This window comes from Rhinolophus sinicus, chromosome 9 (genome assembly GCF_057876585.1).
Source record: "Rhinolophus sinicus isolate RSI-liver-muscle chromosome 9, RSI-T2T, whole genome shotgun sequence".
NCBI classification, from domain to species: Eukaryota; Metazoa; Chordata; class Mammalia; order Chiroptera; family Rhinolophidae; genus Rhinolophus; species Rhinolophus sinicus.
In genome coordinates, this window is record NC_142509.1 from 18,160,619 (window position 1) to 18,297,565 (window position 136,947).

Consider the following 136,947-nt stretch of genomic DNA (forward strand, 5'->3'; position numbering starts at 1 on the left):
AGACAAATGGGGACATGAGGCATGAACCGGCCTGTCCTGGCCTGGTGCTCACAGTCCCTGCCCACCCTTCCCCCCTGCTACTTCCACGCTGGACCAGAAGGGCCTAGAGCTCAGATGCCAGTTCTCACCAAGTCCATCATCTGCCCCCTAGGGACAGTGACCCCCAACCACAGGGCTGCAGGAAGACTAACCAAGATGGTGGCTGTGATTGACTTCAGTATCACAGAGCTCGGTCCAGTCCAAGATGCTTCTAGTCGTGAAAAATGACTCCACGGACATTAGGGACAGAAGACACACCTCTCTGTGCACCCCTGGGTGCTGGGCCTTGAGGGCTCCTGATACTAGTAGGAGAGACAGTCACAGGAAGAGAAATTCTAATTGTCATCTATATGTGGGGCCTCAGGGTCTCTATCAGGGGTAGGTGACATTACGGTGAACTGACACCCTGGGGTTGCTTTTCCCTTAGAATGGGAGACTGAGGGACCTGAGCTGGAGACACCTGAAGATAGGCAAGGCCCCCTTCAGCCGAGGGAGCCCTGAAAGCTGAGCTTCCCATGCTGAGGTCACTGGCATGGGGGGAGGGAGAGGCTTAGGGGGCAGACAGACCTGGGATATACTAATTCTGGTTCATCCATTTGTATGCCCTCGCAAAAGCATTATTGAGCACCTACTATGTGCCAGGCTCAGTGCTAGATGCCTGGGGATGCAACAGTGAATGGGAGAATCACCGTCCACTCTCCGAGTTCCAAGTCTAATGCAAGGATTCTTAACCGTGGGGCCCACAAATTGGGGGCAACATTGTGCATGGTGGGAGAATGAGCATAGGTGGGGAGAAATGTTTGGCTTTTTCCACCTTCTCAGAGATATCCATGGCCCATACAATGCTTCCTATCCTTGAATCTAGAGGGCTCTACCTTCCCAGCTCTGTGATCTTGGGCATGTCGCTGCACCTGAATAAGCCCCTAAATTTCAGCGTCCTCATCTGGGAAATGGGGATCATAACGACCACACCATGGAGTTATAAATATGACATAGCTGGGTGAGGCAGGGTTCTGCAGAGAAACAGAACCAGCAGAGAGAGTGTGTGTGTGTGTGTGTGTGTGTGTGTGTGTAGATAGATAGAAGATAGATAGATAGATAGATAGATAGATAGATAGATAGATAGATAGATATTTTAATCACAATACATGTGATTGTGGAGATGAGTCCTAAATTTGCAGGGTGGGCCAGCAGTACAAAGCCCCCAGGAAGAGTTGCAGTTTGAGTCAACCTGCTGACAGAATTTCTTCTAGTTTAGGGGAGGTCAGTCTTTGTTCTATTCAGGCCTTCAGCTGATTGGTGAGGCCCCCCTATATTAGGAAGGGCAATCTGCTTTACTCAAAGCACAGATTTAATGTTAATCCACCAATTTAATGTTAATCCATCAATTTAAATGTTCATATCATCCAAAAACACCCTCATAGAAACATCCAGAATAATGTTTGATCAAATATCTGGGCACTGTGGCCCAGCCAAGTTGACATATAAAATTAACCATCGCAGTGGCCTTAAATAAACAATGGCACCTAAATCATAACGCTCATGTCAAATGAAACCTCTGGGCTTTGGAGAATGTTTTGAATTTTCCAAAATAGAAGAGAATACCCCAGAGAAGGGCTCAGGAGCCATACAGCAGGTCTAGTGACTTTGAGAACCTGGGATTTTCTAAAAAAGTCACACCTGGGACTTGGGAAAAGTGGTCCACGTGCCTGCTCTGGAGAAGGCCTGGGAGAGAGGAGACTCTGATGGCCGCAGGCAGGGCCTCTGGGGCCTGTGAGAGGAAGAGTGGGTAGGAGACTGACAAGCAGGAGGCAGAGGTGAGGACATTCTTTGACAAAGAGCAGGGCAGGAATGACTGGACAGGGACATGCCCCTTTGCTCCAAGAGAGAAGGGCTGGGACAGAGCACAGCGGAGCCAGGGACAGCTGGACCCAGACGTTTCTATCCCGGCCTACATCCAGCCCTGGCACATCTCAGTTCCGGGGGTGGGGGTAGTAAGCCTGGGTGGGCCTACTGGGAAGCGCCAGCTGGGAAGGCCTAGCCCATCCTTTCAGGGTCCCCGGGATCCAGCCAGACCCAAATTTCTGACCGTGGCCACCACAGGAGGATATAGTTTACAGTGATGGCTGCACAGAGGCTGTGGCAGGTGTAAGGGCCAAGGTGGGGGGGAGCAGCTGGGGTCACTGAGTTTAGGGACAGCCCCTCTGCCCAAGCGACCCACAGCTTCTGGGCCCTGGGCAGTGGATGTCACACTTACAGAGGGATTCTGGGAGGAGCAACTTCATCCTGGACCCCCGGGACAGACCCTGACCCAGCTCCCCATGTTCAAGTAGCCCAGGTCAGAGGCAGGAGTGGGCCAAGCACCTCAATAGGGAGAAGCCGGACTGAGTCGGGGCCTCCCAACGGGGGCTCCCTCATACCCTGCGATATCCGAAAGTCAGTCTGACTGTCTGTTAACAGCGTCCCAGGACCATGGTTAGAAAAATACCAATAGGATGTCTGGGATGTCTTGTATGCACAGCTGCATCGGTGTGTCCCAAGGTGTTTTCCAAAAGTTTTTCCATCAAACGCACAGTGAGAAATGCATTTCCCATCATTATCCAGAGCATATCTCCATATTTAGATAAATGAAGCAAAACCCCATGGACCATCACCGTCCCTCCCCTTGCATGGGGTGCTCTCCCTTCTCCAGTCTGCCCTAGGCTACTTCACTGTTGCAACATTCTGGCTGCAACTGACTGAATCGATTTCACAATGCTCTATGAGTTGCAACACAACCCTTGAAAAGTGGCAGCTGAAATATCAGCAGGGATTAAGTTATTTCTTTATGGCTACTGATTTCTCCCAAGCCACACCAGACGGACCAGCTGCTGCTGCTGGTGGTGGTGGTGGTAGTAAGTAGCAAACTATCTTCCATGTGTTTCATGGAGCACTTCTTTTTTTTTTTTTTTTTAATTAAATTTATTGGGGTGACAATTGTTAGTAAAATTACATAGATTTCAGGTGTACAATTCTGTATTACATCATCTATAAATCCCATTGTGTGTTCATCACCCAGAGTCAGTCTCCTTCCATCACCATATATTCGATCCCCCTTACCCTCATCTCCCACCCTCCACCCCCCTTACCCTCTGGCAACCACCAAACCATTGTCTGTGTCTATGAGTTTCTGTTTCTCATTTGTTTGTCTTGTTCTTTTGTTGCTTTTGGTTTATATACCACATATCAGTGAAATCACATGGTTCTCTGCTTTTTCTGTCTGACTTATTTCGCTCAGCATTACACTCTCAAGATCCATCCATGTTGTCACAAATGTTCCTATATCATCTTTTCTTACCGCCGAATAGTATTCCATTGTGTATATATACCACAACTTCTTCATCCATTCATCTATCGAAGGACATTTTGGTTGTTTCCATGTCTTGGCCACTGTAAACAAAGCTGCAATGAACATTGGAGCACACGTGTCTTTATCTCTAAATGTTTTCAGATTTTTTGGGTAGATACCCAGGAGAGGGATTGCTGGGTCATATGGCAATTCTGTTCGTAATTTTTTGAGGAACCTCCACACTGCCTTCCATAGCGGCTGCACCAGTCTGCGTTCCCACCAACAGTGTATGAGGGTTCCTTTTTCATGGAGCACTTCTTAGTTTAAAAAGCACTTGCAAAGGACAAGTACTGTATGATTCCACCTACATGAGTGGAGTAGTGAAATTCATAGAGCGAGAAAGTAGAATACAGGTAATCAGGAGCTGGGCAGAGGGAGAAATGGGGAATTGTTTAATGGGGACAGAGTTTCAGTTTCTCAAGATGAAAAAGTTCTGGAGGTGGATGGTGGCGATTGTTGTACAACAATTTCAAGGTACTTAATAACATTGAATTGTATACTTAACAATGGTCAAGATGGTAAATTTTATGTTATATATGCCACAACTTTTATAAAGTAAAAAAAAATTTTAAGAACTTCTTAAGAAGCTCTGTCACATTCATTATCTCCCAATATCAACCTCCCCAAGGTACTGGAAGTGAGCACGCAGGCAGCGCCTCCACCCCACCTCAAGAGGAGGGAGGGGAGCCTGGAGACTCGGAGGTGACGAGAGGCATCACTCCTGGCAGCACCAGTACAGAGCCAGGCCCTTGCCACCCAATGAGGGTGCTCAGTCCCTGCTTGCTGCCCGCTGCCCACCCCTAACCATAGCATGGGGTCTCTGGGCTGTCAGTGCATCCAGATATTAGGGAAAAGAAGCCTCAAGGAAACCATTGCTGTGCGCAGGCGCTGGGCTTCCAATGGGGACCTCTGGATAAAATCTATGAGGGTGTGAGAGTGTGTGTATGTGTGACCAGTGAGGTGCTGAATATGGCACACTGAACACCATTTTTATAATTATATCACGATTCCTTAATTTGAAATTGGCTTCTTGCTAAACCTCCGCTGCCACCCCCCACCCCGGGCTGGTCAGAAGAGAAGCCCCAGCCCCAGCCCCACCCCCACCCCGCTGAACTTTGGTGATCCTGATCCACTGGGTGCTAGGCTGCCCTTGGTGGCCCCTCCAGGCCCCAGGGAGATGCTCACAGACCGGCTGCCCTAGGGGAATCAGGGAAAGAGGGCAGGAGCAGGTGTGACCCAGCCAGGGCCCCAGGGGCAGGGCCAGGCTGGCAGCTGTGGTGGGAGGCGGTTGAGCCCTAGATCCCGACCACAGCAGGGCAGTTAGCAGATGCCCCGCTGGGAGACAACATCAGGGAGGGGTAACGGCCATGTCCCTGGAGAGGGTGGGACACTGGGGCAAGGACCAGAGAAGGCGCAGGCAGAGGACAGGGCCATGCCACTTAGGGCACACTGGGACAGTCACTGTCAGCGAGAGGGACCAGGGGCGCCTGCTGCCCCACCACAGGAAGCTTACGCCAGCAGGTCAGCCAGAGGTGACCCTGAGGGCAGATGAGGCCCAGGATAAGCCAGGTGGGCCACGAGGCCCGCAGAGGGCAGAGTCCTGCCCTCAGGCAGCACTGGCCTCTGGTGCTGCTGGGCCTGGCTGTGAGCACCCGTGGCCTGCTGCTCCCAACAGCAGCAGCTCAGAGCAGGGCCCCAGACCCTGGGGCCCCGACAAGAAGCAGTCCTTGGAGCCCGCAGGACAGGTAAGGGGCTGAGTGAGTCATGTGGGAGATATGAGGGTCCCTGTAGCCCAAACTGGGAGTAGGGGACAGAAAGTGGCAGTGAGGGGAGGTCAGAAAGTCAGCTGGAGAGCAGGGGCTTGGACAGACACTGGCTTTATGTAAAGAGTTGGCATTTTGTCCAGGGTAGATTTATTTGCATTGCTTTTTACTTTTTAATATTGTATTAAAATATTATTTATATTAATTATTGAGTTTTGGGCACCCCTTAAAAATTGCACCTTAGACTAGTGCTTCACTCTGGTCCTCTGGGTAGGGCAGAAACAGAGAGAGGAGCAGGATGTCCCCATGTGTGGCAAGTGCTGTCATCCCAGGGTGCCCAGACCTCCTTCGCATAGCTGATGAGTCAGTCCTCTCTCTTCCTCTCGCTGGGCAGACATATCTCACTGGAGCACAAGGGCACAGGCTCTAGCTGACGCCTTATGGTGAGGGGGACCTTCCCTGATGTCCTCGGGTCACTGGACCCTAAGCCAAGGACTCTCAGTCAAGACTACCTCCTGCGACCAGCCCCCCTGCAGTCCAAACCCACCCAGGATGCAGGCAACTCCGTGAGAAAGGCCCGGGCAAGGGTCTGCAGGGACCATGGTCTGCCCCACCTTGCCGTGTGACCCCAGCCCCTCTTCTCTGTGTATCGTGGCAAGTCCCCAGACAAAGCGCTGAGATCTGAGACCACTTATGATAATCAGTGACACAAACACACGTTCATCACAGGCACTAATCATTTTAGAGGCAGAACCTCCTTCGCAGTTGTTCCACAGGGCAGGACCCGCTGTCATTCCCAATTTACAGTTGGGGTTAGAGGCCCAGAGAGGGGAGGTGACCTGCCCAAGTTCACACATCTGGTGCAGACTCCAGTGCCCAAGCGCGCTGGCCTCCAAGCGTCTCCATCTCTATCCCCTAAACTGCTGAGAAATACACCTCTTTGGGCCTCAGTTTCCCCCTCTGCAAAGCAAATAATATTCCAAGTGGGAACTGGATGAAGGCCTTGCCGCCTGGCATCCGCCCCATGGATGCTGGCGTCTCCATGGTGAAGGGCTGGAATGCGGTGAGCTGATCCTCTGCTGTACCAGCAGTGCAGCATGGAGGTGGGTCAACAGCTGTGGGTGTCAGGTCAGGACTGGCATCTCAGTGTCTGGCAGAGACTTCTGAGCAAGGGCAGGGCCAAGGGAAGCACAAGGAGAGATGGAGCACGCACAGAGCCAGGCCCTGTGCTGGGGCTAGGATCCCAGGGGTACGAGATTCTGCCCCAATTCAAGAAGAGGGGGGCAGATGGACCAATAACCACATGCAGCAAACGTGATGTCTGCAGGACAGAGGCTCATACACGAAAGCGCAGAGAAGGCCCCACTGGGGAGGGAGTATAGGTAGAGGGACTCACCTGGGCAATACAGGCATGGAGCACTCAGCAAGCTGCCAGTGGTCCACAGGGCTGCAGCAGGTAGGTCATGGGACTAAGGTGGTCTGAGAGGAGGCTGGATAGGCAGCCAGGCCCAGACCTGGAGGACCTATCCCTGCAGGACAGACTTCATCTGGGGAGTTCTGGGGGATATTTGTAAGAAAAAGACATGACCAGACTTGGGTGGGTGGCAGGGAGTGGGAATCCTGAACTAGAGAGACCTAGGGGAGGGGGTGGCGGTGACCCAGGAAGAGTGGACAGGTATGTGGACAGATTCAGGAGGTGGGAGGAACTGGAGTGGGGAGGGGCCACTCAGGGCCCGGGGTGGATGCGGAGAGAGTGGGGCTGAACCAAGGGATGACGCAGTTATGGGAGCAGACCCATGGATCATTTTAGAAGCAGTAAGCTGATTTTACAGATGGAGGGGCGCTGACCCATGATAAGAGTGCTCCAAGCAAAGGGAGCAGCGTCAGCCCAGAGGAGGAAAGCGAGGTGTGCTGCTGTGCAGGGAATGGGCAGGGAATAGTAATGCCTTATAAAACTATAGTAACATATCACAGCCAGGATATAGACACTGATGGCGTCAGGGTACAGAACATTTCCGTCACCGCAAAGATCCCTCACTTGCTTTTCTATAGCCACGCCCACTTCCTCGCCCTGCCAATCCCCTCCTCATCCCCTGGCAACTATTAATTCTTCATTTCTAATTTTGTCATTGCAAGATGGTTCTATAGATGGAATCACACAGTGTGTAACATTTTGGGACTGACTTTTTTTTCACTCAGCATAATTTTCTGGATGTTCATCCAGATTGTTGGGTGTATCATATAGTTTGTTCCTTTTTTATAGCTGAATAATAACCAAGTAGGAAACTTTTGAGGCTGACTTCTTTAGTTCAGTATAACGCCTTTGTGATTCATCTAAGTTATCCCATTTTTCAATAACTTATTCCTTTTTATTGCTGAGTAGTGTTTCTTTATGAATGTGTCACAGTTTGTTTAGCCATTCTCCAGTTGGGAGACATTTGGGTTGTTACCAGTTTTTCCAGTGATGAATAAAGCTGGTATAAACATTTACATACAAGTTTTTATTTGAACGTAAGTTTTTGTTCCACTTGGATAAATACCTAGGAGTAAGATTTGACTGATAATAGGGTAAGTGTACGTTTATAAGAAGCTACCAAACCATTTTCCAACATGACTGTAACTTTAACATTCCCACAAGCAAAGTGTAAGAGTTCCAGTTGCTCTATAGCCTCACCAGTACTTAGTATTGTCAGTTTTTTAAGAAATGGAAATAAAATTCATTTACATAAAATTTGCCATTTTAACCACTTTAGAATGTAGATTCAGTGGCATTTAGTGTATTCACAATGCCGTGCAACTATCCCCACTATCTAGTTCCAGAATATACTAATTACCCCAGAAGGAATCCCCAAAGCAGTCACTCTTCATTCCCCACCCCCTGCCCCTGGCAACCATATAATCTGCTTTTTGTTCCTATGGGTTTGCCTATTCTGAACATTTTATATAAACGGATCATACAACATATGGTCTTCTTGTCTGGCTTATTTCACTTAGCATGTTTCCAAGGTTTATCCATGTTGTAGCGTGTGTCAGTACTTCGTTCTTAAGATCAAATAATATCCCATTGTATGGATATACCACATTTTGTTTATCAATTCACAGTTGATGAGTATTAGGATTATTTCCACATTTGGGTTATTGTGAATAGTGCTGTTACCAACATTCATGTACAAGTTGTTATTTTAATACCTATTTTCAATTATTTTCAGTATATGCCTAATGGTGGGATTTCTGGGTCACATGGTAACTCTAAGTTTAATTTTTTGAGGACAACCAAACTGTTTTCCCCAGTGGCTGCACACTTTAAAATCTCACAGGCAATGCACAAAAGTTACAATTTTCCACATCCTCACCAATATTTACTATTTTCATACACACACACACACACACACACACACACACACACACAATAGCCGCCCTACTAGCTGTGAAGTAGCGTCTCATTGTGATTTTGATTTGCATTTCCTTCTAATGACTAATGGTGTTGAGCATCTTTTCATGCTTGTTTGTCATTTTTATATCTCCTTTGGAGAAATGTCTGCTCAAGTCGTGTGTCCATTTTTTAAACTGGGTTGTTATCTGTTTTTTTGTTGAGTTACGAGATTTCTTTATACATTCTGGATACTAGACCCTTATCATATATATGATTTGAAAATTATTTCTTCCACTCTGTGAGTTATCTTTTTCACTTTCTTGATAGTTTCCTTTGATGCACAAAAGTTTTGAATTTTGCTGAAGTCGAGTTTGTTTTCTCTTTTATTGTGGTTCCTTTAGTGTTGTATCTAAGAGTTTCTGTCTTTATGATTTTGACTATTTTAAGTACCTCATATAAGTGGAATCATGCAGTATTTCACTTAGCATAATGTCCTCAAGCTTCATCCATGTTATAGCATATTGCAGAGTGTACTTCTTTTTAAAGCTGAAGAATATTCCATTGTATGCTTATACCATATTTTGCTTATCTAGTCATCGGTTAGACACTTGGGTTGCTTATATGTTTTAGCTATTGTAAATAATGTTGCTATGAACATGGGTGTACAAATATCTCTTTGAGATTCTTTTGGGTATATACCCAGAAGTGGAATTGCTGGGTCATATGGAATTTCTATTTTTGATTTTTTGAGCAACCTCCATACTGTTTTTAATAGTGGTTGCACCCACCATTTTACATTTCCACCAACAGTGCGCAAGGGCTCCAATTTCTCCACATCCTTACCAACACTTGTTGTGCGCTCTCGCTCTCCCTTTTTTTATGGTAGCCATCCAATGGGTATGAAGTGGTATCTCATTGTAGTTTTGAGTTGCATTTACCTAATGATTAATGATATGGAGCATCTTTTCGTGTGCTTATGGGCCATTTGCACATCTTCTCTAGAGAAATGTCTATTCAAGTCCTTTGCCCATTTCTGAATTGGGTTGTTTGGTTTTTTTGTTGTTGAGTTTTAGGAGTTTCCTATATATTCTGGATATTAATCCCTTTCAATATATGATTTGCAAATATTTTCTCCCATTCTATGGGTTACCTTTTTACTTTGTGAGTAGTGTCTTTTGATGCACAAAATTTCCATGAAGTCCAATGTGTCTAGTTTTTCTTTTGTTGCTTGTGCCTTTGGTGTCATACCCAAGAAATAATTGCCAATCTAGTGTTGTAAAGTTTTTGTTATATGTTTTCTTCTAAGAGTTTTATTGTTTTAGCTCTTACATTTATGTCTTTCATCCATTTTGAGTTAATTTTGGTATATAGCATTAGGTAAGGATCCAACTTCATTTTTTTACATGTGGATGTCCAGTTTCACCAACACCATTTGTTGAAAAGACTGTCCTTTCTCCATTGAATGGTCTTGGCTTTCTTGTCAAAAGTCATTTGATTGTTTTTGCAAGGATTTACTTCTAGGCTTTCTATTCTATTCCATTTATCTATATGTTTGTGTTTATGCCAATAACACACCGTTTTGATTACTGTAGCTTTTTTTTTATTGTAAGTCTTGAAGTCTTGTAGTTTCAGTCTTCCAACCTTTTGTTCTTTTTTCCCTAAAGTTAACATAAAGGTTCTTTTCCCCTTCTACATAAACTTTAGAATCAGTTTATCAATATCCACAAAATAACTTGCAGGGAATTTGATTGGAATTGCAATGAATCTATAGATCAAATTGGGAAGAACTGACATCCTAACAATATTGAGTCTTTCTGTCAATGAACATGGAATATTATTCCATTTATTTAGTTCTTTAATTTTTCTCATCAGAGTTTTGTAGTTTTCCTCATATAGATCTTGTACATATTTTATTAGGTTTATACCTAAGTAGTTCAAATCTGGGAAAATAATGAAATGGTATTATGTTTTTTAATTTCAAATTCTACTACTTGTAGTTACTGGTATATAGAGAAGAACTTGACTTGTATATTAATCTTGTATCTTGCAATGTTTCTGTAGTTGCTTATTAGCTTGAGGAGGGTTTTTAATTTTTTTCAATTCTTTTGGATTTTTCTACATAGACAATCACATTATCTATAAATAAAGACAGTTTTATTTCTTCTCTCTCAATCTACATACCTTTTATTTCTTTTTCTTGTCTTACTGCATTAGCCAAAAATTCCAGTACAATATTGAAAAGCAGTGGTGAGAGAGGATATCTTTACCTTGTTCCTGACCTTAGCAGGAAAGTTTCAAGTTTCTCACCATTAAGTATGATGTTAGCTATAGGTTTTTTGTGGATATCCTTTAACAAGTTGAGGAAGTGACCCTGTATTTCTGGTTTACTAAGAGTTTTTATCATGAATTAGTATTGGATTTTGTGAAATGTTTTTTCTGCATCTATTGATATAACCTTGTGATTTTTCTTCGTAAGCCTGTTGATATGATTGATTACATTAATTGATTTTTAAATGTTGAACCATTCTTGCATGCCTGGGATAAATCTCACTTGATCATGGTGGATAATTCTTTCAATACATTGTTGGATTCAATTTGCACATATTTTGTTGAGGATTTTTGCATCTATTTTCATGAGAAATATTGGTCTTTAGTTTTCTTTTCTTGTAATATCTTTCTCTGGTTTTGGTATTAGGGCAATGCTAGACTCACAGAATGAGTTAAAATGGGAAATGTTATGCTATGTATATTTTACCACAAAAAAAGAAAATGGCACTACATAGCAAGAGAGAGATGGAGAAGTAAATATTACACTTTTTAAATGCACTTCTATATTGCTTAATTGTGTTATATATGTAATGTTCTTGTAATTTTAAAACAATGAAAAATTAAAGCAAAAATTTCATATTTATATCACAACACCAACCACAGCTGATTGGACCAGCTGCTAAGGTGAAAATGCACTGGTTCAACCCTCTAGCAGAGATGCTTGTGTCCAATAAACCCCCACTCAATGCTACATTCTTGTATGAGTTGGAAATTTAAATCAGCAAAGGCAAAATCTGGGGCTTCTTATGGTTTCAGAGTCTCAGAGGGTGGTTCTCTTGTTTCTCAATTATTTTGAGCCTGGTTTTAACTTTAAAAAGGAATGTTTAGGTGCTGAATCTAAGAACACAGGTTTCTGGCCTGGGGGTCGGGGGTGGGGTGAGAGCACTCATGGTCACCTGGGACAAGGTGAACCCAGAAAAAGAACTGGGTTGGGAGAAAGGTGGCCAGTCTCATTTGACTGTGGTGATTTTGAGATTCCTATGGCCATCCAGCTGGAGATGTTCACTAGATAATTTAGATGGAGCCAAGATGAAGGCTTAGAGCTGAGATAGACTTGAGCCTCACCATATGGGCAGTAATGGGAATCCAGTGTGGGAAGATGGCAAAGAAGGAGGACCCAGAGTGGTGGTCTGGGGGTCAGCTCTCATGCATGGGCTGTGGGGAAAGGGAAGCCAGAAGAGGAAGAGAGTAGGGGGTCTCAAATGCCAAGGGGAAGAGAGTTACTGGAAAGAGGAGGCAACTCTGTGTTTCATCTGGCAGAGACAGGAGCTGGGAAGGGAACTCAGACTTGACCAGGAAGAGGGCCTTGTTGGCCTTGATCTGAAAGTTTTTAGGGAGAGATGGAAATGAGAACCAGGGGGCCTTACCATTTCTCAGCACGTGAAACAGTTACTGGAAAACAGGTGCTTGGGAGCCATTGTTGAATGGATGGATGGAGGGATGGATGATGGATGAATGGATGGACAGAAAGACAGTGGTCTGAGAGATCAGAGAAGGCTTCATAAAGAGGTGGGACTGAATTGTGTCTTGATGTGTGGGGACAAAGGGGGAGGGTGTCTCCACGTGGAAGCACCATCAGTCAGGAATGATCCAGTGTCCATAGGCCCAGGGAGGAAGCCCACCTAGCTGAACAGTGGGAAATTGTGGGGAAGGAACCCTCAGAGGCCCTAAAATGAGACCAGGAGAGGTCAGGCAGATTTGAGCCTGTTCAGGACTCATTCTGCTGCACCATGCAGCTGCCTGATGGAACACAGTACTCAGTGTCTCCATCAGTACTGAGGATTCGGAGGTGACCAGGACAGCCTTGGAGGAAGGCGTGTCACACTGGGTGACTGTAAAGTATGGGTGGTTCCTGCTTTGGACAGGGGGCCAGGCATGGGGATGCCTCTGGGCCGTGGGTCCACTCATGGGTACCCCGGCCTCTGGGAGCCTGGCCACCCACCTGGCCCCAGGACACAGCCCTGCCCCCTGCAGCCCTGTGCCCGTCACACCCAGCAGGTTCCTGCTCCAGGCTGTCACCCGAGGGGCAGTTCCCAGATGCTGGCCCGGCAGGTTTGGGCCCGATTCTCAGTCACCGTGGTATATCTTCAGCAATGGGACCCAGCTCACCGTCCTAGGTAAGTGGCTCTCATCACCTTTTCCATCCCGTCCCACCCCTCTGCTGTCTCAGGAAAGTCACTCTTTTCTCTCTGGGGGCTGCCTTTCCAGCCTTAAGGACTAACCCCCACCTTTTTCCATAAGTTATGGGGGAGGCGGGTTGGTCTCAGGGTAACCAGCAGGAAGGACACAATGGCAGGAGCAGCCACCTCCAAAATCCAACAGTTGGACATAGGGTTTGGCTCAAGAATGGGGCTCCTTTCCCTCCTCCAGATGCCTGCAAGGAGACCAGAGGCTGGCTCTGACCAAGTCATGGAAGCAGCTTTGGAGACAGTCCTGAGCCCCCAGGGTCTGGGCTGAGGGCTTGATGCCCATCCAAGCTGAGGGTCACACAGGAGGCTGGGGGCAGGGCTCGGGCTGTGACCCCAGCCTACAAGGACAGAGGGTCAGCCCAAGGGGAGGCCCATGGGGGGTGGAGAGAGGGGTCCCACTCACTATGCCCATTTCTGGCGGAGCAGCTCCAAGAACGCAACAGAGGTGGAGGGTTCTGGGGTCAGGGCAGGAGGGACAGGAGACAGAGCCCAAGGAGCCCCCAGGCTTTGGCTGGGAGGACCCAGCCCTCTCTGGAGAGATGAGGCCAGCTGGGGAAGAACCAGAGGACCAACGGGGAAAGGGCACTCCAGGCCCCACCGTGCACTGGGCTCAGGCTCAGGGCCTCCCACATGCCATCAAGATTGTCCTGGCGGGTTGGGTAGAGGACCCCAGATCACAGAGGAGGCACCGGGTTCCAGAAGGATGAAGTGAGGTGGGGGCCTGATGCTGGGCTGAGGGCCCAGTAGGTTAGGGCCAGACTCCACACTCAGAATCTGGAAACCAGGAGGAGGGGTACAGCCTGCCCTAGTTACACTCAGGGAAACTGACGCTACAGAGAGAATGGTTTGACCAGGTCATCTGGGAGAGGTGACTTGGAAAGGCTTCTGGGAGCGAGGGGCTATCTGCTACCCAAGGGCTGAGTGGAAAGGAGGCAACAGAGAAGGAAGGTCCCTTAGATGAATAAGCACGGACACCACGGGAATGGTCACAGATGCTGTAGATGAGTGGGGGCTGCCCCAACACCCTGGACTCTCCCTCTGCCTCTCACACCCCCTCCTCTGTCCACACAGGTCAGCCCAAGTCTCCACCCTTGGTCATTCTGTTCCCGCCCTCCTCTAAGGAGCTCAGCACCAACAAGGCCACACTGGTGTGTCTCATCAGTGACTTCTACCCCAGCAGCTTGACTGTGGCCTGGAAGTCAGACGGTACCCCTGTCACCCAGGGCGTGGAGACCACCAAACCCTGGAAGCAGAGCAACAACAAGTACGCGGCCAGCAGCTACCTGAGCCTGACGGCCGACAAGTGGAAATCTAGCAGCAGATACAGCTGCCAGGTCACGCACAATGGGAGCACCGTGGAGAAGACGGTGGACCCCTCAGTGTGTTCTTAGGACGCTGAGCACCCCCACCCTCAGGGGGCTGGAGCCGCAGGACCTCTGAGAGGTTCTCCTTTCCCACCTTAGTTTTCCCCAGCCCTGCTCCCTGCACTCAATCAATTCTCAATATGCTCAACCAGAAATTATGCTCTCTGCTCATTTTTTGGTCTCGTATTTAATTTGTGATCTCTTCTGGTTCTTGGGGTGCGGTGGGGGGAATCTTTGATACCCAGTGGGAAAATACCCCAAGGGGAGAGGCTCACAGTCTCCCTAGGGCACCTCCCAGGAAACTGGCCAGGACACGAAGAGTCAGTCACCGGTCAGTCCTGCCCTCTTCTCCCTGCCTCTCCTCCAGTGCACAACTGTGCCCACGATGTCCCTCCTTGCTGGTCAGAGCTGGCCATGGACCATGACCTCCAAATTAGCCCTCCCTCCTGGCGCTGGGCGGCACCCTTTCTGCTCCTGGTCCTCACCTCCTGGAAAGCCTTGCTCCCTCCATGCCCAGTGTAGCTCCTCCCCACCCTTGCCCCATTCCTGTCATTCCCTCAGGCTGTCCCAAAGTGATCTACAGATTTAACACAACCTCTGTCAAAACCCCAAGGGCCTTTTCCGTTATAGAAATGGAAAAGCTGATCCTTAAATTCATATGGAAATGCAAGAACCCCCAAAGAGCAAAAAAAGTCTTGAAAAAAAAAAGAACAAAGTTGGAGGACTTACACTTCCCAATTTCAAAACTAACTAAAAGCTACAGTTACCCAAACCAGGTGGCACTGGCAGAAGGATAGACAAATGGATCAATGCAATAGAATTAAGAGTCCAGAAATAAAACCATACCTCTATGGTCAATTGATTTTTTTAAAATGCTTTATTTTTTTAGAGTCATTTTAGGTTCACAGCAAAATTGAGAGGAAGGTGTGAGATTGCCCATGTCCCCCTGCCCCCATGCATGCACCGCCTCCCTTATTATCAATCTCTCTCACCAGAGCGACGCAGTAATTCCAATTAATGGACCTACGGTGACACATCATTATCACCCAAAGTTCATGGTTTACATCAGGGTTCACTCTCTGTGCTGTGCAGTCCGTGGTTTGGAGTCAGCCTAAGGACCTGGAGGGGTTAACCCAAGAAGGAGAGCTCCAGGCCGGGGAGAGATTGCTCCCCTGTCTTGGGACCATCTTGGCAGAAAGGGTTGGGGTACCTCCAGGGCCCTAAACTCCAGGCCCAGGTGGAGGCCACAGGGTGTAGATGACCTATGTGCACACAGCTGTCAGCTCAGTGTAAAGGGCAATCACCTTATTTGTTTTCCGAGTTTCTTTTAAAATACAGCTTATTCATCTTGGTCTTTAAAATAATAACAGGTCACTCTAAATAATGCAGAAACTACAGGAAAACAAACAGGAGAAAAAATATTCACTCCTCATACTCACCTAGAAGAGCCACTGCTAATATTTTGATGTACTTCTTGTATTTTAGTTGTAAACTGTACAACCATAGAAAGCATACACCCTATCCTCTTATTTTTCACTAACCAAGGGCTAGCTGGCCCTCTTCCGTGGTTCAACCGCACCCAACACGCAGAACACGGCACAGGGCTGGGAAGGGCATGGCAGGCTGCCTGGCCTTAGAATAGGGAACCCTGGAAGAGAACGCCCCTTCTTTGGCCCACGCTCTTTCTGTGGTTGGGGTAAGGTATCCCGGAGGGATGCCTTCCTGCCAGAGGAAGGCATGTTCAGGGACCCAGGAAACTCAACGGGCTAGAGCATGAAGGCCCTGGCAGGAGAGCAAGTGTCAGATCAGGAGGGGCCTGCGGAGCTGGCTTCAACACAGGTTTACATAGAAACCAATGCGGGTGTTGGAGGAAGAGAGTGACCCCATCACACTGCAGATTAGATCAATCACTCTGGCTGCCGACAGGGAAAGGCTGGAGGAAAAGTCAGGCTCGGGATGAGAGACCAGAAAGGAGTCTGCGCAGTAGGCCCACTGCCGTCCCAGGTGGGAGCAATCAGACAAGGAGGTTGAACCTGATATTAAGGGCAGGACTTAGCGGGGTCTTTGAGTGAGAAGGTAGAGGAGGAGGAGGTGTCAGATTCCTGGTGTTAAGACCAGCGGGACTGGAGAAAAAAACAGGCGATAGAAAGAGGGCCGAGCATGGTTGATACGCAGAAGGGACTGGAAAAAGTCGCTTATTCACACAAGTGCTGGTGGAGAGCCTACTCTGCAGCCCAGCAGGGATGCCTGTAGCCAGTGAAACCTGAAGGTCCCTCCCCTGCAGGGCTCAGTCAGGTGGAAAGGAAGATGGCAGAAAGCGAGGCCCACGTGGCAACTCTCGGATGGGCTGCCAATGGGAGGGAGAGGGTTCTGGCCTTAGGATAAGACTCCCATTTATAAGACTCAGATGAAGCCCCACCAGCCTCCAGGAGGGGAGTTGTGCTCCCTTTCCATCCCCCTCTATGTGTCCAGGACGGCTCTTCGCTTTTGAGGGTGCCTGTGGTCCTGGGAGAAGTTTCATCCAGAACCCCACGAAGTGCCACTGCCTTTTCCTGGAAATTAGGTAACGTGAGGATTGAGAACGGAGCACAGGGCTGCTTGTGATCCCCTCTTTCACTTCTGGGGTCCCTGGAGCTGGAAGACCAAAGTGAGGCCCAGAGGGGAGAAACAGAGGTGCTTCCGGTTATCTCTAGGGGTAAGGAGAACTAGTCTGGGTGAGGGTAGCGGCAGAGAGAACCAGGGATTGAAAGCCAACACTTCTGGGTTTGGGGAGATCTAAGAGCCTTTCAAGTACTTGCAGGCCGCCAGCAGATGGCGCTCTAGACCTCAAAGGGCTTTGATCCGCGGAGAGGAGGCGCGGCTGCCCGGGGGCACTGATAGCTGCGCGGGGGCAGTGATGGCTGCGCGGGGGCACTGATGGCTGCGCGGGGGCAGTGATGGCTGCGCGGGGGCACTGATGGCTGCGTGGGGCACTGATGGCTACCCGCAGGGCAGACCGAGTGAGGTGGCAAATGTTGGAGCGTCTCCAGCACGCGCCCCCACCAGCATTCCGATGGCCTTTTCTGCAGGAGGAATGGCCCATCTCATGAAACCCCAATTCCACACCCACCTGGCAACCTTCCGACTTGTTTTCCTGAGCTATCAGATACTGAAGATGGGGTTCTCCCACCAGAATTTTTTTCCCCACTCCCAGTAAATGGATGCATCAGCATTCTGGTGTATACATATATAGCCCCTTCATGTGATGTTGGCAAAAGTCCAATCATCCCCAAGAGCTGAGCTAACGGACCTGGAGGGATTAATCCAGGAAGAAGAGATCCAGGCAACTCTGACCAGATTGAGGCCATTTGGTTTTCACCTTGGCTATGGTGCCTAAACCATTTGCCGCCTCTGAGAAGCCATGGCAGCAACTGGCCAGGGCTGCAGCAGAACTTCCAGAACGATTCTTCCCCACGGCTGCCAGGTAGATGTGACACTAAATCACCACACCTTTGGTAAGTCATTTCTCCACCTGTAACAGAACTGGCCAGAAGTGACCATTTTCTTGAGCCTTTACAGTTGTGACTGTGCCTTCCCCCCCCCACGGGAGGCGGGTAGGGGAGAAATGGGAAGGTTGAAGGGAGATGGGCCTGGGACAGCAGGTAAGGGGGGTTGGTACAAGATCAAGGTCCCCACCTCTCTTCAACTGACTGTGGGTTCACTCTGGGAGAGTGGGATGGATCTGTGATGCCTAATTCTTTGCTACATCTGGTAGTATTTTCTAAACAGTAAAGCACAACATAATGTTCTAAGTTATGTTGACAGAACTTTGGCAGTAAGAACAGAAAACTAAATATTTCAAAATACTAATAGTGTAATAATCATCTACAGCCTCAGTTTGCCATGTAAGTTTGTATTCCTTAGTCCTTTGCGCTCCATAAGGCTATCAGGTGGCATCATTCCTCTGCGTTACAGCCAAGACACTGAAGCCAGAAGCTGTGACTTGAAGAGTGGGTTTGGGACAGAGCCTGGCACTGATGAAGGCAGGGAGGGTCAGGTGTGCCCAATGGCTCACCTGTAGTCTATCCAGGTACTCCGCACCTGGTTAATAACGCATAGAGCTGGAGGGGAGGGAATGAGCATGGCCTCTGAGGGTTAAATGAGTTAATACATATGAAAATATTAAGATGAAAATAAATTATGCCTTACTCTAAATAAGGTTAATAGAACTTCTTACACAACAAGGAAAAGAATTACAGAAAGAATCAGAAAACAAAATCCAACAATTTGGTGTTTATAAGTTACAGATACACGAATATAGCAAAATATATACACAAATTTCAAAAATAAAATGAGCTAAATAAACTGTCATGCAAATGCAAATTCAAGAAAAGCAAGGGGCTTCAATTATGATATTTGGAAAAGAGAAGTTTAAGCTAGAAGCATTAAAAGAGGCAAAGGGGGCACTAAAAGGCACAGTTTTTCAATATATCACTATTAAATATACACACCCCAAATATTGTACTTTATACCCTGCCTATTTCTCAAAAAGGAGTTGAGATAATTGCACGACTAACATAGCAACAACACAAAAAAGAGGAACAGAAATTGGAGGGAAACAGAACTACATAAAGAAAAAAAAACCCGCACAAAATCAGACTAAACTAGATCAGGTAAATTAGTGTTCTTAATTATTTTAGGGTCACAGAGCCCTTCCAAAATGCGGATAATGCTACAGACACCCCTCCCAGAATGGTTCATCATGCACATATCCACATAGCTTTGTTCAGTCCCTACGGGCCCACAACCTTTAAAACCCCTGTATGCTCAGATTCCTAGGCAGTGCATGGACCCGAGGTTCAGAACTCTGAAGTAAATAAAAGTTCGAGAAAGTATGGATTTGAATAAAATAATTTAAAAACTTAGTTAACAAATAGAACTAATGGGGTAAAAACACATTTCTTGAGAGTACGTAAATGCTTTATAAAACCTGATAATTATATTCAGGCCCAAAAAAGCTCTATGGATGCTTAAAAATGTTGACACCACAATACAATAAGATATAACAGCAATGACCTAAGCATTCATCATCTGGAAATATAGAAAAAATAATAACAACACTTGGGCCAAAAGGAAATTCCTAACATAAAAACAAACAAAAAAATACCACATATCAAACTTATGGAGTGCAGAAAAAGCTCTAAGAAGAAATCATAAAACAAAGTACCCACATTTACTAGAAATATTAAAATATGATTAACTAATAATTAATCTTAGAAACATGAAGTATTAAACAAAAAAAAGGAAGAACGGAATACATATACTTTGACACAACAATTCAATTAGTAAACAAAATCAAGAGTTGATTTACAACACTCAACATCTGCCATGAAGAAAACAAGACAACAGAAACAAACAACTACATTCAAGGACAATTAAACGATTTCGAGGATGATCTCTTGTAACATTACACTGAGAACCTAAATAAAATGAAAGGAATTTAAATACATAATAAACCAGTGAAAGAAACTGAACAGAAGGAACTAGGTTCTGCTCACACTTCCAAAAAAGTAAAGTACCTGTTCTTAACATGGTTATGTAAAGATTCTGTCAACCCTTCAGAAAGAGTCTTAATCCCTTGTTACATAAATTGTCAAAAGGAATAAAGGAGATGGGGGTTGGGGGAAAGAGAAAGTGCATATTCCAAAATGTGAGAGCATGAAATGACTTGTGAGTGGAGAGGGCGTCTGGATAGGGGCTGGCATGAATTCCATGTGGTTGTAGAGTGGGCGAACCAGATTGGTTGAAATGGGGTTTATGTGCAGAAAAGCCCCCAAAGGTTGGTTTTAAGGAGATTGGTGACATGTGCAAAGTGATGCTTTAAAAAAATCAACTTGGCTGGGGTGTGCAGAAGTACATGGAGGGAGACATCAAAGGTAGGAAACAGACAACCGCCAATAGGGACAGGCCTGGCCAGAGCTGAGATAGACTTGGGGGGGTTGCCAAAGAGGTAGATCTTGGGGGGACTTGCAGCCCCACCTACACCGAGCAGGATCTCAGTATTCTCTCCACTCCTGGTAAATGGCTGAAGACCCTTGGTGCAGGCTGCCTGCCAACAATGTCCGGGCGCCACCTGGTCAGGCCAAGTCCGGCTGGTGTCGCAGCAGGTTCTGTTTAAATGTTTCACATACTCACGCAGCACAGAGGTGCTGGCCAGAGGTGATCCCAGCCCTCAGACCTGTCGTTTTAAAATCTCTGGCTACCAAGCCCCACTTACTCAGTAACATTTATGGCTTTCCCATTTTTAGTCATCAAAACTACATATAGCTGCCAAGCTGAGTTTCTGATTAGCTGAAATAACCAGCATTACCACTGTGGGTTCATGGGATTCCAGCCATAAACTTTTGGAAAACTTCAAAATAGCTCAGACTGCCTCCTCCCACACTGGCTTTGAGGAACCTGGGGGGAAAGCCAATACTAAAGATCCCCATGGCCACACGAAGGCTTGAGGGCCTGGGACAAATGCTTACCAATGGGCCAGACACGTCACTGTCAGAGCCCATTCCTGGGGGACTGAGAACGAGTAGCTAAGTTCAAGCTCTGCTCAATCAGGACTTACAGACCTGACATTTGGGAGACGCTGGGGCTGTATGGGGGCCCAGCACAGGGCTCACAGCCTAGTTATGTGCTGGGATATCAGAACCCCCTGGGGAGCTTTAAAAACACACCACTGAGCCCCACCTCTGGGGATGCCACTGAAATGGTCTGTGTGGAATATGGGCTTGTTACTTTTTAAACCATCCCCAGGTGAATACCACTTAGCAGAGGGGAGGACAGAGAGGACAGGGACTGCCGCAGGGACACTCAGGATGGCCTCCAGGAATCGTCACAGGGCACCCAGAGCCCAGGATGCAAGCCTGAGGGAACGAAGGAAAGCCTAGTTTAATGAGGGCTGCTGCAAGCCCTTCCATTTCAGAACCAGACTGGGTCCAGCGAGGGGGGACTGTGGGGGGCCATGCCTCTCCGGTCTGCAGGGACAGTGTCTCTGTAGTGTCTCTGGTGGGACAGGGGTCATTCTGGGTGACCATCTACAGGGACAAAGCGCTTTCATGTGTGGTCTCCTTCTGAATGGGAGTCTTGTACCAACCATTAGTAGTATGTGGCCAGGTCCCACTATCCCCATTTCACGGATGGGAAAACAGCCTTGGGGCTTACTCGAGATCACACAGGCAGGAGGGGCAGAGCTGACACCTGAATCTGGACCTCGGATTGAATCACTTGCTTCTAACATCCTCCAGCACTGGAGGGCCACGAGAAGGCTGCATAGCCAGCAGACCAGAAACAAGCCCGGCTGACGTCCAAGGCACACCACTGTCTTGGGGGCCTGAGTCTTGTGGAGGGGTGAGTGACTAATGCCTCCGGCCTGGGCTGAGACAGAGCTGGGCATCAAATGTCCTCTGGCCTGCAGGACCAAACCTCTACCCTCCCATGAAAGAGCCCACCCTCACTCTAACACAGAATGGGATTAAGGGACCACGCCAGCAACTCACACCCTCACTCCCAACCCCAGAACGAATCCACCCAGACCCTCACTTTGTTCTGCAGCCTGGTTTGGTTGTCCCCACCAGTGCCCAAGCCAGGCAAAAGATTCCATTTTGTGGCTGAGGTATCTACTTTTTGGATTCCTTTTTCTTCAGCTCATTTGGCCTGTGAGCATGGTTACTTCTTCTCTAATAAAAGTGCCAGACTTCAGTATGATGTTCACGAGTTCACCCGACATCTTCATGGGTTTAATTAAACTCTTTCCCTCTTACGTGTATTCCTCTTCTGGAGTCTGGAATACAGGGCATAACGAAACCTCCTAGGCTTGGAAATCAAATATAAGAATGAGAAAACCAAAGGCCGGCTCTCTTTTTGGGTGCACCTCCATTCTGGTGGCCTTCCTGTCACCCCACCCTCTCTTCCGCTCAGTAAACCTGCTGAGCGCAGGGCACGTGGCTAGGACCAAGCGGGGTCCTTGCTGCTGGTGTGGGTGCTCAGGAGCCCCTAGGTTCAGCACTGTTATCAGGAAGGTGAGCAGGGCCTTGCGGACAAAGTGGCTGGGTGCGGGCTCCATCTGGGAAAGACCTGCAGGCTTTGGTGCGAGCACCTCGCCCTAGAGCTTTTCCCCAGCATGGATTTTCTGATGCCGTATGAGGTGTGAGCTCCCCCTGAAGGACTTGCCACATTTGTTACACTCATAGGGTTTCTCTCTGGTGTGGGTTTTATAATGCTCAATAAGGGCCGACCTGTGCCGGAAGGCTTTGCCACACTCGTTGCAGGCATAGGGTTTCTTCCCGGTGTGGATTCTCTGGTGCTGAATCAGTGCAGAGCTGTGGCAGAAGGCCTTCCCACACTGGCCGCACTCATAGGGCTTCTCCCCAGTGTGGATCCGCTGGTGCTCAATGAGGGAGGAGCTCTGGCTGAAGGCCTTCCCACACTTATGGCATTTGTAGGGTTTCTCGCCAGTGTGGGTCTTCCGATGTTCGATGAGGTTAGAGCTCTGGCTGAAGGCCTTCCCACACTCTTCACATTTGTATGGTTTCTTCCCAGTGTGAATCCTCTGGTGCCGAATGAGGTGGGACCTGTGACAAAAGGCTTTCCCGCAGAGATCACATTCGTGAGGTTTCTTTAGGGTGTGGATTTTCCGATGCTGGCTCAGGCCTGAACTCTGGTTGAAGGATTTCCCACATTCTTTACACTGATAAGGTTTCTCTCCAGTATGAATTCTCTCGTGTTTTCTGAGACTTGAGCTCCGACTGAAATCTTTCCCGCATTCCCTACACTCATAAGGTCTCTTCCCATTGTGGGTTTTCTGATGCTGCGTGAGGGCTGAGCTCTGACGAAAAGCTTTTCCACATTCTGGGCATTCGTAGGGCTTCTCCCCAGTGTGGATGATCTGATGTCTGAGGAGGTGTGAGCTCTGACTGAAGGCCTTCCCACACTCACAGCACTCGTAGGGCTTCTCCCCAGTGTGAATCACCAGGTGTCTGAGGAGGTGTGAGCTCTGGCTGAAGGCCTTCCCACATTCCCGACACGCGTAGGGTTTTGCTGGCTGTGCAGTTCTGTGAGGTTCATTAGGTCCTGAGTGCCCCCTGCCCACTGTCTCACAATTGTGTTTACTGAGTTCTTCTCCACCAGGGATTAACGGACACATACTAAGGTCTGATTTCTGGAGAAAGGTTTGGCCAAATATTTCCTCATCTGGGGGTCTGTTTACGGGGGGGAGACTCTGATGCTGACCAGGGCTTGAGCACAGACTGAAATTCCCCTCATAATCATCATGTTCTTCGTTTTGCTCCCCAAGAGGGATCTCCTTGTAGATAACAGCCATTTGCTCTAAACCTCTTTCCTGAAGAAAAGAGGCCCCCAGGTCCTCCTCTGGGAAAAGTTCTTGCTGCATCTCTAACCCATCTTCAAACACAAAGGTCTCACCAAGCTTGGATGCTGGGGGAACCTCCATTGTGGATCTAGTATTATCCCCAATGACTGTATTTCTTAAAAAATGTTCTTCTTTGGGACACGCTTACTGTTCTCACAATCTGAAAAGACAACAAGGGACATTGTCAAGCCAGCAAGTCAAGCACCTAGTATGTGCTTCCTTCCTGTGCCAGAATCTATGGTAGATGTAACAAAATAAGTGTAAGATACAATCTGGCCCTTGAGATGCTCCCCACTAGTTAGAGACCATTTGAATTTATCAGAAACAACTGCAAAAAGACAGAGAAACAGACAGAATCAAGCACCGCAGCATGGTGTCTAGACTCTAAAGTCTGGATGTGTTCAGAAAGGTGGGCTAGAACAGGAAGTGGAGCCTTGTGGAAAAGGGGCAATACTCCACCTGCTGGAGGATGTTGGGAATGGGTGGTTAATGGAAAAGAGAGAGAGAGCACACTTTCCTCCTGTACTAGGTTAGCTGCACCCCCTCCAGTTAGCCGGGGGCCCCAGACAGAACCCTGGAAGTCAGCCTAGACCTTCTCCCTCTCACCTGCAGCTCTTATCCTGTTCCTTTCCCGAAGCTTTATTGAAGGGGTCTCTGTGGCCATTCTGCAGCTCAGGCCTCAGTGTGACTCCCTGAGACTATTTTAAGACTCACCTCCCAACTGGCTACCTACCTCCAGCTTCTATTCTTCCCTCTGGCCCATTCTCTACATTGACACCCGTGTCTATTACCCAAAACACATTTCTCTTTTTAGGATCTTGTGACAGCCCAAGTCCTTCACAAGCCCCTTCCCACATGGCCCTTCCAGCCCCATCTCCTGCCTCCTTCCACACACTCCTAACCTTCCAGCTCAGAAACCCATTGGCACTGCTCTTTTCCTCCTCCTACCAGGTCGCTCCCCCTTCTCAGACTGCCACTGGCACATCCTTCCAGACTCAGTCCAAATGTTCCCTCTTCTCTGCACCCTCAGACTGAAGATCTCAGGCATGCCCCCTCCGTGACCCACAGAGCTCTGCACACATATCCATCACAGCAGTCACCACGCTGGATGGCAAACATCAATTGACAAGACTCTTCTCCACCACTGCCTGCAAGGTCCCAAAGGGCAAGTACATGTGCCTTTATTTTGGAACCCCCAGCACCCAGCACAACGGGACAATCTCTACACACACATTTGTTCAATTAATACATGATTGAATGGAGGAAAAACCATTTGGGTTGTGCTAGACCTGATTGTCAAACTCTTCACTCAAAAGAATTATTCCCTGGGAGATATAAATAAACAGAAAAAAGCATGGCTGCACCAGCTGAAGGAGGGAATTTTCATAGGAACAAGGAAAGAGACTAGAACACCCCATTCAGCACTCCATCCCCCTGTGGTAGCCCCTGAGGGAGCCCCTCAGGACCCCACTCAGAAACTTAGGTGCAAGCTAAAAGGAAACTCCTCAGGTACCATAATAATGATAACAACAGCTCATATATATTGATTCTCTATTCTGTGCTAGGCACTACTAGACCTGTCACAAGCACATCTCATTTCAGCTTCACAACTCTATACAACGGTACTATTATCCTTACCCTGAAGCTTAGAGAGTAACTGGCTCAAATAACATATTAATCAGAAGTCATGATGGAACTCGTTTCTATTTGGAAATATTTTTTAATGAATTTTCAGCCAGTAGAAAGACCAGACGTGGGGGAAAAAACAAAACAAACAGACATGTACTCTCAAAACTTCTATGCTCATTTCAACTCTTACCTTCCTCTTCAGCAACCATAGCCTTCAATCCTTCCAGTTTTCTCACCCAACCTCATCAACCTAACATCCCCCCATGTTCACCCCATTCTCCTCCTCTAGTTCCACCCCTTCCCTGTCTAGCTTTGACCCTCTCTAGCTATAGTCAGTCTAACCATACATGTCACTTCAACTACTTCTCTGACCAGTATCACGTTCCTCCCTTTCTGCCCTGTTGCAACCAGCAGCTAATCCCTTGTCTGCCAATTTCTCCCAAAATGTTAAACGTTGCCAAGGAAAATCATACGACTGTGTATGGCACGAAGACCGACTTCAAGTTTCCAATTTCAGCTGGGACTTCAATACTCAGCTGTAGCATCCAATGACCTCCTTACCGCCAATCCCTCTCTTCTCCGTCCTCGTTCCCCACCCCTTCTGGCACTGCTCACCAATACCTCCTTCTCAAAACCCTTCATTTCAGAGGTTGCAAATTGGCAGCCTGGGGATCCTGCCACAGACTCGTTTTGTCTGGCTCTCAAAAGAGTTGGGCTTTTCCTTTTTGTTTGACTTAGCTGCCAATATGGAAAACTCAGTAGGGTTCTGGCTTTCTCTTGAAAAACTGGAAGATGTAACAATATGGGCCCCCACTCCTTTACTAAACCCACCTCAAGGTTTTCAGCTTGCTGGGCAAATCACCCCCATTGCTGTGCCCCCTCTTTATTTCCTTGGTTTCGGAAAGGATATTCCCCCCCGATTTTCATGCCCTCGGACCCCTCCGTCTTGGTATCTGTGGCTTGCAACTCTTCTGCCACTCACCTGTTAAATCCCGGTGTTTCCAAGGTTCCCTCCTGGGGAGTTTTCCATTCCCACTATGTACGACCTACACGCTGAAGTTTCCACTCTGTTTAAAAAGTTGGCAATCCTTTATCTGTCCCCAAAAATATTTTAAACGTTTTTGGATCGAAAAGCCAAAGGTCTGGAAGCCCATGATTCCCACCTCTCTCGAGGCCTCCCCGGCTCCTCCTGCATCTGTCACCCCATCCTCCAGGGGCACCCACAGGGCCTGAGCACCAGGCGGACTCTCGGTCCGGTCAGGGTTTCCTGGCTGGAGGCCTGCGAGCGGCCGCGGACCCGCACACGAGTCCCGGGCGGCGACGCCAGTACCCCAACATGCTTCCCACCGATGAAGACGTCCGCACCCGGGGCCACCGGAGGGACAGGTGGGCAACCTGACAGAAGCGGAGCCACTCACCTGGTCCGGGGCGGAGCCGCTCACCTGGGCCAGGGCGGGGCCGCGGGCGGGCGGGGCGGGGCGGGGCCGCACCTCAGCTGCTCCAACCCGCGGCCGACGCTGTCTCCCTCCGCGGCTGCTGCTGACGCGGAGCCCGCGGCGGCCCGAACGCCCGGAGTCCCGCCCTCGCCGCGGGCACTTCCGGGACCGCTCTAGGCTGCGCGGAGGTCCTGGCGTCTCGGTGGTCCTGAGGTGCCCGCTGTCGCCGCGCGTGGCTGCCGGGCTCAGGGGGTCAAAGACGGGGATCAGGAGAGTTTTTCCAGTCGGCGCAGTGGATCTGGGCTGTCCCCAAAGGGGACAAAGGGACTGAGGGGCAAACAGAGCTGGGCAGGCGTTGGCGAGAGTGCAGGGGAGGAAACTGAGGCCAGGCCGGGTGGGCCGGCCTAGAGCCGCTGGCTGGAGGCCCAGTTCCCGCTGCACTTGCTCTGGGGGTGGGGACAAGCCAGGGGCCGCTGCGGCGTCTGGGGTCTTCAGGAGAAGGAGAAGGGGATCTCTGAGGGGAAGCTGTCACCTCGCACAGGCCCAGGGATTCTGTTAGCATCCACACTCCCTTCCTCGCCCTCTCTGCCCTCCCCTCCCCCACAGAGACAGAGATGAGAGGAAGGGCCCATTGAGGAGGCCCCAGGAGATGTCTGTGAGTGTAGGCTGGACCCTCTCTGGATCCTGAAGACCCCTCACTCAGTGCATTTGAGGTATGACCTCCAGGCATGAGACTTCTCTTAGGGGACCCGGGAGGGAAGAGGAGTGTGTTCTTGAAATCCCCATCCCACTCCCAGACGCTCAGCTCAGCTCTGCTTCTGATGCCAAGACTTGTCCCTCTCTGCAGTGCAACACGCTGGGCCCACCCGCTTGTAGGAGAGCCTCCCTCAAGGGACCACAGCCCTCTCACAGATCAGTAGAACACACTTCCTGAGAGGGAGGATGCTGCCCACTCTGCCCCTGCCATCTGCCCATCTGCCTTCAGCACCCTCCACTCTGGCCCTCAGGTGCCTCTGAATGTCCCCACCCCACCACCACCACCACACACGCACACACGCACACACGCACTCACACCTGACTCCCTGCCCCATCAAGGAGCAGGCAGAGGCTGTCCCTCCCCTAGCTAGCAGCCTGGGCTCCAGGGGCACCTTATTGTCACCCAGAGAGCGTTGAACCACAACCAGCCATGCAGAGCTGGGAGCAGCAAGGGCTGGTTCCTTTTTCATCTCCCTTCAGCTCCTTGGGTCACAGGAAAGCCAGACCACCAGCCTGAGCCCCCTGGGAGCCAGTGGAGAGGATTGGTCCCACCCCAAGAGTCTTAGGTGCTTCCTTTTCTGCACCAATCCCCAGAATTTCTATACCCCCACTCTCCCAGACCAACCGCAGTCACATTCTCAGCAGGGATCTCTTAGACCTCAGAATACGTATTGTTGACATGGTGGATATTATTAATCCATTTTGCAGAGCAGGAAAATCAAGGCTCAGAATGTTAGAGAGAGGACTAAGGTCAGGGACAGAAGAGGGAGACAGATAGGAAACACTCATCCCACACCCCACCCCTAGGGTATGTAGCCCACAGAGCAGTAATAATCTGCGTCATCCTCAGGCTGCACAGGGCTGATGGTCAGGATGCAGGCATTGTGGACTTCATCGTTGGCTGCCGAGAAGCGGTCAGGAACGTTTGGGGCCCGGTGGTGGTCCTCCTCTGAGCGGTAGTAGAAGAGGTAGCGGGGGGCGCTACCTGCTCGCTGCTGGTACCAAGACACACCGTATTCCCCAATGGTGGCATGGCGGGGACTGAGCATGCAGGAGAGTTGGGCTACTTGTCCTGGGAAGACCAGCAGTGCATCTGGCCCGGTCAGGGCTGGCTGGGAGACTGAGAGAGAGAGACCTGCTCAGGCCTGTCCTGGGCCCCTGCCCTATGAAGGCTTGGTCAGTCTCCCCAAAAGAGTTGTGTTCCTGAAGGACTCATGGACTGGTGCCATGAGGTTGGCACTGGATGGGGCATAGAGTTGGCAATTCCTAGGTCCCTATGAGTGCCATGTTCCCAAGGATCTATGTTCAGTTGAGGGCCTAGAGTTCAGAGGGTGGGATTGGTGGTCTCTGGGTCCTTCTGTTGCCCGTTTCCACACTTGCCATGAAGATGCCTATCCCCTTGGTCACACTGGCTCTTCCAAACCCTCACCATAGACTAACCACCCCCAGGAAGCTTCCTGGGCTACACCACCCATCAGCTCAGCCTCAGGCAACTGGATGCTGGGGGGCTTCTTGGGGTTATAATGTTCCTGAGGCCCTATGAGATGGGGACCAGCCTGCACTAGGTTGCCGTGTGAAAAACTCGAATGATAACCAGCTCCAATCCCTTCTAAGACCCTAAAGAGTCAAAGTTCAAAGGGACCCTAGGTATCTGGTCATTCAGAAATAGAGAAACTGAGGCCCACATAGAGAAGTGACTTGCCCCAGTTCTAGGGCAGAGCCACCTGTAGCCAATTCTCCCCTCCACCTCAATGCGCCTTCCAGAACCCATCCACTTCTCACATCAATTTGCTTCCTTTCAGGGGTCTTCTGGAGCTAGTGAAGTCTCCCATTCCACCCCCAGGCGAGCCAGGCTCAGGGAGGGCTCACCTGCCAGGAGCGCCCCAGTCAGAAGGAGGGCCAAGCGCCAGCAAGCCATGGCCAGAGGCAGGGAGGCAGGCGGGAGCTGTTCTGTTGGGTGTACTCCAGGTGCTTCAGGGTATGGGCAGGGGAGGCCACTGGACCACGACAGGACATGCAAATCAGCCCATTGACTGGGGGGAGGGTGGCTGTGGCTGGGACCCAGCTGCCAGGCCCCATCTTCCCAAATGTGAGAGTCCTGGCCCCACAGGGCCTTCTGAAAATAGGAGCCAGACATCCAAATATATATTATAGGAGGGGGCTGCTATTTTTATAGCGGTATAACTCACAGATGGTAAAGTACACAAATCCCGTGTTTCCCCGAAAATAAGACCTAGCCAAACAATCAGCTCTAATGTGTCTTTTGGAGCAAAAATAAATATGACCCAGTTTTATTTTACTTTACTATAAGACTGGGTCTATAATATAATATAATATAATATAATATAATATAATATAATATAATATAATACCGGGTCTTATATTAATTGTTGCTCCAAAAGATGCATTAGAGCTGATTGTCTGGCTAGGTCTTATTTTGGGGAAATGGGGTCTTAAGTATGGCTTGATGATTTTATATATAAAATATATACGTACACACACACACACACACACACACACACACACACACAAAACACACACCATACCTGCAACCTCTACCCAGATCAAGATTTAGAACACTTCCATCTCCCCGGAAGTCTCCCTCACCTTCCTGCCCCTCTTTACCCCCAAGGGTCACCATCATTCTGACTTCTGTCACTTAGATCAGTTTTGCCTGCTCCAGAACTTGCAATATGAATGCAATGATAGTGTATCCTCTTTTGTTCCTGCTTCTTTTGCTCAACATTATGGGCGTCATCCACGAGTGTGCAGCAATGTTTAATTCATTTCCAGAGCTGTGTGTAATCCATTGTGTGAATAAACCACAATTAGTTTATGCATTCTCCTGTTTTCAGACATTTGGCTACTTTCCCAGTCTTTGGCCATTACAAATAAAACTGCTGTGAATACTCCTGTCAATGTCTTTGGTGCACCTGTGTTTTCATTTCTGCTGGACAGACACCCAGGACTGGAATTACTGGGGGGCGGGGGTAAGGAACGTGTACCTTCAGCTATAATAGTTACCGCCAGCGTTCCCACCATGCTTTTACTAATCTGCACTCCCACCAGTGGGTAAGAGAGTTCCAGTGACTTCACATCTTCACCAGCACTTGGCACGGTCAATTCCTTTCATTTGCCAGATGGAGGGGAGCTGGCTTCGGTTGGGATTGGTTCCTCATCTGGAAAGTGAAGATTAGCATGGTGCCAGTCCAAGGGCTGTGAAGATGCAAAGGTAGGGCATGTATTTATCATGCCTTTCATTTTCTGTGTTCTGATGCTTTGACACCTGGGGCCTTGCTGACCTTGGAGGGCTGACCCTCCCAGGGTTAACCAGGTTCTAGAGATACTTTTCAAATACAAACCAGCCAATCCCAAGCCCACCCCCCCAACCACCTCATTTATGGGGCTCTCACACTCAAGGCCACTGTCTACCTGTCCTAATCACCCAGGGCCGGGTACCAGATGATCAGGGAAGTCCCTATGTCACAGAGCCCACTGAAATTACTCCAGCTAGCCAATCCTGAGCCTGCTTTCCCTGCCTCACCTATTCCTTCCCTCAGAAACCAAAATAAAGGCTTCCGCCCACAGTTCCCCCACTCCTTGTGCCTCCTGACCCACCTGGTGCTTCTCCATGAGCCCCCCACCTGTGGCATGGTGTGCCCCCTCCTCTTGGCCACTGTGAGTAACAAACTATCTTCTCAATGGCAAACATCTCCTGATCTATTGGCCTTACCAGACCTAAATAATAATAAACTACTAAAACAGTACACTCTCATTAACTCTCAGACTGAGAGCTCCCTTCGGGGAGGTTATAAACTACCCCCAACAGGTTCCACTCTCCTTAGGGTATCTTCACAACCCTCAAGATAAAAGACCCCTCAGCAGTGCTGAAGACAACAGAGTGATGGTTGTCAGAGCTGAGACTCCAGGAGTGGCCATTTCCTCCAGAATCTGGCTGCAGCGACTCCTGAGCTATGTTCTGCAGGACTCAGGTCCCCAGATACAGTGATGTCCCTAGAAGAAAGTGCCCTGTGTTTAAATAAGTTTGGAAAATGCTGCCTGTTTCCACAGTACTGACTCTAAGCACTTGCTACTGCTGAGCATGGATATAGCACTTTAAAGTGTCATTGCATTTCATCCTCACAACCCTGCTAAGTTGTGTTATTACCCCTTTTTTACAGGTGGAAGCATTGAGGAAAGTGCTTATCCAGAGGCAGAGTGTGTCACTGGAGGCTGTGTGAGCTGGTGAAGGATCAAGGCCTCCTCACATCTGCCTCTCCGCCCCCCACAAGACAAACAGCCTAATCATGGGCTGGGGATTGGAGATAGGGGACATTTCTAAAACCTTGGGGAAAAGGGAGCTGAGAAAGGTTGGGGCCTGCTCTAGATAGCCACCTGGCACCCTGGCTGGAGGGGTCTGGTGGGGGTTCATGGTGGAGAGGCAGGAGATAGAACTGGAGAAAAGAGACAGAAAGGAGGTGGTAGGGGAGAAAGTAAGAGGCAAAATGAAGAGAGATAGGAAAGGAGAGGGAGAGAGAAAGTCAAAAAAAGGAGGAGCACAGATGGAGAAGCAGAGAAGCAGATTAATGTGAGAACTCAGAGACAGAAAACCAGGGAGAGGCAGAGAGGAGAGGAAGGAGGGGGAGAGAGAAGGAGACAAACCTGAGACAGGGAAAGATGGTGAGAAACAGGAGGGCAAGAGAGGGAGAGCTGGTAAGAGAAGACAGCCAGGAATCTGAGAGGCCCGGCCACAAACCAGGCAAAGAGGGGCAATGAAAAATGGTGTGGCCATGCTGGAAAACATTGCCAGTTTCTTGCAAACTTAAACACACTCTCATGGTACAACTCAGAAATTCCTCTTGTGGTATTTATCCTAGAGAATTGAACAGTTCGTCACACAAAAACCTGTAGGTGAATGTCTATACTGACTTGACTCATAATCACCAAAAACTGGTAACAACCCGAAATGACAGCAGGTGAATGGATCAACAAACTATGGTACACCCAGACAATGGGGCCCACCTCAGTGATAAGAAGGAACAAACTATTGACACATGGGACAACCTGGGTGACTTTCAAATGCATCATGCTGAGTGAAACAAACCAGCTTCATACTGTATGATTCCCTTTATAGGACACTCTGGAAAAGGTAGTGGTTGCCAAGGGCCAGGGTCAACTACAAAGGGGTATAAAGGAATTTTGGGAAGGGATGGAAATATTCTATATCCTGACTATGGTGTTGGTTATATGATATATGTCAAAACTCAAAACCCTAAAAGGGCACATTTCACCGTATATAAATTTTACCTCAATAAATTTGATTTAAAAAGAAAAAGAAACAAGAACAGAAGAAAAGAGAGAGGAGGCTGGGAGTGAGGAAGAAGGCAGAGGGAGAGGAAAGCATGAGAGCACAGGGAAGGGAGCCCTGAGTTGGTGGGGACCCAATAAGGTTGGTGAGGATCGCATACTTTGGACAGGGCCAGCCCCACCCCCAGGAAAGCTCCCCCACTTTTAGCCTGGGAACTCGGTCTGTACTGGTGGGGGGACATCCCAGGTGGTCTCTGGACATCCCAGGATGCCGACGCTCCAGCCCTCATGATAGCCCTGCCTCAGGAAATGCCCATACCCCCCACCCAGACCCTGTCACTGGGACACTGATGGGAAGGCCTTTCCTTCCTGGGCATCTTAGCAGCTCCAACTGCCATGGAAACCCGTTTGGAAGCTGGAAGCGCCTGTCTCCTCCAGCTGCTCTGACCCAGCAAGCAAGAGGAAGAGGCCGAGGGTCCAGACAACTGGAGGAGCCCAGCCCCAAGGGTGGCCAAGCAAGGATCTCAGCCTGGGCCCACCCACCCACACACACTATTGCATCTCCAGGCAGGGTCCCAGCCCAGAGGAGATTTCAGCTCTAGCTCTTTACTTTGTCAGGAAATCGGTGTATCTTCTCCCCTGCAACCATGTTTATCACAGTGCTGTTTGGAGGTAAGTGGGGTCCCCTGTCCCAGTAGATGGGTCGAAGAATGGTACATTCAGCTTGCTTCCCTCTGCCATGGGAAGGGGGAAGGCAGTGTGGGTAAGGGGGATGCACATGGGATGGGGGTTTTGGGGAAGCAGCTCTGTGAGGCAGAGCCAGTGCTTGGAGTGAGTCCCTAGAGGGGAAAAGCCCAGCTGGGTACTGGGAAACTCCCATGAGCTCTTCTCTGAGAGTACCTGCCATGCCACCATGAAGCAGTTTTTAGACTACACAATCTCTTGGCTATTCAGTCAGTGGTTCTCAAGCTTCAGGGTGTTTCAGGCACCTGAAGCTCTAGCCACAGTTGCAGATTCCCAACTCCCTGGTGGGAGGGAGTCAGTTTTGGGAGGCCAGCTAGTGTGGGAGGTTGTCCCATGTAGGAAGCATGAGTTGTGCACCTGTCACTGACATCTCAGGAGATGGGTAATGGGGGGTACAGTCTTAATCATATGGCAGTATTCCCTGCTCTGGTTAGGAAAAGATGAGAGGGGCAGAGGGTCCCAGATTGGGGGGAAATGGAAGGTCCCATTTGCTCACCTCTGCCCCTCCCCCACAGCCGGCTGCAGGGAGCTGGTGAACCCCTGTTGCAGTCTGGTGACTCTCACTGCCCACCTGAGGAAGAGGGAGTAGGTGCCCCCAGATGGTGAGGGGGTATAGAGGGGTAACAGGGATGGAAGGCCCAGAGCCCCAGGCAGGGGAACCAGCCCTGCCCTGCCTCCCTCCCTGATCTCCCAGCAACCATTGCCCTCCTGGCTGAGGATGGGCACCTGGTGAACCTGGACAAGGGCCTGGCAGGGGCTCCCCAGGCCCCCTCCACAGGCAGCCCCCTGCTGCAGGAGCGTGGGACCTATGTCCTCGTGCAGCTCATCAGTAAGTGGGGCCCAAGACATCACCCTGTGGTTATGTTGGAATGTAAGAAGGGGGGCAGCAGTCCAGAGACCACCCAAGGCCTTGCCCAGCCCCAACCCAATTTGGCCAGGACCCTTCCATCCAATGCCCTGTCCTGATCCCAGCCTGAGCAAGCAAACAAGTCCAGCATGGGAGGTAGGGTTGGGGACCACCAGGCCAGTCAGGAATCATTCTTCGTTCCTTCACAGAGGGGGAGGGTGGGGCTCCTACCCACTACGAGTCCCTATTAGAGAACCTGGATGACCGATGTCCAGAGCTGGCAGGTGAGTGTCATGATAGAGCCCTGGGGAGGGAAGGGAGCGCCTTCTCCCCAGCCCCGACAGGCAGGCCTTCCTGGGCCTTCCAGAGGAGCTGCGCTGGCTGTCAGGCCTACCCTCCATGGGCAACAGCCAGAGGAGGTGCCTGGGGAACTGGCCTTGCCATCAGGAGAAAGGCCCTCATTCAAGGGCCCAGAGGTTGGGCTCCCTGCTGTCCAGGACCCGCTGGCTGGGGCCAGCAGCCAGGTAAGGAGACATGGATACTTGGGGGGACACTCACACCCGGAAGTGGGACCCCTTGCCAGGAAACAGACACCTGTGTACTGAGAGATAGATCCCCAATGTCACCCCCATCATACACATATACCCACAAGATAGAACACACTGTACCCACATGTCCCCACCACCTCACTGGAGTATAAGTGCCCAAGGGCAGGAACAGCCTGTGCCCAGTGTGACACAGGGCCTGGCTTTCAGTAGGTGCTCAATGAAGAACTGCTGAATGAACTCCTGAAAGCGGCAGCAGTGCGAGTGACGTCAGGGTTTGCACTGGGTTTGAAGGACCTGCTCCTCTGTTCCTGCAGGCCCCGTGACTGGGCAAACCATAGCCAAGTGGCCGAGCTGGGCTCAGACCCAGAGGTTGGCCGTGACCTCTGTCTTGTGTGATCATGCCCAAACAGACAGCAGCCCAGCAGCCTTCCTTTCACGGAATCAGGAATTCCTGAGAAGTTGTATTAGCAGGTGGGCAAAGTCACAGACAGGATGTGAGGTCACTGGGGGCCCCTAAGATGTGCGTGTAGAGAGGGGATCCAGAACAAGAGACAAGAAAGGTGGAGGGGGCAGGCATCCCTGAGAAGGCAGACAACCAAGATTCCAGCTCCCAGACTCAGCCGCTCATGAGGTCACCTGTTAATGCCTCACCACAGCTTTGACTGCCAGAGGCTATTGGATTACAACAGGGCTCCTCCCTCCCCACCCAGGAGGCCAGCTTAAAGTGAATCACCCTGCACCCCCTCACCCTGCCCCACCTCATCAACCAGGGTGCTCCTGGGAGACAGGCCAGTGAGAGGGCACACAGCAGGCTCGGGTCTAAAATAAACTATTTTAATTGCACATTTGTGGCTCAGGTCATCTATGGGGTAAGAAACCCCCTCCTTACTCCCAATCCCAGTTACATGGGTACAATCTGATGTCGATGTCATGGTCCGGCTGTCGGTGAAGGGGTGGAGGTGAGTGCAGGGCTGGCCCACGAATCTACTCCAGTCTGCACCAGTCTTCCCTGGTCACTTCAGGGCAGAGAGCTCAGGCCTGTGGAGGGAGGGTTGGCACACGCTGGTGGTCAGCCCGCAGGTGTAGGAAGAGGAGCTGCCCCTCCCGCCCCCACCTGGGCCAGAGGCTACTTGCTTACCATGGTTGTACTTGCACTGCTTCAAAGCCTCGCTGAAGCCCTCGCACAGGGTCAGGTCACTCTGAGTGGTGGAGCAGTCCAGGAACTGCTTGATCTCATAGGAGCAGGGCCCCAGCGGCTGAGGGGCACCACGGGCAGGGGCCTGGGGTGGTGCAGGAGGCAGCAAGGTCAGCTCGAGATTGGTACCCAGAAGTGGGTTCCAAAGCTAGGGGCCAACTACCCCTCCCCACAACTCCAACCTGGGGGGCCCTAAGGGTCCCAGACAGGCTGAGTGACCCAGGGCCGGCAGACTCAGCTGCTCCAACTATGAAACAGGGTGAGCCCACAGCCCTCTCAAAGCCACTCAGCTGACACTAGTGCTGGGTGTAGACACTATTTCCCTGCTGCCTCATAATGGGCATGTTGGGCAGGTAGGAGGGGTGGGAGAAGAATCTAGAAAAGCCCAGTGCTCTGTTAGTATTCTCGGAGTATGAGCCTCACCCACATAAGTTCTAGCACCTTCCTGGCTCAGCCACACTGACCTCATGACCCTTGACCTTGCCACTAAGCCTGTATTTGGCTCAGGACTGGTGGGACGCCCAGTGGGGGACAGGTCAGCAGGGAGCAACCAGCTACCCTTTGCCCTTGGGTCCAGGGACTACAGTGCCTGACCTGGCAATGGGGAGACAGGACACTTAGGAATTTCAACAACGCTCCCCTCTACTAGGGTTAGGTGACCTTGGGCCAGTCTCTGAGTCCTATGGGCCTTGGTTTCCCCATCTCTAAAGGGCTAGTAGGCATCTGTCCCTGGGAGTCTAAGGACCTTGGTTTCATGGGAAGGTCCAGGAAAGTTTGCCTCTGAGTGACAGGAGGCCAGTACTGCAGAGTGAGGAATAGGACCCCAGTTGGGCAAAGTCCTGGGCCTGAGGCAGCTCTGGATATGCCTGGACACAACTCTCTGGACATTCCAGCTGGATTCCCTGCTCTGTGGCCTTCAGAGAAGTCAGCCTCAGTTTCTCTGGAGCGCGTTGCTCACCTGCTGAACAGCAGGCTGGGCGGGCTCTGAGCTGCCCCCGCTGAAGGCTCCGGTCAGGGCACTACCCACGACGTGTCCCACAGCTGAGCCCACAGCTACCCCAGCGGCGGTGGACGCCATCTGCGCCATCAGACCTGGTTGGCCCGACGGAGCAGGGGCCGGGGCGGCGGCCGAGGGTGGGGGGTGCGCTGGCGGGTGGGCAGAAGGCGCAGCAGTACGGCTGTGGGGTAAGGGGGACGCAGGGTTAATCCTGGCCGGACCCCATACCAGAGGCCTGAAGGGTCGGCAGCCCCTGGAAATTCCCCCCTTTCCTCCTTCTGTAGGATGGGGACCACCGTCTTAAACACGTGGTTGTGACACCCCCGACCCCCACCCCGCGCCAAAATGGCGCAGTTGTCGCCAAGGTCACGCTATCAAGTCCTTGCGAGTGTACCCGCGCTTCCCGAGCTCTCTCCCCACCGGGCCCCTGTCCCGCTCACACCTGGCTGGCCGGGCGGCCATGCTGCGGCTCCCCCGGGGCATGGTCGCGGCAATGGCACTCGGCTGAGTCGAGTCAGAGATGGCGTCAGTGGCGGCGGTTCTGTCTCGGGGACGAACGAGGCACGAAAGTCACTGCCGGCACAAGGGGCGGGGCCTCGAGGACACGCCCCCAGGGGGAAGTGTCCGGCATTCGGCTGCAGTCCTCTCCCGCGGATCCCGCGGACCTATCCCTTCCAGCGTCCCCTCGTCTCGGCGGCCGTCACGACTGGAAATGTGACCCCGCGCCCTCCCTGCGCCTGGCTCGAGCTGTGTGGGCCCTGGGGATATGGGCCAGGGTCTCAGAGCGCGGAGGGTTTACGCAGGGGCGACAGGCCTGTTCCTTCAAAGCCCACCGCGGAGCGCAGGATGTGGAGTTGGGTGCTGTCCCATGCTTCAGGGCAGAAGAGACAGGGAGGCCACCAGTTGAGGCCGGCCCAGGAAGGGACCCCTCCTATCAGATTGGGTTTGCGGACTAACGGGTGGCCTCAGGGTTGCGGAGGGAACTAGAGCCGGGAGGATAAGGTACCCTGGAGAAGGCCTGGCGCGGACCGTCTCCAGAACTCCCGCCAGGGGGCGTCTGGAACCCTTCTTCGACTCCTTCCTGACCAAAATGCGCTGTAGGTACTGGCAGCCGTGGGCAGCACCGCCCCGGGGTGCGTTGAAGCTCCCATCGTAGTACTCCACCCCGCCTGACACCCCTGCCCCATGGATGCAGCGCCGGATACTCACAGCATTTACCCGACATTTAAGCACCATGCCCATCCCAGAGACCACGACCTGAGTGCCTAGAAGCCTTTGCGCACGCACGTTTGAATCCTGCGTCCTGGTGATTTTACCACCTTGGTTCCAGGCGAGGGGGAGGGCCGGAGGTGCGGATTTAGGACGCTTCCCAGCCCTTCAAGAACTCGAGGTTTTTAATGGTCTTTTCTGAATTCATAGTGAATTCATAGTGGTCATATTATTACCCTTGGGGCAGGACCTCTGACTTCTTTACTGCACCCCCATGACTTCTCTGTTGTACCCACGGGAGGCCTGGTGGTGGCACAGGGATTGTGGGGAGGGTGGAATCACCCAGAGCAAAATCATGGGGGGGGGGAGTTTGCTCCAAGTGGGAAAAGGAGGCCCCTATGTGAGGAGGGAGTAAGGGAAAGAGGGGCGGGAGCAAGGGGACACACTTGGCACTCTCAGTTTTGTGTGTGAGAGGTGCTTCCAGCCATGTATACCCACAAGTCACAAGAACTAATGTGTTCTTACGACACAATCCTCTCAGCCAGCCTGTGTAGCAGGGCCCTCCCCTGACCCCCCGTCTGGGCCTGGGCCTCAATTTTCTCCTCTCTCAAATGGAGGTGACCACCCACATTGTGGTGAGGTGAGCATGTGAAGGGTGCACCATTCTCTCCTCACAGATATGCCAGGCCTAGTCCAGCCTCTACTGTTTTGCTGGTGCAGTTCCTGCCCACCCAGTTCCCATTTGCCAAATTGGACCATCCTACTGGGCTTATCAGGGAAGCCCTCTGTGACCAGCCCACCTTGCTGGGTGTACAGTTGGTTTGCAACTATGGCCCTCCACCTCAGGCCTGCACTGTGGGTGATTGGTGGACTGCATGTTCCCCAAAGCACAGCCATGCACCCCTAGAGACACTCAAGACCACTTAATGAATGTTTCTATTTAAATAATTATATATTTTCAGGAATATCGGAAAAAATACATATTTAGCTCATCAAATCCATGAGTTCTTGACAAATATTGCTAAGAATGAGGCTGAAGTAGGCATTTTGATTTTGAAAAGGGAGTCACTGTAGGGCCGGCTGGATGGCTCAGTTGGTTAGAGCACAAGCTCTTAACAACATGGTTGCCAGTTCGATTCCCACATGGGATGGTGGGCTGTGCCCCCTGCAACTAAGACTGAAAATGAGGACTGGACTTGGAGCTGAGCTGCGCCCTCCACAACTACTAGATTGAAGGACAATGACTTGGAGCTGATGGGCCCTGAAAAACACAGTTCCCTAATATTCCCCAATAAAAAAGAAAAAAAGTGAGTCACTGTAAAGAAAAAGATTGCTAACAGTCCGATAATAATAAAAAAAAATCACTGCTTGTCTGCCCTCTATTGGCCCTCTAGGAGTCTCTGCGGAGCCTTCCAGGAGAAGCAGCGAAGGCTCCCTGGGCTGGGATCTGGAGGGAGGGTTGAATCAGCCCGATTGTCCTCTCCTCCCTCCCTTCCTCCCTCCCCAGGTCCAGGCTGGGTGCCCACAGCCTCACCTTGCAGCAGCTCCGGACCCTACCAATCAGGACAGGAACCACTGCCTGCTGTTTGGCTCAGCAGCGTTGCCCAAGATGGAACAGATTGCCTGGTGAGGTGGTGAGGCCTCTGGTCATTGCAGTTCATGAGACTGGAGGACCCTTTCCAGCATGGAAAGGGAGAACCACCCATTCCTTTGGTTCTCACCTTCTTTTCCTCAGATCTCAGGAGGCTGGCCCTGAGGGGCCCTGAGGAGGCTGATGAAGGGATAGCCTGTGCCCCCAGTGTCCCATTCAAATACTGTCGCCCGCGGCCTCTAACAGCACCCTCTCTCCAACTGACCAGCTAGAGGGCTTCCTGATCCCTCCATTACTTGCTGTTATGGAAAAGCCTGATCTGGTCTCTCCGTCTTGGGGCCTTAGTTTCTTCGTCTATAAATTATCTATGGTTCTGTTCCAAGCCGGGAGGCTGGCCAGCCTCCGCCATACACCTCAGTTTCCCCTGGGACAAATTTTAATATCCCTTTTCTCACAGGGGATATAATGCCATCTTCCAGATGGATCAGCGAGGCTCTGAGGAGTGTGGGAACTTGCCCATGGGTACCACCACCTGTCATAGGCTAACAGGAGGTCAGAGGTCAGGCCACCAGGGAGACCAGCTGGGGATGCGCCATCCAAAGGTAGGGGTAGGGACCAGAAGTGAAACCATACTCCTCTTATACTCCCCACAGCACATTGGGGAAACTGAGACCCAGAGCAGCACCAGCTGGCTAGGGTCACCCAGCATCAGGCCTCAGACCACAGACTCGGCCCATTCCCAGGAGGACCAAGTCTCCTGGCCCCCGGTCCCTGCCCCGCCAGCCGCTCCTGGTCCACCTCCCCCACCTTGGCCTCCACCGCGGCCGCGGGGAAAGTTTAGAACAAAAGGCGCGGGGGGCGGAGCCTGGGCGGCCGGGGGGCGGGGCGGAGGCTATAAGGGGCGGCGGCCCGGCGCGGCCCAGCAGGCCCAGCAGCCCCGGGGCGGATGGCTCGGGCCGCCCGGCTCCGCGGCGCCGCCCCGCGCGCCTTCCTGCTGTCGCTGCTGCTGCTGCTGCTCCTGCCGCCGCCGCTGCTGGCCCGGGCCCCGCGGCCGCCGGTGAGTGCCCGCCGCCGGCCTGCCGCTCCTCGCCCAGGGAGCGCCGGGCACGCGGGCTGGGCCCAGTGGCGGAGCTGGACCCACGGGGACGCCCGGGGTGGCCTGGAGCAGCCCGTTACCCAAAACGATTTCTGGGTCCCTTTGGGCGTGATAGATAGGGAGCTTCCCGTCCCTGGAGGTGTGCAAGTGGAGCCTGCGCGGGGATCGCTCAGGCTGGTGAGGAGGGGCTCCGCGCTAGACGCACGCCCCCTCCCAGCATGGGGACCTGCCCCTCGGTGCCCCAGGTGCAGACTTGGGTGTGTGCTGGTGAAGGTAGCAGAGGGAGTGGTTACAGGGCTCTCTATTCTCGGCAGGGACAAAGCGAAGCTGGTGTCAGCCTCCAGGTGTGTGGCCTCAGTGAACACACCTCCAGGTGTGCAGTCGGCTGGAGGATTAAGGAGGAGCTGGGGAGGGCAGCAGCTGCACTGTAGGAGGTGCTACCACCTCGGCACCTACAAGTGGCAAGTTTGGGAGGCTTGGAACCAGTACAGCATGAACATGAGAGCTACAGTGTGTGTGTGTGTGTGTCTGTGTGTCTGTGTGTCTGTGACTGTGAGAAAATGAGAAAGAATTGGGACCAAGGGTGGGCAGTTGAAATTCTCAGAGAGCAAGGGGATGGGAGAGCAAGGAAAGGGAGAAGACTGTATGATCCCAAGAGAAGAAGCGAGTCCATGGTAGAGAGCCGCAGAATGAGGAGAGGAGGGATGGTCATGGGGTGTGACAGCCTGCTTGTGCCCTGAAGGCTACATGTTCCCGTTGAGCTGGTGGAGCTTTGAGGGACCAATCACAGGGGCGGCCAGGCAGGGGCTGGGGTGAGAGCCTGAGCAGCTGCAGGCCCACAGGCCCCTGGGAACTCAGCTAAGGCATCCAGACAGCTCAGGTAGGGAGGAGACCCATTAGGAGGTATGATAGGTAGGAGTCGTGGGACTGGTCCATTGAGGAGGAAGATCTGACTGGCTGGGTCCCTAGGTCCAGCCACCCCAGGTCTGCTCTGGCCAGCCTTGCCCTGGGCTGGCTATAGGAGCAGGAGGGGATAGGATGGGGTAGGGTGGGTGAAGGGCACCTCAGTCTGGAGGCCCTGCCTCTTCCCCAGCCCCTCCTGGACCCCTAGAACTTGGGGCAGAGTTGAGAACCATTGTGGGTAGCCATTGAACCCACGGGTTCTGGAATTGGAGAGATCTGGATTTGAACAAAGTGATCCTAGGGGAGTCCTCTTGTACCTCAGAACCTCACCCTCAGTCTTGTCAGGAGTGGGTAGGAGATAGGCATTGAGGGTTAAATGAGGTAATTTGAGGAGAGGCACAGCCATGCACGCTGGAGACATTCCGTCACCTGTAGCTGCCACTATGACGTTTGTACAGGGTTAGTTGGGGCCGGGTCTGAGCTAGGCTGTTGTCTGTCACTGCAGATATACAGAGAGCATTTGGGGTCGCCTCAGATGTGTTTATCCCCGGGCTGCTGTTGGCAGGGCCAGGAAAGCTCTGTAAATATTTATCCATCCCAGTTTGTAGCTTTCAGGGTTGATGAAAGCCCCGCAGCCCTTGGGACAGGACGAGCCTGGAGAGGAATGGGAAGGGAAAGATTAGGCCACAGCGTGGGGCAGAAAGATGGACTTGCCTGCCAAATGGCTGTGTGACTTAGCCAGGTTGCTTGGCCTCTCTGATCCTCAGAGGGGCTTGATGCTGCATAGAATGGTGTGGTGATGCTCCTCTTCCTCACAGCCTAACAAAGTGCCCTCCTGTTAGGGTCACCTCCTACCAACAGCAGAAGACAACTATGATTAATTATCTCCCTTAGACCAACAGCAAACTGAGGCTCAGAGAGGGGCACAATTAGCCTGGCCTTACCCAGCAGTTCCCTAGTCTAGGGTCCTCCTTTAGCGCCCCTCTACCAGGTGCCTCCCATTTTCTTGATTGGCAGTTGTCCCAGGGGCTGACTTTGAGCCTCTAGCTCAGCCAGGAGATCTAGTCCGCCGAGAAATTCCTCGAGGATGTTTGAGGCTGTGGTTTGGTGCCGGCCAGAAGAGGGCGGAGTGAGTGAACTGGACAACCACCATACTGGCTGAGGAGGAGGAGGGATTGCACCAGAAGAAATGCTTCTCAGCAATGTGGGTTTTGGAGATAGGCCGAGAGCTGACGGGGTGTGGGGATAGCTCTTGGTAGGGAGGCATGAGCCCCAGGTCTAGGCCCAGCTCTTGCCTGACTTGCTATGTTACCCTGAGCAAAGTTCTTGACCTCTCTGAGCTCTGGGAAATGACTGCTTCCAGACCACAACCCCCCACCATCAGGGCTGTGGATAAGGCCAGGTGTGTCTGTGTGCACCATCCTCTGTCACTGAATCCCAGCAGCCCTGGGAAGACCAGTGCACCCATCTTAGGAATCAGCAGGCGGCCTTATGCCAGGCTTTGCAGCTAGGGCATCTGGCCCCAGGCCAGAAAGGACTCAGAAAGATGAAATGTGGGAGGTCAGTGGGGCAGGGAGCCTGTGTCCCATCCTAGTAATGGGGAAACTGAGGTCAAGAGCCATTAAATGATGGGCTTACCCCATTTTTGGATCCTACTGGCTGAAGGCCTCCATTCTAGTGCCTTCTACTCAATCTTTCTCCAAAACCAATGAATGTGACACAGATAGGGAGTAAGAGGCCTCTGACTTGCAAGGAAACCCTTTGCACAAGTTGCTCTGTTTGCAAGCTTCCTTCTGACTGCGACTCCTGTTTTATAGTTTAGTTTGGAGTCTTTTGGGGAGCTGGATGTCAGGTGGGTGGTGGGAGCTGTAGGAAATTTGGTGAGAGCAGATGCCCAGGTATGGGACGGGAGAGCCCACAGGGGCAAGGAGCCAGGCCAGGGAAGAGGCTCTGTGCCAGATGCTGTAGCAGGCATTACAGAAGGAGGGCATTTAGCCCTTTGCCATGGCACCATCCCCATTTGACAGATGGGGAAGTTGAGACTAAGAGAGGGCAGTGATTTGTATAGGGTCACTTCGTCCAGAGTCGCTATGGCTTAGAATTGAAACTTCTGAATCTCAGACCATGGCTCTTTCTACTGCACTAAGAGTGTCATGATCCAGGGTTCTGGGCATGGACTTGGAGCCTTGTGGGGGCAGGAGAGGAAGGGATGATGTGTGTGTCCATTACCCACCCTCTCTCCAAGGCTGGCTGCTCCAGGTCTCACTGAGGGGCAGGGGAGAGGAGAGATTTCTGCCTGTGGGCAAAAGTAGAGGAGAGGACGGATGGTCATGGGTGTGTCCCTGACAGGCTGGGCTCTGGGCAGTTTGGGACTCCAGGGGACAACACAGCCCTGCCCTTCCCAAGGAGGGTCCTGGTATCCCTGCCAGAGTTAAGGAAAGAATCTATTTATCCTGGAAGTCAAGGGGGACCTTGTGGGAGGGGAAAGAGCAGGTCCTCATGGCTGGTTACTCAGAGATGGGGTCCACATCCTCATTGTGAGACCTTGCATATGTATCGTCCCCACCTTATGGGAGGAGGGGGTAGGTTCAGTGAGCTCGCCGGCAAAGTGCCTGGGAAGCAGCAGGTGCTTAATAATGTCCTGTTCTTCTGTCGTCAAGGTGAGGCCAGCCTGTGTCCCTCCTTCAGGGGAAGGGTGACTCCAGTCCAAAGAGTAGAGCAGAGGTACAAGATAGGATGGGCTAGGAGCACAGACAGCCTGCCACCTGCCAGCTGTTACCTGGGCAAGTTGTTTAACTTCTCTGGGTTCTGTTTCCCCATCTGAGAAATGGGCATAATGAAGGTGGAGCTGGTGAGAGGTCCCATCAGGGGCTAAGAGCATATCCGTAGAGCTATTGGCAGGGTCCTAGCAAACAGCGACAGTGATAAGTACTTATTAGCAGTAAGCCCAGTATCGGCTGGGCTCTGTGAGCTAACCAACCATTCAATAAGGAAGCTCTGAAACTGAGGGAAAACTGGTCCAGGGTCCCACACCCCAAGTAACTCCATCACCGCTAGTTGGGTTCAGAAGCTCCAGGGGTTCAGAAGACCCCTTCTTAGTGGAGTGTTCTTGGGGCTTGAGTCTAGGTGGCTCTGGGAAATGGCTCTTGGTGGCTCCATAATCCAGAGCTTGGGGATGTTGGGACGCTGCTTGGAGCCCTACGGCGCCTGGGACCTGGGAGAGCTGCCAGAGGCCGAGGCTGAGGGTGGAGCCTGGGTGGCATGGCTCCTGCCCCAAATATGGCTGTGGGGAGGCCACAGCTGTCCAGGCCAGACAGACTCAGACCAGACAGGCCCTGAGTCTCTTAACAAACAGCTCCACTCCATGCCTCTCCTCCAGCTTTGCATGGTGTCCACAGCCAGGCCTTTGCCTCCGGTCTGCGTCATCAGAACCCTCACCTGGCCCCACCATGCCCTTCCTGGGTGACCTCACAGGGTCTCCCAACCTCTTTGAGCTTCTACTTTTTTCATGCACAAGAACTGTGACTTCCACCCTGGGACTTGTAGAGGGTGGGGACTCTAAGTCAGATCACCCTCTGTGGTGCTGGGGCTCTGTCTGGGCAGGGCTGGGTGGGGCTAGGTGGGGCTAGGTGGTAGGGAACTGCTCCTCACCACACACACACGGGCATGGAGGGGGTAGGCGGAACACATCTAGCCCTGCCGTGTGCCCAGCCCTGGTGGGGTTGCGCAAAGCCCCCTGGAAGTCAGACCTTAGTTCCAGGTGCCCTTACCAGGTGTGTGGCCTCAGGCTAAGTGCTTTACACGCATTGCCTTGGCTCATCTTCAGATCAACACTGTGGGGAGATATCCCCATTCATGAGGTGAGCAAATCGAGGCAGGGCTGCAGCTACTCCACACCGGGGAGTGTCATAGGTGGGTGTCCCGGGCAGGAGTAGTTCACATGACGTGGCAGTTGTGGGGCGGGGGCCAGGAAGGAGACGTGGGAAGAAAGGGGCAGTGGAAAGTATTTGCTGGGGTTGGCCGTAGGGGGAGCAGGAGGAACAGCCTGACCTTTCCTCAGAAGGCTTTGTGGGGGTCCATTCCTGAGTGTGTGTGGAGAGTACAGTCTCTGAGCATTCCCCCCAGACTTCACCAGCCCAAATGGCTGGAGTAGGTGACAGACAGCCTGGGGTCCCTCTAGGAGGCCTTGGAACATGTCATCAGGAAGCCAGTCATCTCGTGCCAAAGAGCCTGCGGGGTGACAGTGGGCATGCCTCCTCTAGCCCTCTGCTTGCCAGGTGACACAGTATGCTGGGGCTGAGCATGGGTGTGCTGAGAGCCCACACCTCTAACCATGCAACACAAGGACCCCAGGCCTGACCAGGCGTCTGCATCCTCTCTCCTGCTCAGGATGCCCACCGCTACCACCCTGTGAGGAGGGGGCTGAAACCCTGGCATGAAGCTCCTCCAAGCAGCCTGGCGCCTGCCCCTGCAGCCCAGAAGGTCCCCCAGCCTGCCGGAGGCCCCAGACCTCGCCGCTGTGGTGTACCTGACCCGCCCGATGGGCTGAGTGCCCGCAACCGACAAAAGCGGTTCGTGCTATCAGGCGGGCGCTGGGAAAAGACAGACCTTACCTACAGGTAGGGCCCGTGGCCATGAGCAGACTCATGAGTGTGTCCGTGTATGCGCCTGTCACCCACATACCTGCTTCTTGAGACACATGCCAGGTCTAGATCTCCATGGTTAATGCACCTGTGTGTCCACTGACCTCTGAGCCATCCATGGACCAACAACCGTGAGCCCCAACTTAGATGCACACACACACACACACACACACACACCCGTGCCTTCCCATGGCAGAGGGGCAGTGCCTCTGTCAGCAGTGCCTGGTGATCCCGAATACATGCCGGGGCACAGCCTTCATCCCTCAGGCAGCTTCTATGGGGATCTATAAGGGCCAGGCCCTGGGACTCCATGGTGAAGACAGCCATGACCCATCCTCTTGGGAAGCTGGGCGTTAACCATGTCATTGTTTAGATCTAGCATCATAATTTGGGATCTGTACAGGTGGGAAACAGTGGTGAATAGGACAGGAAATAGCTCAAGTAAACTGAGGCCCCTGGGAGCGATGCAGAAGCTGTGACTTACACATCCTGCAGGTGGATACTCAGCTTGGGAGAGAAGGCCCATGAAGACTGGTGTGGGGTCATCTGGCATTGGAGCTGAAACTGCTGGGGGCCTCAGAAATGTCCTGGGTGGGGAACTGGGAACTGAGAGGGGGCAGGTCAAGGGGTTAAGGACTCCCGACACCCCACAGTGAATGATACAGTCAGGTCTAGAAGGTGGGTCTTGGGGATCCTGGTCCTGTGTTCTTCCTTCTATGCAGACACCTATGCATACCAAAGAACCCCATCCCACACAAAGTTGTGCCCATGTGGCAAAAGGACCAGTGCACTACACCTGAGGTTCACCTGGCCTGTGACCCACGTGCATATACCCCTACTGAGCATCCAAGGGCAACCCCTGGCCCAACAGCCATCAGGGGCTGGCCCTGCCTTGAGTGAGGTCCAGGCCCTTCCTCCTCCCCGCAGGATCCTTCGGTTCCCATGGCAGCTGGTGCGGGAGCAAGTGCGACAGACAGTGGCAGAGGCCCTACAGGTATGGAGTGAAGTGACACCACTCACCTTCACTGAGGTGCACGAGGGCCATGCTGACATCACGATTGACTTCACCAGGTGAACCAGCAGCCTGGGACCCCTCTGGGAACAAGCCCCAGCTGTCAACAACCACTGACTCTGCCCCCACCCTCCTGCAGGTACTGGCATGGGGACAACTTGCCATTTGATGGACCTGGGGGCATCCTGGCCCACGCCTTCTTTCCTAAGACCCACCGAGAAGGGGACGTCCACTTCGACTATGACGAGACCTGGACTATTGGGGACGACCATGGTATGGGCAGGGGACCAATTTTCCAGACGGGGCAACTAAACATCATAGAGAAGGGGGACTTGCCAAGGTCCTTGAGCTGGGGTCTGGAGCTTGGGTATTTTGCTGCAGGAGGCTCAGGGATTGCTGGGCTATCTCCCTTTTCCAGGTACAGATCTCCTGCAGGTGGCAGCCCATGAATTTGGCCATGCACTCGGGCTACAGCACACCACGGCTGCTAAGGCCCTTATGTCCCCTTTCTACACCTTCCGCTACCCGCCAAGCCTCAGCCCAGATGACCGAAGGGGCATTCAGCACCTATATGGCCGGCCCCGGCCAGCCCCCTCTTCTAAGCCCCCAGCCCTGGACCCCCAGGCTGGAGTGGACACCAATGAGATTGCACCGCTGGAGGTGAGGCGCAGGAGGGTGGGAAGACAGGAGGTGAGGCCCTCCCCCAGCCACCCCCACCTCACTGGCTTCTGTGGCTCCAATGTGGGCTCTTTCCCGGCCCTCTCCCCCACCTCCCCTGCCCCAGCCGGAAGCCCCACCAGATGCCTGCGAGATCTCCTTTGACGCAGTCTCCACCATCCGTGGGGAGCTCTTCTTCTTCAAGGCGGGCTTTGTGTGGCGGCTACGCGGGGGCCGGCTGCAGCCTGGCTACCCTGCGCTGGCCTCTCGCCACTGGCAGGGACTCCCCAGCCCCGTTGATGCAGCCTTCGAGGATGCCCAGGGCCACATCTGGTTCTTCAAGGGTGAGTGGGGGCAGGGGGTCATGCTCAGATTTCTAGGAGCCAGGAATGTCATGGCCAGGGGTAGGGACAGACAGACAAATACAGGCAGGTAGCGGGTGCCCTGAAAGCTTGGGGCCAAGGGAGAACGAGGCTCATTCCTCTGGGCACAGCTGGGAGACTTCTGAAGGCAATGGCTCTCAAGGTGGGAGGAGAATAGAAAGTACTGCACAGTGGGTCACACATTGGCCTCCAGCTCAGGTGGTGAAGTGACTCACCTGAGCGTATAGCTTGGAAAAGGCAGAGCGACTGTAAAGCCTGTGCTGTTCACTTACAACTGGTAGAGAGGAGAACCTGGAGCATTCCAGGTGGCAGGGACTTCATAAACAAGGGTCCACCTAAGACCTGTGGTAGGGCCCAGGGCTGAGCCCCAGGGGGTGGTGAGCAGTCAAATGCCCGGGGAAGGAGTGGGAGCCCAGGTGCCTCTCTGCTGCTTAGAATTACCTTTCTACGTGGTACCTCCCAGAGCCTGTGCTGCCACAGCTTATCCCTGTTGGCTCCAACTTCCCCTGGGGTGGGGGTGCCAAGCAGGATAAGGAAACTGAGGCTGGGAAAGTCCTGGTGGTGGTGGCAGCTGGGCAGGGCCATTGCAGCCTCCCCTCTCCACAGGCGCTCAGTACTGGGTGTACGATGGTGAGAAGCCAGTCCTGGGGCCCGCCTCCCTCTCTGAGCTGGGCCTGCCAGGGTCCCCGGTCCACGCAGCCTTGGTCTGGGGCCCTGAGAAGAACAAGATCTACTTCTTCCGAGGCGGAGACTACTGGCGCTTCCACCCCAGCACCCGCCGTGTGGACAGCCCCGTGCCCCGCCGGGCCACCGATTGGCGCGGGGTACCCCCTGAGATTGACGCCGCCTTCCAGGATGCTGACGGTGCGTTGGTGACAGGGCAGCTGGTGGAAGTGATGTAGCAGTTGCATCTTCCACCCTGTGGTGGCTGGACATCAGCTCTTCATCACAGGTCCTTTGTCCAGCCCCCTCCCCATCCAGCCTCCTCCTTGTTCCAGTGCAGTGTTATACCTCCCATGTTGTAGATGAGGAGCTTGAGGCCCAGAGAGGTGCGAGGACTTGCCCAGGTCCCAGCCATGGCTGGTAAAATAATAACCACTGCACACAGGACTGACAATGCTCCAGGCACCTAAGCTCCCTACCTGTCTCGTGCAGTTCTCGGACGTAGCACCTGTTAGGAACCCAGTTTGCCGAAGAGCAAACAGACTCAGGTGATGAAGTCCCTAGCTAAGGCCACCCAAGTGGATAGTGGGTAGCCAGGAACCCCCACCCAGGCAGTCCCTGCTGAGCCACCCAGCCTCCTATAATCTCCAAGGACTAGACTGGGGACTCATAGTGCAGTGCTCTCGCCTGTGCCCCCTTCCCCCTTTGCTTCTGTGCTTTCCCACACTGGGACCTGCTGGGAAAGCTGTCCTGTGGTGGTCTCAGGCTCTGGGGCTCCAGGTTGCCTCTGTCACCCTCCACAACTCAAGATACCCATCGGTATCTGGCTGGTGGGTGTGGGAATAGTGATGTAGAGGGAGGGGTGAAGAGGGAAACAGGACTTGCCTTCCTGAGATGTAGGAATTGGACGTCTGAGGCTCCCGGCAGCTGTCAGGCTGGGTCGTAGCCTAGTCCAGACTCTGGGCAGGACTCCCCCAAGGGAACGGAGGTCCTGGAAGGGCCGTCCTAAGGCCTGCAGCTTTCAAGGAACTCAGTGGTAGCCAAGCCTGCCCACCTGGACTTCCCCGTGCCCATCCCTGGGCATAGCCTGATGGGCAGGTGTGAGGCTCAGTGTCCACTCACCCAGGCCTGACCCTCTTCTCTCCTCAGGTTACGCCTACTTCCTGCGTGGCCTCCTCTACTGGAAGTTTGACCCAGTGAAGGTGAAGGCCCTGGAGGGCTTTCCCCGCCTCGTGGGCCCCGACTTCTTTGGCTGTACAGAGCCTGCCAACACTTTCCACTAACCACTGCTTGGATGCCCTCAGGGCCCCTCACCCGTCAGGCCACTGACATTGCCTAGAGACCCATGGCCATCTTTGCGGCTGTGAGCACCAGGCATAGGACAGAGCCTGTGACTCCTCAGGGGGGGCGGGGAGGGGGGGCTCCCACCATGACAAGTGCAGGAAGGGCCACGCAGGTCGTGGTCACCTGCCAGCAACTGTCTCAGACTGAGCAGGGAGGCTTTGCCATCAAGGGTGAGGGTGGTCTTGGACCGGTTCCACCCTACCTGTGCAGGTCACAGGCAAACCCGGCTGCCTTCGCTCTCCATCTTTGTCCCTCAGGAAAGGACCTCAGCAGGGCTGAGGGAGCTGGAGCCCTTGCTCTGTCCCTGATGTGAGGTCCCTGCAGGGTGCTGGCACATGGATCCCGGGGCCACATAGCCTTCTGCCCTTCCCTGAGAAGTCAGTTCTGGGTAGGTGCTTGGAACTGGCTGCCTTCGGTTGGCGATCCTGGAGATCTGCTCCCCAAGATCCAGGCCAGAAGGTCTAGAGTCATCTGGGGACAGGGGTACTTCCTGCTGGAGACCCAGGGCCCTGGAGGCCCCAACATACCTCAATCCTGTCATGGGCCGAATCCTCTCCAGCCCTCATCCCAGCACTGAGACCCTCCAAAGCCATGTAAATGTGTGTACAGTGTGTACAAAGCCTTTTCTTCTTCTTTTTTTTTTTTTACGAAGAACTGTCATTAAACAGTCATTTTCTACCTACCTGCCTGGGTCTCTCTGTGATTGTGAGGCTAGGATGGGGAGCTGTACCAGGGAAGTGGGAGACCTGGCTTGGGACCTGTTCTGTCCTCGGAACCAGGGGGGCAGTCCACCCCACCCCCAAGTCTCTGGTCTTTGGGGCTGGGTACAATGTCTAGGGCCCCTCCTGCCCCATTCCTCCATCTTGTCTATCTAGATATGTGTAGTGGCTTCATAATTGGTTCCCTGCTTCCCCGGCTTGCCCCTCAGTTCATCCTCCACTAAGCAGTGGTCACTTTACCTGATCTTCCAGGCCCAGCCCTTATCCCATTGTTGTCAGGATACAGAACAAAACTCATGTTTACCACAGCCGACACTTCCTAACAAGTGTCTCCTTGCCTGCTACCCAGCCCTATGTGTATCTCCTTCACAGCTGCAATTTTTATTTGAAATTTATATGAAATTGTCAGCAGTGGGCTGGTTTTGACCTACTGCATTGTTCAATGGGATACGTGGAGCTTTGATGCTTTCATGAATGTCATTCCCCACTCCAAGCTGTAAGCACCACAGGGCAGGGCTCTCTAGTTGCACTGCAGGGCTCGGCTTGTTGTCCCTACAAAGTGCAGAGTTAAGGATGGAATGGAGAAGGTTCCCTCCCTTCCAACACTCATCTGATGCACCAGCCAAACCAAATACCACCTAGATTGGAATCCTGCCAAGCGGTGTAGTCTTGGCCCATGCTAACACCACCCTGTGTTGTCATTCTGCCCATTCCCACAGCCGCAGGAACAGCTGTGGGCCGAGAATTGGGATATCTAGGAATCCTCTTATCTGCTCAGCTGCACCGTTTTTTTTCCGGGTGGGGAAACTGAGGTACACGTACTACTGGCCTCCTCACACCCTGCAGAGCTCACTTTGTTCCTCTTCCACTGCGTTGAGTTCTAGTCCCAGTTGTAGGACTGGGAACGCCACCGCCTGAGTCAGGGCCTCGATTGCTATTTCCACCTGAGAAGTTTTCCTTGGTACCGAGACTTGGGAGGAAGAGAAACGGGTTTAGGCTCCTTTAAGGGACCCGCGGGAGCGCGCCCTGGCCTTTTGTTTGGGTGGCGGCAGCGCGCGCGTCGGCGTCAACGCCTGCGCATGCGCACAGAGGGCGGCCTGGTCGTCGTCGCTGCGGCTGCTGAGGAGCCCCGCGGCGGCGGCGCGAGTACTTGGCCCGGACCGCCCTTTGCTTCCCGGCTTCGGCTCCCTCGACTTGGCGCGCTCCGGCCCCGCCTCAGCCCTCCCGATCCCTCGCAGCCCGGCTTTGGCTGCCTGCCTCCACCGCCGCAATGATGATGATGGCGCTGAGCAAGACCTTCGGGCAGAAGCCCGTCAAGTTCCAGCTAGAGGACGACGGCGAATTCTACATGATCGGCTCTGAGGTAGCCCGCGGCGCGCCCTCGCCCTCCCGGGCCCCGGCCCCGCGGGAGCCTCAGGGCAGGTCTGCGCGTCGGGAACGCGCGTCTCCATTCATCGCGGCGAGGGGGTGCGCGCGCACGCGCGACGGGATGTGGCTTAGCAGGGCGTGGCCGGCAGGCCCCGCCCCGCGCACCTCTGCGCTTCTGGGTTTACTTAGCCATGTTGTGGTGGGAACGTACCCTGTCGCCAGAACTAGGGCTCCCCGAGGGGCTTCTGGTTTCGTGCTGAGTTGGTACAACTCCAGACAGACGCAGACAAACTGGGTGTTACGGTTAGCCCCTGCGAAACACCCCGCTGGGGGTGATATGTTGGAAATCTCACGTGCACCCCTCCCCCATTGCTACATCTGGGGTCCTGAAATCGCAGGTTGTAAACATGGGCCTCAGTGAGGGCTCATCCTCATTGTGTTTGTTGCCTTTGAGGTGGGCAGGAGGTGTTTTGATCTTTGTTTACCAGGGAGGAAATAAGTTGGGAGGAGGATGTTTGCTTTTGGGTGGATAAGGCCATCATCCTATTTCATTTGGGTGGATAAGGCCCCAGGTCCTGAGCTGGCTCTATCAACAATTCAGAAGCAATTGACACTTTGGATATCTTGGACTAACTGAATTATTACAGGAGAAAGAGCCTAAAGATTTTTAATCCTGAACTGGAACTGATAGCACTTTGTTGAATCAGCTGGACCACTCACAGTAAGAAAACCTTTCAATGGTAGTTTGTACTAAGTATATTAAGTTTTTCCAGATTGCCTCAGACTAGCCCGTTTTGGTCTAAAGGCCGTCCCCAGGTAGTGTCCACGCCTTTTTAAAAAAAAAAAAATTATGGATATATAACTCAGATGTGCATATACCAAGCAGTAAAGTCTCTCATGTAATGAGGTAAGTGCTAATCTTGGAGAGCTAAATAAGTCACAAAATGCCAAGGGCTGCCTTTCCTTGTAGTACTTTTCAGTATCAGACACCAACATTTCATTCCTGTTTTTACAATTTTTGTTGTTTTTCTTCACAGTTGATCATAGCGTGAATGAATTAAGCCTCATGATGGTCACACTGAGGCAATGACCCTGTGATTCCTGGCTAGTTATATCAAATTATGAGACCAATGTTGTCAACATCAGAACTTTAGTGTTAACCATTTTTCACCAATTTTTATTAAACAAAAAGGGCAGGATGCAATAATTTTTTCACATAATCCTGTAAATGCTGCTCTTCAAAGATAGCCGTGCTGGGGAAATGGAGCCAGTGCCTGCCATGGCTCAGAATGGTCCTCATCAGCCTAAGTGCAGGGTATAGAAGACAGTTCAGTTTTAGTATGTGATAATGGGCAGATTGTTTAAAGAAATCTTTACCTGATCTAATGGGCAAGAAAAGCAATCAATTTGGTTTTGATTCTGAGTATGTGGTACCTCTGAAAAGCAAGCTTTCATTTATTAGGTGGAGCAAATTGAGAAGAAGCATGCAACCAGGTGGGAAGAATGTCAGGAGGCCTGGTTCCAGTTCTGTTCTGCCTCCTTGTCACTTTTCTCATGTGTATAATGAGATGCTTAGACTAGATGACCTCTGAGATTTTCTCTGTAACACATTTTAGCTTCTAGAAAGTTAACTGCAGTCTTCTCTTTCAGCTCTGTTGAGTGAGACCATTATCCTGAGACCCAGCCAGTAGAGACCTAGATGGGAAAAGGGAGAGGAGGTTTCCTTCTGGAGCCTGGCTTAACAATTGTCAGACCTTTGGAGGTCTGGGAAAGGTTCAAGATCAGAATGCTGTCTATTGATGTCCAGTAGTTCCTGTGACAGCATTGGGTGGATGGCCCCCAGGCCCCTTCCCTTTGGGAAACAGGCTACTCAGAGAGGTGGGCCAGCCATAGCATCACACCCAGTGCCATGGAGTGGCTTTGGGAAGACATCCACAGTTGCAGTAAGTGTGTGTCACTGTTCTCCCGCCATCTGCAGGTAGCTGTATTCACCAAGCCAGAGTCATAGACCTGAGAGGACCTAGGATATCCCCAAGTCCACACATTCATTTCAGGCAAAAACTGGTTCAGGGAAAACCCAGGAAGGCAAACCCTGGTCTCCTCTATTCTGAAGGGGCCTTGGGTAGGGTCTAGGAGTCCCGGAGCTCTGCAGGACCTTCAAGGTAGTAGTGGGGGATGCTATTGTTAATGTCTTTTCAAAACCTAGTGGAAACTATACGTTTACCCTTGGGTGGTAATGACACTCAAGCAAAATAACCGACAGGGGTCTGTGCCTACTGTGTGGAGCACGAGTGACTGGCTATGGTCACCTCTCACGCTGTTCAGCAGCTCTGGTTGTCAATCATGGAAATCTTTGATTCATGAAAAATGGAGAAATATTTTTATTAAATTATACTATGCTGCGTAGGTAAATGGGACAATAATAGAAGTGGTCCTTTGTGTGGTCAACTTCAAAGTTGCTGTGCATTTGACAGATGAGTAAGGAGACGCAGACTGGGGAAGTGATTCCTGGTCACAGGTGGAGCCATCATCTGGCACCCAGTCAACTGGCTGTCTCCTGCCCTGTGATTCACATGGTGATTTTGGAAAAGTCAGTGAGACAATGAGGTTTCTTTATAAAAACTTTAGGATGAGCTTTTTTTTTCTTTCCATTAAGGAAGTCATACTTTGAGTATTTGGTTCAAGCAAACTGAAGCTATTGTTTGGAGAAGTAATGATTTATATAGCAATCTGGTGATTGCTGATAAGTGCTTTTTAAACTCTCCGGAAAATTCCTTTGGTATCCCTGGTTTGAGTTTTGTTACTAAACAAAGCAACAAGGTCACGGGGAGGGGAAATTATCCTGCATCTGTCTAAAATTAAAAGACCTTTTTGGTGTTTATTACATCGTAAAAATATCAAAGTCTAGTTTTTAAGATGAAAGAAAGTCAAAGAGGCCTTACATTTCTGGAAAGTGCCAGATATCCTTAGTCCAACATCAAAATCACCACAAGCTTCTCAGTGAACTCCGGGAGCTTCTTGGTGAGCTCTGAAGGCCAGCCTCACGAGCCTTGGTCCTGTCATCAGGATGCGGATATTACTGCCCCTGCCTCGAGGAGCAGATGCAGGCCACATGTGCACTGCTGTTGAACCCTTGATGTCAGCAGAATGTGTTTGGATCGCTGCTGAAAGCCTGGTGCCCAATGGCCAACTCAATGCCTGTTTATCCATCACCTGATCCAGCAGGGCCTGTGCGCCAGGATCCTTCCCTTTCACCTGGAGATACGACCCTCATAATGAGCCTTCTTGCTTTACCCATAGGTGGGAAACTACCTCCGTATGTTCCGAGGTTCTCTGTACAAGAGATATCCCTCACTCTGGAGGCGACTAGCCACTGTGGAAGAGAGGAAGAAAATAGTTGCATCGTCACATGGTAAAAAAACAAAACCTAACACTAAGGGTGCGTCTTCACGAGGGTTTGTAAACCTGTTTCAAAACCACTCGCTTATGTCATGAAGATAAAACGTTTTCACTCCAGAGTGTCTTCACTGCAGCCCTGACCTTCGTGTGGCAGGGAGCATCCTAGGGACGGGGTACACGTGCAGCTCAGGCATGCAAGTGGCTCCAGGTAGCCAGTGGTGGTCCTTTGGCAGGGATTTTCAGCAGGGCCAGGGGTGTGCGGTGGGGCGGGGCCGGGACAAGAGCAGGTGCTGTGAAGACATGTTGGTCTCAAAACGTTTTAGGAATGCTGTGATGCTCTGCCATCTGCTGTGGGCATATCGCCATAGTCACCCTCCATACAGCCCGAGTGGCGGGTGGTGGCCCCAGCGCCCACTCCCCTCTGGGGCTTTCACCGCTTTGCTTCCCAGAGCACATCCATCCCATAGCACTTCATTCTGGAGCTCATGTGCATGTCCCTGCTCGTTGTGCCTGAGTGTGCCTGGGGCTTGCGAGATGAGCCATCTGACACTAGTGACAGTAGAGCCACTAGCATGCTTCAGCGGTGGCAGCTCTGTGCAGGGCGAAGGGATGCTCTCGATACTCTCGGGGCTCCATCAGGAAAGGCTCAGGCTTCATTTGGGTTTGGACACAGCACCATGTTTGGCAGCTGGCGAAACTGCTTCCCACTTGGCAAGGGTGCCTCGTAGAGAGCTGCCTGGGGCCTGGGTGAAGACCTGCCCTGAAGCCTTGTGTGCTTGTGTGTGAGTGTGCGCTTTGCAGTCCTGTCCTGTCTGCTTGTGTCTATAAGTGCTGCTGTGGTCTTGTCTACTGTGGGCAAAGTAGTCGTTCTTTTAATGCAGGAGCCAGAGCTGCTTTTTTATCTGCTGCTGTAACATTTCCACTCACTCACTTTAAAAAGTCTCCTTTTTGTCCTCCTTCCACCCCCCGCCCCCTCAGTGGAGTACCAGTCATTAACGCATTGAGTCCCCAGCTTTGCTTTCCCCTCTGCAAGCCTCAAATGAAGTCTTGGTGACTCTTTTGCCTTGTGCTTTGGAGACGCCTCCCCCATAACTGATTTGTTTCTCCAGGAGAAGCCAGGCTGGACCTGCAGACAGGTAGCCAGCTCTTGACTAAGGTTCCCTAGAAGTTATGGATTGAGTTGTCTAGAATCTGTCCCGTTTCCCAGATAGCGCGTGTTGACTGGCTCAGGGCCAGGAGTTCGTGTTCAGTGTGAAGCAGCTCTTTCCAACTCGCTGGGCTCTTGTTTTAAAAGAACAGTTTTCATCTTTCATTCCATCTTTCCACTTTGCTTCGTGTCGTGGATTGCAGTGGTGTCAGACCTCTTCCCACTGGTGGTACTACTCTGGAGCCTTCCTTTTCTCCTGAGAGCCCCCGTTGGCTGTGCTGCGCTGTAGCTGTGGCCGCTGCACTTTGCACTTCCTCTGTGCTCGGAACCAGTGCCTGGGACACATTAGTCTACGGAAATCCTCAGGGAGTGTTGACCCAGTAGGCCCTTTAAATAAAACGCTCAGTCCAGATTGCCCTTTTGGAAGAGGCCAGCATCCAGCAGTAGTAAGGAGGACACCTGCTTTTCCCACCTCCTGCATGTGAGGACTGATGCGCTTCATCTACTGGCTGCTGCCGCTCACTGCTTCTCCAGCAGGCTGACCGCAGCGGCGTCTCTGCTTACAGATCATGGCTACACGACCCTGGCAACCAGCGTGACTCTGTTAAAAGCTTCAGAGGTGGAAGAGATTCTGGATGGCAACGATGAAAAGTACAAGGCCGTGTCCATCAGCACGGAGCCCCCCACCTACCTCAGGTATTGCACCCCGGGCCGGGATGAAGCTCTTGGGACAGCCATGGGTATTTTTCTCAGACTCCAGATTTGGTTGGGGTGAAGTCGAGCAGATATACTTTTCAACACCCTACCCACAGTGCTTCCAAATCATCTTAGCCCAGTTTTCTAAGTTTCTTCTGTATCATTGGAATTTCTAAGAAACATAAGCCAAGTCTTAGATTGTGGAGAATGGTTAGGAATGCTTTGAAAGTGTGACTAATCTGTCAGAAAAACGAGTGGCTCACATAAAGTTGCAAGAGAAACAAACAATAGATTTGAATGTATAAATTTAGAACCTTTAAGAGTGTTTACAGTAACAAACAGGCAAGTAATTGGAAAGTTATGTTGTAGAAAGCGTATGCATTCAGATTTATAAGAAAAGCTTAGGTACTCCAATAGATAACTAGGTAAAGGGTGGTCCACACCAGAAGTACCAGGAGTAAACAAACACAGGGAATGATGTTTGTCCTCGTGTGTAATTTAAAAAATTCAAAGTTAAATAAATAAAGAGCAACATAAAGAATTGAGGAAAGTGTAACAAAGGTGCGCTTACGAATGCTACAGTGGCCTGTATGTGGGCGTGATCTTTTTGTAAAGCATTTTGACATCAAACGTTGTTTGTTCTCTGGCCCATTAATTTCACCCCTGGGGATTTGTCCCAGAGAAATAATTTAAAAGAACACTGCCACCACCAAAACCCATTATATATGTTACAGAGATACCCCTGGGAGCACTGTGAATAGTAATGGAAAGTATGGAGCCACTTGAGTGTCCAGCTTTAGGGAGAGGCTGAGTGAGTGAAGGTGTACCAACCGGAATGGACCAGGTTATAACCCTGTATTTCATAGGAGACTCTGCAGCAACTGAAAACAGGGTTCATGTGAGTGGGACATGCAGAGTACCTATCTGACGCTTTCAGTTCTCAAGAACACATGCATTTGTGTGCACAAAACCCCGCGAGCACTAAGGGGGTTGAGGAGGGTTATTTCTAGTGATGTGGTTATGAATAATCAGTTCTTTTCAGATTTTCTCTCAACTTTACTATTGGATTGTTTATATAATCTACCCTCCACCCCGACTGAAAAAGGTGGCACAGATCCAACCTGGCCAGTGTTACAGATGTGTGCTCTACAGATTTCTTTTTTCCGAGGGATGTGGTAAAAACACAAGGATGGCTAGACTTTCCCAGGGAAGTGGCAGAAGGAAATTAGGTACATATGGATAGGACTTTCAAGTCTGCACATGTCAGCTGGGAAACGTTTGTGGGGTGATAAACACTTTCTTAATGATGGTGTCATATGAGGAACAGCTGAGGGAGGAGTAGAGTCTTATTACCCAGGAGGCCAGAACTACAAGAGGGGGATGGGGGGATAAAAGTTTGAGGGAAGCCGTTTCCATGGGCTTTATGCTCAGGAAGTGCCTTCCCACTACCCAGTCAGCCTCACGGGAAGACTGGCACCTCCCCTCCCCCTCACTGGCCAGGTACAGCAGAGGCTGGCTGCCCCCTCCTTGGGCAGATGTCCTGGCAGTGGAAGAGGATTGAATTACGTGACTCAGATTTTCGGATTCTGTGTATGACCTGTACCTGTGACATAACTTGCATTGTCCACTTGAGACAGCTACCAGACAGGAGGAGGGGTTGGTAGGGCAGCCCAGACCTGGAATTAAACCGGATTGCTACTGAGTTAGGGCAGGATTTGGGGGGAGGGGGAGCCTCAGAGCTCTAGGAGGCTCAGAAAAGAGGTGGTGGGCTTGACCTGTGGTTCCCAAGTATAGGCCCAGCGCTCTGGCACCACCCATGGAAGTTGTAAAGAATCCATACTCCCAAGCGCTCCCCCAAGACAGCAGTCACTTGATCTGGGTGGGGCTCAGGAATGTACCACTTAAAATGTTGTGCTCTGAGTCTGTGTAGCCAGGATTAGAAACTGCTGGCCCAGGGACCCCGGTCTTGCTGCCCGAGCTCTAAGCCCTGCCCAGATTCGTTCCATGTTCTGTTTTCCCAGGTCTCTGATATAAGGTGAAGGCCAGTCATAAGATTCAAGCAAGACCTGGGTACAGGAGACTTGATGAAGTCCTGGCCAAATTTGGTGCTGTGAATCTTCCCTGACCAGCCCTCAATCAAGGGGTACTCCCGGACCTCAGCCTCTGAGGTGCGAATGTCCCCAGCTTTAGCAAAGAAAAGAGGTAAAGGGCTCGGGCCTGGGCAGGTCATGGCCTCTGCCTCCGCCACCATGAGAAAGGAAGGGCCGCCAGCTGCACCTCCTGGCCCACTGGGCACTGTCGAAGCAGCAGGAAATGCAGCCGTTGTCACATTCTCTGAGCTATAGCAAACCGTTACTAAAGAAGACATGGTGTAGGTGTTTATTGGTGAATTACACACCGTCGATCCCCTCACTTTGCTCAGTCTCACTGAGAAGGCAGCCCCGAGGATAAAAGAACATGCAGACTGTAGTGGGAACCTGAGCCTTCTCGTCTGGCAAATCCAGCACTGGAACCTCAGTTTAAAATATAAAATAGCTTTTGGTATTTTCCTAGTAGGAAAAGCAAGCTGTAATTCGAAGAGAAGAGTGAACCTTTTATGAGATAGGGAATACTGAAATTACTTTGAGCGTCACTTTCTTGAACGTATTTACCAACACCTCATCTGCTGGTCTGGAAGCCTGGAGGCCAGCAGCGTTGCTTAGGCCATCTCAGGCTGGCCTGCGTGCATGTCTAAAATAATAGTCTGGTCATGTCTCTCCCTACTTCAAACCCCTGGGGACTCCTGGCCACCTGCTGAATGCAGTCCATTTCTCACGGAGCACACCAGCCCCTAAATTGGGACCTCTCTCTGTGTCCCACATCTCTAGCCCCAACCAAACCCGCACCTGCTGTTGTCTGTGCTCCTCCTGAAATGCACTTCCCCTTCCAGTCCTCCACCCCAGTGAACCCGAACTCAGTGTTTAAGGCTTTACTCTTCTGGAAAGCCGCCTGCCTGTGCCCCTTCCCCACAGAAGCATGGTGTTTCCGTGAAGCCATGCCCAGCACACAGTGTGTTACATCATGGCTCGTGCACTGGGCTGGGGGCTTCTCTGCCATGTCTGGGGCCCCTTTGCAGCCTTCCTCTAGCTTGGGCTCCTCCATGCAGGTGCTGGTGCGAGCCTAGGAAATAGACTCCTGCAGAGTCTGGAGTGCACAGAGGTCCCCACCGGGGCCTGGAGCCCAGCAGGGGCACAGAGGGCGTCCACTAACCACGACTTGATGCCTGATGGGCGGTGTTGGGCTTGTAGAATGAGTGGTGGAGGGATTTCCCATGTCTTCCCAGGGAACAGAAAGCCAAGAGGAACAGCCAGTGGGTGCCTACCCTGCCCAACAGCTCCCACCATCTGGATGCTGTGCCGTGCTCCACGACCATCAACAGGAACCGCATGGGCCGGGACAAGAAGAGAACCTTCCCTCTCTGGTGAGTGCGCCCTGCCCTCTCCACTGGTTCCGCCTCAGTCCATATCCTCCCCAGAAAAAGGCTCCGCTTTGACCGTGTGTTCCCCAAAATCTAGCCTGCTCCTCCATGAAATTGTTTTCCCTTGGCTTCCAGGACACCAGTCTCTGGCTTTCTCCGGCTCTGCCTTCGTTTCGTTGCTTGTCCTCATTTCCTTAGTACCTGGAGTAGAGTTCCTGGGGTTGCAATCCTTGGACCTTTTCTCATGGTTTCAGATGCCATCCACATGACTCCTGCTGTGTTAGTTTGGCTGCTGGAACAGATTGCAACAAACTGGATGGTTCAGCACAACACAAATTTATTCTCTCACAGTTTTGGAGGCCAGGAGTTTCACTGAGCCAAAATGAAGGTGTTGGCCGGGCCATCCTCCATCTGGATGCGCTGGGGGAGAATCTGTGCCTGCCTCTTCCGGCTCCTGGTGGCTGCTGGCATTCTTTGACTTGTGGCCACGTCATCAGTCTCTGTGGTCACATGGCCTTCTCTGTGTATTTGAAATCTCCCCTATCCCTCTCTTATAAGGACACTCATGATGTAATGTAGGGCCCACGCAGATAATCTCTCGAGATCCTTAACTTAGTCACATCTGCAGAGTACCCTCATGTAAGGGTACCTTTATTGCCATGCAAGCTAATGGTCACAAGTTCTGAGGATTAGGACATAGCTCTTTTGGGGGGGGGGGCATTTTTCAAGCTCCCACCCCCACATTCATCTCTGCAGCCCAGCCTTGTTCATACTAGTATCTATATGTCTCCCTCCTCTATCTCCCTTTCCTTCCCTCTTCTTTCCTCCCTCCTTTTTTTCCTCCCCATCTCTGTCAGAATGTCACTTTCTCACGGCTGCCTTCCCCCTTTAGAATGGCCACTCCTGCCCCTTGCCTTGTTTGTGTTTCCCAGAGCATTCGTGTCTGGCATGCAGTGTGCTTACATTTGCTTGTTTGTTATCCATGCCTCAAGCTATGAGAGCAATTCTCAGCCCTCTCTGTATTCCTCAGATGTCCTTAGGTTTGCCCTGCTTTCCAAAATCCCCCCGTCTCTTCCTTGTCTCCCTAAAATCCAGACATGACTATGTAAAGCCCTTGCTCAGAGTCCTCTTGGGGCTCCCTCAGAGCAGAGACTAGATTCCGCAGCCTGAGCTGGAGAATTGTTGGCACCTTGGTCCTGTAGCTTCTGAGCGTCCCCCGCACCACCCCCAATCTGATCTGCATCCCACCTTCAGTGCTCTGACTGCTGCTGCCCCAGGAGCGCTTCCTTTCACCCTGCCCCTCAGCCTTTGCTTAAGTATTTCCTCTTCTGGAAATGCCTTCCCCACAGCTTTCTGTGGAAGTCCTGCCTGCTTTAGGACTTACATCTCCCTCCCTTCGGAGTGCCCACATCAGCGGCTTCCTCTCCTCTTCCGTGTGTCCATGAAGTGTGCAGCACTGCCCCTGTGGCTCGCGACTCCTGCTGACTCAGTCCTTAGTTGTCAAGTCCCCGTAAGAAGTGGGCTTTCCCCCCGACCAGGTTTACAGTGACCAGTGGTACAGAGAGGGAGGTCCTGGGCGCTCTTTGATGACTTTGCTGCCACTTCACTTCCAGCTTTGATGACCATGACCCAGCAGTGATCCATGAGAATGCCTCCCAGCCTGAGGTGCTGGTCCCCATCCGGCTGGACATGGAGATCGATGGGCAGAAGCTGAGGGATGCCTTTACCTGGAACATGAATGGTACGTGGGGCTCTGCACAGCCCAGACCGTCCGCTGTGTGAGTATTCCCCTTTCCTGCCTGCTGCCCATCAGGTGGGTTCTGGATTTTGAACACAACATTCAGAGCATTGTGACATAGCTTAGGAAGACGTGGACTCTGGGTTCAAATCCTGCTTCTGCCACTGTTGTGGGCTGGGCAGATGAGCTTTGGGTTCCTTCTCCACCATGAGCATGGGGAGTTCAAGGGCCTGGCATGCAGGCTACCAGTCCACAGGGCTCATGGTGACCTTGATGCTGCTGCAGGTCCTCCACGCGTCTCCTCTGCAGCCGTGTCCACCCTGCCTTTTCAGACGCTGCGCGTGCATGCTCATGCCTCTGTCATCCACCTGGCTGGGAGGCCTGCTCTCACCCTCTGTTCTTCTCTCCATCCTCACTCTTTAAGTCCTGGGTCAGAACCCTACTCTTCCTGTTCTTTGCTGGCTCCCAAAGTCCAAATGTAACTTTCTGTGCAAACGTAGAACAGAAGAGAGGTTAGGAGGAGACGTCTGTTAGAGCATTTAGAGTCCTTACCACATCTGGGAAGGAGGATTACACATCTGTTTCTTTTGTTCTTTATTTTTTATTTTTTTGACTCAGACTTTTTACAACAGACATATTATTTATATTCAGACTAAAAAAGTGAATATTTAAATGAATAAAAGTTTAAAGTCACCAGGATCTCACCACCCTAATAGTTTGTTTTAGATTTTTCCTTCCAGTCACTTGCATATGCAAGCATACTTAAGACATAGTTGTAATATAGTGCCAAGAATAACTTTATTTTTCTTTACTTATCTGGTAAGTATCTTCCTGGTTTCTTAGGTCTTCCTAATTGGTGCAAAATTTTCTGTTGGGATGCCTTAGATTGCTAAAACTCCCCCTGCTATTAGATGTTTCCATGATAACATATTAGCTTACAACATTTTTCTCCCAGAGGGGATTTCCTCAGGGAGGAACATGTGTGGTTGTTGATACTCGATGGCCTTGAGATTTCTGGAAGGATTAGGCTACTTCCTTTGGTCATCCCCTGGCAATAGGCATGCCGGGCTGGAGTCCAAGGTGCCTCTGCCTAGCCCTGGGAACAAGGCCTGAGAGCTGAGATGCCTGTTTTCCAGGGCCCACAGGCTAGCTGGCGAGAGAGAGAATGTTGGCAAAGGGATGATGTGGCCAGGGGGAGATGTGGGTGAGGGGAGAAATCAGTGAGGAGTTCCAGGAGGTTGTAATGAGTGTAGATGGAGGCAGGTGCGGTGTACTGGTGCTGCCCCAGCACGGGGACGGGGTAGCTCACAGGTGACAGGCCACCACCAGTGCTGAGCTTCACCTGTCATACCATTCCCTGCTTATTCAGCTGGCCTGTGTTACACTTATTTGTTAATTCATCTCTCTCCCCCTCTGTTTCAACCCATTGAGGTCAGGGACTTTGTTTTTTATTGGTGTTTTTCTTATAGCATTTAACATAGAACCTGGCCAAACGTAGGATCTTTGTTCATATTGAAACAATGCATGTATTGTCTTGTTACTTTTCTTTCAACAACACATAGAAAGCTCCTGCTATTTCTTTATACCTTCACCCTGTTTCAGAAGGGATGTAAGGCAGTGTATATAAGGATGCTTGGTGTAAAAGAACAAAACAAATGAAAAAGGAGTGGTTAGGGAAAACTGGATAAAGGGGGAAATGAAACTAGGAGGTATACAATGAAGCCAACGCTCTGGTTCATACTTAACATTCAGTAGGATCCATTGCTAGAAGATGGGCATGACTCGGCCTTTTAGAACCAGGCAGGGCGAGACACGGTGATTGGTTCTGCAGTTCTCAGTGTGGTCAAGATTAGCAGCAGCCAGTGGCTCAGAAGAAGCAGAATCACACATAATCCTTAAATCTGAGAGAACCTCTTCCCACAGCCCTCATGAAGAGGACACAGGATAATGTAATGAAGACCAGCATCTGTCCGTGAACTCCATCATGGGTTTCTCCAGACTGTTCCTCATAGTTCTCATGTAACATACCATATCCCACTGAATGTAATTTAGTACAAACACTTGGAGGACTAAAATAGTGTTGTTCTGTGAACTCCTCTTTAGCCCAGAGTGGTATTTAGTGTGTCTAGGGCTATGATTCTTAACTGTTAGGAGACCACACCCCTGGCATGGTAGTTGAAAGACCATGTTCAGAATTACTGTTGATTTGCTGTTTTTTTTTTTTTTTTTTAAGTCATATTCACCTTACTGATTTAAATTTCAAATAACCTTAAAGGTGGACATGAGGGTATTTGTCACAAAGGGATGAAAAATGTGAAGCATGAAGGAAACATCATTCGGCCATCCTTTCTAACCAGGATTTGTCTCTGACAAGCCCTTGGTAGACGTCAGTTAGCAATGAGCTTGAGGTTATCCTCTCTGAGAAGGACTTGAAAGGGAGCTTATCTGAGTTACTGGTGAAATATGGCATCATCTACCTCAACATTCAGCCTTCTAGGGGAGTGTTAAAGTCCTCCAGAAAGGATGAGCAGCTGAAAGAGCACATGCCTGCATAGATGCCACCTTTGCCCCAAAGGGGGATGAGGGAATCCTAGGGCAGGGCCATGAGCTGCCTCAGGGAAAGGTATAGAACCTGTTCTTGCACACAGGCCAAGGGTCATCAGGGTTCTGAGGGTCTGCACCACAGGGTATGGCTATAAAAAGCAGTTTGTAGAGATTTGTTTCCATGTGATCACCTTGGATGCTTAAAAAAAAATCCCAAATGACAGATTCAAGAAGCTGAGCGAACCTCAACAGGATAAACCCAAAATACATGCCAAGGTACATCATAATTAAACTTCTGAAGACTAAACACAAAGAAAAAAGTCTTGAGAACAGACAGAGAAAAATGATATCTTATCTACAGGGAAAGATTTAGAATAGCAGCAGATTTCTCATCATAAACCATTGAGGCAAGAGGAAATGGCACAGTGTTTTTCAAGCAGTGGAAGAAAACAACTGCCAATTCAGAATCCTACACCCAGTGAAAATATCCTGTAGGAATGAAGGGGGAATCCTCAGATGAAGGAAAGCTATCGCCTACAGATCTAACCTAAAAGAATGGCTGAAAGAAGGGAAATGACAAAAGAAGAAACTTTGGAATATCAGGAAGAACATGATAAGCAAAAATACGGTATATCCAATAGGCTTCCCTTCTCTTTAGTTTTCTAAATTATGTTTGACAGTTGAAGCAAAAAGTATAACACTGTCTGATGTGGTTCTATATGTGTGTAAAGGAAATAATTTAAAGCAATTACATTATAAATGGGGGAGGGTAAAGGGACATAAAGAGAAGTAAGGTTACTTCACTTGAATTTGTAAAATGAAGAAACCAGTAGACTAAGTTATTATGTGGTAATGTAATAAATACATAGAGGACCACTTAGAAATGCTATACAAAGAGATATACTCAAAACAGTATAGATAAATCAAAATGTAATCCTAAAAAATGTTCAAGTAACCCACAGGAAGGCACGAAAAAGAAAACAGAAAACAAAAATAAAATGGCAGACTTAAGCCCTAGTAATATGTCAGTAATTACTGATTAACAAACAGATTGGCAGAGTGGTTTTAAAAAATGACCCAACGATGTGAGCTACAAGAAACTCATTCAAATATAATGATACAGGTAGGTAGGTTGAAAGTAAAAAGGTAGAAAAAGATGCATCTTGCAAACAAAGGGAAGCAGGAGTTGCTATATTAGTATCAGATAAAGCAGACTTAAGAGCAAAAACAACTACGAGAGTTAGAGAAACGCATTAAATAATGATAAAAGGGTCAATCCACCAAGAAGACATAGCATTTCTAAATGTGTATGCACTAAACAAGAGCTGGAAACTATGTGATGTGAAGCAAAAATTGATAGAACTAAAAAGAGAAATAGATAAATCCACAATTATATTGGAGACTTCAGCTTTTCTCTTTCAATAACTGGTAGAATAACTAGACAGATAATCAGCAAGATGATAGAAGGACCCAACAGCACTATCAACCACCAAAGTCTAATTGGCATTTGTAGAACACTCCACCCAACACAGCAGAATAAACATTCATTTTAAGTCTCTGGAACATACACCACATAAACCATACCATGGGTCATAAACCTCAATTCAGTTAAAAAATATACATGGACCTGAATAAAAATACAGCATCAAAATTTGTAAGATACAGCTAATATAGTGCGGACACGGTAATTTATAGCACCATTGCACATGTTAGAAAAGAAGAAAAGTCTTAATAATATAAGCTCCCACCTCAAGAACCAAGAAAATGAAATCAAAGCAAGCAGAAGGCAAGATATAATAAAGAGAAGAACAAAGATCAATGAAATTAAAAACAAAACAATAGAGAAAATTACTGAAACACAGCTGGTACTTTGAAAAGATTGGTAAAACGGACAAACCTCTAGCAAGACTGACCACAGAAGAGAGAAATACAAATTACCAAATTTAGGAATGAAATGGGCTATCACTACAGACCCTGCAGCTATCAAAAGGAAAGGAGTGCTGCAAATAATACTACACATAAAACTGTAAGGAACACCTACAATAAATCCTGTAGCTAACATTATGTTATGTTTAATAGTGAAAGTTTGATCACTTTCTCCCTAAGATCAGGGACAAGGCAAAGATGTCTACTTTTACCACTTTGGTCAACATAGTGCTAGAAGTACTAGCCAGTTCAATAAAGCAAAATGAAATAAAAGACATGTGGATCAGAAAGGAAGAAATAAAACTGTCCTTATGTGTAGATGACATGATTGTTTACATAGAAAATCCCAAGCAATCTACCAAAAAAAAAAAAAAAAAGCTAGAAGAACTGAATTGCAAGGTCGTAAGATACAAGATAAACATGGAAAAATCAGTTGTATTTCTGTATATTGTCAGTGAACATGTGGACACTCAAAAATACATTACCATTTATAATCACCCAACATACAAAGGAATACTTAGGTGTGTCTAACAAACATGTGTGGGACTTGAATGCCGAAAACTACAGAACACTGAGGAAGATAAAGACCTAAATAAGTGGACACACAGCCATGTTCATGGACTAGAAGATTCAAGATGTCAATTCTCCCGAAATTGATATACAAGTTTAATGAAATTCCTATGCAAATCCTAGCAAGAATTTTTGTAGATACAGATAAAACTATTCTAAAACTTACATGGAAACACACGGGACTTAAAGTAGCTAAAGCAATTTTGAAAAAAGAAGAAGAAAGTGGGAGGAATCAGTCTCCCTAGTCTCAAGCCTTACTATATAGCTGCAGTAATCAAGACTGCATAGGCATCTACAATGACCACAAACTAAAAAGGTTAATTTTGAAAAATGCTGGGGACAATGTCCTCATAGGGTGCTTGGCCCCCACACTTCAGCTTCCTGCTGCGATCTTCAGAATAAGCTACAGTTGCTTGCTACATGAGCTACTGAAGCTAGCCTGGCTGAGTGTCCAGGGTCTGTTAGGACAGCTGCTCTCTAGCCCTTCTGGGCTAGTGAGGTTGGTTGTCTGTTAAGCAGACCTGGTTCTTGATCATGGAATCATGTTGTGTGCTCATGAGGGCATTCATTCTTGGCTTTCTCTTGTCTGTGGCTCAGCCCAGAGTGGTGCATGGTCATTACGGCTTGGGTTACAGGAACAGGGCAGAACTGAGAGAAAACATTGGATCACACAGTACCTTGCTGTAGTCTGGCCAGTCATAGAGGGTTCCCGTGAGCTCACGCCTGGTGTGGTTACGTATCCAGATTCCGTACATTCCTCCATGTTTGTCACTTTGTTGAGTGTATGTGCTGTCTACAGTGAGAAACTGAGGGAAGGTCTGTAAACAGCCACAAGCAGCCTAATATTTCTGAAAGAAGGGAAATGACAAAAGAAACTTTGGAGCATCAGGAAGGAAGAACATGATTAAGCCAAAATATGGATAAATCCTATAGGCTGAGATTTTTCTACTGGTGAGGAAGTGGTGGACAGACATACCTCTGCTCATTTCTCCAATGGGACACTGGCCTCAAAGTGGTTTATCTGAAAGGAACCTGTGTTAGTCTGCTAGGGCTGCCATAACAAAGTTCCACACACTGGGAGCTTAAACAACAGAAATTTACTTCCTCTCAGTTCTGGAGGCTGGAAGTCCAAGATCAAGGTGTTGGCAGCATTGGTTTCCTCTGAGGCCTCTCTGTGTGGCAGGTGGATGGCCGTCTTCTCCCTGCGTCTTCGCGTGGGCTGCCCTGGTTGCCTAGGTCAAAGAGGAGAGGAGAGTGGATGCGCACAGCAGCTGAAGTGCCTTGGCTTCCCCTCCCCCAAACATCTCCTTGGTTAGAACTGGTTGAGCGGTGCGGTTCTATTCCCCGGGAGCTGGGAGAACCTGGTATAGGGGGACACTGAGGGCCTTGACCACCCCTAGGGGTGTGGAGGAGGAGGTGTGTGTGGAATGGTGGCCGGAAGGGGGATGTTCATCCTTTGTTTCCTCTCCCTGTCACGTCCGGGAGGGCCACCCTCAGTTCCCTGTCATCCTCATCTTCCTTCAGTAGGTTTGGCAGAGGAGGAAGGTGGGGGAGGTCAGGGCCAAGCACAGTGAGAGTAGGCCCTGTAATCAGTCAGCAGTCCCTCCCCTCTCTCCTGATTTCAGAGAAGCTCATGACCCCGGAGATGTTTTCGGAAATCCTCTGTGACGACCTGGATTTGAACCCACTGACATTCGTGCCAGCCATCGCCTCTGCCATCAGACAGCAGATCGAGTCCTATCCCACAGACAGCATCCTGGAGGACCAGTCAGACCAACGTGTCATTATTAAGGTAGGTAGCTCCTCTGTGTGCTGGGGCCTTCCTTGTCCTGGGGGGTCATGGGGCGCTAAGGGTACGTGGAGTCCTTGATGGAAGCCTGTCTTCGGGGTCCATGCTGTGGGACAGGTCTCCTGGAAAGCTGTCTTCCAGACAGCATGGGGCTCTGCTTACTGCCCCAGGAAGGGTGGGGCTGATTGCTCTGAGTAACATTGTGGGAGCATTCAAAGGACATGAAGCCAACTGATGGGCAGAGCGGGAAGCCCCCAGTAAGATGCTGCCATAGTCTTCCCATAGACTGGCCAGGCCAAACACACCCCGTACTGTCTCAGTAATTCGCTGCAGTCTTGGTCTTGCTGCCTTACCTGTCGTGTTACAGATGAAGAGGTGGGCATGTAGGAGGGGGAGGCCACCTGCTCCCAACTGCCCAGCTAAGAAATGGTAGAGCTGGGATTTGGGCCCAGGCCAGCCTGCTACAGAGCCTGCTTGGTGTGAAATGGTATCTCATTTGGTTTGGATTTGCATTTCCCTGTTGATTAGTAATAGTTGAATATCTCTTCGTGTGCTTATTGGTCATTTGTCTGTCTTCTTTAGAGAAATGTCTATACAAGTCCTTTGCCCATTTTTGAATCAGGAGTTTGTTCTTTTGTTGTTGGAATATCAGTCTATAGTTTTCCTTTCTTGTAGTGTCTGGCCTTGGTATTAGGGCACTGAATTATGAAGTGTTGCCTCCTCTTCAGTTTTTTGGCTGAATTTGAGGGTTGGTGTTAGTTTTTACTTAAATGTTTGGTACATTCACAAGTGAATCCATTAGGTCCAGGCCTTTGTCAGGAGGTTTTTGATGACTGATTCAGGCGCCTTGCTTAGTTAATTTCTTTTGAGAGAAATATGAATTTGTTTTTCTTAGCCTGTTTCAGTTTCACATTATGGCCAACGATCAGAAAAAGGGCATGATTGAGAAAGAAGGGGGGCGTCCTGGGAGAGAAATGGGGGAGTGTTGGGTACAGCCCTGGGAGCTTCCCCATGTGCAGCCTGGCACCCCTGGAGCATGGCCGTGAGGACACCACTCTGGGCTGCATCTTTGTCCTGTAACCTTGCTGAAGACACGGCCTTCTGGGCTTGGCCACACACAACCACAGAGTTCCAAGTGGCCAGGTCAGCCCCACACAGGGTCCTCCCAAGTGTGAGCAGCTGGCGTCCCTGACTATTTCACAGAACTCAGCGCCATGTGCTTTATTATTTTTTTTGGTTATCCCGACAAAAGGGCATACAGAAAGCCGTCACGCAGTTCACACTCTACCTGGGACTGCCCCCAGCTCCCTGACCAGAGGCTTTCTTGATAACTGCACAGCTGTCAGCCGTGGGACCTATCCAGGTCCTCTGACCCACCTATAATCCCTACCCGTAAATGACATCGGCTGCTAGGCTGCTGGGAGGCTGTCCCCAGCTTGTGTTTCCTGCCTGGCTCAGTGGCATGAGGGCTTGCCGCCCTGGGGTCAGACACAGCTGCCGGGAAGCCCGGCTGCAGTGGGACAGTGCTGTGTTTATCAGGCCAGAGGCCTATGGGCACTGTGTCGGGGACAGTATCCTGTCTGGTAGGTGAGGAAACAGAAGGTCACACCCAAGGTTTCCCATGTGTAACTGGGATTTCAAAAGTGCTGGGTGCTTCTATGAGGACGTTCTTCATCTGCCTCCTGGGACATTTGGTGGGAGACGGGAATCTTTGGAGCAGTGGCACCTGAGGCGCGTCTCCTTACAGAGCAGCGCCTTAGCTCGGAGCGGCCACGTACAGCCGTTCTCGGTGACGCTGGGACATAAGCCTAGGCCTGGCCTCCTGAACCAGGGCACCTGGCCTGCGTCAGCAGTGCTCGGTGCTGGGGCCTGGGGGCTCAGTGCTTCTGAGAGTCAAACCACCAGACTTTGCGGGCTTGGCTTGGCCCTTTCTAGGGAGTGAAAAGATATATAAGGTGATATAGGTGGAGGCTGGGGAGACAGGTGAGAACCTGGCAGCAGTGCTGTGTGCTTGTTCGGGGGTCCTGGCTCTGCCTTGTCTAGGAGCCCACCCGGAGGCCAGCCGTGCCACCACCAGCCGGCTCCCTCCAGCGGACGTCTCAGTGGCAGCCAGTGTCTGCTCCGCAAGCTTCCCAGATCCCTCTGGAAGCCGGAGCCCTTATGACAGCCTCAGGTCCTCTCTGCTGGGTTTCCTTTCCCCCTGGGAGCCACAGGCCTGCTGTCTTGGTTCATTTAGTTCTTCCTAAAATGGAAGATGTCAGGCAGTTCAAACTCTGGGAGGCTTTCCAGGGCCTCCTGGCTAACGTGGCCGACCCTACACCTTCTACCCCTCCCCTCTTTTTCCCCCTTAGCATTTCGCACCATCTGATAGACATTCATGTATTTGACTTAGGTCTGTCTCTCTCCCCCCACCCCCAGATGTCAACCCATGAAGCGAACTTTTTGTTTGTTTTACCCACCATTGCTTCTCCGGTGCCTCTCCTTGGTTGGCACACAATCGATATCATTTAATAAATGGCCAGTTAGTGGGGTATAGGCAACCCAGTCTGCATGGCACCGCCTGGTGGCCCAGAGGCCTAATGTCGCACCCAGGGCAGGGCTTGCCGGGTGTGCACTGGTGCGCTGGCTGGTCCTGTTTGATTCTGTTTGGTCCTGTCAGGTCCTGTTTGATGTGTTTCTGTGGGCTGCCTGCCGCTTCACGTTCTTTCCAGTCCTAATTCTGACACGGTTCACTGGGCTTTCAGGTCCTGGTAGGAGAAGGGGCAGCTCTTCTGATTTCATTCTGCAAACCTGAGGTGGCTGCCCGGTGTGGGCGTAGCATGGAGACAGGACAGGACTAGGGGTTCGGCTGCAGTGAGTGGAATGTGGCTCACAGGGCCCAGAGGTACAGGGCTTTGTGAACAGATTCAGGATGGGGTGGAGCCCCATGTTTCTCGAAGGCAGGGAGAAGTCTCTGTGCGGGCTGGGCGCTGAGCACCCGAGGACAGTCGGGTGAGTGGGCAGATGCATGTGGCCTGCTCACGTGGCACAGTACACTGGGCGGCAGTGAGGGACGCAGCCATGGAGGAAGTCTCGTGGGCATGACGCCCAGTGAACACAGCTGGACCCTGAAGAGTGCTTCCTGTGTGATTTGGTGATGTCCAGTTTCAGAGTAGGCACAGTTGTGTGTGGGGTGCTGGTCCCTGGGAGCAGGCATAGGTGGCAGGCATAGGTACAGGCTCTGTCTTAGTCTGGGTGCTGCAAACACAGGGCCTGGACCCTTTCCTGGCTGTAGGTTGCAAGTCAGCAGCGTGCTGCTGGGAGCCTGGTGGAAGAGCCGGCCATGGGCCTCTGCTCCTCTCCCAGGCTTTGCTGAACCTTACGGGCTGGTAACCGTGGGGTGTGCATCTGTGAGCACACTTAAGATGATTTCTGAGCAGTGCACGCTGTATAAAGGGACGGAGTAAGGGGTTAGCTGGTAGCTCAGAGGGCTCAGGGACCGTGTCTGATGAGTAACAGTTGAGCTGAGCCCTTCCTGACCAGTGTAGTTACGTCAAGATCAAGACCAGCAGGAATGAAGAGCAGAAAAGGCACTGACCAGGTCGGGGAGCAAGGGGACAGGAGTAGGGGTGAGGTGGGACTTGGGTGTCCTGGGGCCACTTCAGGGTCTTCCCTTGAGGCTGACTTTGCTAGGCCATGAGCCAGAATCCCTTGTGGCCACCCTAGTTGTTTGTGGGGTCAGCCCCGTTTTGCAGATGGTGATCTGCAGCCAGGACGAGGGCCAGCCCTGGTTCTCAGTGCGTAAGTTGCGGGCAGTGTCCATCCCAGCCTGGTGGCTCCGGAGCAGGCTGGCCCACCTCCTCCGGCCCCAGGGCTCTGACTGCTCTAACTTGAGTTATTTGGTTCTGGCCCCAGCTGAACATCCATGTGGGGAACATCTCCCTGGTGGACCAGTTCGAGTGGGACATGTCAGAGAAGGAGAACTCACCAGAGAAGTTTGCCCTGAAGCTGTGCTCGGAGCTGGGACTGGGTGGGGAGTTTGTCACTACCATCGCCTACAGCATTCGGGGACAGCTGAGCTGGCATCAGAAGACCTATGCCTTCAGGTAGGATCATGGATGGGTCCCTCCCTCATTCCTCTGCAAACCTGTTTCAGGGAGAAGGCTTCTCCCTGTGCGTGGTGATGTCTCTGGCACTTCCTGGAGCCTTGCAGTATGGTCTGGCCACGGGCAGCCTCACTGCTCCTGCCTCGTGTGGCCCCACAGCAGGGTTCCCCGCCTCCCGTCCCAGTGGGGCTGGATCTGAGGAGATGGTATATCTGCCCCCTGAGTCCTCCAGCCACCTTGCACTCCCCTGGGCCGCCCTGTGCCGCCAGCAGCCCCCCGCAGCCCTCTTCCCTCCTCTCTGCATTCTTGCTCAGACTGTGCCTCTGTCAGGGTGGCCCACCCCAGGGTTCTTCATCTGATGGACTTGGGTTCTGTCTCAAACGAGGACTGCTGCATACAGCCCTCTCTGGCTCGTGGCTGTCCGGAAGTCCAGCAACTGCATTTTACTGTCATATCATCTGCCATTGTTCAATCAAAGACCAGTTAGTGAGCTCCCATGGCCGGACCCCATACTGGGTGCCGTGGAAGACAAAGAGCTAAATTCAGGCTGCCTGCAAAGGTGGAATCGTAAACAGAACGTCCTGGTCCCAAGTCCTGTGTGAAGGGGTGGGGGCTGGACTGGGGGCCAGGGGCTGTTTGATAGACAGACGTGGCCTTCCTGTTTCTGGGAGCCCCACAGTGCGAAGCACGGGCTTCGCAGGAGGTAGACTTCAGCAAGTGTTAACTGAGCAGTGGCGCTCGGCCGCCTCAGGATTGTTCTGTCATATCCACCCTACCCCGAACTCCTCTTCCATGTTTGGATGTTGTGTGTGTGTGGGTGGGGGAGGTGCTAAGTATCCCTGCATCAAAACAGGATGTTAGGATTTATTCTGCTCATGAAACTGTCATCGTCCACATGTGGTGGTCATTACTTAGGGACTGAAGCTTAAAATGGTGCATGAGGAGCAAGTATGAAGGTCTTTTTGCAAAGGCAAACAATTAATGGGGCTCGTGAGTGTTTGTGTCTCAGCTAGTTCTCCCAGAATTCCCAAGAGACAGCTTTCTAATGGCTTGCTGTAAATCTGAGCAAGAGAGAAGGAATGACCATACACCCGCAGGGCTGGAGGTTCCAGGCCTGGAAAACCACTGAGCCCCTTGGGGGTCTGGCTCCCGGCATCCAGGCTGAGATGGCACATCTGTCACCGCCTGTACCCCTCCAGCAGTCCTGCCGTCCAGGTGGTCTTGCTTCACAGACGACCCCAGGCCCAGAGAGGGGAGGGAAGGTGGTATGTGGCCCACGTCTCCCACTTCCTGTGGAGGTCCTGTGCGAGCTGTGTCAGTATGTGTCTGCATGCTGCACTGGACCTAAGGCTGACGGCCCTGAAACCAGTCCGGGATGGCCGTGCTTCCTGGGGCCGACCCTGAGGTCCTGGGAGGCGGTCCCGTGTGCAGTTCTTGGGAGTGATATGGACACCAGGCCCCTCATCTCCCAGATGCCGACTGAGTCAGAACCCATGTCTGTCTGGCAGATGTAGGGGTCAGGGTGTCGAGCTGCTCTTCGCAGCAGGACCCTGAGGGTGTCGACACATGTGGCACCATCCCTCCTGCTCTGACCTCTAGGTGACCCAAGCTGTCTGCCCAAAGCCTTTGTCAAGCCTAGGGACATCTGCAATGTGCTGAGTAGCTCCAGAGCAGGCCCCCATTGGGAGCCCCTGGTGGTGGCAGGTCAGGACTTATGGATGGATGCCCCCCTTACCTCAGCAGCCAGTTAATGAATTCCAGTTGTGTGGAAAGGGAGTGTCACAGACCTCTGTCCTGCCGTGGTCTCTAGTGCTGAGTGTGTCGATTTCACATCCTTGGGATTGGAGGCAGGGCCACCCCACTGGGGACGAAGGGGAGTACACATCCCCTCTGCAGCAGCCCGGGCCAGCTAGGCAGGAGGGGTACAGCCTGTTTGGGGACCTGGGAGGCATCCCAAGAGCCTCTTTTGGCATCAGGATGACTGCTTGTGTTTTCTCAGCTGACCGGGCCTTGTGAGTGCTTCACGCTGGCCTGGCCTGTTGTGCAGTCTGTCTGGTCTGGGTAGGCAGATGCTCTGGGGAGAGCTGGCAAGGACAGGAAGGGGAACCTTGGGTCAGGGCTGGCTTGTCGCCCAGGGGACAGACTGTTAGTGGGCCAGAGGAGTCCTGTCCTCCCCCCTCGCCAACCAGTGCCTGGCTGTGGTGCCCTTCTCAGCGATGGCATTGAGTCATGTCCGTGATCGAGCAGGGCAAGCTGCTGGTCACAAGACGTGTGAGCAGGGGCAAAATGCCCACAGTTAGGGGAACCAGGGCAAAGAGCAGGCTGCTTCCCTTCAGCAAGTGGGATGGGCAGGCCTGACGTGGGTGAGCATGGGGCAAAGACATGTGGCAGACGGGTTGGGGGCCCTAAGCTTCTAGAGCACAGAGCTGAACCTGAGTGACATGTAGATGTCCTAGAGCCCGTGGAATGGGGACAAAGACAGTGAGTGACAGGAGAGGGAGAGGGCTCCACTGGGGCGTGGGGGGTGGGAGCTGGGTTGAGCAGAGCATGTGACGGTATCAGACATTCACCAAGACATGTGAGCCGCTACCTATGAGGAGAGTTGCATCCAGCAGACTTACTGGCACCTCCTCCAGGCGAGCCCTGTGTCCCAGGTTGGGGACACCGGAGAAACAGTGCCCTAACAGAGGAGACTTGTACGTGTGGTCACCAAAGGCACCAGAGGCTGCAGGCACAGGGAGGGAGGGAGCAGGTGGGAAGTGTGGAACCTGACGTAAAGTGGCCGGGGGGGTGGTGCTGGCCAGGAGGAAGCTGGGACAGGCAGAGTCAAGGGACCTGGCACCTGGGCCTGATGGGGGACAGAGAGGCAGTGTTAGTTGCACAACGTCAGGGTTGGGAGACACCAGGGTCCCTTAGGACTGGTTGACCAAGAGCCACTGAGGTTACTTCTGGAGCTCTGCCCACCTGCCCTGACAGCAAGGTTTGCTTGCTTATTTGTTTTATAATAGGTTTATTGAGGAATAATTCACATACCATACGATTCATCCGTCTAGTGTGTAAGATTCTGTTGTGTTTAGTATATTTGCAGAGTGTACAGCCATCACGGTCAGTTTTAGAACATTCTCATCACCCCAAAAGGAAGCCCCATACCCTTTAGCAGTCACCCTCTCATCCCCCTCTCCCCAAGTCTCCTGGCCTTGGGCAGCCACTAGTTTACTTTCTGTCTATACATTTGCCCATTCTGGACACTTAATATAAATAGAGTTATACAGTATATAGTCCCCTCTTATTCACAGGCAGTACTTTCCCCAGTAGCTGCCTGAAGCCACAGATAGTAACAAACCCTGTCTATACTATGTTTTTCCCTGTGCATACTCCTACATGCCTTTTCACTTAAAGGAAGCATTTAGGGCTTCTCTTTGGCGTATCCGAACTGCCAGCCAGCATCACTGTTGTTTTGAGACCACTGTTAAGTAAAATAAGGGTGATGTGAACACAAGCACTGGGATAACTGCGGCAGTTCATCTCATCACTAGGGTGACCACTAAGTGACAACGTGCTGGTAGCACATACAGCGTGGAGATGCTGGACGAGGATGAGTCACAGCCCGGACAGGACGGTGAGGGATAGCGCAAGATTTCATCACGCCACTCAGAATGCTATGCAATTGAAAACTTCTGAATTGTTATTTCTGGAATTTTCCATTTAATATTTTCAGACCATGGAATTTTCCGTTTAATATTTTCAGCCATGTTTGAAACTATGGAAAGCAAAACTGCATCAGGGGGAAACGACCGTGTGGTCTTGTGTGGCTGGCGCCTGAGCATGTGTTAAGGTTCATCTGTGTGGTAGCCTGTACCAGAACTTCGTTCCTTTTTGTGGCTGTGTAATAGTCCATCGTCTTAATAGACCACATTTTATTTATCCAGTCATCTGTGATGGACATTTGGGTTGTTTCCACTTTTTGGCTAAGAATAGTGCTGCTATGGATCATTCATGTACAAGTTTTTGTTTGAACACCTATTTTCCTTTCTCTTGGGTGTGTACTACCGTGTTCCCCTGAAAATAAGACCGGGTCTTATATTCATTTTTGCTCCAAAAGACGCATTAGGACTTATGTTCAGGGGATGTCATCCTGAAAAATCATGCTAGGGCTTGTTTTCCGGTTAGGTCTTATTTTCAGGGAAACAAGGTAGGAGTGGAATTGCTGGGTCATGTGGTAACTGTGTAGCATTTTGAGGAACTGCCAGGCTGCTTTCCAAAGTAGTTGCAGCATTTTATTTTCCCACCAGCAGTGGAAAGTTTCCATTTTTTCCACTGCCTCACCAGCATTTATTTATCTGACTTTGATTCTAGCCATCCTAGTGGGGATGAAGTGGCATCTCGCTGTGGTTATTTGTGTTGCCCTAATGACTAATGGTGTTGAGCATCTTTTCATGTGCTATTGGCCATCTATATCTTTGGAAAATGGCTAGTAATTAAATCCTTTGTCTGTTGTTTGATTACACACAAACATACACACGTTTGAAGAGTTCTTTATAAGAGTTCTTTATATATTCTAGATACAAGTCCCTTACCAGATACATGATTTGCAAATATCTTTTTCTCATTTTGTGATTTGTCTGTTCACTTTTGTGACAGTGCCCTTTGAAGGACAAAATTTTTAAATTTCAATGAAATCCAATTTATCTGTTTTTCTTTGTATTGCTTATGTTTTTGTGTCTTACCTAACAGACCATTGCCTAAGCCAAGGTCTTCTTGTCCCAGCACCATTTGTTGGAAAGACTGCTCTTTCCTCATTGAACGGACTTGGCACCGTTGTCAAAAGTCAGTTGATCTTGAATAGGTCGGTGATGTCAAGTGTTGCCGGCTCCTCCTCCCAGTTGAGTGGCTGTGGGCAGGTTGTTTTCCTCAGTCTCTGTTCTCTCGTTTAGACAGTGGTGATGGTAGTGCTGCTCAGATGGTCTGTTGTATCATGTGAGGTCATTCAAAGTGAGATCACACTGACGAGAAACCCAGGATGCTCCAGAAGCTTCTGCCCCAGTTCCTCTGTCCCCTCAGACACTGCCCTCCCCTCCTGGACACTGGGGGTGGGAGGCGCCTTGAGGCCTGTGAATCAGAATCCCCTTGAAGGGGTGGGGCGTAGGGTAGCACCCCCCAAACCGGAGTCAGCCTGCTGGCTCCAGGCCCATTCTTGGTTAGAGCCGTTCTTATTTTAGAACAGACCCACTGGAGTGGAATCTTCCCAGAGCCAGGGGGAGGTAAACAAAGGGGCCTCCAGGACCCACTCACCAGCTCTTGTTTAAATTAAAAGGAAAACATGTTTTCTTCCCCTCGGCGTGGGCTTGGCGCCTTTCATGTCTGCCCTCCTAAAGAAGGCGGTTGGGAGCCCTTGAGGTGAAGAATGATGTTTGGGTCTGTGGCTGGGTGGTTCCTGGATTGTCAAACCACTGCACTGGCTGGAGAACAGCTGTCAAGTTGCTTAGGAGGGGTCGGCCCCAGGGTACCACAGGGTGGGGGACTGCGCTGCTCAGTCACTGGCTTCTGAGTCACCAGCATGAGCTCAGGCTTCTGGGCCTTGTTTGCGTGGACCCCATGGGCCAAGCTTCAGCAACAAGAGGTGAGCCCCATGTCTGCAGGGGAGCCAGGGACAGCTGTGAGCTGTGTCCTGTGTGTTCATGGTGGCTGAGTCCCCAGGCCAGGAGAGCAGTACAGGGAGGCCAGAACCGACCCTTGGCTGCCCCACACAATGTGGTGTCATGAGGAACGGGGGCTCTGTAGTCAGGCTTGGGTGGATGCTCCTCTCTAGCCAACCACTCAAGTGACCATGGGTACAGGTGTCAGGGAAGCTGTGTGAGGAGACCCCTGGCCTCTGGGAAGCTCCCTTGATAGATATGTGCTGGCTGCTTTAGTAATAGTAATCCTCTGAAAATCCCTCAGGACGATAACATTGTTCCTATTTTCCAGATGAGGTGTCAAAACCAAGGCCCCCATCCTCTTAGATTCCATCAACGTCCGCAAGGTGCCGGCCTGGGCCCTGCCTGCCCTCACTCCTCTCAGAGCTGATGGTGCTTTGCAGGGCTCCAGATTGCAGTGGGCCAGCTGTAAGAAAGCAGGGCAGGCCTTCCGTGGGGCTGAGCCTCGGGAGAGAGGTGCAGCTGCCCAGCTGGAGGGGAGAGAAAAGGGCCTGGACAAGCTAGAGTGGTGACACTGGGAAGGCGTGGGAGAGGATCACAGTTAGGGCCACGCTCTAAGGCTTGTCTGCCCTGAAGGTGAGAGGCACACAGGCCCTCCTGGCATTTGTGGCCTCGGTGCCTCTTCCGGCTCCTGTGCCACAGACTTGGGAACCAAGGCCCGGAGAGCTGTCAGCTCAGCCTCCCACTCCCTCCCCCGCTGCTCCTGCCCGCTCCCCACCTCCACCCCCACCCCTGTGACTTCATAACCTTTGCCCAGGCTGACCCCTCCCCTCCACACTGTATCCTCTTGTCAAGAGGATGGGCAGGTGGCCCTTGGGGTGAGGGACTCCATGGTAGAGCGGTCAGGAGACGTGTTCGGGTCTCAGCTCTCTGCCCTAAACAAATAGTGCAGCCTCTCTGGGGCTTATTTCAGCCCTGGTGAAGTGGGCAGAGCGCAAGTGTGTGGAACATTCAGGAGCAGGCCGGCCCAGCCTCCTGCAATGAGGGAGTGTCCAGGACTCTTGGGTGGCCCCCTCCTTTGCTCTCCTTTTACACTCTGTCTCCTCAATCAGGGGGTCCTGGCTCTGGACACTGAGTGGGGCAGACAGCCCTCCCCTTCCTCCCAGCCTCAGCGATAATGGCTGGGCCAGCCACTGCTCTGTCATGGGAACCACCTCCACAGCGAACGTCCCTCTTCAGTCTCACAGACCCAGAGACGCTGAGGTGGCAGCAAAGGGCTTGTTGCTTTGAAGAGCAGTTCAGGGTAATGGGGGGCAGCCCTTCTGTAGCCAGAGGAGGTCGCAGTGTCTCCAGGCATCTCTGCCTTGAGGCTCAGGTGACAGTAGCATCTCCTGCTACCTGTCAGGAGTGTTGCTCTGAGGAGCTGGGCATGGAAATGGGCTCCGTGGGGAGGAGCTGGAGAAGGAAACAGCAAAGGCCCAGGCTTTCCCGCCGTGCAGGGCTCCAGCGTTCCCTTTGCTGGCGGGCAAGGGGCAGACTGATTTCTGGGGCCTTTCTAGCTGCTGCTCTGAACTAGCACTTTCTCCTCTTCCCCACCCCAGTGAGAACCCCCTGCCCACGGTGGAGATTGCCATCCGGAACACAGGCGATGCTGACCAGTGGTGCCCACTGCTGGAGACCCTGACAGATGCTGAGATGGAAAAGAAGATCCGTGACCAGGACAGGAACACAAGGTACCCCACCCCCACCCCACCACCTCACTGGTCCCTGCAGCTGGTTCCCCCACTGGCCCTGTCCCCCAGGAATGTACGGAACCATCGCCTTAACCCAGTGACCCGGTTTTCGGGATGGGACCTAGGCGGCCAGAGGCAGGCCCGAGGGTGATGAGCCCCAATCTGGCTCTCACGGTGCAGGTTTCAAACCCTGCAGGGAGCAAAAGTAAATCCTCATGTTGGGTCTGACTACAGCCCAGATTCAGGTTTCAGGACCCCTGGAGAGGTGGGCAGGGCCTGAGCAGACAGGTGAGAGGGCAGCTTCAGGGCCCCAAACAGCACACAGGTCGAGGTTGGGGGAAGAGAAGGGTTGGGGATCCCACCTGCTGTCCTTTCTCTGTCTCCACTCCCCTGGCTGCCCTGGAGAGCCCCAAGGGATGGCAGCTGCCCAGTGCTGGGAGCTGGCCCTGGGTCACCACCCTCTCCCCTCCTGCAGGCGTATGAGGCGTCTCGCCAACACTGCCCCGGCCTGGTAACCAGCCCATCAACGCTTGGCTCCCACAGAGCGTTCAGAAGACCGGCCTGCCTCTCCTTCATCTTCTGGCAAGGAGGGAGGCAAGGGGGCAGCTCAGGGCCCTCCTGAGGAGCACGGGCAGGGAGGCCTTCCAGGTCGCCCTCCCCGGGCACACATTCCACTTGCTGAGCCCCAGGCAGCCCCCATCACCCCAGTGTCTGGTCAGGAAGAGGCCTTGTTTTGGATTGCGTTTTGTTTTTGTATAGGAGCCCCAGATAGGGCAAGCAACACTTTTTAAATAAAAGGCAAACAGGTCATGTTCCATTTCTTCAAAGCGGTAGCATAAAAATAAGAATGGAGGAGAGCAGGGAGTGGGGCCCGCTGGGGGTGGTGTGTGACCAATGCTGGTGGGCCAGGCCTCACTCCGCTCTGCCTCAGATCCCCAGGTGAGCAAGTGGGTGTTGACTGGGCCCCAGGGTTCCCCCCTCAGCCACCGCGGCCCCTGCAAGGCCTGAGTCAGAGTGTAATCTTTGCTTTTCCTCAGGCCTTGCAGTTTCCCCACCACCACCCATGCTCAGATGTCCTTGCAGAGTGGGAGAAATGACAAGTGTGGTCATGAGGCTCAGAGGGCGGGGGCCCACTTGTCTTTTATGGCAGCCCCACCCTGCCCCCTTTGCTTGGCCTTGTGAAGCAGCCAAAGGCTCCCCCGCTCCAGAGTCCCTTGCAAATGCCCCATCCAGTGCAGACACTGCAGAGTGTCATCAGCCTGGTGACCAGCCAGTCCAGCGCACGCCATAGGTAGACTGGAGTCCATCTCCACCCCTGGCTGGTGCCATGGCCCGGGCCACCACCTCCCTTCCGTGCTGGCTGTGAGGGAGAACTCTGGAGCAGCGTGCCTGGCCCTGTGCTGGCTTGGCGTGGGGTTATGTGTAGAGGAGGCGGCACAGCCTGGGGCATCTCCCCAGCTCTGCCTCTGATGAGCATGTTATACCCTCGGCATCCTCACCTCATCTGTTAATGTGGAAGTGTCCCCACTCTACAGAAGGGACATGGGATCCATAAGTGTAAGCACTGCTTGGTGAACTGGCACACAGCCACGCTTACTGATGATAATGGGCCCTGGGCTGGTGCCACCTTCCGGTTCTGGCAGACACTTCCCCAGCTATGGCAGAGGCTGAGGATCGGGATTGCTCTGCTCCCTGGGAACATGGCTGGGGCCCTGTGGCACCTGGCTTCCTAGCCCGAGTAGGGATTAGGGTTCTCAGTTGCCAGGATGTAGGGTGAGATGGACCTTGCCATCCGGGCTCCTGTAAGCACATCATGGGACAGCTCCCAGGGGTTTTGTACTCAGGCTCCTACCTTTCATCCAGGAGTGGAACTTGCTGGAGCAAGAGGCCAGCTGGGCTTCACCTGTAGGCTCTGACAAAGAAGATTCTAGGCCCAGGCCCTGCTGGCCTTGGAAACAAGTGGGCTCTGTTAACAAGGTGTTTTCTTGGTCTGTGGGGTAAGACACAGCCCTGGGCCTCCACACCAGGGATGGAACGAACCCTGCGTGCCCCAACCCTGCTGAGCAGGCCAACCCACCTAGCTGGGCGAGGCCTGGGGCAGGGCTGGTGCTCCAGGCCCGGGGCTGGGCCCTCACCGCTAGCCCACACTCTGCAGGGCCAGGGGCTGCTCCACAGGTTTCGCTGCAAAATGAAGGTCAACTCTGACAATTATTTTGTCATCCATGAACATGACAACCCCTGTGCTATTGATCATCTAGGGATAAACCAGACTGGTCTAGAGCAACAAGGAAAGCTGGCCAGGTTGTCTGATGCCCACTTTACAGAAGAGAAACGTGAGCTGCAGGGTCGGATAAGGCTCCCATGGTCCTCAGCTAAAGAAGGTAGGGACAGGATTTCCCAGAGGTGTCAGCCTCAGCCAGTGCAGGACTCTGCTAAGGTGAAAACTTCTCAAGAATTTGGGGTCACAGAAAGGGCAGAGGACCAAGTCCTAGCTCTCCTCTGCACCTGACCCCATGGGGCCTTGGTCTGTTAGTTTGCTCAGCTGGAAAATGGGGCAGAGGTCTACTTGTTGGTTGCTGGTGAGGCACAGGAGGGGCTGAGTGGGGCATCAGCCTGAGGGCACCACAGGCAGGGCCCCCCCCAGTCCAGACTCAGCACAACAGGGACAGCCTGCTGCTAACCCCCTCCCTGACTGGCAGGGAGCAGAGGCCCAACACAGGTGATGTATTTCCCTAAGGCTCCATTGAGGCATTCGAAGGGCTGGGTCGAGAACCCGTGTCTGCCATTTATGAGCTCAGAGCTCTGCTGGGCAACTGGGCAGGTTCTTGACCCTCTCCGGGCCTCCCATCCTACCAACTTACTAGTGGTCTGACAGGGCAGTCCAGGCTTGCTGGGAGTAGAGCTGCACCCTGGGCCAGCCCCACCCGCATGGCAGAGGGTGGATAGGGTGGCCCAGGCTTGGTGGCTCTAGTTCAAGGCCAGCAGCACCTGCCCAGCATGGAAGGCTGTGGCCGGACGAGGCAGGGGGAGCCAATGCTGTGGGCAAAGAGGCTGCGAGTCATTTATTTATTCAGGTGGGCCCTGGGCACGGGCCCAGCCTCCAGGACAGGTTGCTTTGCTGCAAGCAGGCGTTAGGGGTGGGATGGAGGCTTGCCAGATGCCAGGGAAACACGCTTCTGGAGCTGGCCCTGGCCTTGGATGGGGTCACTGCTGCAGGGGTCCTGGCTGTTCCTCAGGAAGGGGCAGGTAATTGGTGTCCTCTTCTGGGGCATCCAGTAGCAGCTTCCTATGGGGAGGGACCCATGCTGAGCGGAAGCCAGCATGGTTCCCCCAGGCAGTTGGGAGCCATCTGAGGGCAAATGGGGACAGGGTTGTTATCTCCAGCACTCACAGGAAGTTAGGGGTCAGCAGCAGCCTCTTGCCTCCAGGCTGGTTGGGAAAGACATCCTCCAGGAAGTAGTAGATGTGGCCCACAGCGATCCCTGTGGGAGAGCTGCAGACTGCTGAGGCCACCCTCCCGCCACAGCCCAGGGCCACTACGGCCTGTTCCAGGCCCCCACGCACAACCCTGGAGGCCCAGCCAGGCCCAGAGAAACCTCAGGTCTCAGAGCATGAGTGCCCAGTGACTGCCAGCCCAGGAAAGGGCTGGGGTTGGCCCTGAAGGACAGTCTCATAGGACCCAGAAGTGGGCAGGACCTGTCAAGGGGAGGGCCTGAGAACATCGGAGGAGTGGGAGCCATGGCTGGAACACTGACCCACTCATCCCCTCCCTGGTCAGCACCCACACAAGCATCAGCAAGTGAGACATGAAGATGTGAAACTTGTAGGCCAGCTGGCTTTGTACAAGGGGCTGTAAGAACAGATGCTGGGAGGGCAGGAAGAGGGATTGGGCAGGGGGTTGTGGGGGGGGGAGTAGATGAGCTGTTCAGTGCAGGTGGGAGGGAGGGAGGGAAGGCTTGGGTAAAGCAGCCAGCCTGGGGTGGCCTTCCCACAGACCAAGTACCAGACAGCCTACGTAGAGCAGGCTGGATGGACAGGCAGGCTCACCCAGCAGGTCCACAAGGATCGAGTTGCCCAGCAGCATTGAGAAGCCCATGAGTGCCCAGGGCAGGAATGGCGCCTGGAAGGTGAGGAGGCCAAAGAAGTTCACCCTCATCTGAGGGCTGCGGCGGCTCCATATGTACACCAGCATGGCTGTGAGGGCCTGGCCCAGGAAGAACAGGCTGCCCAGGAGCCCCAGCAGCTGGGCCAGAGTCAAGGTGCTGGGAGGCCCTCCCCTGGTGCAGGCTTCAGCCCCAGGCTCCTCTGACCTAAACTTACCCTGCAGTCCCCTCACTGGTTTCTCTTCCTGTGTCCTTCCCCCATCAAGGTGTGCCCTTCCCAATCTAAGGCCACGATGTGGCCTTCAGGCCCACGTGAAGACTCTGCCCTGCCTCTCCACCTCACCTGGCCTCCCAGCACTGCCCGCCCTTGCCCCCGTTTCTCCCGCTGCTGGCATTAAGGGCTCAGCCCCCAGGCACCCCAGCTGGCTCTCCTGTGCATCATCCTGTGGTACTTTTTGTACAGCCCTGAAGATCTAGACCTGGCGCCTGGAGCTGAGCACATAATGAATGCTCAATACGTCCTAAGCTTCAGTGAACGACCCCGTCCCTCCCAGGCCTGGGCGCCCATGTGGGGCCTAGGGCCAACAGGTGCTGGACCAACAGGCGCTGCGGCCTGAAGTTCTGAAGTCCGGGAAGGATACGGTCATAAGGATGCCCCCGAAGAGAAACATGAAAACAAAGTCCGCCGTGCGGCCGCGGAAGGAGCCCTCCTCTAGCATGCGGCAATAGCGGAACCTGAGACATCAGTATAGGAAGTGCCACTGGGCGGGGCCTCAGTTTACCAGCACCCGGCCGCCTCAGCCCGCGGGGCCGCCCCATCCCCGCCTGGGTCCACGGGGCGCAGGATACACGAAGAGCATGTTGAAGAAGAAGCTGAATCCCAGGGGCCCGAAGAAGAGGAAGTTGGTGACGAGCCTCCAGACCTGTGAGGGAAGGGCAGTCAGGCGTGCGGGCGGGCGGGGCAGGGACGTCAGGTGCAAGGGTGGGGCGGCCTCACCTGCAACTTCCGGAACACGAGGTGCGGGTTGAAGTAGAGCTGGAAGGGGCTGAGGAGCTCCAGTTGCTGCGGAACCAGGGACACATCAGGGGCTGCCCCCATCCAACCGTAACCATGGCGACCCTCCCTCCGGCCTGTAACTATGGTGACGCCCCACCCGCCCGGTCGACTCACCACAGCAGCGGTGGTGAGGACGCAGGCCGCGGTGTAAGCCCGCGTCACCACCGGCACCTGCAGAAACTCGGCCGCTAGCCCCTGCCACGCCATTGAACCTTCTCAGGCACGCGTGTCCGAAACTCCTGCGCGCTTTTTAACGCACCTCCAAGCCCCGCCTTCAGCCAATCCACGTCGGAGATGAAGTGAGCCCAGGCTCAGGGGCGGGGCCTTGGTCCAGGTAACCAGTACGAAGTAGAAGCGGGAAGCCGGGGGTGGGTCGGAGACGTGGGCGGGTCGAGACTCGGGGCCAATGAGCAGCCCCCACGGTTGAGCACGTGGCGGTTGTTGTGATGGCTGTAGTGGCGGCGCGGGAGACTGTGCAGCCAATGAACTGGTCGCTTCGCGACAAGGTACAGAGGACCAACGGCGAGTACCCACGGGGCCACTACAGGGGCAGGGCTAAGATTAGTGGTGAGTGTAGAAAAGACAAGATCCAGGCACAGCGAGACGAAGGGGCGGGGCATGAGACGTGAGCGGGGCGGAACTCAGAGGGCCGGGGCGGGGCCGTGCTTTTCTGTGGGTCCACATAGAGCTGGCCTGCGATCTGGGCCCGTCCTCCTCCCTTCTGAGAACCAGAGACAGTGCCACCTCACCTACAACAAAGGAGGCGCTCAGCAGCATGTCCAAATCCCCCTGCACGTCCAAGGCCCCACTGGAACATGTCAGCTCCTGTGGGGAGTCTTCCTGGTGGCCCACTGGAGGAGGGGCTGGGCTGACGACTTGCAGACCCCGTGGGACACAAGGGTGCTGAGGTGGGCCAGAGCAAGTGGATGGGCTGGAGAGGGCCTCATAACTTTGGTGGGAAAAAGAAACTCCATTAATTCATTCTAATGAAGAAACTCAGCCGTTTATTGAGTACTGACTGTGTGCTGGGTACTGTTCAGGATGCTGTGTATTCAGCACTCAATAAAAGACACTCCCTTTTGGTGTAGCCGAGGAGACAAGCAGTCATAGGTCTGTGCTAATATGAGAGCTAGTGTTCACGGAACAGTGCGCTGACAGAAATAACACCTAAGTGGGGGGATGGAGGGTCAGGTAATGGGCTCCATGCTAGGATGGGGTGATCTGGAAAGGATCCTTGAAGCGGTGATACTACTTGGTTGTCAATTCTAAAAGATCCCTGTGGGTGCTGTGAGGACAGTAGACTGCCAGAGGAATCAGTGAGCAGGGGTAGGCTGCAAGGGACATTGGTGGCTTGGGCAGAGTGGATTCTGAAGGGCAAAGAGGTGTGGGAGGTGGCTTTGCTGGCAGACTGGACAGAGCTGTTGGAGAGGCATCAAGGGGACTTGGAGGTCTGAAACACAGGATTGATGGAAGGCAGTGGCCTTTTCTGAGATGGAGAATGCTTGGGGAAAAGGCAGGCAGGTGGAGAGTCCTGTTGTGGTCTCATTAAGTTTGGGGTATCTGCAACATCCTCCTGGAAAAATCCAGGTGTGGTTTTGCAGGGAGAGGTCAGGCAAGTGATCTAAATGTGGGTGTCAGTCATTGATCAATGTCATTTGGCCTTGGACCTTTGTGAGATATCCAAGGGGCAAGGCTAGACTTAAAAGAGGCCAGGCCTGGGGAGCTCAACCTTATTAATCAAGAGAGAAGGCAGACCCAGCCAGGGGAGGCTGGAAGTGGGCAGGAGCTGAGCCAGGAGAGGGCTTCAGGAGCAAGGCAGTGAAAAGTCCCAGTAGACATGGCCTGGGAAGGGACTGTGGGATGCAACCATGCCAGGGTTCCTGGTGGCCAGGATAATAGCAGACATGAGGTAGAGGAAGGTGCCCAGGTGGACGTGTCTTCACCAGTATGGGAGCTCAGCCATGGATGTACGTGTGAAAGATGGGGGGAGGGGTGCTCAGGACAGGGTCCTGAGGTCCCCCGGGAGACTGGAATGGGGAGAACCAGCCGAGAAAGTTACCTGAGGTAGATCCCAATAGAATGAGGGACCCAGAGGGGAGAGGAAGTAGAGTCTGGGAGCACTGAGGGGGATGGGCATTGGGTTCAGGAGTGAGGAGACCTGGTTATAGCAGGCGGTGGACCAAGGTGCTGAGAGGTTGGGTGGTGGGAGCAGGCGGAGGGAGCCCCCCTCAGACAGTCTTGGTTTTCCAGTGAAGCAGGCCAAGGTCATGTTCAAGATGGATTGAGCAGAGTAGATGCCATCCAGGTGGAGGCTTGGCAGCAGGGCGGGGATCCAGGGCCTCAGACGCCAGGGCGGGCGCCTGACTGTCATGAAGGAGCCAGGGAGGGAGGTTGGATTTCTTGTCTTCTGGGGCAGGGGAGGTATTCCTGCCTCCAGGCGCTGGCCGGCCCTCCACTCAGGGTCAGGCCAGGGCTAATGGGAGGGGCTGTCATGGTGACAGGGGAGTCTGTCTCCCCTTCTGCTGGGCCGATAAGGCAGGCGCCCCATTTGGGGGTGGAGAAGCACATTCCTGGGAGGCTGGGAGCCCAGGGTGGGGGCAGCCAGGAAAGCAAAGGCTAGGTTCTACTGCAGATTCTCAGAGCCCTGGGGTATCCTCTGATGGGGACACTGAGGCCCAGTAGGGAGGCAGAGCAGGGTCTGAGGTCCAGTCCAGGCTTTACTTGTCCAGTCTCAGGCCCAGGAGAAGCCACGATAGACATCAGGTCCATTTCTCTTTTGACCCCCAGGCACCTTCAGACATTTATGGAGAGAAGAAGCCCTGGCACCACACATTCCCAGGGGCCTAGAGACGCTGGCAGGCAGTGTGCTGGATGCTAACATCTCTTTAGCAGTCTGTCCTAAACTCTGCTGGCTAGGTCCACCTTCCCTCTCCTGTGCTGAGGGCTATAGCAGAAAGAGGGCCTGTGTTCCCTTGCAAGGTGACAATAGACTCTGCTCCCAAGCCACCTCTCTGGCCTTGTGACCCTGCCTGCTGCTGCAGAGCAAGGAGCCCTAGGATCTCCAAGTCTGGAGACACCCAGAGGCACCCCAAATCCCCTGTCCAGGTTCTCTCAGTGCCTACAGGCAGGACAGCACCCCCTGAGTGCCCATCAAGCCTGCATTCCTCATTGGCCTCACACTAGGAGAGACCCTCACCAGCCTGTGATAACCCGGAAACCTGGGGTCACCCTTGCTCCCCTCTCCTCAGCCCCACATCGAAGCTGATGTTCCCACAGAACTCTCCAGTCCTTTCCCTCCCCTCCAACATACCTCACAACCCCTGCCACCTATTATTCAGGCCTCAGCTTCTCACTTCTGGGACTGCTCAGGATCTCATTCATTCATTTCCTTTCCTACCAGCCTAGATGTTCTGTTAAAAGTGAAGAGGAAGGGAGGGTGGTGGAAATGCCACCTACTTCAGGAAGCCCTCCCTGAAGGGACCAGAGCTTATTTATCTTCTGTTAGGGTCCCACGCACTTAATTTTTAAATGTATTTTATTCCAAAAGCAACACATACCTACGTAACAAATCAGAAGAATCAGAAACAAGGTGTTTTTGTGTGCATGCCGGAGGCAGCTGCAGTTTCCTTTTGACAACACATGATGCCCCTTGTTGGCCCTCAGCATCCTCAGTTGGGAGCCTTTCCTCAGGGGCTTTAAGCTCAGTGCCCACCCCCTTCCAGTACATGGACCACCCCCTCAAACCGCAGTGGGTGGGCCTCCACTGCAGCTCCAGCCATCTCCTCCCAGGAGCAGCTGTGTCCCTGTTGGCCCTTCCTGTCTGGGTCATGGGGTATTTTTAGCACCGAATCCGGAACCCACTCTGCAGCAGCTGCTCATGGCCGGAGTGCAAGAATAACAAACCGTCCAGGTGGGCTGTGTCAGGCCTGGGCAGCAGAGGAAGCAACCTGGGCCTGGCCCTCTGAGCCTGGTAGCACAATCTGGACTTGCTAGGAATTAGCGGATCTCTGGGTGAAGTGGGTAGGGAGGAGGCAATGCAGGGCAGAGGTTAAGTAGACATTAGCCAGACACCACAGGGAAATAGCCTGTGCAAAGGTCCTGAGGTGGCATGGAGAGACAGAGGGAAGGCAGGGCCAAGGAAGAGTTGCTGCATGGGATGTGAGGCTGGAGAGGGCTGGGGCCAGCCCAGTCAGGGCCACATTGGCTGTGGTCTGTGTCCCAAGGGCAGCAGGAAGCCACAGGATGGTGGTGAGGTTAGGATTAGATGGCAGCTCTTTGGAAGAAGAAAGGGACAAGAGTCTAAGCAATGGTCAGAGTGGAGGAGGATGGCAGTGACCTGCAGTGGCAGGCATGTGACAGGGAGTGAATGGGTCAAGATGGAAGCCACAGACCTTAGTGAGCACTTGGCAGAGGGCTGAGACATGGGAAATGGCCAGATTTGGGGGGCAGACCACCCATTTGCTTGGGACAGGCCGAGTTTAGAGTGCTATGAGGACATGACCACCCCAGGGAAGCCCTCCCTGGCTACCCCAGCCTAGTCCTCCCAGCTCCTTGCCCTCTGTGGCTCTGGTCACTCCCACAGCAGCTCTACAACATGCTCTCTCTATTCCTGGTGTTTGCTGCAATGCCGAGCAAGGGCAGGCCTCACACCTGGACTCCAGGGCTGGATCTGCAGCCTTAGGCTGGCAATGGGGCCTGGCCACTCCCTGCCCCACTCCTTCCTGGCCTCAGTGTCCCTGTCTGTGAAATGGACTGGTTGGAAGAGTCCATCTGTAGAGTTTCCTCCAGCTCCAAGGCTGTCTATGGTGGGGACGTCTGAGATGTCTGGGTAGGTGCCCCGTCCTGTGACAGTCATGGCTGGCCTCCCCGTCCAACGCCAGTCCCTGGTGTGAATGAGTGAATGCCGAAGGAAGGACTCTCTGTCCCAGCCTGTGTCCTTGCCTGCTTCCTAATCCTGAGTTCTCACGTGCCTGTGGTCAGGAACATCCATGGAAGCCTGAAGGGCATGGGAAGGAGTCAGTGGGGCCCCCATTCCACAGGAGTTCTCCCTCTGGCTAGGGAGACTCGGACTCACTCTAAGCAGAGGGAGCTTGACTGGTAAGCGGCCCAAGGACAAAGAGCCACAGGTCCTCTGAGGGGCTGCGAGGCAGGACGGCTCTTGACAAAGACTGTAGTAGAAAGAGGAGAGAGCATGCTATGCAGGGAGAAAGGCTTGAGCAATGGTGCAGAGGCAGGAATGAACTCGTTTCATGGGTGAGGAAGGGCCACTGTGGAGCAGGGCTGCTCGGAGCCCAGGTTGGAGCCAGTCCCTATGGTGATGAAAGTTGCTCAGTGACCTCTCAGCAGACTCTGCACCATGAGTTTTACTAACCTCTTAAGCCTCACCACCACCTTACAAAGTAGGTCACTATTACAAATGATGGCTCAGAGAGGTTAAGTAACATACTTGAGGACACACAGCTAAAGAGGTACCAAGACACAAGAGTGCCAGTCCTGGCTTTGCCCCCGTTATGGGTGATGGAAGGGGGAGGTGGTGAGCTGCCTCCATCCTACTGTTGGGGCACAGAGGAGATTCACAGGGAGTGAGGGGCATCAACCTCCTGAGCCCATGGAGGGTGTCACCAGCAAGGCAGCACTGTGCAGCCTCAGACCATTCTCCAGTCATGGTTTGGAGGCAAAACTTCTCTGCCACCTCTGGGCTCCTGGAGTGTCTCTGACTCGAGACTCTGCTCCTTTGATGCTTCTCTGTTTTATAGCTTGGACATGTGGCTCCCTGACTGGGCCGCAGTTTCAGTGTCTCTTACCTTCGATGGCTGAACGAGATGGTTCCTTCCTAGCCCAGCTGCCAGTCCAGCCCGAGCCTATGCCTGGCTCTCATGACCCTCAGCAACTGCCCCTAATTCCCACTTCCTGCTGTGGCCTCTGCTGGAATGTCAAAGCCACCTTGGAATGTCAAGGCCACTTTGGCCTACCCCCCAGAGCCCCAGAGTGTCTGGCAAGCCTCCCCCTTCCCCACCACAACTATTTTTGGGCTCAGCACTGCAGGCTGTGTTTTGGGAGAAGCAGCTTATCTGCTTGGCAGACTCAGCCAAATGGCAGGGCCACAATGAGAGTTCACAGAGACAGGAGAACTGCGAGACACAATGAAAAGACTGTCTGCACACCTGGGAGGCTGCAACTGGGCTCTGGGCTGTGTGGCCCTGGGGTGCATGTGTAGAACCTGAGGCCACATTGTCCTGTAATCTTCCTCCTCATCACCTGCTGGCCAGATCATCAGGCAGTTCTGTTCTGTGGCCTGGCAGGGACCTGGAATGACAGGGCCCACCACTCTGGGAGTCCCTGCCCAGGACGAGTGACTCAGAGCTCTGGGCAGGTGGATGGAGAGGCTGGGAAAGGCCCAGGGTTCACTCACCTACCACCTGGCATACACCACTGACATCCCCGCCAAGCAGCCCAGGCCCTGTTCACACACATCCGGGCGGGTGCTGCCCACGCCAGGTGCTTGCCCAGCCACTGTGGCAGGAAGCTCATGCGAGTGGACTAGGACAATAACCCAAGCATTCTTGTCCTCCCCTGGCGAGACCGCCCGAATTCCTGCCTCCACATTTTGTTCAAGACATTTTCCAAGTCCTCATATGCCCTTCACTTTCGTGAGGTATTGGGAGCATCTTTAAGAAAACAAATGCAAAGTTATAAATGCAAGATGAGGTACAAAAATGAATGGTAATACAAACAAAACAAACAAGTTTATAAAAGCTGATAAATACGACCCCAAATCATAAAATCCACAAAAAAATTCTCTCCCTGGTCAGCAGCCTGTGGCTGGATGCCCGCTGTGCCCAGGTCAGGCAAGGGTTGATAAAAGAACCAGCATGCATTAACCAGGCCCTTGTGTGTCCCCTCTGTACAACTGAGGAAACTGAGGCTGGGGTGTGAGGAGGGCTTGGGGAAGGAGTGAGGACGGACCCAGAAATGGATCAGCTGCCTGTTCAACTCCATCCCAAAGCTGCACCAGGTGGCCCAGCCAAAGGGGACTGGACGCTTGTCTTCCCCTCTCCCCTTCTATGGGCCCTGATGAGAGGGGCCTCCTCCCACCGTGGAATGCAGGCATGAGGGCTTCAGACTCTGGCCTAACAGTCACCTCCCCACACCTCCCACCCTTCCCCTCCAGATGTGGGCACAGCTGTATTTTTAGAACAGCCAACCATGAGGACATTCTTTCCTTCTAATTAAGATGGCTTCAAGTCTCCTATCCGCAATCAGTCCCATTGTTCCGTCCTCAAATATCAAAGGGCAGTCAGGAGGGGCCGCCTCAGCTGGTTGTAGGTTGGGATTTTTTTCTTTCTTTTGAATCATTAAGTTGGAAATTTGACCCAGAACTGGAGTGAATGCCAGCTCTGAGGATGGGGGGCAAAGTAGGATTTTGGGTGGAGCCTGCAGGAGCTGTCCCAGGGCCTTACCTCTGTACCCCTGTCTGGGCTGGGGATATCCAGCTAGGCTGCAGCCCCCATGTTCATCCACCCAAGAGTAGGGTCTGTCTGGGAATCAAGAGAGGACCGGCGTCTTCCCTCAGGGTGTCCAGTGCAGGGAGTGTCAGTAGACACACACAGGGGCCTGAGGACACAGCACCTGCATCGGGTACAGGTAAGCTGTTATGATGTCCCCATTTTACAGGTGAGCAAATGGAGGCTTGGAGAGAGTACATAACTGGTAGAACTGCAGGAGCCCCTTTGGCATATGGCCAGCCTGCTGTGCTTGGTGGTGTCTCACTGCCCACCCTGGCAGCCTGGTGTTTAAAGTGGGTAGGCCTCCTGACCTCCATCCACTCAGATGCCCCTTCATAAAGATCCTGGTGTGGGGCAGAGATGCTAGTCCAAATGGGAGGAACACGCCGTAAGGAGGAGGGGCCTTTGAGTGGCCATGCCGCACATAGGGAGCAGCTGGCTGCTCCCAGTCTGCAGTGCTTGCTCCAAACCACAGCTGACAGATGAGGAAACTGAAGGGCAGAGAGGTGGGCCCAGAGTGGCTCAGCCTACTTGTTGTCAGAGGCTAGGTACCTCAATCTGCTGTAGGGGCCCACACACCACTCACCCCAATGATGGATGGACCTGCTGCTGGGCTGAGCCTGGAGGAGAGGCCAGGGTCCTTGGGGTCCTACCCGAGCCTTGGCTCCAGGGGGAAGGCACCTACCCAGACCCCTGTCCTACCCCTCATGGAGAAGACAGTGTGGTAGAGACTTGGTGGGTTTGGGCACGGGGCCTCCAAGCTCCTGCCCAAGCCCGCCCACCTGGCCCCTAACAGGCGTGCTGCGCTAGACAGAGGAAGTGAAATCACCCGGGGGCGAGTGGAGCAGGGGCACCTGGGCCTGGGGACACGGGTCAGTACTCGGGTGTTCAGAGTCTGTGGGGGCAGCCCTCCCATGAAGTGCCACTGCACCTGGGGCAGCACTGGCGCAGGCCTCTTTGTTCCCCTGCCACAGGCCACAGCGGAGCCCTCCCGAGGCGGCAGCGCTCGGAGGTACAGAATCCTTCATAGCCCGGGCTATGTCGCCCCCTCGCGACCGGAACCGATTACGGCGGCGTCTGGCTAATTCCGGGAGAGTCGCTGTGGCAGTGCCTGGGGCCCCCCGACGGGCTGACTGGGACCCGTGAGGATCTGGAGGCCGAGTCCCCGGGACGCCCCTCGCGCCGGCCCGGGTCCCCTGGCTCGAGTAACGGCAGAAGCATTTTCTGGGACAGGCCCGGGTCGGAGAGACGGCTCCGCCGCCTCTGCGAGGATAGTGAGAAGAGTTGGTCGGCCCAGGGTGGGGTTGGGGGAGCAGCGCCAGCCGCTTTGCTATATTATTTTTTAGTGTGAGCCGCGCTCTTCCCTGCTTCCTGCTAAGTGCCAGGGGCAGCTCCCCGCTGCTCTGGACCTCAGTTTCCCCATCTGCCCTAGTGTGTAGGCGGCCCTAGTGTGTAGGCGGCCCTAGTGTGTAGGAAAGAGCAAGGGGGCATGGGGTCCCATAGCAAGGGAGGGATATTACCACTCAGGACTGGCCACAGACACTGCAGTCCCTGAGCAGCTGGTCGCTGTGAGCAGGTCGCCCCTCCTCTCTAGCCGGCCACCTCTGCCTTCTCATCCACCAAACCGAGACTAGATGAGAATCAAAGGAGGGAAGCCCAGGGCTGGGAGTCAGGGAGTGTTCTTTCAATACTTCAGCTCATGTGTGGTTCTGGTGACGCTGTTGGGGCTGGGCAGACATAGGCCTCCATCCCACAGGGTCTGTGGGCTGCACTTGGAGATCTGATAAAGACCAGCTCCGCTTCCAGCAGGGTTGTTGCTGGTGGGGTGACCCGGGCACATGCTTACATATGGAGTCTCAGGGACTCCTTTGGAAAGGATGCTGAAGCCATCCATGTGTAGACTGAGAGGATTAGTAACCAGCACTGGGCCCACAAATACAACCATGATTTTCACATACCCAAGTTTAAACTCCCAGTTAATGTTTGCCAAGGAGAAATCTCAAGCTTTCTGGCTTAAGAATAATAATGAATGGTTGGGGAATTTACGCACGGGGGTGGGGGGTGGAGGATGGGGGGTACAGGTGGGTAGGCAGACCCAGCGGTGTCCAGGTGGCATTTCAGGGAGACTCAACGGGGGCAACAGGTATAATCATAGCTGTGGTCCTGGCCACGGTGCATCCTGGTGGGTTCCTGGACTCAGAATGTTAAACCCAGTTCTGAATTTTGTATTTATCATCCCATGCACACACTCAAGGATTTACTACATATGTACATATTCCTACCCAATGTAAGACAGAAGGTGTGGTTTTGTATATTCTTGAACATGGGATTAAGAATTTCTCTAAGCAAACCCAGGAATTGCTGGGTTGTGAGGTATTTGCAATGTCAACTTACTAGATATGCCCAAATTGTTCTCCAGAGTCACTGCACCAATTTCAATTTTCATCAAACATATGTGAGCAGTGCAACTGATTCTTAACACCTTTGGTATTGCCAGAATTAACCTGCCAGCCTGTTGAGTGTGAAACAATACACTGTTGTGGATTCAATTTGCATTTCCTGATTATTAATACAGGTAAGCATCTTTTCATTAATTTTGTTTGTTTGGCCACGTTAGTTTCCTCTTCTGTAAATTTGCAGTTCATAGACTTTGCCCACTTTCTTTTCTTTATTAATATGTAGGAATTCTTTATATATTCTGAATACTAATACTTTGTTGGTCATATGCTTGTGGACACCTCCTAGTTGATAGCTTGTAGCTACCGACATATTTTAAATTTTAATGATAAATCCTCATAAGAAACCTGTGTGGTTTATCCTTATTTACCTTGAGATTATAAAAGTGTTCTTTACTTTCTTCTAAAATATTTAAACTTTACTTTTTGGAATAGGTTTGTATGTACCAGGAATGATTTTTATGTATGAGGTAGGTAGAGATCCATTTTCATTTTTTCCCCATATAGATAATAAATTGTCCCACCACCATTTATTAGCCCATTGTTTTTCCACTAATTTTTTACGGAGAAAAAAAAACAATAGTTCTTTTGAAAAAAAAAATCTACCTAAATAAAATATTAGCAAGTGAAACCAATAATGTGTTAATAGCAACAATTACAACATTATAAGTTGTGTGTACCCCAAGAATTCAAGCATGGTTTACCAATGGAAACTCTACTGATGTAATTGAACTCATAAACAGAGTAAAGTAGAAACCCACATGAAAATCTCAACAAGTGTAGGAAAAGCATGCAATTAGCAACTGCTAATATTTTATTTATTGTATTTTTCCTTGAAACTGTTTTTAGAAATTTTTAAAAGTTCAAAGCAAAAATCAAACAAAAACGAATCATGAGCAATAGAATATTGTAGTATCCACTCTAGTGTGTGTGTATTACAGACGTTGCTCAGATGACTTGCTAAGGTCATTTTCAGGTCTCAGTTTTTATGACCACAAATAGCATTTTTGGCAAGTCTGGTTTCAGTCTCGCCGTTATCCAACTCCTGGATTCCATGCAGGGTCTGTGAAGTCCTGCGAAATAAAAGATTAATCCAGTCCAGTGGACCCTGTGGCTCCTCACGTCTGAGCGAGTCAGGACCGAAGACCCAGCCAGCCTCAAGCAATGTATCGCATGGCGGCAACCGGAGACCAGATCTCCGCATTCAAACTTACCTGCTCTGCCACAACGGACCGATGAGAAGGCTCCAGAGACTGGTGGGTCTGCATTTCGGTCCATCCTAGGTCTGCCCCTCCTCTGAGGAAAAGGTGGGGACACCCACCTGAACTGGGGAAGGGTGGGGGTGTCTGTGCAGAATCAAGGACTCGGCCCTCAGCGAGTGCCCGGGGACGGACCGCCCAGGCGCTGGTGGCAGGTAGAGGCGTCAAATGGGGGTAAAAGGAGGCCAGGCGGAGGGGCTGGAAGGGGCAACGAAGGCGGTTTGAGGGAGAGCGAGGTAGGGACCCGCAGAGATTCACTCCGGAGGCGGCAGGAGGGGAGGGTACGAGGGCCCAGGGCTGGAATTTCAGGTGAGTCTGGAGTGCGGCGATCGGAGCCATCAGCTGCGACCTGCGGAGGCGAATGCGTGGTGTTGGCCCGGGTGACCTCAGACTAGAGCTTCCTTCCGGTCTACGTAGCTGAGCCTCAGGCTTGGAGTGAGTGACTTTTCCGCCTCAGCTGCGGAAAGAGAGGCATGGAGGATGAACAGGAGCCGCCCTTACAGCCTCGCACCCAGGTGACCTGTTCGCTGCACCCCCACCCCCTTGACACTTTGTGCGCCTGCGCGTGTGCCTTGGCTGCGCGCTGTGGCCGCGGGTACGCCTTGCACGAACCTTATGTTCAGACCATTTCAATACCCGCTGTACTTGTGCGTCCGTTTCGGCCTCCAGATTAGTTTGCACTGCTCAGAGGCCCACTACGCGTGCGCCTCCCCCTCTGTGCTCAATTGTGCTTTTTTTGGCGTCTTATTGAAAAGACCGAACATCCTCCTCTCAGAGCGCATGCACTTCCCTGAACCTGCGCGGCGACCGCCGTCGGTGTATCAGTGGGGCAAAGCCGGACAGTGCGGACCCCTCATCCCCAGAATGCTGCAGAAATGTATACGTGGTCGGTGGGCTCCTGCGATCTGGAAAGGTCTGAATTTTGAAACCCGCCTGGCCTTGGCGTTTCTGATGAGGGATTGCGGCCCGGCGTGAACTGCACAGGCTCAGCACTCCTGGAAGGCTTAACGAAGGAATCAGATAATATAACAATATCTGGTAATTGTTTGTACAGTGGAGTTAGGTGCTGGGCCCAGCAGAGCATAGGCAAGTGTTCACGCACAGGGATGGCCTGGGGGCCAGTGCAGGGTTGCATGGAGTCAGAGGCAGCTTTCCAGCCTAGCATCCCTGAAGATGCCCGCGTGGTCCTCCGGTCCTCCTTCAGGCCGGACAAGCCTCGATCCTGGCTGCCTCACCCCTGCCGGTGACTATTTCCCACCTTCATCTCTCCCTAACCTTCATTTCCTCCTTCATGCTCCTAAGCTCTGTCCTGATGTCCTGCTTTATTAAGGCAGTGGGGCAGCCCACACTGCCCACCGCATTTCTGGGTCCCCCCACCCCCCAACCGGCACTGATTTCCGTCAGTTATCTGCATGGCGCTTTCCCTCATCTCCTTCAAGTCTTTGTGCAGATGTCACCTCAGGGCATATCCCAGACCATCCTCTCCAAACAGCCCCTCTCACCCTTCCCTGTTTTCTGTCACACTAGTTGACATATATTTTCCTTTTTCATTTTGTTATTGCCTGTCTTCCCCCGCCAAAAGGAAAGCTCTTTGAGGTCATGGGTTTTGTCTCGTTCACTGCTATTTCCCCTGAACCTAGAACAGCATGTTTATTGCTCATAGTAGGGAGGCAAGCAGTATTTGTTCACGGAATCAATAATCACCATCATAGCTAGTGTTTGAATGCTTTTCGTGACCAGTTATGGGACTAGGCAATCTCCACTCAGGATCTCAGTGAATTCAATAATTTCCTGCTGCCTTGGAGACATGCCAGCATTCCCTGCCACATGGGCTCGCTTGTATTCAGGCATTGTGTCTCTTGCTGGTTACTGCAGATGTGCTATCTTATTGGAACTCTCACCTCCATGCAGCCCACATGGGTCTTTGATGTGACCCCAGTGAAACCAAACCCCGAGTTCTCACCTGGCTTCCTCCTATGGCTTCCGGCCTAAGAGGAAGTTATGTAGGCCTCATAGGAATTGTGGGCAGACAGCGTGCCTGTCATGGACCTATCTCCAGACCTGTGGCAAGACCTTTGGCAGAATTCTGCCCTCTGAAGCCTCTTCTTCCTCCTTCCCACCCCTAGCACAGTAGCTCACCAAATGGTGAATGCACTTCTGTCTTTTTCCTGGCTGTATCTGTCCCCAGCACAGTTCTTAGCTGGGACAGGCACTTGGTATTTGATGAATGAATAAAGAGTCCTCAGGTTCTGGAAATTCTTCAGAAAATCGTTAGCCAAATACCCTTCTGCCATGAAACCTGTATTTAAGTATCAAAAAGATCCTAAATTTGACTTTCAGCACTTTAAATTAGCAGGCCGATTTGCCAGAACAAGGAAGGCAGTATGATTTACTGGGAAAAGATCAACTATTTGATTTTTATACAGTTGACTACTTTGTGAATGCCTAGGAAAATATCTGGGAGAAGCACTTCACAGTTGTGCCTTTGGGGAAGTGAAGGTCTTCCATCAGATACCAAATTTTCAAAAATGTTAATGAGCATGTTATTTTATAATTAAACATTATAAAAGGAAACATATAAACAAGACTTAATTCCTAAAAAAATACCAACTAAATGGGGCCGGGCATCAGGGCATTGAGCCCTCATGGTTGGGTGCCTTGGGGAGTTCTCCCTCCATCTCTAAGTATGTTGCACTAGGATGAAATGTGCACATGCGCACGTTACTGTACCAAGTATGCGTGCTGCATGTGTACCTTGGCCGTTCCCCACCCTGGAAGTAGGCACTATCGTCTCCAGGTCCAGGTGAGGAAGCGACTCAGAGAGGACATGGGAGTAAATGCAGAGCTGGCATTGGGACCCAGGTACTGCCCCCAGCTGCTGCCGCTCTCTGCTACTCGATATGCCCACCAAGTCCCCATACATGTAGGCCCATGTGGTCCCTTCTGTTAGCCTCACTGCAGAACAGGCTGGGAGGTCAGAGAAGGAGGCCCAGCCACTCTGTTGGAGAATGATTCGCTGGGGCAGTTGTTGGGGCTTAGGGGCTCCTGTCCTACCCGGGACAGAGCTCTACTCTACTGGGTCCACAGCTCAGGGCATTGTCCTCCCGAAATACAGCAGGCATGCCCAGGAACAGCCTGGCAAGGAAGGCCAGGAACTGCTGTCCATCTCAGGAAAATACTGGTGGGGGCCAGGGTGGGGAAGCAGCAGTGTCCCAGACTCAGAGCAGAAGGCTGGGGTTCCTCTGCTACCTGCCAGCCATGTGACCTAGGTAACGCCTCTCCTCTGTGCTGCAGTTTCCTCTCATTGCCTGGTTCAAATAAATGGCAGTGCTGTGATTGGTAGGTTCTGGTCCTGGGAGGCAGGTGGAGACAGTTATCAATCACTCTGTGTGCTCCCTTCTCTCCTTAGATTCAGCACAGGGTCCTGTTCCTGACCGTCTGTGCAGCTGGCATTGGTGGGACTTTTCAATTTGGCTACAACCTCTCCATCATCAACGCCCCGACCTTGGTAGGTACCCTCTGTGCCCACTGTCACCAGCTGAGTGGGTGCTGGGTGAGGACTGTCAGCTGCCTGCTGTGGGGCTTCAGGCCAGCATCCACTTGGTGGAATTCTCCCACGCGTCCACCTCCATAGGGATGTCCTACAGATCCTGTGGGTTCCAATGCAGCTCTGCATCCTCTCCTGAACCTGCACTCCTCCTGAGTCCTCAATGTCAGCAGATGACTCCACCCTCCACCCAGTGACTGGGGTGAACCTTGACTCTGCCCTCCCTCTCTCAGACATCAAATTCTCCCTAACTACCTCTATCATGCAGCCATTTCTCCCTGTGTCTCTGCCATGACAGCAGGTCAGGCCTCATCTCCGCTGTCTATTGTTGGTCCAGCCTCCTCACTGGCCTCCCTGCCTTTAGCCTTTCCCCATCGATTGATAGATCCTCTAAAGTTTGATCAAGCCACTTCCCTCCCCAGAAACATTCTGTGGCTTCCCACTAGCTACAGGAATAAGGACAGACTCATCCACCTGAAGTCCAAGACCTCCTGGGGTCAGCCTGTCTCCCACCTTCATACCCCTAACCGCACTACCAAAGCAGGTTGTGCAGTTCCCTGAATGCACCCAACCCTTCCTCAAACCCTCTTTCCACTGGGAAGCCCTATCACCCCACCTACAGAATCTCCTTAAGAACCACCCAAATGCCATCACCTTCCTGAAGACTTCCTTCAACACCCCCCTGCTGAAAGTCACCCCTTCTTCCCCAGCCCTTGGTGTGGGCTGTCCCCACTTGGATTGTGTATTGGTTGTTTTCGGTCCATCTCTTCTCCCTGGTGTTTTGCTGTCAGTGTTGAGTCACCTGTGAATCCCTAGCAACAGACGCTGGCCTGGCCCCTGTCAATGTTCAGTGAGGGCCTATGGAAAAAAATGAATCTTTGAGCCCCCTCTAAGATAGAAGCCACCTCTAACTTAGCTTAAGTAAGAAGGGCAAGTGTCTTGTCCAATAGCTGGGAAGGATGTGGGGCTGTGCACCGTATTGGGGGCTGAGCTGCAGGAACCAAGTCCCAGGATGGAACTGGGGCTCTCCTGTCCCTGCCTGGCCTCATCCTCCACCCAGTGACAAGAAAACAGCTGCCACTTTCTGCCAGCTGGGAATCCCCAATCAAAAGTCCTCCCCTCTGGTAGCTACCTTAGAAAGGCCTAGGAAGAGTCACATGCCCACCCCTAGACCAATCATATGGTCAAGAGGTTAGAGAACTCCTATTGGCCAGGTCTGGGTCAGGTGATCACCTTTATAATTGACAACAGGAGAGAACTTCTCCAAAGGAAGGTGTGTTAATGGATAGCAGAAGCTTTGGGTGGGAGCACATTCTGGGCAGAAACAATTATAGCAGCCCTGCTCCTTGAAGAAAGGATGAAATGAAGGGTTTAGAAATGGAGGTCTAAGCTAGCTGCATTTGCATATTTATTTGTTCATTCAACTAGGATGTGAGTGCCCACTTTAGTGCAAACTTAATGACTGGAGAGGGATCCATCCACAGCAGGGAACTCTCAGGTCTTATCTCCTGTGGGCCATCACTAACCCCTCAAAATGGGTCTTGGTCTCAGAGACTCCCCTACCCCTCTGGTCACGCTTGAGGAGTTCCGGCCAAGGTCAGCTCCTCTGGACATGTCTTTCTGCAAGAGGGACCTAGCAGGCACCAGGCTGGCAGCCATTTAATTACCCTGAGCTGGCCTGGGCAGGAGAGAGTTGGCCCAACACTTAAACCCAATGCCCTCCTAACATCCTCCCTCGCATCTGGTGAAGAGGCCTAAGAACAGCCAGACACAGACATTTCATTTCTAACTAAGGGAGGGTGAGTGTCTGGGTCTTTCTTTCCCATGAGCAGTCATTCCTAACCACGTGGCCTCTGGTAACTTTCCTGAGTGGCAGCTCTGGGGGCTGGGGATCCAGAGTGTCTGAACAACCTGGCAGCAGCCCTGACCTGTGGCTGAGGCAGTGGGCAACTCATTTCACCTCTTTGGGCCCAATTCCCAATCTAAACAATGAGTCATTACCACCCCTATCCCCGAAGGGACAAGTGGCGGGCCATGTGGCATAGGCCCCCTTGAGAAGAATAGTGACGTTTGGTTGAGTGTTGCAGCCAGCTTCAGGTGACCCCCAGGAAGGGAGCCCTGGGAACAAATATCCTTCGTGCTTCCCTCTGATGTCCTCTCCTCCATCTTCTGATGCCCTGCTCACCAATGGTCATTTCTAACAAAGCCAGTCAGCAAGGGAGCCCACTGATGTGGGCCATGCAGATAGCTTTCCGGGCCAAAAGCAGGGAGGACAGGGTGATAGTGACACAGAGGGGTCACTGTCTAGCACTGGGCTCTAGGAGATACTGTGGGTGAAAGAGACCAGTACATGGTAGGTGCTCAGGCAAGTTTGTGCTGCCCATGGCAGAGGGATAGTAATACTCAGGAGACCTCTGCTCTGCAGAGGCAGAGCCCTGTGGGGCAACAGGCTTCTCCTGTGGAGGCTGACTGGCATCTCTGTCCACAGCACATTCAGGAATTCACCAATGAGACGTGGTGGGCACGTACTGGCTGGCCACTGCCTGACCACCTGGTTCTGCTCGTGTGGTCCCTTATCGTGTCTCTGTACCCCCTGGGGGGCCTCTTTGGAGCGCTGCTTGCAGGGCCCTTTGCCATCAAGCTGGGAAGGTAAGTGCTTCCTGTGTACCCCTGAATGCCCTTCAAGAGAGGCACCCCAATCTGTAGGCTGAAGAATGTGGGAGGAGGAAGATGCTTGGTAGGCCCCAGCCTAGGTCAGCTCCTCACCCAGCCTCCTACTCTGCCTGTAGTTTCATCATGAGAGTCAGGGTTCCAAGTGGATTTGGTGGAGGGGAGAGTCCTGTGCTATGAAGGAGGGAGGACTTTAGTTTTCAGTTCCATGTCATGTTATTTGACTATAAGCAAATGTTTTCTCTCTGGGCCTCATTTCCCCTCTTTACATCTAATTGATGCAGTTCTTGGGTTGTAAACAAGACAGATTCTGACTTAATTGAAAATTGTAAGAACTGGAAAGATGCTGGAGCAACTCACAAAACGAAAGGAAGTGCTCAAAAGCCAGGCCTTGAGAAGGGCAGAACCCAAGGTGGGGCTGAGGAACTCAATAGCCAGACCTTGGAACTTTCCTCCTGGGGAAGATGACTTCACACATTAGCTCCATCCACATTCTATCTCCATTGTCTTCATTCAAGATTCAGAATCCAGGACGATGGGTTGTTGTTGACCCACCTTGTGTCCCCTGTGAAGGAGGGGAGAGAAACAATGGCAGGCAAAAAAATAAAAAATAAATGGCTAGCACAGTCCACCCCTTTGCTGACCATCCAGCATACATAGACACTTTTCTTCCATATAGCCAACTCCAAACGTGCCCCTCCTAGCATTACTCAGCCATCCCATCATATACACCAGCATATGTATCTGCTTCTCTGAGTGAGACTCCTCAGAGCATTGTCTTGTCACAGCCACCAGGGCTGATATAAAGAGGGTATTCTTGTTGAGTGCAGGATTTGCATGCGATGATCATTCTGACAGCCCTGCAGTCAACCTCTTGATATTCAGCAATCTACACACTTAACGGTAAATCCAGCTGTCATCAAGACACCCCTTAGGGGGAGGAAAGAAGAAGAAAGAGTAGAGGAAAACTAATGAAAGAAAAGAAAAGTAGTGGGTGAATTTATTTTAAAGTATATGGCACAGAAAGCCTGGAAACACACAGGTAGAGGTTCTACTCATTGGTTTTGGATCTGGTCACGGGCTGTCGCCTGCATTGGTTACTTCCATCCTCCAGTTTCCCATTGTTGCTTTGGGCCAGCAGTTCCACAAGGTTGAGGTTCTTTGCTCATCAGGGTGACCCAAATCTTCATTCTTGAGTGGGCTCGGTGGGCCTGGTGGGGCAGGCTCTTCAGCAGGTTATTACACTCTGAGGTCATCTGTTTCTGGATGATGAGATTCCCAATGCCGTAATGAGTTCCATGGACACCCACCTTCCTCTTTCACTGATGCAAGTTCCTTTGTTGGATGCAAAAATTGCATGGGTGTCATGTTGTGTATTTAATAGGTGTATCTGTTAGGATGTCTTTAACTACAGATAACAGAAAACCAGGACTCAGGTGGTCAAAACAATAGGAGGTCCTTTATCTCACACAAGAAGTCTGTAGGTGGGTGACTTCATGGCTACATCAGCACCCAAGATCTGTTCCTCTGAGATTCCCTTGGCTGCCAGTTCCACTATGTGTCGGCCTGTGTGTCCTCAGGCTTGTAGCTAGAAAGCTATAGCAGTGTCTCACTTAGATGCAACATCATCCAACAGAAAGGGGATTTCTTCCTGGCCTATGTGTTATATCAGAAAGAAAAAGGCTTTACAATAGGTACCATGTCTCATTGCCCAGCACTGAGAATGGAATCACCAATACTGGGTTATCTTATTGGGTTCATAGCTGAACCATAAGGGGTAGGAGCACATTCCCAAACAAACTGAGGCTCTTGCTGCAAAGAAGAAAGAGGTAATAATAGCTGTTCCTAAGTATCTAATGACACCTGGCAAAGCATGAAGGGAAGGAACTGAAGATTCAAATTCAGCACAAATGCCTGTTCCAATGATAACCAATTACTGTCCCCAAGTAACCATCCCCAAGGCAGGGATCTAATGGAGTTCATCTTCTACCTTATAGCCGACTGGAGCCCTGACATGTGTTGCCATTTCTGGGAGTCAGGGTTGGCTGTGTAGTGTGACAAGCTGTTTAGTCAGCTTGGTGACAGGAAGCCCCTGTCTTTGATTCCATGTGCATTTTCTATCCTTGCAACCCTACCTACTTTGTTATAAGCTGAGGGAGCCAGCGCTGGGCTGGCTGAGGAAGGTAGCTGAATGCATCACAGGGGGCCGTACTGTCCCCCTGATTATGAAAAGCTGCTTCTGCAGTGGTGGGGGCTTCTGGTGAGTGGAAACATGGACATGTAGACATGCAGGGTCTGGGCCAATTCTGCGAGATCCACGTTTACTGTTCCCTACACCTCCTTGAAACCAGTCTTCAACTTCTGCTCCATCTAAGACTTTGACTTTCCAACCAAATTTCCATGCTCAAGCTTCTGTCTACAGGAAGAATTTAACTCTTCTAATGTTTAGGGCCACTTTTGAATTGGCTTTAATGCCATAACTCTACCTTTCTGGCAGAACCAACATATGCACACAACCATCTGCAAATCAAGGTCAAGCTTTGTTTTATTTTAAACTAAAGACAAGAGGTCTTGGGTGTACCTTGGGATAAGGGTAGCAGTATGGTTGAGTAGGCGTGCTGATGTCACCTGCTTATGAGAATCTTTGGCACCCACATGGGGTAAGTTTTGTGTGTGCCACTTCTGTTTAGTGATGGAGTGCTATAGACACACTCAGCCTTAGTATTGGAGTGCCATATGGTACCCAGCTCATGATGGGCACATGGGTATCAGGTGTCCCAGTCTGGTATTAATACCTCCTAGGGTCTAGTGATAAGCCAGGAGCTATTTCTGATTAAGAGGATAGTCACTTTCTGATGTAGAGTAGCTTTTCTCCCAAATCCTCAGTCTTGCTTGTGATTCTCCTTTTAGGCAACTGCCACAGATACTTTAAGCACCATAGGATCTCCTGGGTCCAAAGAGTTGAGTGGCAGAACTCTGCATCTGGATTGGACCCACTAAAGAATACTCCCCTTGCTCAGCTCCACTCAAAGCTGCCAGGTTTTCAAATTACCCTGAAAACGTGTCCAATCATGACACCCAATGTGGTACATGCAGCTTCCAAAATGAAAAGAAGCCCTCTGAGACATGCCATCCTTCTTAGAGGAAGGGCAGCAATTTGTCACGCACTTTGGAGGAAATATGCTGACATATCTTAGTCCATTGGACCACAGGAACTTCGTTAATGTGGCAGCTCCCGCATTTTTAAGCTTCCATTCTTTGCCATTCTTGTACCTTATCAAGATATCTAGTGTGTTTGCTTCTTCCTCTTCTCCATATCCTTCCAATATCATGTTATCAAAGTAGTGGGGCCAGCAGGATGCCCTGTGGAATAGATTGTGATCCAGAGCTGGAGAGCTGCTATATCCTCTAGGTAGGTCAGTAAAGGTGTAATACTGTCCCTGCCAGGTGAGAACTAAGCGTTTCTGGTGTCTGTGTATTGACATGTAGCAAAATGCATTCACCGGATAAATAGCCACAATCAAAGTACTTTATTAATTTATACCAATGAGGAAGCCATATGTGGTATATTAGTTACAAGTGGAGTTACTGTTGGATCCAGTTTGTTATAATCTACTGCCATTCTCTGTTCTCTAGACACAGGAGATCTAAGCTTTGGCTCATATTCTACCACTAATATGCTGTTGACTTTGGGCAGAGCACTGGCCTCCTCTGGGCTTCCGTTTCCCTGTCAGTGCAGTGAGCTGTGTGGTCTACAGAGGGCTCGCTGAGTGACCTGCATGACAACACTTCTGAACTCAATATCCGGAGCCCAGAGCCAATGCGCATTATGGTGGAACAGCTGACATTTCCATTGCCCCCTTCCTGGTTTGCAGTCTGTCCCACTGAACTAGGAGGGGCCATCCAGCCATCCTGAAGGTTCTGAGAAGTGACTGTAATACATGGAGGAAAATGTGAGGGGACTGTACTTGGATTTCCATGCATCCCTTCCCTCACTTGGAAAGTCCCTGTTCTTCCTCCCTAGGGTTTTATTGCATCTGAGAAATCAGATATTAGGCCCTTCATTTTATATGCGTTTGAGGAGAATAGTGCTTAATCTTCAGGGATAAAGCCATAGAATATAAGTTCTGTCATTTCAAGCTGTGGTACAGGCAGAAATGAGAGTGACTTGGGGTATGTTGGGAGAGGGGAGTGGGAGTATGTCCCTCAGGGCATTCCTTGAGTGAACCCATGTACAATGGCTAGTGGTCATGGCCATTCATGTCGCTTAGACTCCTTGATACAGGTCACGCACACAGGGCTGATCAGGGCTGGCTGGAGTTGCAAAGAGGGGTCCCCAGGGATAGTCCCTCTTACTGAACTGAGCCCTCTTGCTTGTCCCACTTCCCCCAAGGAAGAAGTCCCTCCTGGTGAACAACATCTTTGTGGTGGCCGCAGCAACCCTGTTTGGCTTCAGCCGCAGAGCAGGCTCCTTCGAGATGATCATGCTGGGACGGCTGCTCATGGGCATCAGTGCGGGTATCAGTGCGGGTATCAGTGCGGGGGCAGGATGTCTCACTCATTCACTTCTTCCCTTTGTTCCCTTCATTCATTCTCTTTATCCATTGATTTAATTTTTACTCATGCCTACTTTTTTTTGGCAAAATGATTAAATATGGTTTATCTTAAAAGACTCGTATAACAAGACATTTAAAGTGGATGCAGAAAAACGCAATAGTTGTACAGGGATGTGAGGACAAACATCCCCAAACCTGCACAACCACAACAGAGGTCCAGTGTTTGAGCCACACTCTAAGCCATGAACTTCCTGGCAGCCAAGGTGTAAAGGCATCTAGGATGAGTTCTCTGATGTTCCCTACAGTCAGAATAGCCTTAAGGACTCCTCAGTTTCTGGGGCTTGTCATGTGAGAGAACAGAATTTTGAGCAACTCCATCTGAGCTTTTAGGGGCTCACATCAACAAACTTCCTCTTGACTCCCTGGCTGTTTATACAGCCAGGCATCGATGTCTATATTATCTATTCCTGTGAAACAAAGTATGCAAAAACTTAGTAGCTTAAAACCACCAACATTTATTATTTCACAGTTTCGGTGGGTCAGGACCTGGCAGTGTCTTAGCTGGGAGGTTCTGGCTCGGGGTCTCTCATGGGGCTGTGATCAAACTGTCAGGCAGAGGCAGGAGGAACTGCTTCCAAGATGGCGCTTCATGTGCTGTTAGCAGGAGGCCTCAGTTCCTCAGCCTGTGGGTCTCTTTCATGACATGCCGGCTGGTTTCCTCCTCCAGAGTAAGTGATTAGAGAGAGAGAAAGAGCACAGGTATGTGTGCACAAGGAGGAAGTCCCATGTTTTTTATGTCCTAATCTCAGAAGTCATGCACCATTGTTTGCCAGTCTACTTGTAAGAAGTGAGTCACTAAGAACAGCTTACACTCCAGGGATAAGAACCAGGTCAGACTTTGTCTTTGTGCCCCGAGGACCCAGCACAGAAAGATGCTTCCCTACATGTTTATACGTGTTTCCCTGAAAATAAGACCTAGCTGGACCATCAGCTCTCATGCGTCTTTTGGAGCAAAAATTAATATAAAACCCGGTATTATGTTATGTTATGTTATGTTATGTTATGTTATGTTATGTTATGTTATGTTATGTTATGTTATGTTATGTTATGTTTTGTTATGTTATATTATATTATATTGTATTATATTATATTATATTATATTGTAAAGACCTGGTCTTATATTATATTAAAATAAGACCAGGTCCTATATTAATTTTTGCTCCAAAAGATGCATTAGAGCTGAAGGTCCAGCTAGGTCTTATTTTCAGGGAAACACGGTAGGAAGAGCAGGGGTACCTCTGAGACTTTTTGGCAATCAGTGCACGCACCTTCTTCCCGCCTTCCTTCACCCAGTGCTTAGAGAGGCAGGACTTTGATAAGAGCTGTTTCCTGATCCCTGGTCAGGTAGGGGGTGGAGTAGCACTCCCTGTGGTATTCCCAGGTAGGTGATGCCCAAATACTGTGGCCACCTGGCTTTTGCCAGCTGTCACCATCTGGGGTGGGCAGTGGGGATGCTGTCCAGTTCTGTTTCCCCACTGGCTGCCTGGGTGCCAGGTGCCTCCCTGGGGAAGTCGGGATGAAGGGAGAACCTACAGCAGTAGTGGTCAATGAAAGCATTGATGTGAGAGCTGGGACAGCTGGTGGGCATCCAGATGCCGTCTTGCCCTTCTCTCACTGCCCATTCATTTCCTCAGAGCCCTTCACACTCATCCCAGTGACAAGGTCTAGAAAGATTTGATGACCACGGTGGGACTGTGGTGAGGGAACAGGATAGGAGCTAATCTGAGAAAGACTTCTGTCTCAGAAGTCCTGGGGGTGGGCCTGGAGTCCTGCTGGCCCTATAGCAGGTGGGGAGGGACCCCTCCACGCACATGGTGTGAGGGAGCAGCACTGAGTGCCAGGATCCATTAGATGTGGTGCCAAGGAGGCAGGGGTGGCAGGCCTGGGCATTGCAGGGGGTCCAGCCTGAGGGCTGACTGTTTCTGCTGTGCGCACATCCAGGTGTCAGCATGAACATCCAGCCCATGTACCTGGGGGAGAGCGCACCCAAGGAGCAACGAGGGGCTGTGGCCATGTCCTCAGCCATCTTCACCGCCCTGGGGATTGTGATGGGTCAGGTGGTCGGACTCAGGTAATCACCCCCCCATGTGCACTGAGTGACTTGAGGGGTACAGTAAAAACTCTTTTTTGCTTACATTTCTCCCCTACCCATCAAGTAGATTAAGGCATTACTTATTTATATTAAGGCATTGAAACCTGCCCCTTCCATCCTGTCAATACACAAAACTGGTATCAGTCAGTCACACTTCATCTTCTCCAAAACAGGGAGCAGAACGCAGGTCTTCACAGAAAAGAGGGTGAAGGTCTGGGCTTTTAAAGGGGAGCATGTCCTGGTCACCCAGAAAGGAGAGGAGAGAGCAGAGCCTGGAGCCCTGGGAAGAGGACTTGCTAGGGATGAGGTGGGGCTACAGCCCTGCCCTATCTTGGGTCCCTACCTGGTGGGAGGGATCTTGGTGTCCAGACCCAGAGCTGGTTAGGAAGAGGCACAGAGCAATGCCCTCACAGACCCTCTGCCCTCAGGACAGCAGTCAGGCACAAGGCAGGGGTTATGGGTAGGGGATAAGGGGCAGGGGGGTGGGGGCCAGGAGGATAGGGGGCAGACAAGGAGGCTTCTGGCCCAATCTCTCCTCTGCCTCCCCAGGGAGCTCCTGGGTGGCCCACAGGCCTGGCCTCTGCTGCTGGCCAGCTGCCTGGTGCCCGGGGTACTCCAGCTCGCTTCCCTGCCCCTGCTCCCCGAGAGCCCACGCTACCTCCTCATTGACCGTGGAGACAGTGCGACCTGCCTGGCAGGTGAGTCTCTGACCTCAGGTCCCTAGACCATCCTTGACCAAAGGGCATATCTGCCCAGAGCATGTGGGTTCTCATTTCTCACGTTTTACTTATTGGAAAAGTTCTCCCTCTCTTTGTGCCATCCATAGATCCCTTCAAGGGGCTGTCCTGAGTGCCAGGGCAGTGGGATGGGGCAGACCTAGTCCCTGCCATCCAGGAACCCCCAGGGTGGCACAGAGAAAGAGCCCCCCACGCACATGCAGGATGAAACACTGTGTAAGAAGAGCTCACAGGCCAGTGCCAACTGGGTGCTGAGCCATTAGCTATGACCACAGTAATGATACCCAAGGAACAATCCCAAGATGTCTGGCTTAAAACAGCAATCATTTACTGTATCTTCTACTCATTTACTTGGTGGGCTGGCTGTGTGACTGCTGGTTTTAGCTGGGCTGATTCATGGTGTCAGGGTCAGCTGGGGGATGGCCAGTCCAGGCTGGTCTGAGCTGGAGCAGTTGAGCTCTGCTGCACATGCCTCTGCTCTCACTCTTGGTACCAAGAAACTAGCCCAGGAATGTTCTTCTTACAGTGATGACAGAAGCACAAGAAAGCAAATCCAATTGTATAAGAACATTTCAAACCTCTGGTCCCTCATGTCTCTTAATATCCCATTGACCCAAGAGAGTCGTGTTACTGGACCCAAAGTTACAGGATGGGAAAATCGATGGCATATCCTCTCACATGGCAAGGGACGTAGATTTAGGGAGGGTGAAGACAGGGCCCACTAATGTACTCTTCTCAGAGTGCCATCATGACCACAATTATTATTCATGTCCCTCCCCTGGCTGTGTAAATCATGCTCAGTGCCATTTGGGACCCCCCCCCCCCAAAGTTTCATCCAATCATGGCACCAGGCTTGAAGTCCAGGATCTTAAGATCACGTCAAGTCTATATGTGCCTGCTTTTGATCTGGACACCTAGGAGCTAAAAACAAGTCATCTGCCCTTCCCATACTCAATGGTAAAAGTAGGGCAGCGTAACCAAAACTTACCCTCATTTCAAAGAAGAGGAAGCAAGGAAGCAGAAAGCAGTCACTGGTCTATAGCAATGCTGAAATACCCCTAGGAAAACATTGCCAGATTCCCCTGCCTTGGGGGTGGGGAATGTTCCTTGATGAAGCCCTGGAACGTTCCTTGTCTCCCTGGGAAGGAGGGGGGGCTCCCCAGGTTCTTGCTTCTGACCTCTAAGATGTCCTTCCTTTTCCATTGGCTTGCTTGACATCTTCTGAATTGCGTATTGGAAATGTACCTATAGAAAGTTGGGGCACAGGAGTCTTTACATTTCAAACTGTCTCCTTTTATCCAGGCTGGGAGAACTTTTGTCAATACAGTTTTCTCAAAAATGGTGTGAATTTTCTATGTATGTGATTTATATGGCAAAAAGCCACATCCACAGTTCTTTTTGAGATACGCTTCTCTTCTGAGACCTAATTACTGGGATTTGGGGGCATGTCAGGCTGCTGTGGACCAACACCCTTAAGTTCTTATAATGCCTGTTTTTCCAGCCATGAGGGTCTATGAGGCACTACCTTAAGCCCTTAAGCCACACGCTGATTTGTTATTTACCCTGAGTCTACAGTTCCCTGGTAGGCTCTGGGTTTAATCTTTGTTCTCAGACTGTAACTTAATTTGGGACTCTGCTATCTGGAGAGGCTAAAGATGAGAAACAGGTGTTTTTTTTGTTTTTTTTTTTTTTATTAAACTAACTTAGCAAGTTTGGAAAAAGTTAAATTTAATTAAATTTTGTTCCCTCTGAAGGTCTTTTTCATGTCCTTTTTATAGTAAACTTAGAATACTCAGCTAAAAGCAGCCAGTTCATGTTTCAACACTCGGAGATCTCTGCCCAAGTCCAGAAGTTCATGATCTGTTTTCTTTCTTCCACGCCACTGCTCTACAGACACGGCCTGTCATTTTTCCAGCCTCCTCACCGCTCTCGGCCTGGGTTTGGAAAAAATGCCGTGGATGATAGGTCTCAGTGACAGTCGCCCCCACTCCTGGTACCAGTTTATTGATCAGTTTTCTATCGCTGCCTAACAATCACAGCATCTCAATGGCCAACAAAAGAAGCAACTGCTTAGCTCAAGCCTCCGTGAATTCTCTGGGGTTGGCTGATGTAGGCTGGTGGCTCTGCTCCTGTTGGTCACTCATGCAAGTCCGTTGGGCATTGGCAGATCTAGGATGGTACCAGCTGGGTCATCTCTGCTCCTCCTGGCACCAGTGGGCTAGCCCAGTAAGTTTTAATGATGATGGCAGAAGAGCAAACATAAATGAGCAAGGACAAATAAGGTCTGTGCTGGAATGGGTGGCCTGCCCTCCCTACAGACTCATCTTATTGGTCCGAGCAAGTCACGTGGGAGAACTCCGCACCAAGGGATGCATACTTGCCCCTTCAGTGGAAGCAACTTGGAAATCACATAGCAAAGGGCATGGATACAGGCAGGGGTGAAGAATTGGGGAGGAGGATGACAATTTACCACACTTGCTGTGTCCTGTCGGATGGTCCGCATAACCCCGAGTTTCTAAAGCCCTTTCTGGTCCATGATGCTGTGAAATGACAGGGCCAGGAAGATCACCCCGTCTGGCCATGGAGGCCCAGAAAGACAAGAGAGTTGGGGTGGGAAGCTCACTGTGGGGAACCAAAGAGGAGCTGTGGGAAGGAGAGTTCAGCACCTCCTCTTCTGCTCCAGCCCTGCAGCGGCTGCGGGGCACCACAGAGGTGATGGTGGAACTAGCTGAGCTGGAGGAGGAGCGCGCCGCCTGCCAGGGCGGGCGCGCTCGGCGCCCATGGGAGCTGTTCCAGGATGGCGCCCTGCGGAGGCAGGTGATTAGCCTCGTGGTGCTGAGCAGTGCCATGGAGCTCTGCGGGAACGACTCGGTAAGGGCGCTGCCCCTCCTCACGCCCTGGGTGTGGGGGCTGCGTGCTGCAGGCCCCTGGGAGCCACCTGAGGTTGCAGGAATCAGTGCCCCAGCACTGACCCTGCGCCCACCTTCCCAGATATATGCCTACGCCTCCTCCGTGTTCCAGGAGGCAGGAGTTCCCCAGGAGAAGGTCCAGTACGCCATCGTTGGGACTGGCTGCTGTGAGCTGCTCACAGCGTTCATCAGTGTGAGTCTGGCGGCTCCTCCCCCAGCCCAGCAGGGGGGTGTGGGGTGCGGGGGTGGGGGAGGTGGCGGGGTGGGGGGGGTGGGGGGGTGCTGACACCTGAGGACTTTGGTCCCCTGCCTTAAGCCATTTCCCACTCCAGGTCACTCTGTTAAAATGCGGCAAATAGTGAGCATTTATTGAGCACCTACTGTTTGCTGGGCACTCAACCACTATTTTGAGGTGAGGAAACTGAAGTTGAGTGACCTCTGAGAAATTATGCATCTTATTTTAATCTCCTGAAGCGATAAACTGTTCCCTGCCCCACGACCAGCTTTCTCATGAGGCCCCTCCCCACTGCCCACCCCCAAACCAAAGGGACCATGGCCTAGGTGCCCAGGCCAGTCACTGAGGGCCCCTTTCCCTTGCAGTGTGTGGTCATTGAGAGAGTGGGTCGGCGGGTGCTGCTCATGGGGGGATATTGCCTGATGACCTGCTGGGGGAGTGTCTTCACAGTGGCCCTGTGCCTGCAGGTACGTAGCTGGGCAGGGTGCGGGGTGGGTGGCTGGCTGCTCGCTGATCTCCCCCTCACTCCCACCTTTTGCTGCAGAGCTCCTTCCCATGGATGCCCTACCTGGCTATGTCCTGCATCTTTGCCTTCATCCTCAGCTTTGGCATTGGCCCTGGTGAGTGGCCCCAGGGGGCTCTGGGCTTTGGGACTTGCTGAAGGAACATGGACATCTGGGGAAAGGATGGGTAGATGTGAATGCAATGTCACCTGCGTGCCCCCACCCCCACCTGTACTAGGGCTTCTGGAAGAACACCAAGGGGCCCCCACTCCCACATCTGGGGCAAGGTGGGGGAAGGGCAGGGCAGGGGGCCCTCGCTGGCAGTCCCTTGTCCCTTCCCCTCCTTCCAGCCGGAGTGACAGGGATCCTGGCCACGGAGCTGTTTGACCAGAAGGCCCGGCCTGCTGCCTACATGGTCTGCGGGGCAATCATGTGGACCATGCTCTTCCTGGTCGGGCTGGGGTTCCCCTTCCTCATGGTAGGCCTGCCCTCCCCCTGGGGGGGCTGCCTTAGGTTTTGTCCCTGTCAGCATGAAATTCCAGTGGGAGGCCTCCATCCAAGGAGACTGAGACTGAAGGGGGTGGGGCTTATTTAAGCAAAGAGGGACAAGTCCCTCATCATGACCTGTTTTGGGGCCTTATGTCTGGGGGCTGAATGGGACTACACCAGGTCTCAGGGTATCTTTCATCCTCAGGAGGGATTGTCCCACTTCCTCTATGTGCCTTTCCTCGGCGTCTGTGTCTGTGGGGCCATCTACACTGGTTTCTTCCTCCCTGAGACCAAAGGCAAGACCTTCCTGGAGATCTCTGAGGAATTGCACAGACTCAATTTCCCCGGGCAGAGCCAGAGCCCCACGTGGAGGGGCCCAGAGGTCATCAGGTCCACAGAGCTGTAGTTCCACAGGTGTGGCTGGGGCCCAGATCCAGCTGCTGCTCTTCTCTTTGCTTCCTCTCCATTCGCTAGCTCCTGTATTTTTTTGTTTAATGAGTAAGTACTTATTAAATGAGCACCTGCTGTATGTAGATATGGTGCCAGGTGCTTAGCCATCGTGGTGAGCCAGACAGAGGGGATACGGGACCTCCTGGTTCTCCCCATCTAGAGGCAGTCAACTAACAGGAAACCAATAAAAACATAGCTACAAACTTGGGGAAATGCAGTGGAAGAAAAATATAGGTTGTGAAGAGTGTATATGGTGGGGGGAAGGGGGCTGACCTATTTTGAAATGGGCATGGTCAGAAAAGGATTTTCTGAGGAATTGATTTTTAAAAAATCAACTTTATTGAGGTATAATTTACATACAGTAAATATATCCATATTAAGTATACATTTGATGAGTTTTGACAGATTTATCCACCCGTGAAACCACCAAACCACCACAAACAAGGTAGAACATTCATTCAGATCACCCCAAAATCTCCCTCATGCCCCTTGGCAATCAATAACCCACTCCACCCCCTACCCCAAGCGACCCCAACCTGCTTTCTGTCACTTAGGTCAGATTTGCCTTCTTTAGAATTTGACATAATTCCATACTATATGTATGCATTTGTGTCTGGCTTTGCTCCAGACACATTTTTTGAGATTCATATTGGTATATATTCCTTTGTGTTGCCAAATAGTATTTCATTGTATAGATATACCATAATTTGTTTATCCACTTACCTGTTGGACATTTGGGCTATTTCTCATTCTTAGCCATCATGAATAAAACTGCTGTGAACATTGCTACACAGGTTGTGGTGTAGACATATGTTTTTATTTCTTCTGGGTAAATGAATTGCTGAGTTTAATAATGAAAGTATGTTTAGCTGTAGAAGAAACTGTTTTCTATAGTGATTGCACTGTTTGACATTCCCACTAGCAATATTTGAGAATTCCAGATGCTCTAAGTCCTCATCAGCACTGGTCCTGTCAGTCTTTTTAATTCAGTCCTAGTGAGCGCGTAAGGGTGTCTCATGGTGGTTTAATTGTGGTTATTTCCCTGATGACTCACTCATCTTTTCATCTGCTCAGTATGGCTATTCGTCTATCTTCTTTTGTGAAAAATCTGTTCAAATATTTTGTCTACTATTTATTTTTACTTTTTAAAAAGATTTCATTTTATTAGAAAGTTTTAGGTTCACAGCAAAATTGAAAGGAAGGTACCAAGGTTTCCCATATCCCCCCTGCCCCCACATGTACAGCCTCCCCCATTATCAATGTCTCCCACCATAGTGGGACATTTGTAGCAATCAGTGAACCTACAGTGACATGTCATTGTCACTCAAAGTCCACAGGTTACATCATGGTTCACTCTTAGTTCACTCTCATTCTATGGGTTTGGACACGTGTATAATGATGTCAGGCATCACTATAGGTATCATACAGAGTAGTTTCACTGCCCTAAAAGTCCTCTGATCTCTGCCTGTGGTTGAGAGATTAGAAGGAGGGTGCCAGCTTCAGAGCCTGGTTAGCTCAAGACACGGTTTGGCTGGGTCTAGGCCCTTGGGGAAACAGTGCTGCCACTGTGAGAGAGAAGCTCCCTGCCCCACTTGGCCCTATTTTGCCACCTGGGCAGACATGCTGACCAGAGCTGGCTAGGAAGAGGCATAGAGCAATGCAGAGCCCCTGCCTTCAGGGGGACAGGGAGGCAGGGGCAGGGCTCTGGCAAGGAGCTTCTAACCCATTCTCTCCTCTGCCTCCTCAGGGCCTGGCCCCTGCTGTTGGCTAGCTGACTGATGCCTCGGGTGCTCCAGCTCACTTCCCTGTCCCTGCTCCCCCAGAGCCAGCACTCCCTCCTCATTGACCATGGGGACCCCCAGGCTTGCCTGGCGGGTGAATCCCTGACCTTGGGTCCCCAGGCCACTCTTAATGGAGGGGTTCCCACCAGCCTGGGCCGCCCAGCCAAACCCTGCATGTCCTTGCCTGCTGGTCTCTATCAGGCCCCAAACCCCCCTGAAGTGTTCTCCCCCATCCCCAAATGCTCCCCAGCTCAGCCCACCTATGCAGACCCAAGACCCAGTGTGGACTCTCCCCACCGCCCAGAGCACCCGGTCAGCTCCCTCTACTGGCCAGCATTCCTCCCTGCCTTGCTTGCTGGTTACCTGGGCTGTGAGTCTCAGCTTCCCAGGGTCTGCCACCAGGGGTCCTGTCTCTCCTGCAGTGCCAGCAAACACTGGTGGAGTGGGCAGGGTGTGAAGTGGCTGCCTGGCTGCTGGACTCCACGCTGTGCTCCTGAGGGTCCGGTTGTTGATATAAAAACATCCAGCCTAGGAGAAAGTTTGTAAGAATTTATTTGAGCCAAACTGACAATTGCCGGGCAGCAAAGTCTCAACAGATTGAGAAAATGCTTCTGAAAATGGCCATTTTGCAACTTATTTTATGTATTAGAATCAAAGGAGGAAGGTTACATGAAATCCATTGGTTGTAGATTAAGGGGGTAGGAGAAAGCAAAGTGGGGAAACCTCTGGGATTGGATAAAAAGAAAAATGAAAAGACACACACTTCTTTTACATTGATGGGGACAGGGTAGTTAATAGCATTTTACAGCAGGTAGAGATGGTATTTGGGGAACAAGGTAACAATGAGGGATTTTGTAACTTCCTGCTCTGGTGTGGTGCGTTGTACGCCCTGGGGAGCCCGGGAAAAAGGGATTGTCTGACATCCCAAGAGTATGTTATCTTAGATGCACACAACAGATAGTCTCGCTTAAGGTAAAGATTGACCTTTGTCAAGGAAGCTACTACAGGCCAAGGATGTGACTTCCCACCATGGCCCACCTTAGTTAGGAATTTTGTTGTTGTTTTTGTGTGTGTGTTTTTAAATTAGTTTCAGGTGTACAAAGCAACGTAATAGTTAGACATTTAAACCCCTCAGAAAGTGATAACCCACCCCCCAAGCTACTACCCCTCAGACATCTACCTTATACAGCTGTTACAATACCATCGACTATCTTTCCTATGTTGTACTCCACATCCCATAACTATATATACCTATATATTTAGTTATTGTTGACATTCAATGTTATTCTACTTCAGCTCTTCAGGTGTATAGCTCATTGGTCAGGCATCTACACAGTCTATGATGTGATCCCCCTGATAAGTGCAGTGCCCATCTGGCACCTTACATGATCTTTACAACACTGTTGACTATATTCCCCATACTGTATTAACTATCAAGTTGTATTTCTTTCTTTTATTTTTAAATAATGTTTTTATTCCATTCTTTTTTTTAATTGGCGAATATTGGGGAACAGTGTATTTCTCCAGGGCCCATCAGCTCCAAGTCATTTTCCTTCAATCTAGTTATGGAGGGAGTAGCTCACTGGCCCATGTGGGAATCAAACTGGCAACCCTGTTGTTCAGAGCTCGCGCTCTAACCAACTAGGCCATCCGGCCACCCCCCAGTTGTATTTCTTAATGCCTTCAACTTTTTCACCCTGCCCCTCACCCCATTCCCATCTATCACCCTGATAGATCTAGTACCCATTTGGCACCATACCTAGTTATTACAATATTATTGACTATATTCCTTATGCTATACCCTACATCCCCATGACTACTGTGTAGCAACCAATTTGTACTTCTTAATCCCTTCCCCTTTCACCCATCCTTAACCCCCTTTCCATCTTAAAGAAGTCCCTCTAAGATTCCTTGTAATACTGGTTTGGTGGTGATGAATTCCTTTAGCTTTTTCTTGTCTGGGAAGCTCCTTATCTGTTCTTCAATTCTAAATGACAGCCTTGCAGGGTTGAGCAATCTTGGTTGTCCGTCATTGCTTTTCATCACTTGGCATATTTCCTGCCACTCTCTTCTTGCCTGCAAAGTTTCTGTTGAGAAATCAGCTGACAGTCTTATGGGGACTCCCTTGTAGCTAACTAACTGCTTTTCTTTTGCTGCTTTTAAGATTCTCTCTTTGGGGGCGGCCAGTTGGCTCAGTTGGTTAGAGCACAGTGCTCATAATACCAATGTTGCCAGTTCGATTCCCACATGGGTCAGTGAGCTGCGCCCTCCACAACTAGATTGAAAACAATGACTTGACTTGGAGCTGATGGGTCCTGGAAAAACACACTGTTCCCCAATATTCCCCGCTAAAAATTAAAAAAAAAAAGATTCTCTCTTTGTATGTAACCTTTGGCATTTTAATTATGATGTGTCTTAGTGTTGGCCTCTTTGGGTTTATTTGGTTTGGGACTCTCTGTGCTTCCTGGGCTTGTATGTCCATTTCTTTCACGAGGTTAGGGAAGTTTTCTGTCATTATTTCTTCAAGTAGGTTTTCAATTCCTTGCTCTCTCTCTTCTCCTTCTGGTACCCCTATAATGCAAATGTTGTTACACTTGATATTTTCCCAGAGGCCCCTTAAATTCTCCTCTATTTTTTGGATTCCTTTTGCTGTTCTGGTTGGATGTTTTCTGCTACCTTAGCTTCTACATCACTGGTTGGGTCCTCTGCTTCATCTAATCTACTGTTGATTCCCTGTAATATATTCTTCATTTCCGTTATTGTATCCTTTATTTCTGACTGGTTCTTTTTTATGGTTTCCATCTCCATTTTTATGCTTCCTATCTCTCTGTTGAAGTTCTCCCTGAGATCACTGAGCTACCTTATAACCAGTGTTTGGAACTCTGCATCTGACAGATTGCTTATCTCCATTTTGCTTAGTTCTTTCTCTGGAGCTTTGTTCTGTTCTTTTATTTGGAACATATTTCTTTGTCTCCCCATTTTAGCTGCCTCCCTGTGTTTGTTTCTATGTATTAGGTGGGGCTGCTATGTCTTCTAGTCTTAGTACGGTGGCCTTATGTAGTAGCTGTGCTGTGGGGTTCAGTGGCACGGTCTTTCTGGTCACCTGAGCCACACACTCCAGGTGTGTCCATTGTGTGGGTTGTGTGTACCCTCCTCTTGTAGTTGAGCCTTGGTTGATAATTGCACATGAATGTGAGGGACTGACCCTTGGGCTCACTGGTTGTGAGGACTGGCCTTGACTACAGTGGAAAAGTTGTTGTGCAGGGACTGGTCCTACAGAGCAGAATCTGCCTCAGCAGGACTCTGGTGCCTGCCCAATCTGTCCCATGGGTGTGTTGTACTTGGAGGCAGCTGGGTGATGCTCTGGCTCATTTTTGAAGCTGGTCACTGGGGGCACCAGCCCCAGGACCACCTTGGAGGGGATCCACTGTAGGTCTACTTCAGCCACAGCCAGTGCCCCACCCGGGACCACCAAGTCAGAAAGAAATTCCATAGATGTCTGCTGCTCATGCTGTGCTTGGAAGCACCTTGAGAGGCCAAGCCATGAACCAAGGCTGGCTGCTGCTAGTGCTGGCTTAGGGCTGCTCAGCCAGAGGTATGTACGGGACACGCTCAAGCCAGATGCTGCTTGTCTGGGTTCCGCAAACCTTTGAGAGACCCTAGGAAAATCTGCAGTTTGAGCCAAGGCAGGTGGTCTGCACAAAAAAGCCACTGAAAGCAGCCTGGGTGTGCCCGAAAGTTGGATGGGGCCAGGTCTCAAATCGCCACAGTGGAGTGACCGAACAGCGGAGACTCAGAAATGGCAGCCACCTGTGTTCACGTGCCAGGAAAGAAGAGGGCTCAACAAAGAAACAATGGCCTCTGCCAGCTCCCCCATCCAGGAGAAAGCTGCCTCTCCAGCCCCTGTCCCAATGCAGACAACTCAATTCCCCACCATTTGTCCCTGCTGCCTTTCCAGCTGCTGCCCCAGTGCTGGAGCTCAGAGCAAGTGAGTCCACTGGTGGGTAAGTCTGCGCACAGTCCCTTTAAGAGGAGCGCCTGTGAGTGCAGCCGCCCTCAGTCTCAGCCACAATCTCTGCTGGTTTTCACAACCAGAAATTATGGGGATTTCTCTCCCTGGCACTGGAACCCTGGGCTGGGGTGAGGCTGGGATCTCTCACTCCTTTAGGGGATAGGGGGACCCCCACAGCTGAAATAGCCCTTCTGATCTTCAATGGTCACATGTGGGTGTGGGACCAGCCCGTTCCACGTCTCTGGCCTTCCTACCAGTCTAGAGGTGGCTTCTTCTGAAAGTCCTTAGTTGAAAGGCTTCAGATCAGCTTGATTTTAGGCAATTGTCAATAATGGTTGTTTTGTAGATTAGTTGTCATTTTGATGAGGTTGTGAGAGAAGGTAAACACAATGTTTACCTACTGAGCCATCTTGGTTGTCTCTTAGTTAGGAATTTTTATGTTCACGCCATCCTATGTGGTTATTTTCAGTCCCCTGAGCTTGTCAAGTTTAACATGTAGCCCCTTTTCTGTCCACAGCTTCCAAGGGCTGCAGTCAGTTCTCCCGCATTTGCTCTCATCCCCTCCTCTCTCGGACCCTTGAGACTCTGGTTTCTCCTTGTTGGGACACAGGTTATTCTCCGTGCCTCCGCTGAATCATTCATTGACCCTTCGGTTTACATATCTTTTCTCAGGGCCCACTGTGTCCTGAGGCGGCCACCCCAGTCCCTGTCCTCAGCTGTGCCCAGGGTTGTGAGGAGGCAGTGACCCTCAGCTCACAGAAAGTGAAATAGTCTCTCCACAAGGCCATTCAGGGCTAACGTCTGTGGAGGGTTTTCTGCCTGTCAGGATGGTTCTGAGGGCTTAACAAGTGTTGGTCCCTTTAATCCTAACAAGCGCCCCATGAAATAAGAACTTTTATTATTCCATTTTACACAGGAGACGCAGAGGCACATGAAGGCAGTGGCTTGTCCAAAGTCACATCACTAGATGACAGGGCCTGGTGGTCTTGACCACTGCCCCACACTGCCTGCTCTGCCCTGGATATTCTGCTACCTGATCCCCATTCTGTCTGGGGGGTCCAGAGGTCACCCTGAGAGGTCCAAGGTGGCACTGTGGGTTGGTGGTGGAATTGGGGCTTGCGCCAGCGCTGTCTGATGCCAGGGCCATAATAGAGGCATGACGGACACAGCTCAGGCTCAGCAGAGGCAGGCGGGGAGCCTACACGTGACCCTCACCACAGAACCTGCAGGAGGTGAAGTTGTGTCCCACTGGTTTCCTGGTTCCATTCTGCAGGCAGCAGGGAATCAGTGAAGGTTAGAGAGAACCAGACACCCAGAAAGAGACAAAGGCACTAAGGGGGCGCCTACGTCTCATCCCCAGGGCCCTGGCAAGTGAAGCGGCATTCCAGGGGCAGATGCCAACTTTTTTGCCTACTTAGCCCTCTCTGGCTTGAGGTAGCCAGTGAAGGAGACTGAGAGCCAGGACAGGGTGGACACAGAGGGGAAGGAAACAGGGCTCCAGGCCCTGGTGTGTATACACACACACACACACACACTCACTCACACGCACAGACACACTTTCTTTGGAGGCAGACCTTGACAATGCATCCACACAGGTCCCAGGGTGAGAAGGCCTGGAGATGGGTGGGTTTCCAGCTGGGAAAGCTTCCTGGGTGCTATTAATGGGGATGGGAAAGGCCTGGGATGGGGGAGGTGCAAAAGGGGAAGGCCAGCATTCACCTGGAATCCATGGGGGGAGGGGTTCTAGATGGGGGTTGGGAGACTGAAGGCCAGGCTGGAGAATTTATTCTGTAGTCATGGGAGCCAGACCCTCCAATGGTCTCTTCCCACATCACTACAATGACCAGTGTCCCCACACTCTCTGAACCCCTCTCCCCCCAAGGTGCCTGCTTACACCTCCTCCATGTTTCAGGAAATGAGAATTTCCAAGCTGCTCAGTACACAACCTTTGGGACAGGTTGCTATGGGCTGCTGATGGCTCTTGTCCATGAGTCTGAGCTGGGCTGCACCACTGTCACCTCCTGTGCAGCAGGTGGAGCAGGCCCATTTCCTGGGGACTCCCGAGCAGACTGGCCTCAACTTTGGTGTGACCGGTCAAAGAGAGGAGTGGGTGGGGACAGGACCTGGCCACCAGGGAAGGAAAGCACAGTTGCCCGCTCTGTTGGGATGCCCACCATTTTATTAGGGTTCAGTCCTGTTAGCCCATTTCCCGCTCCAGGACACTTGGTTACAATGCAGTAAGATCAGGTAGCATTTACTGAGCACCTATTGTATGCCAGGAACTCTGAGCTTGTCTCATTTAATCTTCACACAAGTCTATGGAAAAGAAATTGCCAGCTCCATTTTGAGATGATGAAAATGGGGCTCAGTGGGGTTGAGTGACTCAGCCCAGATCACTCTGCTGGCCGTGACCCCTGGGCCTCCCTCTGCAGTGTGGGGTCCGTTGCCTTACAGCTGTTGAACCGTCTGTTCCCTGCGCCTTCCCCATGACATCACAAGGGAGTGTCTCGGAGGCTGAGACCCGATAGAATAATGTCTGTAAAGCTTCCATGCAGGAGTGTCCCAGAAAGCTGGGAACCGATGGAATAATATTGGTCAGGCCCTCTAATCTGATGGTTTCAGTACAGTGATTCCATCCCCTGGGGTTATACATGTGTGTGAAGGCACAGTACGTGTTGGAGCACAATGGGGGCTTTCGGGAAGAACAGCAGTCAGGCACGTAACTCGTGGACCATGGAAAAAATGAAACGTTACTTCCTTGTATGATTACTAATAAAAGCCATGCGTTGGCCCAATTCGGGGCTCAGTCCTTGAGACTTGAGTCCCTTGGCCCCGCTTGCACTCTACTCTTGGCTACCGTCTTTCTTAACCCTGCGCCGCCCTTCTCGCTTCCCATAGCTCTTGTCATCCAGGACATGACAGTGGTCTCTTGGCAGACACCCGTCTTTGCAGTCCTGTACCTTTCCGTATGGCTGGGTATGGGTCATCAGTGGGGTGATGACCCCCCAGGTCTTCTTCCACTATGACTAGAGGGGGATAGGGTGTCTTTGCTTGTCTTTGCTGCAACTTTTATCACATTGAGTGAAAAAGGGCAAGGGGACTGGCGAATGGGGGATGGTCAGGGGCTAGGGCTGCCTGGGTTGTTGGGGCAGGAGGGAGTGAAGGCTGGGGTGGGATGCTGAGGGACATGAGGCTGGTGAGGGGGCAGTGGGAGTGGTGGGAAGGTGGGCCATCCACAGACATGGAGCGAGGTCCATGTCAGGGAAAGGCAGCGAGGGGATGAGTGGGTAGCACTCAAGGGGAGCTGCAGGCCCTCCCTTACCACGGCCTTCCTCCCTCCAGCACGGGTAACTCAGGTAACTCAGGTCCTGCCCTCGGAGCTGTTCAACCCAGAGCTGGCTGCCCACTTCCAGGGGCTGCCGGGTGCTCAGTGTGGGCTACAGTCCTCCTCACCCACGTGACATCTCCCTACCTCGTGAGGTTTTCTTCCCACCCCCTTCCCTGTCCAACAGCCCTTACACAGGATGTGACACTCCAGCTGTCCTCTGCAACAGCCAGGAACTGCACTGGGGTTGAAACTCTGACAAGCTGTGCTTTGAGCAGAGAAGGGTTTATTTCTCTTCTTTAACCAAATGGCATCTGAAGGGGCTGGGCAGAGCTGTCAGAGCCCCGGGCTCCCTTGGTTTACCACTCGCTCTCCTTTGCCTGTGTTTTTTCAGCTCTGGTTGCTCAACAGATGCCGCACAACCAGGGGGTTATATCCAAATTGCAGGCGGGAGCAAGAGGAAGGGGGTAGGGCGGCACCTCCATCAGCAAAGCAGCTGCTTCCCCATCAACCCCATACATCACGTGAGCCACAGCTGCCTCGAACGGCCACACCTGGTTGCCAGGGGCTCTCAAGCAGCGAATGTTCTAAGCAAAGAGAACTGGGATTCTGTCAGTGAGGAGGAAAGCGGAGGATCTCAGGCAGGGCAGCAGCCACATCTGCTAAAACGCCACCTGGTGCCTGTTGCTCAGCGGATAATTATTGAACCCTATTGATGCCAGGTGTATTACTTTTCTATTGCTCCTAGAACCACAAATTTAGCAGCTTAAAACAACACACATTTATTATCTCACAGTTTCTGTGGGTCAGATGTCTAGTACGGCGTGACTGGGTCTTCTGCTCAAGGTCTCACAGCTGAAGTCAAGGTGTCTCAGGTCAACTGGGAAGAGCCCACTTCCATGTTCATTCAGGTTGTTGGCAGAATTCAGTTCTGTGCAGTTGTACGGCTGAGGTCCCTCCCCTTCATCCTCAGTCAGTAACGGCACATGGAGTCTCTGATGTCCCCTTCTGCTGCATCTCTCTGACTAGCTGGAGAAAATTCTCTGCTTTTAAGGGGTCATGTGACCTCTTACATTGGACCCACCCAGATAATCCATGATAATCTCCCTAATTATATCCCATAACCCTAATTAACGTCTGTGAAGTGACTTTTGCCATGTAACGTAACATATTCACAGGTTCTGGGGATTGGAGTGTGGACATATTTGGAGGCTCTCTGGCTACCACTGAGGTACCAGGTCAGAAGGTACACAGACAGCAATGGCCAAAAAGAGAGAGTCTCCATTCTCATGGATTTACCGCCTAAAAAGGATGGTTAACTCACAGATAGAAATGTGGTGATGGCCTCGAAGGACAGGGCAGATGCTGGGCATATTACAGGACCCGACAGAGCCAGGAGCTCTGAGGACTTTCCCAAGGAACTGAGTCCAAGTCAGATGAAGGAAAGTGTGGGCAAAGCTAATTTCAGGACCAAAGCCTGAGCCAGGAGCCAGGAGCAGGGGCCAGCAGCATGGCACTGAAGGGCAGTGTCGTGCGGGGAGGCCTGCGGGGTCTCTGCTCCCGCTCCCCATACAAGAACGCAGGATATGGTGAGGCCAAAAAGGAACACCCACGGAGCCATAGGTAGGGGAGTCATACCACTTTATTCTCTCTGGCGGCACTATACTCTCACTGGAGGCTGGATACACACTGTCCGCAAACCGCCATCCACGCTTGCCAGCCCAGCCGCCATCTTCTTGCCAGCCCCCATTCTTTCTCTCTTCTCAAACCGCCATCTTTTTGCTAGCCCCATTTTTTCTCTCTCTTCTCTTCTTCGTAGCCACAGCAGTTATATTGTGGCCAATGGCTCACTGGTTACAGCTGACGGCCAACTAGCCACAGCTGATGGCCATGCAATCACAGTTGGCCATTTACTACCTGAGCCAACACCTTTCTATGTGAGGCCGAGAGCCTGGAAACTGCTTTTTGGGGCTCTGCCCCCACACTCCACCCCTACAGGCTCTCGCCTCACAATCTACGCGACAAGCGTCTTCCGCGAGGGGACCTGTGCAAGGAGCCTGGGGGTGAATGCAATATCCTGGACACAACTAGGCTCTCTGGGCACAGCCAGGGTTTCTCAGGGCACCACCAGTGCTTCTGGGCACGGCCAGACTTCCTGGACTTCTTAGGGTACCACCTGTCTTCCCGGACACAGCCAGGGTTTCTCAGGGCACCACCAGTACTCCTGGGCACTGCCAGACTTCCTGGACTTCTTAGGGTACCACCTGTCTTCCCGGACACAGCCAGGGTTTCTCAGGGCACCACCAGTACTCCTGGGCACAGCCAGACTTCCTGGACTTCTTAGGGTACCACTAGTTTCCCCGGGCACAGCTAGGGTTTCTCAGGGCACCACCAGTACTCCTGGGCACTGCCAGACTTCCTGGACTTCTTAGGGTACCACCTGTCTTCCCGGACACAGCCAGGGTTTCTCAGGGCACCACCAGTACTCCTGGGCACAGCCAGACTTCCTGGACTTCTTAGGGTACCACTAGTTTCCCCGGGCACAGCTAGGATTTCTCAGGGCACTGCCACTTTCTCTGGGAACAGCCACACTTCCTGGACACAGCCAGGGCTTCTCAGGGCACCACCACTCTCTGTGGGCACAGCCACACTTCCTGGACACAGCCAGGGCTTCTCAGGGCACCGCCACTCTCTCTGGGAACAGCCCGACTTCCTGGGCACAGCCAGGGTACCTTCAGGGCTCAGCCAAACTTCCTGGACACAGCCAGAGCTCTCAGGGCACTGCCACTCTCTCTGGGAACAGCCCGACTTCCTGGGCACAGCCAGGGTACCTTCAGGGCTCAGCCAGACTTCCTGGACTTAGCCAGGGCTCTCAGGGCACTGCCACTCTCTCTGTGCCTCTCAGGGTACCCTGCTGGAACAACAGCGACTCACAATCAAGGTGCTTACATATTCTCAATGGCGGCCAGTCAAGAGACAAAAGCAAATATCCCCCAGTTCCACTAACAACAGTTCCCAAACAAACAGTCAAGCGGTCCATTAAATTAGGGATGGAAGGCAATTCCCCATAGTCCATAGTCATTCACCAGGGCTGTCCTGGGGGTGAGGGACGACCTTGACCTCACCCTCATCTCCCACGGAGGACTCAGCAAGCATTACCTCCTGGGACTACAAGTCCTGCATCCGGGCTGCATGCGCAGGAACTTCCCCGGCCCACAGGGCTGCAACGACCTTCGCTTTCTCCGGCCTGTGCTGGTTGGGGAACCGTCCACATCTTTCCACCTCTCCGCGGGGCTCCATCTCTGCAGCAGCTGCATGGCTTTTCCTGTGCTGGTGGGAGAACCGTCCACATCTTTCCACCTCTCCACGGGGCTCCATCTCTCCAGCAGCTTCATGGCTTTTCCTGTGCTGGTGGGAGAACCGTCCACGTCCTCCCACCCCTCCACGAGGGTCCAGCTCTCCGGCAGCTGCTCCTCCTGGTCTTCCTCAGACTGGGTGTTCATACACACAAACTGCTCCACCGTCCTTTGGAGAGCTTTGGCTGGCACCATATCCTGCCGACTACGCCATGTGTCATGCGGGAGACCCTGCTCGCTGCGCCATTTGTCGTGCAGGGAGGCCTGCGGGGTCTCTGCTCCCGCTCCCCATACAAGAACGCAGGATATGGTGAGGCCAAAAAGGAACACCCACGGAGCCATAGGTAGGGGAGTCATACCACTATATTCTCTCTGGCGGCACTATACTCTCACTGGAGGCTGGATACACACTGTCCGCAAACCGCCATCCACGCTTGCCAGCCCAGCCGCCATCTTCTTGCCAGCCCCCATTCTTTCTCTCTTCTCAAACCGCCATCTTTTTGCTAGCCCCATTTTTTCTCTCTCTTCTCTTCTTCGTAGCCACAGCAGTTATATTGTGGCCAATGGCTCACTGGTTACAGCTGACGGCCAACTAGCCACAGCTGATGGCCATGCAATCACAGTTGGCCATTTACTACCTGAGCCAACACCTTTCTATGTGAGGCCGAGAGCCTGGAAACTGCTTTTTGGGGCTCTGCCCCCACAGGCAGTGCACAAGACCAGAGAACAAGAGTGTGGTGCAAGATGTGGGCAGGGAGGTCACCCAGGGCATTGTGACAGTACCACTTCTATCAGAGGAGACCGTCACCAGTATATAGGCCACTTGGTCCTCACAACGCCCCTCTGTAAGGTGGGCACTGCTGTCATCCCTAAATTACAGGTGGGGAAATTGAGGCTTAGAGAGGTTAGCCAAATGTCCACACTAATAAGAGGGGGAGGTGGGAATCAAAGCACCTCCACAGAAAATTGGTGTTCACTATTGGAAATAGGTTGGGGGAGAGTAAGAGCTGATGGCAAATGGCTCAGAGGCTGTTCTGATCAGGGGTGTCCCCCCTGTGCTACTATAACCTGAAAATGGCAGTGGCTCAGTAAGAGGAGCATTATGGGTATTTGCTGGCCAGGCTCACCTTATCACCCACTCTCACTATCTCAGACAGCAGCAAACCAGGTTGTCATGCAGGGTGTCATGTGGGGTCTCTGGTCCCGCTCCCCACATAAGAACGCAAGATATGGTGAGGCCAAAAAGGAACACCCACGGAGCCATAGATGGGGGAGTCATATCACTATATTCTCGCTGGCGGCATCCGCGTCTCTGCAATCCACTCTTGCTAGCTCAGCCACCATCTGCTTGCTAGCCCCCATTTCCTGCTAGCATAGTCACGGCAGTTATATTAGTGGCCAGTGGCTCACTGGTTACAGCTGACGGCCAACTAGCCATAGCTGATGGCCATCTAATCACAGTTGTTGGCCATTTACTACCTGAGCCAGCACCTTTCCACGTGAGGCCGAAAGCCTGAAAACTGCACTCCTGGCTCTGTCCCCACACAGGTGCTAGCTCTTAAATCTTCTGTCTGGAGTCACTCATGTCACTTCTATTCACATTTCACTGGGCAAGGGAAATTACATGGCCAGATCTGCTGCCAGAGTCAGGGAAATGGGCTTCTCTCCAGAGTCCAAGCCAGGCCAAAGGTGATGCCAGCTAGCTTAGACTAAGGTGGTGGTAACGAGGTGGGTGGAGAGAAGTGAGGATAAAGAGGGACAGTGGAGGGAGGTACATTTCACTGGCAGGCAATCAGGTGTGGGAGGAAAAGTAATGCGCTTGAATTTGGACATAAAAGCAGGAAGTGCTGAGTTGGCTGTTAGGACTCAGAAGAGCCCTCTGAGCAGGAGACACAGTGTGGGGACAAAGTCCCAGAGAGCAATTTCCAGGCTCTTGGCCTCATATGAAGAGATGCTGGCTCAGTTATTGGATGGCCATCAGCTGTGATCAGATGGCCATCCGCTGTGGCTGTGTAGCCATTCAGCTGTTGCCGTTTAACAATTGGCCACTGATATAACTGCCATGGCTGTGCTGGGGGTGGTGGTGGGTTGGTTGGTTGGCAGAGAAGTGGACGGCAGATTGTGGATGGTGTGGCTCCTGCTTCCTGTGTCTCCAACCCAGCCGCCAGCAAGTATATAGTAGTATGATTCTCCTATCTATGGCTCTGTTGGTGTTCCTTTTTGGCCTCACCATATCCTGCGTTCTTGGGTGGGGAGCAGGAGTTGAGTCCCTGCATGACACACGGCATGGAGTACATCAGTGGCCATCATCAAGGCCAGTTTGTACCATGCCACCTTAATCGATTGCACCTACCAGAGACCAAGGACAGGACCTTCCTAGAGAGCTCTGAGGACTTGGCCAAACACAACATGCCTCCTCCAGCACCTGAGAGAGATCCATTCCCCAGTGTGGCACCTTGACCGGGCACTCCTCAGAGATGGAATGGGGGTGGCCACTTAGCCATAGGCCCTTCTACCCAGTGATGACAGGGCCTGCAGCCTGCAGGTTCATCCCTGGCCTTTGGTGTGGCCAGGGTCCAATCCAGTTGCTGCGCTGTCCTCTTCCTGCTGTGTCATGGCTGTCTTCATTCACCCATTCATTCATTCAGCCAGTATTTAGTCGTGTGTGCTTGGTATCCACTAGATGTCCACTGAGCTGACAGTTAGTGAAGAGACAAAGAATTCACCAGGGGATCTCTCAGAGGGCACCCTAGAGGGCCTGACTAGGGTGGGGATTCCCTGAAGAGCTGAAGTTTCCAGCCCTGCAGAGAAATTGCCCAGGGCACCTCAAGTTTGGGGGTATCGGCTCTGAGGCTGTTGCTGCCTTTGGCCCATGGAGCTCTGTCTGGACCTCAACTCCTACTCTCTGCCCCTCCCCTTGGAGCCTCCCAGCATCCTCACTCACCCTGAAAGGGAGAGGGGAGTGGAGGTAAGGCAGCTGGATGTTGACTCCCTTGTGGCATCTTTCTTCCCACCTACAGCAATCTCTCTCTCTCTCTCTCTCACATACATACATACATACATACATACACACACACACACACAGGACTGTACTTCTTGGGGATATGTTGCCCTGGAGACTCAGTGAGTGTGAGATGGAATGAGCTGAGACCTCAGCTACTGGGCCAGCTCTGAGCCCCTGGAGGGTCAGGGACCATCTGTCCTATTAATTGTAGTCCCAGCTCCAGGCACATACAGGTCACTGCGTAAATATCAGTAACTAAATGAAAGGACTGATGAAAAAACGAGGGACAGGCGGATTTCAGGCCGCCAAGTGGAGAAAGGCTTTGAAGTGTCGGGCGGGGCTACGGGCCTCCGCTGGAGGACAGGCAGGCCCACCCTTTCGGAGTCCTGCCCGCCGCGACGTCACCAATCAGGAGGGAGGCGCGGCCTCACGGGGGCGGGGCCTCCGCCGGCGGTTGCGTCACGGGAGGCGGGACCGCAGCTGCCCTGAAGTTGCAGTGGGCGTCGGTCACGTAGCTCAGGTTCTCCCGCTACGGTCCCGCGCATTTCCGTTCCTGTGCGGTGTTCCTGCCATCCCTCCATCATGCCGATGTTCGTGGTGAATACCAACGTGCCCCGCGCCTCCGTGCCGGACGGGCTCCTCTCCGAGCTCACCCAGCAGTTGGCGCAGGCCACTGGCAAGCCGGCCCAGGTCAGCCGGGAGGGAACAGGAAGAGGGGGTGTCCGTCGGCCGAGGTGGTCCCGGGCTGGGGCGAAGGGAGGCGACTCCAGGCGGGGAAGGGACGGGGGGCGCCCCGGGCCTGGCGAGGTCGCTCGGATCCTCTGACCGCGCCCTCTCCCCACAGTACATCGCGGTGCACGTGGTTCCGGACCAGCTCATGGCCTTCGGCGGCTCCACTGAGCCTTGTGCACTCTGCAGCCTGCACAGCATCGGCAAGATCGGCGGCCCGCAAAACCGCACCTACAGCAAGCTGCTGTGTGGCGTGCTGGCCGAGCGCCTGCGCATCAGCCCGGACAGGTGCGGTAGGGGGCGCGGGGGGCAGGGGGCGCACGGCCCGCGACCGCACGGCCAGCTCAGCTCGACTTCTGTCCCTTGCAGGGTCTACATCAACTACTACGACATGAACGCGGCCAACGTGGGCTGGAACAGTTCCACCTTCGCCTGAGGGCTGCCCGGGACCCGCCTGCACCAGGCCCTGCCGCCTGCAGTATTTGCCCGCCCTGCTCCCACCTCTCGGTCGAGAGAAATAAACGGTTTAGAGACAGCGGCTGCCTCGGACTTCCTTGGCTTATGGAGGAATCTGTACGGGGCGGGGACAGTGACTGGAGAACCAAGGTCGGGAGAGGTGCCCCCTCAGAATCTGCTGCCGTGTTGCTTTTTGCTCAGTTTTTCCCTCCTGCGCCCCCAGCAGAAGGCCCAGTCTTGGTTGGCATCCTGTCCTGGCCACAGACCCAGGAATGAAACTAAAATGGGAGCCTCCCACGGCAGGTTTATGACAGCTGGGAAGGAACCCAGAGTTGAGTCTCCCCCCAGAGTTGAGTCTCCCATCCGCAGGGGCAGGGCCACCACGTGGGCTAGGTCTGGCAGGGAAGGTGGGGGGAAGGGAGGGGTTGGGCTCCAAATCTGATTAGCCTGAGAGGTTGGAGGATCAGCTGGTCCTGGACCTTTCTCTCTGCCCCGTTTTCCCTCCATCTTCCAGTTGGGCGAAGGGTACCCTGAGGGGAGAGAGCCTGCCTGGCTCCGTCCCAGGTCACTCTGCTAGCACCAGTTTCTTGATCTGGAAAATCCCATTGTTTGGGCCTGGAGACCTCTGGCCGAGGATCCCTCCAGTCAAGTGTGGGGGCTCCTTTGTGAGGATAGTAATAGGATGGTGGGCAATTTCAGTGCCAACACCTGGACCCCAGGGCCCTCGGCTGCCCTGTTGCCCATCCTACTGGCTGGGAAGTGCTCCTTGCACAGGCCAGTTGGCTTGGGCTGGAATGCCTCACCACCCAATGATGTGAGAGTCTTGATGTGCCCAGGCAGATGGCCAAGCAAGGGCCAGCCACTGGCATTGGGGATTCACCTGCTTGGAACTGGCACTAGTCAGCTAGGGTCAGCACCTGTGTCGCCCAAAGTGAAGGACCAGATTGGCCCTTCCTGCACTGCCTGCTCTGTGGGAGAAGTCAAGTTTATTTCAGCTGCTTGCACAGAGGGGGCTCCTTGGGCTGTGTGAACACTGTTCCTTGGGGCTTGGTAAAGGTGGGGCCTCACCTCTGGACTCCTGTTAGCCCGGAGCTGTTGATAGCCCTTGTTCTTCCTCAGCTTCTATCTGGCCAAGGACATCCTACTTGGAAGGTGATTTTTAAAATTCCATGGCATTTAAGTGAATTTGGTTTTGGAAACTAGGGATAAGGGTTGCTTCCTGGGCCAAGCCTTTGAAGCCTGTTACTTTTGATGTTGGCAGTGACGAGCAGGCCTGCCTGAGCCACAGGCAGTGACTCCTAGGGAAGTGACTCCTTCCTTAGGATGGCTGCCAGTGGCCCTGCCCTTGCGCCTGGGTCAACTATGTGGTGTCACTGTGAATACCCAGCAGGCATGGGCAGAAAGCTCTGGGTGCACAGCCCAGGCTTGATTATGGCAACTTGAGAACAACCAGGCCCAGGGCTGCTGAGCTCAGTTGGTGCTTTCCACAGGGATCCACACCCTCCCTCGCTCTCTTCCATCACAGCATTCGTGGCAGTCTGTCCTCGGGGGCAGCCTACCTTTGCCAGCTTGCTCATCAAGATGCCTGAGGATTACTTCTTCTCAGTGCAAGCTGAATTCTTATTTCTACCCACACAAAAATTAGTTCTCCATGAATTTAAAGCCAAAAAGAAAAGATCATAAAGATCTTAAAAGGTTGTATAAGAGAATGCCATCTTAAGTATTTCTTAAATGAGACACAAAAAGCATGTATGACTCAGGAAAAGATGGACACATTTGACCTTGTATTAGTATGACACCATAAAAAGGGTGAAGAGACATGCTGAAGTGTTTGCAACTCATATTATTGACCAAGGGCTCATAACTAGAACATATATAAAAAAAACTCCTACAAATAGGTAATGGACAACCCAGTAAAAAAAATTAGCAAAGGACTTTAGAAACCACTTCACAAAAAGGTATATTTAAATGGGAAAGGTGTTCAATCTCGATAAAAATCAGGGAAATGCAATGAAAGTCACCATAAGATACCACTACCACCTATAGTATTGGCTATGATTAACACACCCATAAAAAACCACTCCTAGGAATGTATCCCAAAGAAACTCATATCTGGAAACAACCAAAAGTCCATCAATAATAAAATGGATAAACAAATTGTGGTATATTCATGTCATAGAATTCTACACAGCAATGAAATGAGCAAGCTACAGGTACAATATCACCATGGATGAATCTCACAAGCCATACAGATAATACAATTTATTTAAAGTTCAAAAATAGGGAACTCCAAACTGCATTGTTCAGAGGTCCAGGCCTAGGTGGTAAAACTGATGAAAGCCAGGAAACGATTTTCATCACAGTCAGGATAGTGATCCTACTGGGAGGAGGGAGGAGGGAGGAGGGAGGGGGAGGAGGGAGGGGGAGGACACATGGGAGTTGACAGGGTGCTGCTGTGATATTTTTTTCCTCTGTTCTTACAAGTGCCTGTGTTATATTTGTTAAACTGCTATGCATTTTTCTGTGTGTGTTATACTTCACGATACAAATGATTACACGCACACAGGACAGAGGGAAGACCATACCATATGACGGTGCTGCCTGACTCCCCCATCCCTCTAAGCACTTGTCCCACCTTAGCCCATGCCCAGGGTTGACCCCACATTGCTGCCCTCTCCCCAGCCCACCCCCACCCTCCCTGACTTTCCTGCCACTGGTGTTCCTGGTGGGGTTGGGGGGCCCTTTCCCGTCATCTCCTCATGTTTTCCATGAGGTATTTCCATCCCTGGAGGAGTTCTCCCAGCCCCCTTTCTGCACCCTGAACTGCCTGGCTTGGCCCGCTGGGCCTGCTCTGCTGTGTGCTGCCGCCTGCCCTCTGGCACATGTGCCACAACTATGGCAGGGACCCTGAGATTGGAACTGGAAGAAAACTGTTCTACTCAGGCCCTCTCAAATTCACATCTTCTTGTGCAATGGCTTCGAGCTTTGAGTCCACAGCAGTAACCCCTGTGAAGCTTTGGGGAGGCCTGGTGTGTGTGCAGGGGCTTCCTGGGAACGTTTGTGCTCCCCCACAGTGCCTTGGTGCTGTGAGCTGATGCTATGGTTGTATGGTTGGCTTTGAACTCATGGCCCTGATGACGGGCTCTACCCTGCTGCGTTAGCAGGGTCCGTTTGGGGGTTTGATCTTAGCAGCTCAGGGCAGGGCTTTCGGGGTGGTCACAAGCTCACAGTTGTGTTCTTTCTTTAATAGGTGAGGCCTTAGGAAGCCCCAGCTGCTGGGGTTTGGGGAGCAGTGGGAGGCCTCCAGGGGGCTTGACCTGTGAGGGGACAGGGTGGTGAAGGCAGCTCCAGAGGGCTGCGTCTTCTGAGGCAGGACAGGGATGGGGGGTTCTCAGCAAGGTCCAATGTAGGCACTTTCAACTGCAAAGGCAGTGAGGGGGTGGCGTGCACCTGCGTGGGAATCTTGGGCCATCATAGGAAGTGGTGACTGGTGAGTTCCTGCGAGAGCAGGGGCTGTGGAGGGTCCCTCCTGCACCCTGGAAGTAATCCTAAGCTCTCGAGAGTTAGTTCCCTGAGTTGGGAGACTGAAGCCTGCTTGCACACGGAAAGGTGATAATTAGTTAATGGACAATAGCATTCCAAGGAATTGGGACCCTTCAGAGAATATGCCATTTTCTTGGGTTGAGATAGAAAAACAGCTCAATGAAACCACACCCAACAGCTAGCAAGGCCGGTCAAAGGCCTGTGCTAGGAGCCATCTGTCCCAGGGGAGTCAGGTTACCTCGGGAGATCCTGAAGGAACTGGAATGATTTGAAAAACATGCTACAGTTTTACTCTCAGAACAGAAGCAATAGAAAATGACAGAGAAAGGTCAACTGTAACTGAAAAATCATAAAACAGTAAAACCACTATCATTAAAAAGGAAAAAAGAAAAGAGAGAGAGAAAGCAAGAGCAGCTAGAGAGAGAAATGTCCTTAAGAGAAACCTGTGAGGTGTCAGGAGACACCCTGGGCGGAGATGAAGATGTTGATGACACCTGGAGAG

The 136,947-nt window shown here is 52.0% G+C and overlaps 10 protein-coding genes and 2 long non-coding RNA genes across 26 annotated transcripts; 6 read left to right on the forward strand and 6 right to left on the reverse strand.

Moving 5' to 3' along the window:
- The first annotated feature begins 4,784 nt into the window (after positions 1–4,784).
- On the forward strand, positions 4,785–14,590 carry LOC109461449 (immunoglobulin lambda constant 1). Of its 2 annotated transcripts, none has more exons than XM_019757682.3 (3): positions 4,785–5,172; positions 12,887–13,008; positions 14,152–14,590. In XM_019757682.3, exons 1-3 carry the CDS (start codon positions 4,976–4,978, stop codon positions 14,469–14,471), a joined length of 639 nt encoding a protein of 212 aa, XP_019613241.3. In that variant the 5' UTR covers positions 4,785–4,975; the 3' UTR covers positions 14,472–14,590. The 2 variants fall into 2 exon arrangements, with proteins under 2 accessions (XP_019613241.3, XP_019613242.3); XM_019757683.3 differs by having other exon boundaries at positions 4,789–5,172; positions 12,890–13,008.
- A 4,111-nt stretch (positions 14,591–18,701) lies between these two features.
- Positions 18,702–28,190, reverse strand: ZNF70 (zinc finger protein 70). Of its 3 annotated transcripts, none has more exons than XM_074321137.2 (3): positions 26,916–28,190; positions 26,456–26,567; positions 18,702–24,004 (listed from the first exon to the last, which is right to left on the reverse strand). In XM_074321137.2, the coding sequence occupies exon 3, from the start codon at positions 23,923–23,925 to the stop codon at positions 22,579–22,581; it is 1,347 nt and encodes a 448-aa protein (XP_074177238.1). In that variant the 5' UTR covers positions 23,926–24,004; positions 26,456–26,567; positions 26,916–28,190; the 3' UTR covers positions 18,702–22,578. The 3 variants fall into 3 exon arrangements, with proteins under 3 accessions (XP_074177238.1, XP_074177237.1, XP_019565732.1); XM_074321136.2 differs by having other exon boundaries at positions 26,892–28,190; XM_019710173.3 differs by lacking the exon at positions 26,456–26,567 and having other exon boundaries at positions 26,892–28,190.
- A 144-nt stretch (positions 28,191–28,334) lies between these two features.
- Positions 28,335–29,685, reverse strand: VPREB3 (V-set pre-B cell surrogate light chain 3). The gene is made up of 2 exons (XM_019710176.3): positions 29,535–29,685; positions 28,335–28,785 (listed from the first exon to the last, which is right to left on the reverse strand). Exons 1-2 carry the CDS (start codon positions 29,581–29,583, stop codon positions 28,469–28,471), a joined length of 366 nt encoding a protein of 121 aa, XP_019565735.2. The 5' UTR covers positions 29,584–29,685; the 3' UTR covers positions 28,335–28,468.
- A 3,934-nt stretch (positions 29,686–33,619) lies between these two features.
- C9H22orf15 (chromosome 9 C22orf15 homolog) lies at positions 33,620–35,456 on the forward strand. The gene is given in 5 exon segments (XM_088800895.1): positions 33,620–33,644; positions 34,232–34,318; positions 34,411–34,545; positions 34,773–34,847; positions 34,931–35,456. Coding segments are annotated over 5 exon segments (483 nt in total). The 3' UTR covers positions 35,092–35,456.
- Positions 35,457–35,924: 468 nt separating this feature from the next.
- Positions 35,925–37,906, reverse strand: CHCHD10 (coiled-coil-helix-coiled-coil-helix domain containing 10). The gene is made up of 4 exons (XM_019710188.3): positions 37,746–37,906; positions 37,265–37,484; positions 36,250–36,391; positions 35,925–36,149 (listed from the first exon to the last, which is right to left on the reverse strand). Exons 1-4 carry the CDS (start codon positions 37,784–37,786, stop codon positions 36,130–36,132), a joined length of 423 nt encoding a protein of 140 aa, XP_019565747.1. The 5' UTR covers positions 37,787–37,906; the 3' UTR covers positions 35,925–36,129.
- A 3,104-nt stretch (positions 37,907–41,010) lies between these two features.
- MMP11 (matrix metallopeptidase 11) lies at positions 41,011–51,486 on the forward strand. The gene is made up of 8 exons (XM_074321422.2): positions 41,011–41,160; positions 46,492–46,721; positions 47,673–47,816; positions 47,897–48,030; positions 48,176–48,417; positions 48,542–48,758; positions 49,404–49,661; positions 50,610–51,486. Exons 1-8 carry the CDS (start codon positions 41,050–41,052, stop codon positions 50,741–50,743), a joined length of 1,470 nt encoding a protein of 489 aa, XP_074177523.2. The 5' UTR covers positions 41,011–41,049; the 3' UTR covers positions 50,744–51,486.
- Positions 51,487–52,590: 1,104 nt separating this feature from the next.
- On the forward strand, positions 52,591–82,419 carry SMARCB1 (SWI/SNF related BAF chromatin remodeling complex subunit B1). Of its 2 annotated transcripts, none has more exons than XM_019757721.3 (9): positions 52,591–52,886; positions 56,192–56,303; positions 58,004–58,133; positions 61,456–61,593; positions 63,204–63,331; positions 69,994–70,160; positions 74,052–74,242; positions 81,480–81,611; positions 82,087–82,419. In XM_019757721.3, the coding sequence occupies exons 1-9, from the start codon at positions 52,794–52,796 to the stop codon at positions 82,124–82,126; spliced, it is 1,131 nt and encodes a 376-aa protein (XP_019613280.1). In that variant the 5' UTR covers positions 52,591–52,793; the 3' UTR covers positions 82,127–82,419. The 2 variants fall into 2 exon arrangements, with proteins under 2 accessions (XP_019613280.1, XP_019613279.1); XM_019757720.3 differs by having other exon boundaries at positions 52,598–52,886; positions 56,192–56,330.
- Positions 63,690–69,785, reverse strand: LOC141569232 (uncharacterized). Its single transcript, XR_012492719.2, has 3 exons — positions 69,345–69,785; positions 69,046–69,216; positions 63,690–63,814 (listed from the first exon to the last, which is right to left on the reverse strand). It is a non-coding gene; the product is annotated as an uncharacterized LOC141569232 (long non-coding RNA).
- Positions 82,420–84,648: 2,229 nt separating the features above from the next.
- DERL3 (derlin 3) lies at positions 84,649–87,025 on the reverse strand. Of its 2 annotated transcripts, none has more exons than XM_019710129.3 (7): positions 86,886–87,025; positions 86,712–86,777; positions 86,564–86,637; positions 86,356–86,449; positions 85,659–85,854; positions 85,003–85,093; positions 84,649–84,897 (listed from the first exon to the last, which is right to left on the reverse strand). In XM_019710129.3, the coding sequence occupies exons 1-7, from the start codon at positions 86,976–86,978 to the stop codon at positions 84,816–84,818; spliced, it is 696 nt and encodes a 231-aa protein (XP_019565688.2). In that variant the 5' UTR covers positions 86,979–87,025; the 3' UTR covers positions 84,649–84,815. The 2 variants fall into 2 exon arrangements, with proteins under 2 accessions (XP_019565688.2, XP_074177713.2); XM_074321612.2 differs by having other exon boundaries at positions 85,659–85,888.
- Positions 87,026–87,419: 394 nt separating this feature from the next.
- On the forward strand, positions 87,420–117,033 carry SLC2A11 (solute carrier family 2 member 11). Of its 10 annotated transcripts, none has more exons than XM_074321603.2 (14): positions 87,421–87,679; positions 96,774–96,851; positions 97,793–97,988; positions 101,401–101,499; positions 104,027–104,187; positions 108,602–108,738; positions 110,766–110,895; positions 111,466–111,614; positions 114,337–114,524; positions 114,645–114,755; positions 115,163–115,264; positions 115,342–115,417; positions 115,651–115,778; positions 115,995–116,330. In XM_074321603.2, exons 3-14 carry the CDS (start codon positions 97,968–97,970, stop codon positions 116,193–116,195), a joined length of 1,503 nt encoding a protein of 500 aa, XP_074177704.2. In that variant the 5' UTR covers positions 87,421–87,679; positions 96,774–96,851; positions 97,793–97,967; the 3' UTR covers positions 116,196–116,330. The 10 variants fall into 10 exon arrangements, with proteins under 10 accessions (XP_074177708.2, XP_074177704.2, XP_019613272.3 ...); XM_019757713.3 differs by having other exon boundaries at positions 87,429–87,679; positions 108,602–108,726; XM_074321607.2 differs by lacking the exon at positions 108,602–108,738 and having other exon boundaries at positions 87,420–87,679.
- On the reverse strand, positions 97,508–98,308 carry LOC141569231 (uncharacterized). Its single transcript, XR_012492718.2, has 2 exons — positions 97,947–98,308; positions 97,508–97,805 (listed from the first exon to the last, which is right to left on the reverse strand). It is a non-coding gene; the product is annotated as an uncharacterized LOC141569231 (long non-coding RNA).
- Positions 117,034–132,186: 15,153 nt separating the features above from the next.
- MIF (macrophage migration inhibitory factor) lies at positions 132,187–132,981 on the forward strand. The gene is made up of 3 exons (XM_019719905.3): positions 132,187–132,407; positions 132,562–132,734; positions 132,816–132,981. Exons 1-3 carry the CDS (start codon positions 132,300–132,302, stop codon positions 132,880–132,882), a joined length of 348 nt encoding a protein of 115 aa, XP_019575464.2. The 5' UTR covers positions 132,187–132,299; the 3' UTR covers positions 132,883–132,981.
- The last annotated feature ends 3,966 nt before the right edge of the window (positions 132,982–136,947 follow it).

Bases quoted from the DNA above. Each gene is read 5' to 3' on its own strand.
- LOC109461449 (XM_019757682.3), top strand. From the start codon at position 4,976: ATGAGGCCCAGGATAAGCCAGGTGGGCCACGAGGCCCGCAGAGGGCAG. The intron at 5,173-12,886 runs GTAAGGGGCTGA...CGTCACACCCAG, and splicing joins CCTTGGAGCCCGCAGGACAG to CAGGTTCCTGCTCCAGGCTG. The intron at 13,009-14,151 runs GTAAGTGGCTCT...CTGTCCACACAG, and splicing joins GACCCAGCTCACCGTCCTAG to GTCAGCCCAAGTCTCCACCC.
- ZNF70 (XM_074321137.2), bottom strand. From the start codon at position 23,925: ATGGAGGTTCCCCCAGCATCCAAGCTTGGTGAGACCTTTGTGTTTGAA.
- VPREB3 (XM_019710176.3), bottom strand. From the start codon at position 29,583: ATGGCTTGCTGGCGCTTGGCCCTCCTTCTGACTGGGGCGCTCCTGGCA. The intron at 28,786-29,534 runs GTGAGCCCTCCC...TCTCTCTCTCAG, and splicing joins GACTGGGGCGCTCCTGGCAG to TCTCCCAGCCAGCCCTGACC.
- CHCHD10 (XM_019710188.3), bottom strand. From the start codon at position 37,786: ATGCCCCGGGGGAGCCGCAGCATGGCCGCCCGGCCAGCCAG. The intron at 37,485-37,745 runs GTGTGAGCGGGA...CTTACCCCACAG, and splicing joins ATGGCCGCCCGGCCAGCCAG to CCGTACTGCTGCGCCTTCTG. The intron at 36,150-36,249 runs GTAAGCAAGTAG...CTCCCTCCACAG, and splicing joins GCAGTGCAAGTACAACCATG to GCCTGAGCTCTCTGCCCTGA.
- MMP11 (XM_074321422.2), top strand. From the start codon at position 41,050: ATGGCTCGGGCCGCCCGGCTCCGCGGCGCCGCCCCGCGCGCCTTCCTG. The intron at 41,161-46,491 runs GTGAGTGCCCGC...TCTCCTGCTCAG, and splicing joins CCCGGGCCCCGCGGCCGCCG to GATGCCCACCGCTACCACCC. The intron at 49,662-50,609 runs GTGCGTTGGTGA...TTCTCTCCTCAG, and splicing joins CGCCTTCCAGGATGCTGACG to GTTACGCCTACTTCCTGCGT.
- SMARCB1 (XM_019757720.3), top strand. From the start codon at position 52,794: ATGATGATGATGGCGCTGAGCAAGACCTTCGGGCAGAAGCCCGTCAAG. The intron at 63,332-69,993 runs GTACGTGGGGCT...TCCTGATTTCAG, and splicing joins CTTTACCTGGAACATGAATG to AGAAGCTCATGACCCCGGAG. The intron at 74,243-81,479 runs GTAGGATCATGG...TCCCCACCCCAG, and splicing joins CAGAAGACCTATGCCTTCAG to TGAGAACCCCCTGCCCACGG.
- DERL3 (XM_019710129.3), bottom strand. From the start codon at position 86,978: ATGGCGTGGCAGGGGCTAGCGGCCGAGTTTCTGCAGGTGCCGGTGGTG. The intron at 86,638-86,711 runs GTGAGGCCGCCC...CTTCCCTCACAG, and splicing joins TCGTGTTCCGGAAGTTGCAG to GTCTGGAGGCTCGTCACCAA. The intron at 86,450-86,563 runs GTATCCTGCGCC...CTGATGTCTCAG, and splicing joins TTCTTCAACATGCTCTTCGT to GTTCCGCTATTGCCGCATGC.
- SLC2A11 (XM_074321602.2), top strand. From the start codon at position 98,465: ATGGAGGATGAACAGGAGCCGCCCTTACAGCCTCGCACCCAG. The intron at 98,507-101,400 runs GTGACCTGTTCG...TTCTCTCCTTAG, and splicing joins CCTTACAGCCTCGCACCCAG to ATTCAGCACAGGGTCCTGTT. The intron at 104,188-108,601 runs GTAAGTGCTTCC...ACTTCCCCCAAG, and splicing joins TTTGCCATCAAGCTGGGAAG to GAAGAAGTCCCTCCTGGTGA.
- MIF (XM_019719905.3), top strand. From the start codon at position 132,300: ATGCCGATGTTCGTGGTGAATACCAACGTGCCCCGCGCCTCCGTGCCG. The intron at 132,408-132,561 runs GTCAGCCGGGAG...CTCTCCCCACAG, and splicing joins CCACTGGCAAGCCGGCCCAG to TACATCGCGGTGCACGTGGT. The intron at 132,735-132,815 runs GTGCGGTAGGGG...TGTCCCTTGCAG, and splicing joins CTGCGCATCAGCCCGGACAG to GGTCTACATCAACTACTACG.